At 38.7% G+C, this 144,179-nt stretch overlaps 1 protein-coding gene across 1 annotated transcript; it reads left to right on the top strand.

Annotated features, from left to right (window-relative positions):
* Window positions 1–85,493: 85,493 nt before the first annotated feature.
* On the top strand, window positions 85,494–143,890 carry LOC105475859 (T-box transcription factor 20). The gene is made up of 8 exons (XM_011731408.3): window positions 85,494–86,100; window positions 89,433–89,685; window positions 90,777–90,941; window positions 94,578–94,686; window positions 98,584–98,742; window positions 108,516–108,592; window positions 135,123–135,235; window positions 136,935–143,890. The coding sequence occupies exons 1-8, from the start codon at window positions 85,974–85,976 to the stop codon at window positions 137,273–137,275; spliced, it is 1,344 nt and encodes a 447-aa protein (XP_011729710.2). The 5' UTR covers window positions 85,494–85,973; the 3' UTR covers window positions 137,276–143,890.
* Window positions 143,891–144,179: the final 289 nt, after the last annotated feature.

Raw genomic sequence — 144,179 nt, 5'->3', positions numbered from 1 at the left:
TGAAGGCTCTAGGGTAAGGGTCCCCAACCCCCAAGCCACAGACTGGTCTGTGGACTGTTAGAAACTGGGCCACACAGCAGGAGATGAGCAGCAGGTGAGGGAGCATTACTGCCCGAGGTCCGCTTCCTGTCAGATCAGCAGGGGCATTAGATTCTCACAGGAGCACCAACCCTATTGTGAACTGCACATGTGAGGAATCTAGGCTGCGTGCTCCTTATGAGAATCTAATGCCTGATGATCTGTCACTGTCTCCCATCCCCCACAGAGATGAGACTCTCTAGTTGCAGGAAAACAAGCTCAGGACTCCCACTGATTCTACATTATGGTGAGTTGTATAATTGTATAATTATTTCATTATATATCACAATTTAATAGTAGAAATAAAGTTCACAATAAATGTAATGCATTTGAATCATCCCAAAACTATCCTCCCACAACTCCTGGGTCTGTGGAAAAATTATCTTCCCTGAAACCAGTCACTGGTGCCAAAATGTTTGGGGACTACTGCTCTAAGCAACAATTCTTCCTTACCTCTTCCAGCTTCTGGTGGCTCCAGCAGTTCCTTAGTTTGGGCTGCATTTTTCCAATCTCTGTATCCATTCTCACTTGGCCTTCTCTGTGTCTCAAGTCTCCCTCTGCCTTTCTTTTATATGGACTCTTGTCATTGGATTTAAGGCCTTCCTGGATTATCCAGGATGATCTTATTTTGAGATCCTTAATCACATCTGCAAAGACCCTTTTTCCAAATTAGGGGACATGCATAGGTTCTAGGTGGACATATGTTTTGGGGAGCCACCATTGAATTCACTACGGCATTGTAGGGGTCAGTGAGGTACAGTCTCTAAGATTCAAGGGCCTGTTACAGGGAAAGAGAAAGGACTAGATGTCACATTGTGGGAGATGAAGTTCTGCTCTTAAGCTTCCCCTACTTGTTTTAACTCATTCAGCAAAGTCTTCATGGCCTTTAATTGTGGGAGAAAAAGAGTGGAGACGGAAAAGGCCAGAGAAATTCTTTTGCAGAAGCCTCCCTGGGTCCTCATTGGAAGAAGTGCACAGAAGACAGTAAATTAATTCAGCGTATCCTGAAAAGCACTGTTCTCTGGCCACGAGATTAAAACCACACAAGCATTAGAAGTTGGTCTAAAACATATCTCTTTTCTGTCAGCAAAACATTCTCCCTTGCCTTCTCTGTCTAGGGCCCCCCTCTTCCTCCCAGCCCTTGCCTCCCCACTGCTGGGTGCTCAGCCACTCCTAGCTGGGGTCAGCTTCAGCCTGGGAGCATATCCTGCAGAAGAGCCTCCTCTGGCTTCCTCCTCATCCCCACGTCTAAGGGCCCGGCCTGTCAGGCTGTCTGGACGCAGGTCTCTGTGCTAATTAGGAGCATTATCACTTTGCCAAGAACACAGACCCAAGAAAAAGCCTCTGTGAAATGTCCTGGACATCAGCGATCCCGACTGCAGGTGGCTGAACTCTGGCATCTGCCTGACAGCACGCCGCCTTGGTGCTAGCAAGACCTGAAAGCTACGGAGTTGTCCCAGTGCTGGAGAAAGGACTGCATCTCCCTTCAGAATTGCATGAACCAGTCAAAGGTTGATAAAACCCATATAACATAGGTATACATATTTTTAATTGTGGTAACATATACATAAAATAAAATTCACCATCTTAACCTTCTTTCTTCTTTCTTTCTTTCTTTCTTTCTTTCTTTCTTTCTTTCTTTCTTTCTTTCTTTCTTTCTTTCTTTCTTTCTTTCTTTCTTTCTTTCTTTCTTTCTTTCTTTCTTTCTTGAGATGGAGCTTCATTCTTCTTGCCCAGGTTGGGGTGCAATGGTGCAATCTCGGCTCACTGCAACAATCATCTCCCAGGTACAAGTGATTCTCCTGCCTCAGCCTCCCAAGTAGCTGGGATTATAGGCTCCTGCCACCACGCCCAGCTGATTTTTTTGTATTTTTAGTAGAGATGGGGTTTCGCCATGTTGGCCAGGCTGGTCTCAAACTCCTGACCTCAGGTGATCCGCTTGCCTCTGCTTCCCAAAGTTCTGGGATTACAGGCATGAGCCACTGTGCCCGGCCCCATCTTAACCATTTTTAAGTGTGCAGTGGCATGAAGTATATACCTACATTCTGTTGTGCAACCACCACCAGCATCCATTGCCAGAACTTTGTCACCTTCCCTAATGGACACGCCATACCTACTAAACATAACTTCCCATTCCCTTCTCCCCCCAGCCCCTGGCAACCGCCGTTCAGTGTTCCATCTCTATGGGTTTGACTAAGTAACTCATGTAAATGCAATCATGTAGTATTTGTCTCTTTTGTGTCTGGCTTGTTTTACTTAGCATGATGTCCTCGAGGTTTACGTTCTAGCATGTGTCAGAATTACTCTCTGTTTTTAAGGCTGAATAATACTCAGTTATATGTATGGGCCATATTTTGTTCATCCATTCATCCATTGGTGGACACTTAGATTGCTTAGGGCAAGGATTCTGTAAAATAAATATTTACTTTAAATTCTGAAGTCCCTTTAGCAGGAGGAAGGAAAAGTCTAAAAGGCCTAAAACTGAGCATTGAACAAAAACAAGCCCATCTTTGACATCCACTGAGAACAACTTGCCAAATTTGGAAAAGGAAAAAAGAAATCACCTTCCTTTTTAACTCTTGCAGAAAGGCCCGGGCTTTTCTAGAATGAAAGGAAATCTGGGCACGCTGGGAAACTCAGTAGTTTGGTTGGCTGAGTTATGCCATTTGTCCAAAGAGTTAAATGATTCTCAGAGTTAAAAGGCAATAAACTGCATTTGCCATTCAAATGAGACTGGATTATTTGGATGGAGTTTTGAGAATTTTGAAGTGTGCCTCAAGGTCTTGGTACAGTTCTATAGAGATGACGGGGTAGGGTAGGGCAGGGGTTTTCTTGAGTTACTGATTCCCTGAAGTTGGGTCCTCCGTGAAGGGACCTCTGATGCCTGGTCGTCCCAGGCACATAATTTTAAAAACACTGATTTGAGTATGAAGTGGAAAGTATACTGCCCCTACTATTGGATACCTTGAAGGTTGCTTTAAAATTATTTTCTTAATAAAGTCTTATTTACTTCATTATTTTTCTTGCTTTTGTTAAAACTATCAATATGTTTTGAAAATACTGGGTTGCTGAAATTCTCGTTGATTAGATAATGGGTGAAAGGGATGCTGTTGTGCAAAGAGAACAAGAGATGTCTTTCATTTAAGAAAAAAGAAAATTATACATTGTATTTATTTTTCCAGTGGATAGTTTCTACTGCTCAATTTTATTATTAAAAAAATATGTGGAAAGGAAGGCTCATAAATGCTAGGACAAATAGTAACTCAAGTAATGGGGATTCCCCAGGGGGCGATTGGCTGCATTCCATCTTGGTGAGAGAGAGACCTGTGGGATACCATAAGCAAGGGAGGCGTGACTTCTGAGTGGCCAGTGTGAGTGGTCAGGAGGGTATTGCGTCTCAGACTGATGGGCCCTGGGAATACTAAACCAGTGCCTTAGCATGCCCGTGAGCCTAACTACCCACAGTGGAGCACAAAGCTGGGAAATACAGCCTCCCCACCCCGTCGATCATGCTGTGCTAAATGCACAACCAGACAAACTTAGGCAGTGTAGTTTGCAGGATCCAGAACCTTCTAGGATTTAGATTCCTACAGCTCCATGTAACCTCCCTTCTTCTATTTCCTCACCTATAAAATAGATATACATATGCTTACCACCCACCCTGGTAAATGAACCCAGATTGCCAAGGGCTTGGCACTTTCTACAAACACCAAAGTACCTAATGACTCTGCCAGCTCTGCACTGAAAAGAGAAATCATTGATGTTATGAAATGATTCCTGAGGCACTTGAAGTGGCAGTCTGTCTGCAAAGATCAAAGGGCACTTGGGGCCTCCAAACAACATTATGACCATTTCAGCTGGGCCCCAATTGTCTCTTTTAAAGTGAGCTGCCTGGGACCCAGTAGTATCCAGTGGCTAACAGCACTGAAGCCAGGAGCTGAGGCTGTTAGCACCTATTTTCCGCCTTCAAAATAAACCAGAAAACTCACGTTCCAGCATGGAATTTTACATAGAGGGTGAATAGTTGGTGATCTTGCTGGTGGTCGCCTTGAGTTATCAAGTTCCAAAATAAAGGAAGCAGGACAGGAAGGTAAATATTAATCTTGGGAACCTAATCTGAAGACTGCTGATTCTTTCTTCCAAGGGGAATGGAAAGGCATTTCTACCTATGTCTGTCTCCCCAGGGTTCAGGTTTCTCAAGAAAAATAAAAACCAGAAAGAAGAGTGTCCAAGCTTCAGCGATGGAGGAATGGAACTGCTGTCCTGCAATTGTATTTACACCGTGGACTCACCGGCTACCAGTGTTTTTCTCTCTGTGACTGGTAGAGAGGCTTAAATAAGGTCCCATCATTTGTATTTGTAATTTTTACTTTGCTTATGTATTCCTTTCACAGTAACGACCCCAGTCCATTCTCACATCATTGCTACTTGCTAGAAATAATAATGATAATAATGACATTTATGGCTACCACTTATAGCCCTATTCCTGTCACCTTCCTACAGGCAGTACAAGCATCATCTTGCCAAAGTACATGAGCTAGACCCAGACTGCCTGCTCCACACTGTGGAATCTGAACCACCTTAGCAAGATTATCATGTGAGTCAACATTGGAAAAAACGTGCCAGCGTGTTTAACGGCATAATAGTCTGAGTGTTAACTCAGACTGAGTTAGTCTGATAACTGTCTGATAACTGATAATAGTCTGAGTGTTAACTCTTGGAAAACTTCAATCCACAAAGGGAGTGGCCTTTTGGATGGCATATTATAAAATAACTCCACACCAGAGTAGCCAATCTGACACTGCTGCCAGCCTCTGTCACCCACCACCAACACGCACACCATTGTGTTCTCGCCAAAGCTCATGCTTTACTCTCAAATTTCCCCTAGCAGGCTACATTCTGTATCTGCTCTTAGGGGTAATGACCAAAACAAAATTAATAGTTAAAAAACTGAAAGCAACATGGGCCAGGTGCAGTGGCTCACACCTGTAATCCCAACATTTTGGGAGGTCAAGGTGGGCGGATTGCTTGAGTCCAGGAGTTTGAGACCAGCCTGGGCAAATAGCAAAACCCTGTCTTTACAAAATATACAAAAATGTGCCAGGCATGGTGGTGCACGCCTGTAGTCCCAGCTACTTGGGAGGCTGAGGTGGGAGGATGGCATAAGCCCAGGAGTTTGAGGCTGCAGTGAGCTATAATTGCACCACTGCACTCCAGCCTGGGAGACAGAGCAAGACCTTATTTCAAACAAACAAACAAAAAAAAAGGTGTCCAAAAAAAAAGAGAGTCCGAGAAATAGGACGCTGTCTCGTGTTTTCCAGTCAAGCACCTGACCCATCTCTCTGTGTTACTCTCTGCTCTTGCCCCACATAGTTGGCAGGAAGGCTCCGTCAAAGGGTCAGTCTATGGTAGATTCTATAAACCATAGCCTGACGGGTCTGAGTGACTGGGCTTTACACTGGAATTTTCTGTGGCAGCCCCTTCGCCCCTATCACCACAGCCTTCTTGCCTGGCAGCTGCAGACAGAATATTCCCAATAGTCAAAGGCCAATAAGACTCAGTTCTCTGAGGCTCTGGGCCTGTCTTGTCTGATTGCTTTAGAGCCAACAAGGAAGGGTTTACTTGGCCGGCTAGGGAGGAATTTTTACAATTAAAAAAAAAAAAAGTTGTCAGTGACAAAGCCTTCAGAATTCTGGAGGATTCCTAAGGGTAGCTAATTGGAAAAACCATTTGCCCCTTTTAATGACTCGCTCCCTCCCCTTTCCCAGCCCCCAGCCTTATCCGAGAGCAGCCACCCTATCTGTAAATGGCGACCATGGAAAATGTACCCTGGCGACTTGGTGTGAAAGATAGGCAAGGCTCCTAAAAAATCTTCTCGGAGGCTTATCACCTTCTTCTGGCTCCACAGCGGGCTCGGGCTCTGGGGCTGGAGGAAACTGCCTGTCTGTGAGCCTAGACAGGGTCTCATCAACAACTGATAAGGCCCTCTGTGAACAAGCAGGCTCTGTGGGGCTTACTCTCCTCTCGAATGCCAGAGACATTTGTAGGAAAATCTACAGGGTCCAGCGACCTCCGAGAAGGAGGCCAGGGAAGCCTGCAGTGTCAGACGTGACGCAGGGCCGCCCTGCCCCCACCTGGGAAGGGAGGAATACCTGGAGGTCACGCCACAGGCCAGGGCACAAATGTCTGATGGCCAGCTGGACCATCCAGGCACTGACAATGCTGGTTTACCAGATGAATTAATCCCCAAATAAACTCCAATCTAGTCAGACACAAAATAATCAAAAGCTCCTATCATCAGAATTTCTACAATGACAATGGATATTAAAATGATGCCCCTCATACTACAAGATCTTGAGGCTCCTTCTAAATCAAACCAGTTACTTCAACAAAAGGCACAGCACTGGGAAGGAAGAAATCAGATTTCATACTTCAGTTCTGCCCTCTGAATATCCATGTAGCATTAGATAAATCAGTTTACCAGGAAACTGCAAATAAAAATATTTGCCCAGTCTGGATCTCATTATGTGAAAGAGATCTATAAATAAATGGTAGAATGCCGTATAAATAAAATATGCTTCTGTTAAAAAAATACAATTATTTAGACCATTTTGTGGCCAGTGCACCTATACACTCTCTTTCTTTGAAAATTGCTAATTCCATACTATGCAACCATAAAATGAGCTCATGTCCTTTGTAGGGACATTGATGAAGCTGGAAACCACCATTCTGAGCAAACTATCGCAAGGACAGAAAACCAAACACTGCATGTTCTCACTCATAGGTGGGAACTGAACAATGAGAACACTTGGACACAGAGTGGGGAACATCGCACACCAGGGCCTGTCGTGGGGTGTGGGGAGGGGGATAGCATTAGGAGATATACCTAATGTAAATGACGAGTTAATGGGTGCAACACACCAACATGGCACCTGTATACATATGTAACAAACCTGCATGTTGTGCACATGTACCCTAGAACTTAAAGTATAATAATAATAAAAATAAATAAATAAATTCAAAGAAAACTGCTAATTCCAATTTAGCATGGTGAATTCAGTGGGGAAAATGTGCACTGAGTTCCTGTGCACTGTGAGGACACGAAGAAAAGATAAGCTCTCATACAAAGAACTGTGATGTCAGGCAGAGACATGTGCCATAATACAGGTACAAACATATGCTAATGGGGAAACCTGGCAGGAAGACTGCTGAAAAAGTCTTGTGGAAAAAGTATGATCTGAGCAGATGTGAATGAAGGGATGGCTTTGACCAGGCATGAGCAAAACCACAGCACAGGGCAGGACAGTGAGGCAGGCAGTGGTCGGGTTGGGCTGCGCAGAAAGATGTAGGGAAGATAATGAAGGGTGGTAGGCAGGGACCAGGCGGATGGGCTCTGAATGCCAGGCTGAAGATCTTGGATTATATTAGGTAGCGTGGAGAGCATGAGACATAGGACAGACTGGAGGTGGGAAAACCAGCCTCAGGGAACCAGGTGGAAAGTGGCAGTGCGAGTAGACAGAGGGGATGCTCAGAAGCAGCTTGGGCTGTGAGTTAAATCTCTGATAACCCAGATAGGCACCATTCTCCTTCCTTTCTAATAAATAGGAGGTTACTCTACTCAGCATGCATTTCTTTGCCTGGGAAGTTCCTCAGCCTCATTGTCTGTCTTGGGCCACTTTACTATTTCAGGTGAAGCTGATTTCCTATTCTGGTTCTACATCAAGATATCACACTGGGAGAGAGGGGGAAATGGTTAAAGAATGTAAAAAGAAAAGGAGAGTAAAACAGGCAAATGATTTTTAAAAAATAAGATTTGTATTCCTACAGAAGGAAGTAAGTTTACTGTACAAAATTTAGAAATCATAATTAAAGTATAAGACATGAAAATCACATGTATCCAGACATATCTACTATTAATACTTTAATGGATAGCCTTCCAGTATTTTTTCTGTGTGTATATGTCATAATATATATTTCTGTGTGCATATAGTTAAAAAAATAGGTCAGCGACTGTTATAGTACTACTTATGTGATCACTGCCTGGTGCATGGCACATACTGAAACTTAACAAATATTTATTAAAGTAATTGATTACATGAATAACTGAAGACATTGTTTTATAAACTAATTTTTCACTTAATTAAATTGTATATTTGGACACCTTTCCCTTTTTAAAATAGTCTTTTAATGGCTACATGATACTCCATGTCTGCATTTACCATGCTTTAATTACCCAAGCACCATATGGTTGGGCACTTATTTTAAACAACACTGTGTTAAAAATTCTTACAGTTAAAGATGAACATTTATAATAATTTTCTTAGAAAAAAATAATAAGGGGAGATTTGCTATAGCAAAGGGTGTGCACATTTTCAAGACTTTTGATATTTGGTGCTAGCTTTTGATATTTTACCCTTGCTGATTTGCCCATTAAACACATGTATCATGCTGCTTCCCACGTGCAGTAGATGTAGACTTCTTTCTCTGACATAATAGACTGACAGATGGCAGATGTTATTTTTCCCTTCATCTTTGTCCATTTGATGGGTTATAAAAAAGTATATCATTTTAATTTTCACTTATTTGGTTACTGTGATCTTGAATTTAGTTATACTTTAGTTATACTTTGGAGAGGGGTAGATTTGTTTGCTGTCTTATTCAGTTCAAGCTGCTATAACAAATATACCATAGACTAGGTGGTTTGAACAATAGACATTTATTTCTCACAGTTCTGGGGACTGGGAAGTCCAAGATCAAGGTGCCAGCAGACCTGAAGTCTCGTGAGGACCATTTCCTGTCTGCAGGTGGCTATCTTCTTGCTGTGTCTTCATGTGGTAGAGGGCAGAGAGAGAAGAGCAAGCTCTTTCATGTCCCTTCTTACAAGAGCACTAATCCCAGATGAGGGCTCCACCCTCAGGACCTAATTACCTCTGAAAGGCCTCATGTCCAAATGCCATTACATTGGGAATTAGGATGTCAACATACGAATTTTGGGGATACAGATATTCAGTCCATAGCATTTGCTTGTATCTTTTAATTATCTTTCTATGTTTTTATTTATTTGTAAAGAATTATGTACATTAAGAATATTAACCCTTCTTCAAAAATACCGTAAATGCTTTTTTTCCAGTTTGTCATTTTGTTTGTAGGTTGTTGTTTGTTTCTTTGCTATAGAGTTTTAAATTTTTACATTCGTGCATTGAATTCATTGATCTTTCCTTTATGATTTCTGTCTGTGACATCATGCTTCAAAAGGCCTTCCCCACCCTAAGATTCAGTGTGTGCAGCAACTTCATAGGGTATAACCATGGCAAATAAAGAGAATTAACAATGTAATGCAAAAAACTTAAGACTAGATATCAAACAATTCAGATATTAAAAGTATCTCCATCATACCCACCATGGGGAACTTCTGGGAGACTGCTTTCTCTTCTACTTTCAACCTCCAGCCACTCTTCTGGGCTGTCTCCCTCCACTTTGCCATCCTACTCCTCTCTTTCCTATTCCAGGACCAGCTCTCTTCCTTCTAGGGATTGCCCTGGGAACCCAAGCTTCAGCTTGTGAGGCAGAGCAGTTCATTACCCTCTGCTTTACTCGGCCTTTGGGTCATGCTCTTTGGGATCTTTCTTCACTAAGGTGATCTCATAAGTCACTGCACAAGACAATGAGAGATATCCCCCCACAAATTCTTCTGCCAATTTTGAAATTAACCTTTGTTTCCCAAACGCACAGTCAGATGTATTTTCTGGTGCTTATTTGATGAGCCAACAGATGGTCCTGTGGGCACAACTGTGCCTTGGATTTAACTTGGAAATCAACTTTTCAGAAACACATTTGGCCAACTTTGTACTTTTTCCAGTGAGGGTAGTAAGAACTAAAGAGTATTGATTTGTACATCAACACCTATTTCCAAAGGAGGCAGAGGAAGGCTGTGGAGGTAATTCAGACATTTCTGCAAGTGGAGGAGGTGGGGAGTAGAGAGCTGATTGTATCAGTTTTTGTTTGTTTGTTTATTTGTTTTTCTGAACTGGTCTTGTCACCTCAGCAAAAGTTGACAGTTTCCTCTCAGGGGCCCTTTATGTCATCACCAATCCACCCCTGCCTCCATTAGAAAAACGTTAGCAGGACTCCAAAATGCTGTGCAGACATGACCTCACAGGCTCTCAGATATAGGGCCTCATTTTTGGTTCGATGATTTTTTTTTTCCTTTCTTGTCTTGCCACATGAGAAAGCTGCTTTTAGAATGCATGGGGCAGAACTGTCTGCTACTTCTTATTAGTGTAGCTTCTAAGAGACCTGAGAAAACATGATTACAGCCCATTGTTCAAACAAAGAAAAACAGGGATCTAAAAACAGTAAAAACAGTGGTTTGGACCATGTTAACTGCCTTTTAAAAAACACATGCCAATAGAGGGTGAAGAAAATCAATCAGTAAGATGGCTGCTAAAAATGTTTTAAATGAAAAATGCCTAACTATATACACCCCATGTCTTCCTAGCTTTTTAAATTGAGCATTTTCCTGCCTTTGGTTCCATAGTTAATGCCATTCCCCAGCTATGCGTTTGCAATTAGGAAGGAAAGAAGTGTGGGATTAGTTGAGGCCAATGTAGAAAGCAGGATTATTGTAGATGATAAATCAGAGGTCTATGAGTTTTTCCTACATTTTGCAGTACTCTTTCTTGGGAGAAAAACACACATTTTTCTGCAATTTGTTTATCAGTTTTTCTTTTGAAAATAAATGATTTGACATTTAAGAATTGCAAAAGAATTCCTATGGGAAGAACCACAGACTAGAAATAGATAATGTTGGATGAAGAACTCTGCAAGACGCTATAAAAAATAGTGTGATAGGATACATAAGGATTTGCTAATTGGACTGGGAATTTGTGAGAGAGAGGAGTTGATAACTCTGAAGTGATTTGGAAAAGAATATCATGTCAGCATTATAATAAAATGAAAAAAATGGGTCAACATAAAATGATTTTGAAGACCTTCAGTTTTGCATATACTTAAGTGGATGCTATTTTTTGACAAAAATTGCTATTATTTTACTTTAATAAATATTTATAAATTACCTCAAAAGTCCTTTATCAAGTGTCTGGAGTGAGTGTACAATGTGAGTATTTAATTCTGGCATATTCACATATAAGAGTGTGTAGGAGGAGGTGTATATGATAAGGCAAACAGCAGTGTGTCTTCATTCAAAATAAATGCCTTAGATTTTGGCTGGATTTTACAACAAAACCTAATACTTTAAAAATATACTAGAAGTGGACTTCTGGCACAAAATGATGTTGGCTCATAGCACTGCATTTGGTATCTTCTAACTTCACAATAAATGGGCATACAAAAAAAGAGATAAAATGTAGGATGATACCGTATTTACTTTATTTTGTACCACCACTGACTCAGAGATTCCAGTTTTACCACCCAGAACACTGGGCATAAGTCTTTCCTTCAATGACCAAACACAACTGAACTACTGTTCCCATCTGCCTATAAACTTCTCTGATCTAATGACATCTTCTTACAGTCAAAGAGCAAATGCCAGGTAGAAAACTTTCATTTTAGCATTGTACATGGGATTAGTAACCACCAAGAGAAACTTATTTTAGCTATGTGCAGACATAGGAAGAAAGTTGATAGCCATGGGAATTATGCTTGTTCATGGATTCCATCACTATCAGACAGGTGGACATCAGATGTAGGAATAGGTGCCATCTTAATAGAAAGACACATTAGTTGAAAGCCTGGGTATTAGATTGGAAACTGTGCAAATCAGTTAGCCTGCAGCTACAGATCTGAAAGGTGAATTCGACCATTACATAAGTAGAGTCAAAGAAGGGCCAAAGGTAATTCACGTACCCAATATCTGGAAAGATTTCACCTTTCTTACCCCTCTCATTCATTAAACAAATGTCCACTGAACCTCTATTGCCTGCAAGACCTTGATCTAAACAATGACTGAGTAAAGAGAAGAAAATGAAAATAAGTTAATTTTAGGTAATTTAAAAAAAGGAAAAATAACAATGTAACACTCAGAAGAAAAGTATAAGATTAGGAAATATTTACTGCAAGATTTAGAAAACAATTTCAGAAAACTAATTGGTATATTAAGAAGAGTGCAAATAGAAATAACCTCAATAAATAGCGGCAAATTATTCTGAAAATAAGAGAATAAGATGAGATTAAAAGGTAACAAAATAAGAACTGACTACAGAGAAAAAACATACAATGAAAATTGAAAATCAGTAGACATACAGACTGCCAGTAGGAATTGGCAAATCATTATGATTTACAAAGGAGATACCTGAATTGTACATAACCAGAAATGCTACACAAAGCAATAATCAAATATATCATCTAATACAACTTTTCTGAGCAGAAGAAAGACCTGGAGATTTGATGAACTCACTACATTCCAGATAAAAATTATTGAAAATTGACCCACACTTGTAAACCTCTTGGCAAAACACTTGAATTGCAAAAATAAAGAAAATATTCTCATTTGCAGGAGGGAAAACCAGTTTCCTATGATGGAACAAGAACCAGGTTAGCCTCAGACATCTCTATATGTTGAATTTGCATCTCTATATGCTAGATGTCAGTGAAGCTACATCTACATTTTAAAAAAGGTGTTGTCTTTGACACTGTGGTTCAAGGTTGTTTTTTTTCAGAAAACAGAGACAAGTATTCAAACTATCATGAGAATAAGATGTGGCCAAAATTAAATGTGGTTCTATCTCTCGTAACAAGTCTTAGAATGATGCATCACATCAACTGTCTGTGAACAAATGTATTTTGTTGGCATGGGAACAAAAGAATTAGTCTGAATTTTGTAAATAAACTTTGGTTATTAAAATTACTCAAAACAAACCAGAATCATAACCGTTAAACATGAGAAGTCAATAGAAGTTTTTGAATTAGAAAAAAATGTGTTATAACCTAAGAATTTTATACCTAGCTAAGTTGGCTTTCATGTATGACCAACAAAGATAAATTTTCAGGAGTCAAGGGTTCAAAATATTATATGACATATATTTTTAAAGAATAATTGGTTGAAGACATACTACAACCATTTAAGAGTTGAAAGAAAATTAGGTGATTAAGTATTTAAATGTGATAGCATAACAGTTAATATAGAGATGCCCAAGCAGAGGAAATAAAACAATAAAGACAAGAACTGAAATCAATGAAATTGAAAAGAAGAAAACAATAGAGAATATTAATAAAGCCAAAAGTTGGTTCTTTGAAATATTGATTATATTGGAAAATCTATAGACAGACTGACAAAGAAAAAAAGAGAAATTACCACCATCAGAAATGAAAGAGGGAGTAACAATACAAACATCATAGATGTTAAAGAAATAATACGGGAATACTGCAACAACCCTAAGAATAAAAATTCAGCAACTTAGATAAAATGGCCTAATTCCTTGAAAGCCACAAACTGCCAAAACTCACCCACAAAGAGATAGATAATATGACTAGTACTATATGTAGCAATGAAATTGGGTAGTTTAAACCCTTCCTCAAATGAAAGCTCCAGGCTTACATAATTTCACTGGTAAATTCTAACATTTAAAGAAGTAATAGTAGCAATTCTACACATTTTTTTTCCCACAAAATAGAAGAGAATAAAAACCTTCCCAAGTCACTTCATGCAGCCAGCAGTAACCTGATACCAAACCAGACAAAGATAATACAAAAAATAAAAAAAGAAAACTAAGGACAAGTATCCCTAATGAATATAGGCAAAAAAAGCCTTCAACAAAGCACTCTCGAATCAATTCCAGCAATTTATTAAGTGACTGATACATTACCAGTAGGATTTTTTTCTTGTATGTTCCTCCAATGAAACAAGTGAGTTTTATTTTAGAAATACAAAGGTAGTTTAACATTCAAAAATCAATCAATGTACTCTACCATACAAACCTACTAAAGAATGAAAATTACATGATCATACATAAACTGCTGTGGAAAAGGCATTTGATAAAATTAAACACAAAAAAATCCTAAGACTAATAAAGTTTAGTAAGATCACAGGATAAAAGGTTAACATACACAAATCAGTTGTATTTCTGTATATTAGCAATCAACAATTGGGAACTGAAAAAAAAAATTAAATGTCATTTAAATAGCTCAAATAAAAGAGAAATACTTAGGTATAAAACTAACAAAACATGTGCAAGATCTGTATATTGAAAACTACCAAATCCTTCTGAAATATCGAGGAAGACCTATGTAAATGGAGACACTTACCATATTCATGAATTGGAACACTCAGCACAGTCAAGATGCCCATTCTCTCCAAATAGATCTGTAAGTTTAGCTCCATTGCAATCAAAACCTCTGGGAGATTTTTGTAGATATAGATGGGCTGACTCTAAAACTCACACAGAAATGCAAATCAACTAGAAAAACTAAAACAATTTTGAAAAAGAAGAAGAAAGTTGGAGGACTCACACAGAAAATAGACTCATATAAATATGGTCAATGTATTTATTTTTATTTTTTGAGATGGGGTCTCACTCTGTCACCCAGACTGGAATGCAGTGGCACAATCTCGACTCACTGCAACCTCCACCTCCTGGGTTTAAGCAATTCTCCCACAATTTACACAGATTTATACATGTGTTAAAATTTATAGATTGTCTCCAAAAAAGGTTAATTTTATGGTACTATTAATTTTATTAAATGTTAAAAATTAAAACACTAGCAGGTACTATACAAAAGAATTAATAAATAAAATTTATACATAGTGTTCTAAGTTTAGAATGAAGGCCTGTTTCAATGTTAGGATATCTCTAAGTGTGATCTATTTACATTAATTTAAAAATAAAACATGCTTAAAATATATGATAAAATGTAAAACCCATTCTGCATAAAATTCTTAATAAATATAATCACTCTTAAAAATAGTAATAAATTTATTCAAAGAGACAAAGAATATCCACTTAAAATCAGCAACAAATATTTTATATAGCAATGAACAAGAGTCATGTCTCTCCAAGTTAGAAATAAGATGATAGAGCCTGCATGACAGAGTGAGACCCTGTCTCAAAAAAGAAAAGAAAGGAAGAAAGAAAGAAAGAAAGAAAGAAAGAAAGAAAGAAAGAAAGAAAGAAAGAAAGAAAGAAAGAAAGAAAGAAAGAAAGAAAGAAAGAAGGGAGGGAGGGAGGGAGGGAGGCAGGCAGGGAGGCAGGGAGGGAGGGAAGGAAGGAAGGAAAAGAAAGAAAGAGAAAGAAAGAGAGAGAAAGAAAGAAAGAAAGAAGGAAAGAAAGAGAAAGAAAGAGAAAGAAAGAAAGAAAGAAAGAAAGAAAGAAAGAAAGAAAGAAAGAAAGAAAGAAAGAGAGAGAAAGAAAAGAAAAGAAGGAAGGAAGGTAGGAAGGAAGGGAGGGAGGGAGGGAGGGAGATAGGTTTGTTGTTACTAGGATTATTAATATTGTACTCAAAAGCACAGCCTGCCACAGGTTGGGTTTTCTGAAAGCAGATGTCACGGCAGGACTTGGGGTAGAAGATGTTCATTATGGATCAAAATCTGTGAAGGGCAGGAGTGGGAAGTAGGACTTCTTAAAGAAAGAGGTTAGACTGTGACTCAGCCCAGCAAAGCCTTGACCAAGCTGGTGGTAGCTCTGGAGCAAGTGTTCTTTGCCTGTCCTTTCTACCCCATCTTACTTAGAGAGCCGTACAAGCTGCCTAGGAAGGTTTCCTCTGAGTGAGCTGGCCCACCCTGGAGGAGTCCTCACCAGCTGGAGACACTTTACTGACTGCACTCTCTGCAACTGCACAGCATGGGAGTTCTGGGTGGTACCTTTCTTAGTCTGCAACAGGAACCATCCAACTTTTTTAGTATGGAGCCATATAGCAGTTACTTTAGGCTTTGCTGGCCCAGAGACAACATGAAAGATATAAAGAAAGTTCTTCATAAAAACCATTTTGAAATGTGAAAATGATTCATGGGTCATACAAAAAGAGTAGACAGATGGATTTGGACTGTGGCTGATAGTTTACCAATCCCTGATCTACTTATTACACAGCCATTGCAATAAGAAGAAATAGCAATCATAGAAAATGAAAAGAGGAGGAAAAATGATTACTTCTGATGATATAACTGTCTTTCAGAAAAACCTAAGGAATTTATTCAACTATTAAAATTCAGAAATATGGATAACTATAGAATACTGCAGTGCCACTAAACCTGAACCTTAATTCATTTAAAGCTAGTGGTTCTCAAATTTTTAATTTTAAATCAATTTTTAAAGTACATCTTCTGGGAAGATTTTCAAATGCAGATTCTGGGATCCCACCTCAGATTTTCTTTTTCTTTTCTTTTCTTTTTTTTTTTTTTAATTATACTTTAAGTTCTAGGGTACATGTGCACAACGTGCAGGTTTGTTACACATGTATACACGTGCCATGTTAGTGTGCTGCACCCATTAACTCATCATTTACATTAGGTGTATCTCCTAATGCTATCCCTCCCCCATCCCCCCACCCCACGACAGGCCCCAGTGTGTGATGTTCCCCACCCTGTGTCCAAGTGTTCTCATTGTTCAATTCCCACCTATGAGTGAGAACATGCGTGCTTGGTTTTCTGTCCTTGTGATAGTTTGCTCAGAATGATGGTTTCCAGCTTCATCAATGTCCCTACAAAGGACATGACCTCGTCCTTTTTTATGGCTGCATAGTATTCCATGGTGTATATGTGCTACATTTTCTTAATCCAGTCTGTCATTGATGGACATTTGGGATGGTTCCAAGTCTTTGTTATTGTGGATAGTGCCTCAATAAACATACATGTGCATGTGTCTTTATAGCAGCATGATTTATAATCCTTTGGGTATATACCCAGTAATGGGATGGCTGGGTCAAACGGTATTTCTAGTTTTAGATCCTTGAGGAATTGCCACACTGTCTTCCACAATGGTTGAACTAGTTTACAGTCCCACCAACAGTGTAAAAGTGTTCCTATTTCTCCACATCCTCTCCAGCACCTGTTGTTTCCTGACTTTTTAATGATCGCCATTCTAACTGGTGTGAGTTGGTATCTCATTGTGGTTTTGATTTGCATTTCTCTGATAGCCAGTGATGATGAGCGTTTTTTCATGTGTCTGTTGGCTGCACAAATGTCTTCTTTTGAGAAGTGTTGGGGTCCGTGTGTTTTCTAAACAAAGGAATGAACACACAAGACAACACAGGATGAGACAAACATGGCGGCCACCCCAAACGGCACGCTCTGCTTTATTTTATACAGTCTTTTGTGGAATGTTGCCAAGTCACAAGACACATTGTTGTTTTTCTGACCTTTCCCTGACTTTCTGGATTTTCAAGATGTTTACACATAAACCAGCCCCCAGGGTCTGCTGTTTGCAGCTGGCTCCTTTGTCCTCCCTGTTTGCAGGGAAGGAATGCCCTGCTTCACTTGCGAGAGCAGGACTTATCGGGAACGTCTCGTTTGCGAGCATGTAGTCCTCTACAGAGAAGTGTCTGTTCATATCCTTTACCCACTTTTCTATGGGGTTGTTTGATTTTTTCTTATAAATTTGTTTAAGTTCTTTGTAGATTCTGGATATTAGCACTTTTTCAGATGGGTAGATTGTAAAATTTTTCTCCCATTCTGTAGGTTGCCTGTTCACTCTGATGGTAGTTTCTTTTGTTGTGCAGAAGCTCTTTAGTTTAATTAGATCCCATTTGTGAATTTTGGCTTTTGTTGCCATTGCTTTTGGTGTTTTAGTCATGAAGCCCTTGTCCATGCCTATGTCCTGAATGGTATTACCTAAGTTTTCTTCTAGGGTTTTTATGGTTTTAGGTCTAACATTTAAGTCTTTAATCCATCTTGAATTAATTTTTGTATAAGGTATAAGGAAGCGATCCAGTTTCAGCTTTCTACATATGGCTAGCCAGTTTAAATAGGGAATTCTTTCCCTACTTCTTGTTTTTGTCAGGTTTGTCAAAGATCATATGGTTAAACAAATGGAAGCGCATTCCATGCTTATGGGTAGGAAGAATCCAGATCGTGAAAATGGCCATACTGCCCAAGGTAATTTATAGATTCAGTGCCATCCCCATCAAGCTACCAATGACTTTCTTCACAGAATTGGAAAAAACTACTTTAAAGTTCATATTGGAACCAAAAAAGAGACTGCATGGCCAAGACAATCCTAAGCCAAAAGAACAAAGCTGGAGGCATCACGCTACCTAACTTTAAACTATACTAAAGGCTACAGTAACCAAAACAGCATGGTACTGGTACCAAAACAGAGATATAGACCAATGGAACAGAACAGAGCCCTCAGAAATAATACCACACATCCACCCCAGATTTTCTAATTCAAGAGTTGTGTGCTAGAGGTCCCAAGAATCTGCATTTAAAAACAAGCCCCAGTTGATCCTAACATCAGTGGTCCATAATTTAAGAAGTTCTGTTTTAATTCTTTATAGTAATCTTCTCTAAATGGGTGTTTCTTAAACTTTGCGAATTTTAAATACCTGTGAGAATTATATAAAAGTTATGAATCTTCCCAAATTTACCCATTTATCAAGGGAAACAAATCTTCTTACTGCAATGTAATCTTTAGAGGATAGGTATTAGCATAGCTTCACTTGAATAGAGGACTTAGGCTAAATAGAAATAATGAATTATATTTGCTCAAATTTTGAAAATCAGTTGGGAGAAACTGGGGTGGGAACAGTAAAATAAAATAAAGAATTAATGCCCAGTGGTTGAGTTCAAGTCTTTTTGTGTAGACAAGTTTGGGTTTTCTGGAGGCAGCTTCCCCAATCTTTTCTCCTCAACACCACCGCCATGCCACCATAATTCATAACCACATTCATATCTCCATCCCATCTTATGCCTTGCAAATACTTTCCCAGGATTATTTGCATTTTAAAAGCTGGAAAAAGCTAATGAACTACTGAAAAGGATTAAATTCCAATGGTAGAGCTTGAAAGAGAGAGATGGGTGCATATCTCACAGGCAAGGGCACCATGTCAATGCTTTTTAAATTCCAGCATACAGGTGGGTCTACATTCTCCCTGTTCTACCTGTTTTTAAGGCCAAGCATGATCCAGTTTGCAAAATTTTTTTCCTTGAACTAAATGGAATCCCATTTGAAACTGCAATGATCCAGCTCATGGATGTTGACTTCCAATGAGATAATGCATGTAGAGCAGAAAATGTGATTTTAAGTAGTTAGGACATATTCAATAAATGTTAGGTGCTATTATTGTGGATGTTGTTGATTCAACTGAACATCAGTTCAGCAGCCTACATTTAGATGTAGATCATATTCTTGGTGGTTACCCAGTTTTGATGTAGACAGGTATTCTGATGTTAGGGCACAGAATTCATACTCCAGTGGACTTGTGGTCTAGAAGGGGAGAGGGCCAGTAAACACATAGGAGCTGGGCAGTGACAGGTGCTCTACTGGGGGGTTATTCTACTGACAGGGTGGCCCAAGGAGAGAATGGACAACTCAGCCTACAAGGAGTCATGGGGGAATTTGTCATCAGAATAATAGAGCTGGTTTTCTGACATAATACAGAGTTATATTTAATTGTCAAATAAATTATACAATAATTTATTACTTTTAAGGAGCAAAGAGGTAAAGATCAATTTGAAATTGTCCAGTCAAAGAAGGCCTTGGTGAAACACACAAGCACTGTGTTTTCCAAGTTTGGAGATTTTATAAAGGACTGACACTTCAAATAAAATCAAGGCATAACCATCAGCTTGACAAATTTTAATCATGCCAAGTAAGGGTTAAAAAGAAAAAAACCCAACTATAACTTACTTCCACTACTTTAGTAAAAATAAATTACATTTTAATTCTAAAAGTATAATGTTAGAATAAAAGGGAGTCTAGTAAATTGACTAGATTAAGCTTTTTGAAGAATTCATCATGTTTTTCTCACATTTCCCCAGACAAGAAAACCTCCTTGGGAGTTGGCACAGGCTTTGAGCCACCACCTGGGAAGGCTGGTCAGTGATGCGACAAGAGGGGCAAGGGTTGCAGTCTGAGTTCTGGGCTCCAGCCCTGGCTCTTCACCTTGTGTCTGTATGGCTTTGGACAATGACACTGAATTCTTTCTTGGTCTAGGTGCATTTATCTTTCCCCACAGCTACCTCTTAAAGCTGTAGGGAGGTGCAGAAGAGATTATACAAGTGAAACTGTGTTGTTAACTGCTATTTTAATTCAACGGATGATTAAGAAGAGGTAGCATGTTGCTAAGTCTGAATAGGTAGCTCATATTTGGACAGCCCAAGGGGAGGCTGGAGTATAGTTCAGCTTGAACTCCAGGTACCTGGGGGCATGTTTGAGCGGTGGGCAGGTGCTCCAGGGCAAGGAGTAAGTGACAAATACAACTGGAAATTTTCATTGGGGGCAGAAAGTCAGGGGAAAGGCTTTGGACTTTATCCTAAAAATAATGGGAAACATTGAAATGATGGGAAGATTGGGGAGAGTAAAATGACAAAAAGAGAGTTTTAATGTCAGTATAATGTATTTTTAAATATGTAAAGGGACATTTGGATTTTTTACGATTATTACTTGGGACTGTGTTCACATAATCTCACAGTTGACTGAACACTCCCCTTTGACCTCTCCCTCCTTGGGGACCAACTCAGGTTTAATTGAAGCTTTTGTCTCTATCTCTGCCTTTGACAGCTGGGAGAGTAGCAGGGGTTTGGCTAATTAGCATTTAACTGTTCGCTAATGTTCCCATGGTTTTGTCAATCACAATCTAGTTTAAAATGGATTCAGACTTTTCAAAATCTTGAAAAAGGATGCTGTGTTAGAGCTGATTCCATTTTTTGAAAGGATTAAGGCAAGAATCAAATCCACCTTTATAATTTTTTCAGTCACATCTCCCAACAAAATGATATTTTGAATTGGAAATATGCTGCAATCATCTTTAGATGCAGGGGCTATGGAAGGAGAGTTAAAAATGAGCTGAAAAGTCTCCATCCATGGAGACCTGAGATCTTAGATCTTCATTTAAAGTAACCCACCAGGGACATGCTCCTCTTTGCTTCCCTAGAGACATGAGGAGATAAACCTCAATATGCTAGAGTAAGCCCCTGAAGTTTGCTATTAATAAAAGATACCGTTGAACATGATTGCCTACTTTTATTTATTCAGGCAGTTAGTCATTCAATGAATATTTACTTTTTTGGTGTCAAGCAGTGAACTAACGCTGAGAATAGAGATGGAAAGATCTTGCCTCTAAGGAAGCTGATGTTTTATTACCTACTGGGCACAATGTCCAATATTTGGGTGATAGGTACATGAAACCCAGTCCCCACCATTATGCATGTAATACCCATGTAACAAAAAAGCACATGTATCCCCTGAATCTAAAAGTTTAAAAAAGAAGAAGCTGGCCAGGCATGGTGGCTAATGCCTGTAATCCTAACACTTTGGGAGGCCAAGGTGGGGGGATCACTTGAGGTCAGGAGTTCGAAGCCAGCCTGGTCAACATGGTGAAACCCCATCTCTACTAAAAAGACAAAAATTAGCTGGACATGGTTGCGGATGCCCATAATCCCAGCTACTTGGGAAGCTGAGGCAGGAGAATTGCTTGAACCTGGGAGGCGGAGTTTGCAGTGAGCTGAGATCAAGCTGCTGCACTCCAGCCTGGGTGACAGAGCAAGACTCCATCTCAAAAAAAACAAATCAAAACAAAACAAAAAAACAAAAGAAGGAGCTGACATTTTAGAGGGGAGATAGGCATCTAAACAATTACCATACTGTGCAACATAATGTACGTGTCTTATGCAATGCAATGTCTTAATAAGGTTCAGCATGGGGCAACAAGAGCACAGTAGAAAGATGTGTCCTGAGACAGCTGTTTAGCAAAGACTGCAAAAAGGAGGTAGTACTTTGACTGGGTCATGAAGGATGACTGGGAGTTTCCCAGATGAAAAGTAGAGGCAGAGAATTCTAGGCAGAGGGAACAGCATTTTCAAAAGCCTAAAACAAAATGGAAGCCCACACGTATTTTATACATCATGTTCAGGAATTTAGATTTGTGTTATAATAGAGCAATATGTCAAATCATGCCACTTAACTAGATGTGTGATATTAAATTAATTACCTGAGCTTTCCGAAACTTAGGATTCTCATCTGAAATAAGGGCAACCAAACATCAAAGTGCTAGCATGCTGTCTGACATAGAGAAGGTGCTTGAGTCCTATGGCTTATAAAAGTAGCTTAAACAAAATAGGCATTTATAGCTCTTCCACACAAAACAGTACAGAAGCAGGGAGGCCAGAGCCGATATGGCAGCACAGAAGACCTCAGGGACCCTGTCTCCATTATTCTAGACTATGGATGCTCTCTTCAGGATATCTTCATATCCAAAGAGGTTATTAGAGCTCTCTAGCAGCAAGAAGAAAGGGCACAGGAGAGAACTTATCAACTAGAGCAACTATAAGCTCTTAGCAGCCTTTCTGGAACCTCCCTCCCACCACTACCATGCTTTAACCCTTCCATCTCATCATATCAGCTTTTGCATGGGCATACTTTGCTTCAGGAAGCCTGGGGTATAGAGTCTTTTAGGGGGGCACATTTCCATACCAAAACAAACCAGGGCTTTGCTGTTAAGATAAAAGGAGAGCATGAACATTGGGGGACCACTTAAAGTCACTGCCATAGTGCTCAACAAATGTTGGTTTTATTTAATCCCTTGGCAAGTCAGCACAGTTTAAAAGTGAAAAATGAGTTTTGAAGTCAAATCCACCTGGGTTCATACCCAGATCTGGCGCTCATTCACTATATAAACTTAGGCAAGTCACTTTTAGCTCTCTGAGCTTCAGGTTTACTATAAAATGAAGGCAAGAATGCTGATCTCCCAAGTCATAGAACACCTGATACATGGATGGTATGTAGTAGAGAAGGGTTCTTTCTAGCCTTCCACCCCTCTCTCCCAACCCAGCAGAAGCCTAGGGCATCAGGCCCAAGTCCAGCTCATCCATCAGTTGTCCTTCATTGTCTGTGGGAGAGCAACACCAGAGTCAGGATCTTATGAATGAACCAAACCAAAGTCAGATGGAGAGTTCCAGTTAGGCATCTGAAGGAGGCAGGCAGAGAAGGATCAAGGTGTAAGTCACGAGGATGCAAACCAGAGAAACAAGATCATAGCAAGAGGGTGTGGGAGACATAATCTAGAGACATTCCCACAACTAGAGGAGCAGGATGTGATGTCCCACGGGGGGAGGGAACTCTGATTTGGAAATACTAATGGGGAATTATTAAGTACTAGATTATGTTAAGTAAAGCTTGGATCCTGTGAGAAATGGACTTGGTCTTAAATAAAATTCTTAGGCATGTGATCTGTCTGGGAGAGGGCTGAAGGACCCAAGCACAAATGCATCTAATAGTGGTATCTAGGGTCTGGTGACCTTTGAAGAAGTCTGCAAAAAGTATGGAAAATGAGCAATTTACTTCATGAACATCTTAGTCCCTCGTATTTCACTGTGAGAAACAGAAACTCATACATACTAAGTAATTCAAATAAAATGGAAGTTTATGGAGTAGATACAGCTGGCAAGCTCATGGGCATACAAGATTAGAACAGACATGGATGGGTCTCTGGGAACACAAGGGGCCTGGACATTGTCAGGCAGGATGAAGGCTACTTCTTACTCATTCTGTTTCTCTCTACCCACCTGCTTCCTCTGCTGTTTCTCTTTGCACATTGGCCTTTTCTGATTACTCATAGCTTGTGAGCTATTTCTTAACCCCAACTCTATGCAGCATTCCATTGCCATGGTGATGACTGAAGCTCTGACTCCACAAGTCTCTTAAGTTTAAATGTTCACATCTTACAATATAATTGCCAAGCCTTTAGCTAAATCTTAGAGGTTGAAAATCTTAACTTGGCCAGGCGTGGTGGCTCACGCCTATAGTCCTAGCACTTTGGGAGGCTGAGGTGGGCAGATCACCTGAGATCAGGAGTTCGAGGCCAGCCTGACCAACACGGAGAAACCCCGCCTCTACTAAAAATACAAAATTAGCTGGGCGTGGTGGTGCATGCCTGTAATCCCAGCTACTTGGGAGACTGAGGAAGGAGAATCGCTTGAACCCAGGAGGTGGAGGTTGCAGTGAGCTGAGATTGCACCATTGCACTCCAGCCTGGGCAACAAGAGTGAAACTCTGTCTCAAAAAAAAAAAAAAAGTAAAGAAAAATTGACTGAGACTGGGTGCAGTGGCTCATGACTGTAATCCCAGCACTTTCGGAGGCCTTGTCTCTAAAAATAAATAAATACATAAAGGAACTCTTTTGAACTCAGATTAAAGATTGGCTCCCCTGAGTCAGCTTTCCACTCCTCATCTAATCACCTGGGGCTAGAGAATAGAGCAGGGTCTCATAGTTCTGTGGAGAGCCACATTCCTTTTTCTCCTAAAGTCCTTATATGTATAAACAGTAAGATCCTATTCCTTTTTCTCCTAAAGTCCTTGTATGTAGAAAGAGTAAGGTCAAGACTTAAAGTTACAGTTGTATAGCTAAGACGTGCCCAATAGCAGCACCACACCCAACCATAATCACAAGGACTATTACCATCACCACCACCCATGGAGTCACCAGTGTGACTCCCTCCATCTCTACAACACTCACAGCACAATCACTATTACAGCAACCACTACTACCATCACCACCACCTCCATCATCATTACCACCATTATCAACATCACCACTTATAATCACCACAATCACTCTCACTACTACCCTGCCCACCACCATCCCCACCACAATCATCTGTCACTATTGTCATCACCAGCACCACTACCACTACTAATACTACTTCCTCCATTTCTGAAATCATCCACACCTCTACCATTGCCACCAACACCCCTACCAACACCATTACCACCACCACCTCCATCATTATCACTACCGCCATCCAACTATCTCTGCTACCATCACCATTATTGCTACTACCAAGATCATCTCCATCACCACTATCATCACCATCACCACCTTCCTCATAACCATCACAAGCCCTCTTTATAATTACCATCATTATCACCACCACCACCACCATCAGTTTCAATTACCTCCATTAGTACCATCACCTCCACTATTTCACCTCACATCCCTCATAATTATCACCACTCTCACCATTACTAACTAACACTATCTTGAACATTATCATCGATACTATTAACACCACCTTTGCCATCACTATCACCATATCTACCACCACCTCCATTATCACTACCTCCATCATCACTGCTATCTCCACCATCATCACTACCACCAGGCATCTCTGCTATCACTACCTATGAAAATGTAGACTGGAAAACAAGATTTCTACTATGGGTAAACTAATCTTGAAGAGAGAGGATGTGGAAGTCAGATGGGTGCCTGTGAATTTTCTAAGTACATCAGTGTCAATAATTATTTGTGGTTATCTAGTCCTAAAAACTTAGCATCATCTTGTCCTCCATATCCAATCAGTCACTGAGTATCATACATAGTCATTTCTGATTTGCCTACATCACTTCCTACTTCTCTATTTCTGCTGCCACCATCCCTCATTTCACAAACGGATGATCACAATTTTTTCCTAGCTGGCTCTCTGCCTCCAATCTACCTATTCTCAAAGCATTTTTCATGTCCTGCCAAATTAATCTTTCTAAAATCTTGATTTCATTGCTTTTTCGCTTTGCTCAAAATCTATTGGCCAAATTTTCCCATCTAGAACGAGAAGCTCTAGATCCAGATTCCTTTGCCAGCCCTATTTCCTGTGACTCTCCTGGAACTTTGGGCTCCTGCTAGGTTGGTGTCCTCATTAGTCTTTCAAACCTAGCATGGTCTCCACACCATGACTCAAACATGTCCTCTATTTGGTCTGTCTTCTACAATCCTCTGTTTCTATACACATTCTACTTCTCAAAGCTTGACTTAAAATGGGGAGATATATGTTAAAGAATCCAAAGCAGCAGATTTGTAGGATGAACAACTCAAGAGATCTAATATACAGTGTGAAGATTATGGTTAATAAAATTGTATTGTATTTGGGACTTTTGTTAAATAAGTAGATTTTAGCTGCTCTTGTCACAGATGTACACACATGCGAGTAACTATGTGAGATGATAAATATATTAATTTGCTTCACTATAAGTGAACATTTTACTATCTAAATGTATTCAATACCGTTATATTGTAAACCTCAAATATACACAATAAAATGTGTTTAAAAACAAACAAACAAACCTGGGCTTAAATCATACACGTATGAAATTTAAGGGATTCCTCTTAAGCACATTAGGGAACTCAGCTTCAAGATTACAAAGTCCCCACGTTAGACTCTGTATCTCTTGAGTCCTAAGATGATTAAACATCAATAAAGACATAAACCTGCAGCAGCCAAGAGAATGGGAGAATACTCACCAACATACAAGAAGTTTTAATGAATTTTCAGAAGACAGGAAGTAAATGGAGAAGCATTAGTGGCCTGCAGCAGAACAGAAGAAAGAGCAGCCTTGAGAAAGCTGCAGGAATTTGAAAGCAGCAGAACCATGTAACCCCTGGACACAGAGTCAATGCACTCAAGAATGGAAACAAGGAGCAGGGCCAAAAACCAGGGAGAGTGAGAAGACTATCAACAAAACAGTAAACACCTCCACTCTTGCACAAAGCTCAGGCCAACAGGCATTTATTCCCAGTCAAAACACATGAGCATTTTTCTCAAAAAAAAAAAAAAAAGGAAAAAGAAAAGAAAAAGAAAAAGAGAATAACCACAGGGTACCTGCTGTGGCCTGAATGTGGCCCTCAAAGTTCATGTGTTGAAAGCTTCATCCCCAATGCATCAATATTAAGAGGTGATTCGGTTAGGAGGTCTTCACCCTCATGAATGGAGTTAAACGGTTACTGTGGGAGTGGTTAGGTATCATGAAGTGGGCTCCCAATAAAAGGATGAGTTCAGCCTCATTTCCTGTTTCTCTCTCCTCTAGGTGCCTCCTTGCCATGAGATGCCTCCAGCCCTGTTAAGATGCAATGAGAAGGACTTCATCAGATGTGGCCCCTCCATCTTGAACTTCTCTACCTCCAGATTCATGAGCCAAATAAACTTCTGTGGTATTCTGTTATAGCAGCAAAAAATATTCTAAGACAATACCTAAGGTGAACTAAGGCAGCTCCTGTAGGTGTTAGCACATGAAAGTAATACAGTCCTCATTCTGGCTTTAGGGAGGCCATCAGCATGGTGATTAGCTCCTCATCTGCTCACCTTCAACAGGCCAAACCCAGAGAATTCCTCATTAGCCCTGCCATTTCCCATTCTTAAATACCAATAAACCCTCAAAGCATACCGACAGTTTAGGAAAAATAGCAGTTTGAAAGAGAAAGCCCAAGAGAAATTGAATAGGAGCATCATTCAAGTTCAGTTATTTGTTTTTAAGAAAAAAGTCTAATTAGTAGGCACACTGGGATTTAAAGAGCTATTTATTTCATAGATCAAGAATAGGAAACAATCAAAGAAATGACTAGGGTATATAAGACATTAGTTTTGGAAATTAAAAATATTATTGTGCAAATAAATATTTTAATAAAAGAGTTGGGGAGCAGAGATCTAGAAAACCTCTCAGAGCATAAAAGGAAAAGGTGAAGAGATAAAAACTATGAGCAATAAAAATAAGAGCTAATAGGAGCATCAAACCAGGAGGTCCAACACCCAACCAATAGAAGTGCAAAATGAAAGATGCCAAATTAATTCAGAGGAGACAATTGCCAAAGAAACAACCAAAGACATTAACCAGAGCTAAAGGGACAAGTGAATTTCAAATTGAAAACACAAAATGGATGGAATAACAACAACTTGCACCTAGACATATTATTGCTAAAAATGATTCTTTTCATTTATAAAGTCTTTATAAAACACATTAAAATAAAACTGAAGTTTACGCGAAAAGAAGTGGAGGTTTAAACATAACATAGTTATGTATGTATGTATAAATTTGATATATAATGAATAGATTATATATTACATAAAATATATAATATATAATATATGCATTGTGTATATTACATATCAAATTTATACATACATAATTATATATAATATGTAATTATATATAACATATTATATAATAATATGTAATAAATTTATATATAATATATATTATATATTATATGTAATGTATTTATATATTTATAATTTATATATATTTTACTTACATATTTTTATATATTTATTTATTTATATTATATATTATATATGTAAACATATATATTATACATATAAAACATATATGTATTTTTATATGTATAATATATAATATATATTATTTATACATAATATATTTACATTTATATATTATATATTATTTATATAATATATATTTATATTTAGATATTATTTATATATAATATATTTTTATTTATATATGATTTATATATAAAATATATATTTATAATTTATATATTATATATAATATAAATATATTTCATATAACTATATATAATATATAATATATTATGTTATAAATATATAATGCATATAACATATATTATAAAAATATAATGTATATTATATATCATATATCATATATACAATATATTATATTGTATATACAATAATATAATATATATTATGTATTATATTATAAATATATTATATATTATATATAATACAACATATTATATAAATATATTTTATATATACAATAAAATGTCATAGGCATATTATTTGTAAAATGACATAGGCATATTATTTGTAAAATGTCACAGGCATATTATTTGTAAAATGACATAGGCATATTATTTGTAAAAAAAACCTGCTTGAGCATTCTAACTGGATGTGATTAACAGTGATAACTTCCAGGGAGTGAGGTCTGGGTGTGGGAGGCATGGGGTGGTTAAGACATTTATGAGGATTGAGTGAAAATGATTATACCAGTGTAACCATCTCTCAGGTCAAGCAATGCATATCGCCAGTAGCCCAGAAGTTCTGTTCGTGCCTATACCCAATCAGGACTCCCTGTCTTCTCCTCTAATCTGACTTCCAAATTTTAAAGAATTTGCTTCCAAATTTTCAATTTTCACAAAGGAAAAAGAAGCTTCTGAAATTTTGTTTGGTACTGCATTGGATCTATAGATCAGTTGCATGGTCTAACACTTTACATTTTAATAATATTTAATTTTATAATCCATGAACATGATATAGTTCCATTTATTTAGGTCTTAATTTCTTTCAATATTTTATAGTTTTCTGGGTAATAACCCTACACATTCTGCATTAGACATAATTCTAGGTATTTGGTGTTATTTTATTCTGTTACAAATGACATTTTTAATTTTATTTTTTGACAATCTATGCAATTGAATTTTAGAATATTGACATTGTGTCCAGTCACCTTACTAAACTACAGTTTAATTTAACATTTTTATCCATAGATTGTTTTGCATTTTCTACACACATTAACACAGCATCTGCAAATAAAGGCAGTTGTAAACCGTTTTACCTTTTATTTTATTTTCTTGCTTGTTACACTGACTAGAACACCTTGAACAATGTTGAATAGAGGTAAGATTAGTAGCATTTTTATTTCCTTTTCAAGCTAAAGGGAAAAAAAATTCAACATTTCACTGGTAGGTATGATTTTTGCTGCAGTTTTATGTAGATATCATTTATCAGATTAAGGAAGTTTCCTTTTGCCCTTAGCTTGCTGTATTAGTTTGTTCTCACATTGCTATGAAGAAATATCGGAGACTGGGTAATTTATAAAGAAAAGAAGTTTAATTGACTCACAGTTCCACATGGCTGGGGAGGCCTCAGGAAACTTACAATCATGGTGAAAGGCACATCTTCACAGGGTGGCAGGAGAGATAATGAGAGCTAACCAAACGGAAAGCCCCTTATAAAACCATCACCCCCATGATTCAATTACCTGTCACTGGGTTCCTCCCATGACACATGGGGATTATGGGAACTATGACTCAAGATGAGATTTGGATGGGGACACAGCCAAACCATATCACTTGCTAAAAGATTTTGTGTGTTGTTGTTGTTTATCATAAAATGGTGGTGAACTTGTAACTTTTTTTCTATGTTTGTTGAAATGATTGTGTGGGTTTTCTCCTTTATTCTATGAATTGATTTTGGAGTGTTCATTAATCTTGCATTCCTAGAACAAACTCATTTGGTTGGAATGTATGATCCATTTTTTTTATCACCAGGTCCAGTGTGCTAATATTTGGTTACCGTCTATTTTTCATTTTTGTACCTATTTTCAAGGATGAGATTAGCCTATAGTTTTCTCTTTTTTTGTACCAATTTTGTCTAGTTTTGCTATGAAAATAATGCTAGCCTCATAAAATGACTTGGGAGGTGTCTACTCTTTTTCTCTTCTCTGGAAATGTCTGGGTACATTGGTCTCACATCTTCCTGAAATGTGTGGGTAAAAGTCTTCAGTAAAGCCATGATGAAGCTGAAGTTTTATTTGTGGAAAAATTTAAAGTATGGTTTCTATTTCTTTAATATTTATCTGGCCATTCAACAGCTAAACTATTTCACTTGTCTGCTAACATTTTAAATCTTGTCTTTAATATATCAACTGAATTATCTTAAAGTCTGTATCTAATAACCCTATTATCTGGATATCCTGTGGGTTTGTCTCTATTGTTGCTATTTCTCTTAGTTGTTGTTTGTATTCAGATATGCTGCACCTGGTTGGTTGTAATTGCATGCTGGACATTATAAGTGGAGAACTGTAACGATAAAGTCTAAAATGATGCTATTGTCATCCAGAAAGGTGTTTTGATTTGCCTTTAGTACACAGCTATGCTAGGGGAAATCCTACTCCCCTAGCTTTACCCCCACCACTTAAGGAAGTTGTTTGCACCCGGCAGTCAGTGTTCTGCTTTCTGATGGACATTCCCACAGGTACCCACTCCAGGTCTCATCGCAAAGCTTTTTTGGTGGGATCTAAACTTCAACTTAATCCCCTGGCCACATGACTGTCTCAAAAGTTCTACTAAGTTTGACAAATTTTAACTGCCTCTTCTGAATCTGCAAATACCTCCAGGGAAAATGTGGCCCTAACTGCCGGTCACCTCGCTGAGCTTCCTTCTTCTTCCATCATCTAGCTCCATAATTCTTTGCTGAGGACTTCAGACTATTTTTCTTTTACATTTTGTCTAGTTTTTCTAGTTGTTATCAGAGGGAGCATGGTTCTGAATCTAGACTGCTATCATTGCAAGCAGAACGCCGTTATACAGTATTATCTGATTTTTAACTATACACATGTATTATTTTGATTTAAATCAAAACCAAACAAAATTAGGAGTAAGAATTCAAGGATCGAAATTCCTGTGGACAAAGGCTTAGAAATGTACCTTTTTAAAACAAACATCCTGAGTGCCCTTTGTATGCAATACAATTTGAAAAGCATGATCTTACACCATTACTATTCACCAATAACTACACACTGAATTTGTCTATCAGTTAAACAAGCTAGGAGCACAGTTCCAAAAATGTCTAGGCCACAAAAGAAAGTTAGTTGGGGGTGTAGGTGAGGTGAGGGGCCTGGACTCTTCTCAGGAAAAGTGGGGGTGAGTGAGAGGGGTCATGTAAACGGCCCTAGTCAGGAGGAAGGGCCTAGTGCTTGGCAGGTGTGTGGATGTGTGGATGTGCGTGTAGATGGATGGAAAGAACTGGATTTCTATGGCAATGGCTGAAAGGATCAAGATCACAGAATCAGGTCTTGTCCCTAATGAAATGAAATCGACTCCTTGCTACACTAAATACAAAAGTCTGTAGGGAAGCAGTTTGCATAGCAATCTATACTGAAAAGAGATTCCTCTCTGGTTAGATTGAATTCCAAAAGAAAACATGTCCATGATGGGTGAAAATAGAAAACATCACAGTCAAATGAGAGTGGCTCCTACCTCACAGATGGGACCCTGTAATAATGATGTCTGGTATGGAATGGGAGCCACCAGAAACCAAAACAAAACAAAGAGCATGAACCCCAAGTTTTGGACATTCAATGAATGGAATAGAGTATTTATGCTGGTAGCACCCAGAGCAAAGCTGGTGACTGCAGAGATGGGAGCAACTGTTCATTCACTGCTTCCTGGGCTCTGTGTTATATTTGGAGTTGGCACACCCATTTCTCTGCGTTTTATTTAAAAGAATTGAAACCATAAACAAAGAGTCCCGCTCTCCTGCGTGTTTGTTTTTGCTCTGATTCTGTGTTTGACTGATTGAGAGAGTCAGGCCATGGCTGGAACGTCACTCGCAAGCACATGGTTTCTCCAACTTGGCTCCTTCCTCGCTGGCTTGGGAACTGGGAGTAGGAGGGAAGTACTGGTTTAATGTCGGCACCAGTGGGTATTAGGTGCCATCGCATTTGCCTTTCTTTTGACTTTTTCTTTTTTTTTCACCAGGGTTCTATAGGGGAGAGCTATGGGGATAGGATGAATATCATGTTGGGTGGTTTGACTTCTATTTTTCTCCATTTGCAATTACATTCTCTCCCCCAGTGACTGAGAGGGAAGGAGTTTGCTCCACATGGCACACGGACACGGGCCGTCTGGCAGCTCACCCTAAGAACGAAGGGATTTGCGTAGGCCTCAAGGGGTTATCTGAGAGTAATGGACCCAGGATGATGACTGATTTCACAATTGATCTATGGTGACAATCCTAAGGTAAGGGTTAGAACACTTGGGTGCAGCTTGGGGCAAGCCCCTTTACCTCTCCATTTTAATTAGCTAATATGCCTGTGTTGCCTCCCTAAACAGAATTGTGAGGGTAAAAAGGATTACTATGCTAAAGCAGCGACTTAATCTCTATCAAAAGTCAGACTGAGAGGAGCAATGTTTCTGGAGCTCAGTGTACTGCATGATGAATATACTCTCTTTTTCTTTTCCCAGACATTCTTTAATTTATTCTTGAATTAAGTCATCTCATTAAAGAAAACACCTGGGCATTAAAATGTTGCTCACCCACTTCCACCTACCCCCTGTAGAGTCATTCTTGCTGAAGGATCCTTTGGCTTGGCACACAATAAGGAAACAGTATCAAAAATGGTACATAAAGCATGGTGTGGTCTCTGCTCCAGTACTAAGTAACACTGCATTCTAGTTACATGGTGTTCAGAAGAGATTTTTTTTCTCTTAGTGTCAGGAATCGCTTATATTAAATCATTTTATTCTCCTGTTATTAACATTGACTCAAGGAAGTGATCTGGCTTTCACTTTCATGTTGGTTACTAGAAAGCTTAGAGCTAACTCTGGAGTAGTACCGCATAGAACATGCAAGCGGGGACATCCAAGCTGGATTGCAGAGTGAGGACTGGGGCTCTACCACTTACCAGCTGCATGATTTGGTTACCTAACCTATCTGTACTCTTTCTCCAACCGAAAATGGGGATTAGTATAGAACTAACCTCATGGGATTGCTAGGAAGTTTAAATAGCTTCACATAGAGCTTAGAACAGTGGCTGATATGTATTAGAGCTTGTAAAGAAAATAAACTCTTCAATATGTATTTTTGTATCCAACCTACTTGGAGCTGCATTATATGTCCTTATCTTTGTTTTATATTTTTTCTTTCTTCTCTATTTTACTATTTCCATGGCTACTATGCCATTATAGATATACACTGAGATTTTAAAAAAATAATTCCTCTACTGTTAGATTGATAATTTGTAATGCCTTCTTATTATATTTCATGGCAATAGCATCTTTGCACACAATGCCTCTATATTCCTGGTAATTTCCTTGGAATAGATGCTCAGGATTAGAATGACTGCATCAAAGGATATAAATACATTTGTATCATTATATGTATTATTCTTCTATAAGCAGTAAATAAAAGTACTGATTCTTCACAGTTGCATAAACATCAAGAATTATCTTTAGAAAATAACATAAAATCAGAGGCTATTTCAAAATGAGAGTTTCTTCTAGTGTGGCCCTCCATTTTGGAAATTCCGAAGACCCAAGGTGTTCAGAACTTTTGTTTGCTCATTGAAGAAGATACATGTGATGAATGCAACAATATTTTCCAAGTGCTAGAAACTCAGTGTTACCAATCGGCTCTTAAATATACTGCTTATGTCACTTTTGTGTGCGGCTATTTTGTGATATTAGTATATTAGCATTTTCCCACATTATTAGAAGCATTTTGTAAAAACTTCATTGTCACTAATGGTAGAATATTCCACAAGATGAATATATCATGTTTTACTTAGTCATTCCTATGTTGTCATTAAAGCCTATCCAATTTGTGATTATTATATATGATGCTGCAATAGACATCTTTGTGCATAAAGTCCTTCCTTGATCTAATCCTTTTTCTTATACTAGATTTCAAAATAGAGTTACTGGGCTAAAGCATGAATATTATCAGGGTCTTGATTCATATTGTCAAATTGTATGAAGAACATTTTAAAGACAATTTTAGAAACATAAAGTAATGTGATTGGGGAGGAGGAAACGGTGTTTCATTTATCTAAGAGAAAAGCATCCCTGAAGACACTGACTTACAGTGAAGCAGGTGAAGTATGAGCTGCAGGGCCCTCACCGGCTTGCCCCTGCCTGGGCCTTGGGTGGAACCCTAACAACATGCTCATCTGATCATCCATTGTTAGTTTATTTAAGCTGATGAGGTAAGGCATTTTAACTCAAATTTTAAGGCGGTTGTCTCTTCCTACTCCATCTACTTCGACACTCCCCTGATCAGGTCAAAGTTATAGAAAAATTCATGGGCATTTTGGCGATATGCATAAGAGGAAGTTGAGTACTTGATTTTGTTTTTATGATTTTTCTTAAAGAGAACCACTAAAAATTACGTGAGCTTTCAGGCCCCACAAAACTTGCATTTGCATCTGCATTTCCATTTAAGATAGGCGAGTTGAAAAATGCCAGGATCTGTTTATCAAGCCCTATGAAGCACATATTTCCAGCCAAGCAGAATTGGTTTTAAGAAAATCCAAGAGTTATTCTCTGGGCCAACCCTTGCATATGAGAGCAGGATGAAACCTCTTGAAACCCCGTGCTGTCGAAAGCTGGCTTTCCTGGACAAATGAAGCAGAAGTCTGCCAGAGACTGGCCATTGAGAGGAGGTGAAAGCTTCCACCAGCATCCTTGTTCTGGATTCTAGAAACAGGACCCAAATTTCTTTCATCTGAGTGGCTGTGCCCACAGCTCTTGGCACCATCCCAATGATCACCCTAGGGGCAGGGCTGGCCAAGGCACCATGTCAGGGCCAGTGTTCAGTGGCACCCATTGTGCCAAATGGAGATCAGAAATTAACTGGAAGTGGCCAGGTTGCTCAAAATCCAAGATCTGGTCCACTGGAGCCAGCCAACTCCACCTTTTAGGGCTTGGTTAGAAACAGAGAGTGCAGAAGAGACAAAAAAGCATTTGCATCATCACATACTACTCTATTTCCCTATCCAAAGTCTTCTGTTTTTCCTTTTCTCTGAAAGGAAAATGTGCACCCTGCATTGGGATAAAGATAGATTGAGGAAGAAAAAGAGATGGCGGTAGGGACATTCAAGGCCCATTGGACATGGAGGGTAAGCGAGAGACATTAAACCTGGCCAAAGGGCAAGCATATGTCCTTGATTTGGGGGGAGCAGTCTCCATTCTTAATGTTCCTTCCTGTTGTCTTGATTTGGGATTCTGAATGAATGAGACAGATCTCTCTCCTTCACAGCTCCATCTTTGCCAATGTAAAGAAGGGCTATAAGGAGAGAAGACAAGAGCTGAGTTTGAGAGTGAAGCATGGTGAGGGAAATAAGAGGATGCCAGGGACTTGGGAAGAAGAGATCACAAGTTTCACTGAGTGCAGGGAGAAAGCCACAACTTTCATTTTTGAATTTTAATTACATGCAAAATTTTGATACATTCAAGCAAAAATAAGTTTCAAGTTTAAGTCAAAACTCTGCATACACAATAATAAAAAAGTAAACAATAAATAAACAAGCTAAAGCTTTCCAGGAATTGATTTTAAAACCCTATCAGAAAGCAGTGTCTCCTTCAACTCACCCCACCCCTGCCCTCCAGCGCTGGGTTCCAAAGCTCCAATGCCACGTCAAAGGGAGTATCTAACCCCAGACTTGAAGGAGAGGGAAAAATCTCTCCTAGTCCTTGGAATGTAATTACCATTAAGGTTGAAAAACGAGGGCGATGAACAGTAGTGGCAGGTTTTTTCAAGTTTATGTAAACACTGGCTGCAGGGAGATGGCTGAGACGTTGGAATCAAAGCATCCTTGTCACATCAGTGCTTTAAATCTCTAAGCAACTCCTTGAAGATCATCTGGCCTCTGTGAACATAAGCAGCTGATAAAAGGTGCCGCTAAGCTCACTTCTTATCTACTCTCACAGGCAGACTGCCCCAAAGCTGCATCTTAGGGAAACCAGCCACTGAATAGTGCTTGGAGCTGCTTTCAAGCCACAGGATGGGGCAGGCTTCTGAGGTGCTTCCTGCAGGTGTACTGGTTTCAGGAAGGACCTCGTTCTCCCAGGGTGAATCACACTTGCTTCCTTAAATCTCCTCCAGGGCCACATTTGTTATCTTTGGTAAAATGAACTTCCAGGGTTACCAAAAAAACAAACAAACAAAAAAAAGCAAGAGGGATACAAGCTACCTATGGAGAGTGAATGGGTCTGCATCCTTTACTTAAAGATCAGGAATCTGTGACTTGCGCACAAAGCAAAAGCTCGGCCCAAAAGGTCTTCCCCTGGCCTTGTCCACCAGAGAACACACTGAAGTGCTCTTTTATTTATTGAAGTGAGCTCAGTACCCTTTGTGGGCCTGATTTGGTGGCCTTAGTTTTCTGGCACTGCTCTTCAGTATTAATATTAAACCATCAAGACAAATCTGAAAGGGGATGAACAGTCCCTTAGTCTCAAGTCATCAAGCAAGCAGTGACCATTAATCATGCAGATCGTTCAGCTGAATGATTTCAGCCAGTTAATCCAATTTCTCCTTAACTGGAGGAGATTTGAGACAAAAACAACCAATGTAAACTACCTAGCATAGTGCCAAGTCATCAATAGATGTTGGTTCCTACTTAACACCTGTCTGAGTTTCTTTCATATGAATGGCCTTGGATCACCTAAGCTCAAAGGAAAGCATGGTATGTAGAGTAGCTGGAGTGAGATGCAAGCTTTCACTTCAGCTAGTGAGATAAGTATTGTTAGAAAGTTACTAAAATTAACTTTGGAAAATTTTTTAAAATAAGTGCATTGCTCCATTTTCACACTTCTGGAAAGAATACCTGAGACTGGGAAATTTATAAAGGAAAGAAGTTTATTTTCCTCACAGTTCTGCATGGCTTGGGAGGCCTCAAGAAACTTACAATCATGGTAGAAGGTAAAGGGGAAGCAAGACACCTTCTTCACAAGACAGCAGGAACAAGAGAGAGCACAGGAGAAACTGCCACTTTTACAGCATCAGATCTCATGAGAATTCCCTCACTATCATGAGAACAGCATGGGGGAAAACTCCCCATGATCCAATCACCTCCCACCAGGTCCCTCCCTCTACACATGGGGATTACAATTTGAAATGAGATTTGGGTGGGGACACAGGACCAAACAATATCAATGAGGAAAAGTGAAAATCAGAAACAATTTCTTTACAGTGACATGAGATCTATTATTCCTAATTTAAATATATATATTTAATACATATAAAATATATATTTAATATATATTTAAAAAATATATATTTTTATATATAAAGTTTCTGATGACACTGGCAAAGCAAAACAGGCAACATTAGGTTTGGCCATGAGTCTGAGATTATGATCTGATAGATTCATTCCATTCTTTCAGTATTATCAACCCTGGATGTTGAGTGTTTAACCTGGAATCATGTAAAGAGTCTCACATGGGCCATCTTCTTACTTTCTTTAAACATGATGCCAAAGCCATACCAACTGTGTAGACTACAAACACTCTTAGGCAAAGCAATCATTCTAATTTAACCTACCAAGTCAAAATGCAATGATCACAAAAACAGTTTTGAACTGATTTGTCGATTCTAATCAAGCAAGCATTGATTCGTTTGTTCATTCACTGATTATTCACTTAATATATTCCAGGAACTGTTTTAGCACTTGAATACAGAGATAAATAAGACCTAGCCACTAACCCTCTGTTCCCCACAAGCGCACATGTAAACACACAGACACATACATGCGTAGTATACTATAGTCAGACGGGGAGATGTTCACATAAGGGAAGAATCACAACACCAGTCTGATGACTAGCTTAACAGAGTGTCCTGCTGGGCCCCTGTTAACTTCAATAGAGATGGCACCAGATTCAAGAGGTGAAAGGACAGAACCCAGAGCCAGTGAATGAAACATAAAGTTTATTTGGGGGAACTTACAGGGCAGTCCAGTGGTGGCGGGCTGGACAGGAGAACTGCGACTGCTTATAAGAAGCATGCATTAATATAGCATTTTCACTTAGCACCCTCCTCTCAGCAACCTTCATGTGGAAATCTTCATTTCTTAAGTTATTGCTGTCAAGTTCATCTACTATGCACAGAGATGTGTCAAGTGCATCTACTATGCACAGAGATGCGCCCGAAGTTTCTGAGATCACAGGAGAACGGATTGCCAACCCATCTGGACAAGTCTTTATAGAAGAGTGGACCTTCAGCTGGCCCTTAAAGCAGCCGGTTTGGTTTGCATGTCTAAACATCCACCCTAGCCAACCAAGCAAGGACAGCCCTGGTGTCCAGGGAGAAGCTCACTTCTTGCTGGCATAAGAATGTGATGATAGAAAGAGGGAAGAGTGGAAACAGAGTCAGAGAATATGGACTGACATTTTTAAAATATCTTCTAAAGTATACTAATACATATAACTTCCTTGGAAATACATAGAAAGGGAAAAAATAATTTTTGAATAAATAGAGGGATAGATAGATATAATATAAACCACAGAAAGTTAAATGTATTGTAGAATCTGAGTGAGTATGTGAGTGTTTGTTGTACAAGTCTCTCGACTTTTCTATATGCTTAAAATTGTTCATAGTATAATGCTGGAGACAATCACCTTGTATAAAGTTTCCCTGAACAATATGTATGGTTTTAGACCTTATGTATCTCTCATTAGTTTTCCATAGCCATTTTAAGATATACTTTTAAAGGGTTTTATTCCAATTCTTTCTCCTGAAAGCCCTCTAGAGAATAGATTGGGACTTCCTTAGTAGTGATCTCTAGGGAATCCGTGGACCCTAGAATAAGAACTTGATATAGACATTTCATTTAGAAATTAAAAGAAATTTAAATTAAAGAACTCCTGATATAGACATTCCATTAGAAATTAAAAGATAATTAAAACCAGAATCTAGATACTGGTGACAGCTTCCAGTTGCTAAGCCTGTAGAACCTTACTTATGGATCAAAACTAGGTGAAGACTTCCAGTTCAATATGACAGACTGATCACAAATATTTACCTCCTCTCTCTCCCAAAATTCATCTGAAGTGACGCAAATAATATAATTAAAAAATAAATTTGCAACAGCTCGGGAAACAGGAAAGGATACTGCCAGTGGACCATATATTTGGGGGAATTTCTGGAAGTTAGAAAACTGATAAGATCAAATTGATAGAGAAATCAGAATGAAACAAACTGCAACAATAAAAAGGGGCTGTTGCAGCGAACAGAGTTGTTCTTCCCAAGGGCTGTAGAACCTCCAGACTCAGAGAACAACAGCACAGGAAGGTGGAGTAGTCCCTGGCTGCAGGGCAATCCTCAGAAAAATTAAGTGAAAGACTTCTGGCAGAGCAGTGGGGCTGCTGTTCCCATGCACCTCTGCATGTAGATGAGAGGCCAATCTTGGCATCTGCCAGCTTCCCGTGGAGGCAAGACCTCTCTGTTGGGAGGGGATGGAGAGGAAATGTTTGAGTTTGGAAAAAGAGAAAAGTAGAGCAGAGCTCCAGGAAATTCTAGTCCTGTATAATGGACCATGCAAGGTAGGTGGATAGGGAAGAAATGTGGCTCTTTCAGGAATGAAAGCACTAAAAAGATTTCTAATAGCAGGGTGAAGTCTTCCTTGCTGTGGCAAGGTTATAAGACCCTGACTTGCCTCCCTCTTTTACTGTAAAAGAGAAACATGCCCATTATGAGGCCAAACCTTTAGTCATTCCTTCCATTCGGGGAGAAATCTGGTATGAATACAAATATGCCCAAGAAAAATGCAATCCATGCATTTATAAATAAAAATGGCAATTAAAGATTACTAGACCTTTGAGGAACACCAACACCAATGAAGAGAGCCAAAGTGAACAAACAGAAGACATGTTGAAGAAATTGAAAAAAGCAAAAGATACGAAAAACAGAAGAGAAATTTCTAAATAGCATCCTCAGAAGCTCTCAGGAGGATGTTTTATTTATGGAAAAAGAGCAAGGTGCTATTTTTAAAGTAGAAATAAAAAAATAAGAAGCAATTGGTCAAAAGAAGTGCTAAAATGTAAAGTAATAAAATGGACCATCCAAGGACCAAATTGGAGATCTGGAATATAAAGAAAAGAAATTCCCCAGAAAATAGAATAATAAACAAAGAAATTTTAAAAATTACAAAAAAGGTTTAGGGAATATATTTAGAAGATTCACTTAATAGAAATTCACTAAAATATCTACTTAACAGAAGGGTAAGAAAGAAAAGGCAGACTGGAGAAGGGGGAACAAAATTAAAGAAATAATAGAGGACAATTTTACTGAAATGAATAAAGATTTTAAGACTTCACTATTGACTACTGAACAAAAGTGATGAATAAAGAAATTTACCTAATTCCATACTATATTTCCAAACTAATCTTGAAGATGAAAGAATGAGTTATTTACAAAGGAAATAGTATTTGACCAATGCCCAACTTTATTTTTGCAACACAGAATGCTAGAAGACAATGAAATTGTTACTTAGCATGTGGGCTAAAGTTAATGTGTTTAAAGAAAGGCAAGGACTTTAAAAGTTCATCATACATGTGCCCCTTCTGAAAAAAAATGCAAGAAAATTCCTCAGCAAAACAATAAGTAAAATCAACAAAGAGGAAGAATTCAAATAAAAGTCTTGCTGGTAAGTAAACATAATGGCAGAAGATTAACTAGGGCTAAAGAATTGTAATGTGGTTGTGATTTTGATGCCATTGTTAGTAATATTAAGGCAAAATATTTTAAAAAGGTGAGCAGTCTTGAAATAAATTAGATATGATTTCAACTACACACAAAATTTGTAGGGGCAGAGACTAAATATATTATACCATATATAGTATAGCTATATTTATATAGAAAATTATATGTATACTTATTTATGCATCAGTAAGTTTGAAAGTATATTTACTAATGATTGTCCCAGGGGTGTGCAGACTTCCACGTTTACTGTTTAGACTTCTACATCAATAGATTTTTAAACAAGTTTGTGCTGCTTTTATAATTTAAGTACGTAATAAATACGTTTCCATGTTTATAAAAATTTTAAGAACAGTCACTCAAGTAATTAAAACGTAGTGCTCACCAATGAAGATTTACAGATGGCAAAGAATTGTATGAAAAGGTGCCCCACATCGTATGTCATTAGGGAAATAACAATTAAAACAATACATACCTATTAGAATCACCCAAATCAGAACACTGACAACACCAAATACTGGCAAGGATGTGGAGCAACAGGAACTCTCATGCATTGCTGGTGGGAATGCAAAATGGTATGTCTACTTTGGAAGACAGTTTGATAGTGTTTTTCAAAATTAAACATACCTACCACAGTCAGTTTCCTTGGTATTTACCCAAATGACTTAAAAATTTATGTCCACACAAAAAAACTATAAACATGGATGTTTATAGCAGTTTTATTCATAATTGCCAAAACATGAAAGTCACCAAGATGCCCTTCAGCTGGTGAATGGATAATATAAACTGTAGTGCATTCAGGCAACAGAATATTATTCAGGCTAAAAAGAAATGCGCTATCAGGCCATGGAAAGACTTGGAGGAAACTTAAAGGCATATTACTGAGTAAAATAAGGCAATCTGACAATCTGAAAAGGCTACATACTGTATGATTTCAACTATACGATATTTGGGAAAATGCAAAACTACAGAGACAGTAAAAAAAAAAATTCAGTGGTTACTGGGGACTAAGAAGCAGAGAGGGATACATAGGTGGAGCACAGAAGGTTTTTAGGGCAGTGAAATTATTCAGTGTGATACTACAATGGTGGATACCTGTCATTATGCATTTGTCAAAACCCACAGAATGTACATCAAGAGAGAGTCCTAATGTAAACTATGGACTTTGGTTGATAATGATGCATCAGTGTAGGTTCATCAGTTGTAACAATGCACTACTCTGGTGGGAGTTGTTGAAAGTAAGGAAGGCTGTGCATGTGTGCAGGCAGAGGGCATACAGGAACTCTGTACCTTAAATTCAATTCTGCCATGAACCTAACACTGCTCTAAAAAATGAAGTCTGTTTATAAGGAAAGCAAATAGTGCAAATTTAAACTCACCTAACGGGGAAGAAAAAGAAAAAGAAAACTCCATACAACCAGTAAACACAAGAAAATGTGAAAATGGCAGAGGCACATGGTAAATAGAATACATAAAATAACATCGAAGTAATTAAGTCCAAGTATATTAATGATCAAAACAAATATGAATAGATCAAATTCCTATTTTAGAAAACTGTCTTATGCTATAATACAACTAAAATTAACTCATACAGAGGAACTGAAAATAGAATGATAATCAAAGAGATGCCAAGCCAACATTAACACAAAGAAAACAGAAATGACAATTTTAGTAGTAGACAAAATAGATTTAAAGACAAATGGCTTTAAATAAAAAAATGAGATTTTTTTTACAATGCTAAAAGACAAAAATTCAAAATGTAGATAAAATACTTGTGTATAAAAAAGTATTGCATTGAAATATATAATGATGCTGATGGTAGTATTAGCACTAATTCACAAAATTACAATAGTAGTGGAAAAACTTTGATCGACTTTTTAAAACTAAGTAGACAGAGGATTTGAACAATTTAGTTTGATATTTGAATATATATGCAGATATATATCTACATATATCTGCATATATGTAGAATTTCCTATCTCCATATTAGAAAATTCTTTGCAAATATCTATGGGAATAAAAATTGATTGTGTATTAAGCCACAAGAAAGCCCTATAAACTCCACTAACAGAAGTCATTCAGGTCATATTCTTTGACTACAAAGCAATGAAATCAGGATTATTTTAAGTTTGGACACACACAAAAAACTATCCACTCACAAATGTTTAAAAACTTCTAAATGATTCTTGCATTAAAGACACAAACAAAATTGAAATTCTAAACTATTTAGATAATGAAAACATAATATTTTGATAGCTATGAAATGTGTCGAGAGTGCTCAAAGAAAAATCAATAGCCTGAAAACAAATAAACTAAACATTCAATAAATGAAACTAAAAAATTAAATGAAGAGGTGTTTTTTGTTGTTGTTGTTGTTGTTTTTTGAGATAAAGTCTCACTCTGTCACCCAGGCTAGAGAGTGCTAGTATGATCATGGCTCACTGAAGCCTCAAACTCCCAGGCTCAAGTGAACTCAATTCAGCCTCCAGAATAGCAGAGGACTACAGGCTCGCACCAAAACCCTCAGCTAATTTTTAAAAATTTTTTATAGAGGCAGAATCTTGCTATGCTGCCCAGGCTAGTCTTGAACTCCTGGCCTCAAAGGATCCTCCTGCCTAGGCCTCCCAAAGTGCTGGGATTACAGGTGTGAGCTACCACAGCCTAAAAAAGAAATTAATTAAAAATAAGAATGTAAATTAATAAAATAAAAAATCTACAAAAAGAATAGATCATCATAAAATTAAAGGCTGTTATTTTTAAGGTCAGTTAAAGTTAAAGTTCTGATGCGTCCAGTCAGGAGAGAGACAGAAGAGTGAGCACACGTTTTAAAAAATTACAAGTGAAAAAAAAAATACAACTACAAGTAGGAAGGAGGTTAATTTTACCAGTAAATGCTATGTACAGATACCACGTAAAACTTTAAATTACTAAAATTGTTGTAAAGATTTGAGAGGCACTAGATAATGCACAAATACAAGAACAACTGAAAAGTATATCAAGTTGGGAGTTGGGGAGAGACCACAGTGTTTTGTTTTGCTTTTTGAGGCAGAGTTTTACTCTTGTTGCCCAGGCTGGATTGCAATGCACGATCTCGGCTCACCGCAACCTCCGCCTCCTGGGTTCAAGTGATTCTCTTGCCTCAGCCTCCCAAGCAGTTGGGATTACAGGCACCCCACCACACCCACCTAATTTTTGTATTTTTAGTAGAGAGGGGATTTCTCCATGTTGGTCAGGCTAGTCATGAACTCTCGATCTCAGGTGATCCACCCACCTCAGCCTCCCAAAGTGCTGGGATTACAGGCATGAGCCACTGCACCCGGCCCCAAAGTGTTTTTATAAACAAAAGTTATAATTGTCTAACAATTGTTTACCTAGAATATTCAAGAAACCACTTTAAAAAGTATTAGAATTAAAACACAATTTCAAGGAGGTGGCTGACATAGAACAATGTGGAAAAATTAATAGTTTTACTATGCACCAGTTCAAAAATGTAACATTTAAATTTTTAAGTCTCAATACTGAAATCAAAGATACTATGAGAAAACTACAGATCAATATCTCCCATGAAGGTAGATTAGAAAATTCTCAAGAAAGTATTAACAAATCAAATCTTGCAATATATAAAAAGAATAATACAGCACAACTAAGTGGAGTTCTTCCCAAGAATGCAAAGGTAGTTTAACATTTAAAAACCAATCAATGCAGTTCATTATATTAGCAAAGTTAATAAGGAAAAGCATATGCTCATATCAATAGATGCAAAAAAAATTAGACAAAATTCAACATCCATTTATGATAAAAAGCTCTCAGCAAACCAGAAATAGAGGAGGATTTTCCTAATTTGATAAAGAATATCTACAAAAATCGTGCAACTAACATTAGACTTAATAGTAAAAAACTGAATGCTTTCTCCCTAAGATTGGAAACATAGCAAAGATGTTGGTTGTTTTGTATTCTTTTATGAGATTTTCAGATAGGTATGAAAGACAAAGGAGGGATTGAGAAAGGCAAAGTTTATTATACTCTCAGGTCCTAGAGATAGGAGGCATGGCAATCCATGCAGGGTCACATGGGAAAGGCATTGGAGTAGTCAGGAGGCAAAAGATAGGAGAAGGGGAAAGGTTTAGGCCACTGCCTTCATTGGGGTTTTTGAAGGGAAGGCAAGACAGAACAGGGTGAACAGTTTAGGACTGGCTACCTTAAATAATTTTGGCAGGCTTTAAGCCACAGGGGTGGTCCCTAGTTGCCCGGAACCTGACTCTCAGATGGTTAAAACAGAGGACCATTGCCATCTGGGGTGTACAGCCAGTAAGAGGAGATGTGGTCGTGAATTAGTGAGTTTGTGTGTCAAAGGAGTGCTCTGGAATAAATTGACTAGCCCCAGGAGGGGCAGTCTGGCCCTGGTCAAAAGGGGTTTTTTGTTTGTTTTAGGATATGAAAACATTATGATTATGATAATATACAGGAAATTTAAAAATATTTATAATATATCAACTTTTGCCACTCTTATTCAATATAATACTAGAAGTCCTAGCCAGCACAATAAGGTAAGAAAAGGAAATAAAAGACATATGAGTTGAAAATGAATAAATAAAACTTTCCCTATTTGCAGATAAAATGATTGTCTACATAGAAAATCCCAAGAATTCACTGACAAAAATCCTAGAATTAATAAGTGAGGTTAGCAAAGTTGCAAAATTCCAGAATAACAAACAAAAATCAACCATGTTTCTATAGAAATGAATATGCAAAAACAGAAATTAGGAAATGTAATACCATTTATAACTACTCCAAAAAATGAAGTAGTTACATATAAATCTAACAAAAAATGTACAGGATTTGTATGTTGGAAATTACAAAAAGCTGATGAAAGAAATGAAAGATTGAAATAAACAGACATACCATTTTCATGGATTGGAAAACTAAACACAGTAAAGATGTTATTTCTCCCCAAATTGATCCATAGATTGAATGCAATTTCTATCAAAATCTCAGTAAGATAATAAGACAAACTTATTCAAAAATTTGTGTGAAAAGACAAAGGAATTAAAACTTGAAATACAAGAAAAAAGTGAAAAAAAAATCCACTTTATGGACTTCCTACCTGGCTACAGTAATCAATAGTGTTTTTCTCTGAAGATTATTTTGTGGATTATAAGAGATAATATGTTAAGAATGTAGATGGGTACCTTGCACACAATAAGTGTTTAACACATGGTAGGTATTAATCAAATATTTTATAGCTCAGGAAGTGACATTTGAGAGATGTAAAGTAAAATGTCCACTCTTATATAGATAATCAGTGTTAAAGCCAGAATTTGAGCTAAGACCTCTTGATTCCAAATCACAGGCTACTTACCACCACACTATAAACATTACAAAAAAGAAATTACCATTCTAAACACCACTCTAACCTTCCCACTCATTGAGTCTTATTTGTCCATCAATGATAGAAGTCCAAGATCTCTTCAGAATATCCCAATTTACAAATAGTGGAATCATTTGTGGTACCAATTTTTCTGGTATTCAAGTTATTTTATTTTTATTAGTGTTTTTTCTTGCCATGAAGTCAATCCAGTGGTCACACTTGACTCCTTCAATAATGGTACTCTGATACATATTTAAGGATCCAAAAATCCCATTCTGTAAAACATAAAATGCCTTGTCCTTTTCCTATAAATGATTCATCACAAGTATTATTATCCCAACAAGCCCATGATCGATAGGAACATCTTCATTTGTGTGTAAATGACGCCCGTCTTCTCGGGCCAGTGCTTTCTCTCACTCCTGCACCTGCAGAGACTAAAAGAGATTAAATGGGTCTCCTCAATACATCCCATGAAATATTGATTAAAGGTCTAGTTAAATAAGTGTATTAATGTAGACTTAAAGCACTCAAGTGAGTAAGAACACCCCAAGGGGAAACGTTTCTACCAAGAAAGTGGGAAAAAAATTGGATACTTTGAAAATGGTGAGAATGTTCCTGGGTACACAGATCCTTTTTGCAATCTCACACAGCAAAGCAGAACTTTTATCAAAAGATCCCAGTGATAAAAGCCTGGCCCTTGGAGGGAGGGCTGAGGTGGAAGAGGGGAGACGTTAAAAATGAAATGAACAGTATAGGCTAGCAATGACATTATAAATTATTTATCATCCAACTCACTTAAAATTATAAAACTTTTTTACTCTCCCCTTTTATTTGATCTCCTTTACATTCCCACCCAATACAAATAGAAATGAGCCACTATTTGGGGAAGGAAAAAAAAAATAAGAAGGAAAAAGATTCTCATCAGCCCCGGAGGAGCCACAGTGCCTATAATTCACTGGACATTACTACTCATGTTTAGTTTCTTTGCTAATCATTTCAGACTTAACTTTTTCCTATGGTTTTTGGGGGTGCACTTAGTCGTCTTTTTAGAATCCAGAGAGTCCATTACTATTTCTTTTATTCAGACATTAAAGAGCCAAGGGATATAAGAGCTGAAAGAGATTTCATAGAACTTCCAATCCTTTTAATTTTCCAGATGAAGAAATAAAAGTCTACGTAGGTAACATGATTTGTCTAGTGACTCACAGTCCATTACTAGCAAAGCCCAGTCAGGTACAGGATTTTTGAACACCTACCAGTGGCCCTAGATGGAGGACAGCATCACCCCTGAGAGAGGACTGTTACACAATGACTAAGGAGGTGCTACTGCCCTAACCACTAGGCATACTAAATGTCTTGCATTGTTCAGGGCACTCCTCAGAAGAAAAGTTGTCCTCCCAAAGATGCCAACACGGTTCCCATGGAGAAACACTGACATTAGTAACCCTCCCTCCACCATACCATGCTGATTTCTTGTGACCATTTTCCCCTGGTATGTCTGTGGGCAGTACTATTATCAGTTTTTTAAAAATATAATCGTGCAGCTTCTTTGTAAAGCTCTGCTAACATCTCAGTGCCCAAGATCAATTTCCCTTTCTTCTCTAACTCCAGAATGAATTCCTTTCCTCTAAATGCCAGAAAAGGATGACCTCCCAAATAGTGCCTGTGGCTGAGACAGCCTCAGTTCCATACCAGGGAGGAAGGCCTTGAGAGTATCCCAAAACTGTATCAAATATGTGGTAGTTCTGTCCTGCCTCTTGTGCCTTGCTTTAGAACATATAAGAACTTTCCAGATTTATTTTTTGTTTCAACCATGGGGATGTGATATCAATTTATATTCTACTAAAACTAAGTCCCCAACATCTACCAGCACTCCATGAACTGAAAACTTAGAATGAATCATGTTTATACGCCCAAAGCCCAGAGCACATCTCAAATTATTAACAATGATCTCATGATTCTCTCAGACGCCATTATTCAGAAAGAGCTGCTTTTGTCCATTTGGTTTCCAATAGTCCTTCCCCATTTGCCAAGCAGCTATCTTCATCAGGGCAGAGTCCTCATGGATACTATGATTGTTTTGTTTGAAGGGGCACAGATCTCAGTTTATAATTTAAATGCTTGGAGGAGATGTTGAGCCTCCTTCATGTTCAAAACGATGTCAGTCAATAGCTGGAGAGTTTGCAATGTTATTTTAGATGATATAATCTTGCTTTAAAGCATCTTATGTCTTAAAAGACATTTATCTCCTACCTGGCAGGAAGAATTGAGCCACAAGGGCTTAAGATTCTTGGTGACACATCATTCTACTGAAACCTGAACATCATGGAGATTTAACAGACACAAACCAGGCAACTGCCATATTGAGTAATTATCACTGCCAACTCCTCTCAGAAGGAAGAAAAACACCAAGAGCTGCTGAGAAGAATTTAATGAAAAAATAGGGATTTGCATTAGAAACTAGGGGCAAAAAAATGACATAGTTTAAAACTTGAAGTTATAAATAATAGTTACGCGTGTCTTACCTCTTAATAGAAATCAATTCCCAAAGAAAAGTCTGTGAATAGATGTGAAAGAATCTTTTATCTCATATTACTGAACTCTTCCATACTACCAATAAGATACCTATTGCCTAGATTATTTATTCAATTTTCATATCACCATCATTTGATGGCATGCCTGGATATAAGGAAGATCAAAGATCAACAAGAGGCAGTCTTATTCATCATGCTCAGAGTCCACATGGAAGAAACAAACAAGTACAAGTTCATAAAAATAGTATAGTCAGGACTATGCAGGGAGCTTTATCAGACCTAACCTTGAATAGGCTACAGAATGAACTGGAATCATGTCAGCAGATTTTTAAAATCTGGGATAGAAGTGGGGGAAAGGTTGTGATCCCTCAGAAGTAAATTATCCTTAGATAAATGTCAAACATAGAGAAAAAACCCTCTCCCACATCACAGTCCCAAATGTGCATAGAAGGTTGAGAATCTGCACATGGCCACTTTGCTGCCAGTCACCAGGGACGACAGAAGGAACGGAACAGCCCTCAGGGCATTCCGCGTGTGAGGGCAATCTGGCCTGACATTTCTCGTGTGTAAGGAGTCAGGGTGAATAGGGCTGATCTGGCTGACTAGGCAGGTCTCCCCTGCCTGCCATCTTCTGTGCTCCATGTGATAGGATGACTGTCTCAGAAGCAAAAAACAATGCCCCAGAGGACCCTGTCTTTTCTTCTGACTTGTGTGGGTACCATCCAGAGACACAGGAAGGGCTTTTCCAGCCAGTAGCTCAAATAAATCTTACTGTCTACAACCCCAAGCCAAGCTACTAACTGTGGTCTAACTTTCTTCACAAGTTTAATTTTATTACCCTAACATAATAGCTTTCACTGCATAAATGGGTCAAATGCTCCAATTAATGGACAAAGATGGTCACATTGGGTTTAAGAAAAAAATGATACAGTATGTAATTTATAACATGCGTGTCTAAAACATAAGGAACAAAAAAGATAGAAAGTGAAAGATGGTTATATATAATATATATAACATCTTATATATAGTATTTACATATATTCTATGAAAACAATAACCAAAGAAGTGTTGGTGTGACTACCATGTCAATATTAAACTAGGTAAACTTCAGGACAAAAAATGTTACTAGAGATTAAAAATATGCTAAATGAAATAAAAGGTTTATTTGACCAACATGTATACACCTAAAAGTATGGCCTCAAAATATGTAAAGAAGTGTTTACAAAGCAAAGAGAACCAGACAAATCTACAGTCATCTCTTTCAGAAACTGATTGTTATTTGTGATTATGTTATTGAAGTCTTCTGTATTCTTATAGACAGATAAACATTAGGAAGAACATAAAAGACGTTAACAACATGATTATATACTTACCCCAATAGGCATATAAAAAACTCTACCAAATTCATGTCTTTCTATCACAAACGAAATATTCTTTAAAAAGGAATATATGACAGGTCAAAAATAAACTCTCATCAAATTTGAAATGATTGAAATCATGTGGAAAATAAGAAAATATCCATATGTTTGGAAATTAAGAAATCTACTCCTAAAAAATATCTGTAGACCAAAGAAGAAATCATAATGGAATTGGAAATTAAGTCTGAATGTAATGCTAACAAAAAATATACTTTTAAAACTTGTGGGCTGCAGCCAAAGTAGTTTGTAAGAGGGAAAATTATAGCCTTAAATGAATATATTAGAAAATAAGAGCAACTTTGCTTGTTTCTCTTGATCAGTTTTGCCAACTGATTTCTTGATCAATTTTGTTAGTATTTTCAAATAGCAAACTTTTGGTTTTGTTTATCTTTTTTATTTTATGTGTGTTTTCTATCTTAATAATTTCTACTCTCATCTTCATTATTTCTTTCCTTCTACTTTATTTGGATTTATTTTGCTGTCCTTTTTCTGACTTCTTAGAATAGATATTTGTTTAAGTCAAACTGCTTTTCAATCTCCCCTGAAAATTATGCTGCAGTCCCTGGAGGAAAGCCAATTGCAACTCATCTGTCTGGGAACTGAACAACATGTCAATTGGCTCAACTCAAGTTAAAAATGTTCATCAAGAACTTCATCTTTCTGGCCAGGTGTGGTGGCTCATGCCTGTAATTCCAGCAATTTGAGAGGCTGAAGTGGGTGGATCATGAGGTCAAGAGATTGAGACCATCCTGGCCAACATGGTGAAACCCCATCTCTACTAAAAATACAAAAATTAGCTGGGCACAGTGGCACGCAGCTGTAGTCCCAGCTACCCAGGAAGTTGAGGCAGGAGAATCTCTTGAACCCAGGTAGCAGTGAGCTGAGGTTGCGCCACTGCACTCCAGCCTGGCGACAGAGCTAGACTCCATCTCAAAAAAAAAAAAAAAAAAAAATCATCTTTCAAAAAAATTCCAACTTATCCAAGAAAACAGTGTAAAATAAATGGCATGAGAAGATTAACAGCAAGTCATACTGTGTCCCAGTCTGAAAATTTTTTAAATCAGAAATACATGTCAGAAAAAAATAACAAGGACCAAAAAAAAATTCACAGGAGACATCATTAAAAACCTCAATGTTTGAACTATGAAACAGGATTCAGTCTTTCTGGCACAGTAAGGTATATCAATGAGTCTACCACAGTGGCTAGAAGAGTAGCAACATTTTCTTCATCTCTCCATGAACATAAAGTGATATGGCTGTAGGGCTCATTCATGATTTTATATAGAGAGGCCATCCAGATCTGAGTATGAGGTCAACACTCATTCAACAGGCCAGAGTCGAGTGGAATATTCCCCTCAATCATTAATCATTTCTTAATCATTTTTCAAGCAAATAATAGGTATAAAAGCAATCACTAAAAACAAATGAGCCTATCTTCCCTAAGCAGACTGAGTCATTTCCCTTGATTCCTGAGAAGTGTTCAGAGGCATCTAAATATTGCTAAATTTCTCCATATCTTCTAAGCAATTAAAAAAAAAAGAAATCACAGTTCATTTCACATTGAGTAATTGCCCAACTATCCGTCAGCTCTATCTGAAAGAATAAAAATACACGCAACTGTGACATACAATGAGAACTCTTGAGTAAGACCTATTAACATGGATCATTCCTGCCTTGCAAATGTTAAATTTTCCCTCTTCTGGAAGGTTTTCAATTAAAAAAAAAAAATCCCTTGGGGTCTTTGGAGGTAAATAATTCTGCCTAAAGGATGATACATACTTGGGATCAAGGACAAGATGTTAGAAGTGTTGGGTTTAGCTTTGTCACCACCAAATTATGTGACCACAACACTGTAAATGTATATTTTTCACTCACATGTCTAGCCTTCCCTGTGGTATTTCAGGGATGCCAGTTCTTTTCATCTTGTGCTGCCATCTTCTAGGATTTCCTGAGTCTTTCACAGGATCGTCTGCATTCAGCTAATGAGTGAGAGACGAGAACTGTGCTGAGCTTAAAATGACTCACCTCACCTTTGCCCACATCCCATGGGCAGTCATATACTCTAATCTAACCACATGTTTGGGAAATGTAGTTTTCCTGGGCTCCCAAGACAAAGAAATGAGACAGATGAGCATCTAGGCAGTCTGCCATAGTGAGGAAGCACGTCAGTCAAGCACTCTGGCACTCAGTTTCATTATCTAAGATGAGCTAGTGGAACAAAAGGATCTTTAAGTTCACACCCATTTCTGACACTCTGTGATTCTCCAAGATGAGAATATCCCTAGCTTGGGTTCATACATCCGCTAGGTGTCATAAAAAGGGTATTACTACTCTGCTATTATCTGAGACTTTTCTTCAACTTCTTGATATGGCATTTGTCCTCAACTGCCATTCAAAAAATTAAGAGAATATTGGTGATAACGCCAGCTGGGCTATCACCAGCAAACCAAGAGTCCCTCTTAGCCCTAGTATTCTATCATCCATTGAATCATGCTCTTCATTTGGCAGAGAAGTTATCTAAGAATTCCTGGGATTAGAAAAATCATGTAAGTTTTTTCCCATGGTCTTGGGTAGCAGTGATTTTACACAGGCTGAGCTCCATGGTTACTGCTATGGTTGCAGGAGAAAAGAGGTTAATGATGTTACCAGGTTTAATGTGTGTGTTTTTCTGAAGATCTCCGAAACCTGATTATCTCCATGGCTGAGTAACATTGCAGAGATGAGCATAAATTAATAATTTGACATTGATGTGTATCTGAAAATTACTATCAAGATTTGAATACGCATTTAAATCAAAAATAAATGTGAAATAAACTGGTTAACTACCAAATAAATCAGCCCTATGCAATTTCCCCTGGTGTTTTATTTTCTTTATTTGTTTTACATTATTAAGATAAGAGATAGAGAATATCAGTCCTAATGATTTTTTCCACTTTACTTTATCATAATAATTAGTCCAGCTCTCTTGTTTACATATTCTAAAAGTCAATCTGAGAAAAGGTTTAGATAAGATAACACATTTTTTACCTAGGATCATGTGAAAAGCAACAGGTAAGTGCATTTTTTAATAGATATCAGATGTGGTGTTTTCACAGCTGGAACTGCAATTGTATATCAGAAAAAGATTTTTTATATATCAGTATTTTATGAAACTTTAGTTAATAAAGGAGAATTTGCAAAAGAAAAATGCTAACATATGTTTTTAAAGCACCTTTTTATGGTCTCATTTTATAATTTAACCTTAAAAAAAGCAACTGTTTCCATAATATTTGTTTGTGTATAAACTGAAATTTGTATGACAGAATTTTCCTTAGAAGTTCCTCTCTGGAGATTATTAAATTCTATGCATGCATTACTGAATATTCAAATAGATTATCAGTTGACTAATGTCACCTTGAACCAGAGCTGGGCAGTTTGATTATCTAATGGGAACTAAAGCACCCTGATAGGATATGGTGAAATTCTCATTAGCACAAATCTGTTTTAAGTGTTTTTTGTAATATATACATCTAACTACAGTCAGCTGAAAGCCAGTAAGTGTATTAGGCTGAAATTCTGAAACCAGTTAATGCATCACACTATACCATAGCCACATTACAATTATCTTAAAAATGTTAAGGGTCATTTTATCAATTAATATAATTTTTAAATTAAAAATTCAAAGGAGAAAAGATCAGGTGATTATCTCCCATAAAAGACAAAAAGAATTTTGTTAATAGTTAACAACCATTCCTGTTTTAAGCTCTTTCAACACTAGAAATAGGAAGGTATTTTCTTAATGTAGTAAAGGAAGCCTTTCCAGATCAGCAGCAAACATCAAATTGAGGCGAAACGCTGTAGTATTTGTATTAAAGTCAGAAGCAAGCCAAGGATTCCCACTCTCACCACTGTTATTCAACACTGTCCAGTGACTTTTGGCCAAGAAGTAAGTCAAGAAAAAACTAAGTTTAAATGTTAGAAACAAAAAGAATCAGGCAGTAGAGCATAGTCCAAATTAATGTCATCTCCTTTTTGTTTGTCCTTGTTGTTATAACTACTTCGCTGGGTTCATAGTTTAAATCACAGGTCTAACTCCTAGCCTCTTTTATACTTGAGTTTTTTTTTTAATGTTTTCCTTCTTTTTAAGTGGCTTAGTACTGGAGTTGGAAAATAAAGACATAATGCACTTGGGCTTAAGTCTCCCAAACTGGGTTTCTTGGAATGCAAGTATTGAGTATGCCATGGAAATGGGGTTCTATGACTAAATAAGTTGAGCAAATTCTACATAAAACAGGACTCTTTCCCTGCAGGACTTTTCAGAGCCTGTAATATGCAACTCTCTGTTCTGAATATCCAAGAGTGAGTATGCCAAATATATCGGATCACAGAGCCACCACTCCCTTTTCTGAGAAGTGTCTCAAGGGATCAGTGTTCCAAGAAACACATACTGGGAAACGTGCTTTAAGGCTCATCCCCCCATTTCACAGATAGAAAACTGAGGTCCAGGGAGAGGCTGTGCCTTGCTACAGGCTTTTCTGCCCGTCGATAGCAAGACAGAGACTAAAAGCCTGCTCACTCCTCTCAGTCGCATGCTGTCTCTACCACATCCTGCTGCCTTTCCGTTTGGGAGGCTCCTGTATCAGCTTGCGGCCCCCAACCCCGCCTGGTATACTTAGGTGCTGAATTAGTCTGCTCTGGCTGCCATAACAAAACACTACAGACTGGGTGTCTTATGCCATGGAAACTTCTGTTCTCACAGTTCGGAAGGCTAGAAGTCCAAGATCAAGGTGTCAACAGGGTTGATTTGTTAGGTGGGCTCTTCCTTGGCTTGCGGATGACTGTCTTCTTGCTGTGTCCTCACATGGTCATTCCTCAGTGCACACACCTGTATGTGTTCCACTCTTCTCTTCAACAGGACACCAGTCATATGAATTAGGGTCCAACCATGTGGCCTCATTTTACCTTAATTACCTCTTTAAAGGCCTTAACTCCAAATACAGCCACATTGTGAAGTACTGGGGGATTTAGGGCTCTTCATTTGAATTTAGAGGAATACGATTCAGCCCGTAACAGGTGTCATTTCTCAGTGTCTGAAGTGCCCAGTGCCTCTCTCAGATAAAGCACAGAGCTCAGCAAGTATGTGTGAATATGATATCTGTCTCCCCTTGTAATCTATGAGCAATTCAAGAACAGAAACTGTGTTGATATCACTATCAACAATTCTAGTACAGATCCTAGAATTTGCTAGATGCTCAACGCATGTTTATTGAATACTGAGTACATGAATTGTGAAGTCAGAGGACCTAACTCCATCCAATCTGTGTTCCACAACAGTGTGATCACCAAGACAAATGGAGATAATAAGTACCTCCCATAGTTTTGGTGAAAATTCAATAAAATATATCCCTGGCAAAGTGCCTAGCACATAAATAGAGCTCCATAAATGTTAATTGAATCTGAGGTTATATCTTCTTCCCAGGTGTCTATAAAAAACTAATTAATAATAGTGATTGCAAATGCTTAGTAATGAAATTGCTTTATGAAAACAGTAATATTGATGCATGCTAATCCAGGCCACACAGATACATAAAGGATTTGTCATCAACAACAATATTTCATAACTTTTATCTCACAGGTTGAAGCCAATTTCAAATCTGGGTAATTAAAAGCCTCTTAGCCAAGGACTCTGTTTCCTCCTGACACACTGTGGAGGATACCATGTGACACCTTTTTAGGCAAAATGATGAACAACTCGCATATTTCTCTGCCTTCTAGGGAAGTGGAATGTTGGGTCTGTGGCATTTTTGTTAGGATATTTCCAGTTTAGGGACTGCAGTCAGCAGAGAACTTTTTAAAACTTTGATGTTATTCAAGGAAAATTTCTGCTCTAGTGTTAATCAAAGAGGCATGCTTGGTGAAAAGAGATCAAGCACAGGACACAATAAAAATCCCTGAAGACTCAGAAACCTATTTGCTCCACAGAGCAGTTCTCTATTGCCCTAATAATGCTGCATGGCAAACTACCCTGTGCTGCTCAGATCTTCTGCTGAGGGGACTAATGGTCCAAGCTGCTACCCTTCTGAATTCATCCCCAGTTTCCCATGGAGGCCATGCTTTCCCAAGGCCTCTCCCAGCCAGAGACTGAGCCCAGTGAGGCCAACATCTGTGATACACAGGGCTCCTCAGACAGTGACTTCCACTCAAAGACTACCCATCAGGTTGGCCAGAATTTTCTTAGAACTGTGCTGCAGTCTGAGACTTTTCTACTCAATCCTTCCTTTCCTGTCTTTTTTTTTTTCACAGAAATAAGACCTGCATCTCAAGCTGAAGGTTCTCCTCCCCTCTCTCTCTTTTTCCGCTTTATCCTCCACAGGCATTTCATCCAAAAAATCTGTTGCACATCCAATTCCATGTTGGCTGGCATCTGCTTCTCAGATGACCTAAATGAACACTTGCCCTAAAGTTAAATCACTTAAAGCAATAAGCATTGCTTTTTTTCCCCAGAGATAGGATCGTGCTCTGTTACCCAGGCTGGAATGCAGTGACACAGTCACTGCTCACTGCCGCCTCAACCTTCCAGGCTCAAGCGGTCCTCCTGCCTCAGCCTCCTGAATAGTTGGGATCACAGAAAAGCACCATCATACGGCTATTTTTTCTTTTTCTTTTTTGTAGAGACAGGGTCTTACTATGTTGCTCAGGCTAGTCCTGAACTCCTGGGCTCAAGCAGTCCTCCCACGTTGGCCTCCCAAAATGTTGAGATTACAGGCATGAGCCACCTCACCCAGCCATCATTTCTTTTTTTTCTTTTCTTCTTTTTTTTGGTAAGTCTATAGGTTGGCTGGGCAGTTGATGTTGGCTGGGCTTGCTCATGCATCACAGTCAGATGGTGGGTCAATTGGGCACAGAATGGTTGTAGATGACCTCAACTGGGAGACTTCAGCTTTCTGCATATTTCTCATCCTCTGGTTTGTACACATGACATTATCTCAAGAGATAGACTATAAGTGCTCAGGCCTCTCAAGATCTGGGCTTGGAACTTACATAAAATTACTTCTGCTGCACTCAAGTGGTCAAAACAGGAGGCCAGCCCAGAAATAAGAGTGAGGAAACATCTCACCTCTTACTAGAAAGAGCTACAAGGCCACGTTGCAAAGGGCATGGCTATAGGGAGGGAGTTGCAGCCATTCTTGTAATCAGTTCTTCACATCCCATTTCCTGGCATTATTCCCAAACACGTTGACCGTGTCCATTGCTAGTAACTGCCTTGCCCTTTGAAGAACTGTCTAAGTGGACTTGGCCAGTAAGCTTCTCTGTTCTCTTCACTTGGGCTTGGGTGCTCATCACAGGGGCTAGTGATCTCCTGGGCAGAACTCCAGCTGATGTGAGCCACGTTAAGTGATGAACACAGCCCTCAGGAGCTGTTTCTAGTGTTCCAGTCTTCCTTGTGGGGAACTTGAAAAGGTTTACTCTGAGTGCAATGAATCTCTTTCCCGTTTGTTCCCTGTCACCCCGCATCAGTTTCAGGTCAGGAATGCTAAGAGAAAACAGGCCACATTAGCATTTGAACTCAACCTTACTTTCCAGAGGAGCAAACTGACAATTAGGACCAGGACCTGCATCAAAAAAGAGCAACCCAGCATGAAGTCTGTCTAATTAGTCATATGAACGGAGAGCTTCCCCTCCACTTCCTCAAGAACATACGCTTGTCAGATCTTATAAGGGAGGCTTTGCTCCCTGACATGCTATTGAAAGGGGATTGGGAACAGGTAGTTTCACATTAATACCATGAGTGCCTCTCTCTGAGCCATAAAACATTCCTCTAAAAATTACTTTCAAATTTTTCAGGGTGCTTCTTGAGTTGCAAAGGAATTTGTAAAGTGAGGCTTTTCATCACCCTGCAAAAATGAACCTATGAAGAAAACCAAGCACACTGTTCAAAACCCCAAACTTTTGAATACCTTGTCTCATGTTAATGGAAAACTGAGCAAGATGAAGGATTCAAGACGAAGGCTGGACATGGGCTGCTAATCCTGGGGACTGGATTGTTTAAGCTTCTGCACTTTATATATTTTTTCCCTTAAAAAGTTTAAGTGCCATTAAAGGTCACCAGACCTGTCGTCAGAAAAGATTAGAGAAGATGTCCATGCAGCACCTTGCTGAGGCAGCTCCAGGCGTTGCCGAAACAACGCTCCGACTTTGGAGGGGCCATTGAGACGCAGACCTCGAGGAAGACAAGCTCCGAGTGGGTATGATGATATCTAGTTACTGCTTCAATTCTCACAGTGGGATGGCTTGACTTTCCACGGTGCATTTGTGTTTTATTCCTTTCAAGCCTCAGCTTTCTGGGCAAGCCATATCTCTCTCTGCAGGCAGCTCCTGACCTCAGCACATTATGATCACATGACTATTAATGCCATTTTAGTCACTCATTTTCTTATTTGGAATTCATGCTCATCACGTATAAAATGACTCTCTTTCCTGAGCCACAAGCGGACAGACACAGTTTATTTTTGCTTTAAATTGCTAAGCAAAGATGCATACAGGGTGTCCCACAGTGTGAAGAATGAGAGGCAGAGCATAAGAGTCCCTTCCTCAGGGACCTCCCTTCACTTTCCCAACTCTCTCTTTCACAGCTGGATAATGCCACCCAATAAAGAAATTCTTGCCTCACCAATTCTAGCTGGCCCTGTGGGTTAGTTAGCTAGGTTGCAAACTCCTAGGAAGCCTTCCCAGGCAACATTTCCACAATACCTTCCCCATGTTTCTAGTGCATAGTACCTTAAGGTGAACATTTCCTTCCATGTCAAATTCACCTGTGGGTCCAGAAGATAGAGCCTCTGTGGTACCAGCTATGCAGCCTGGGACACCTGGAGGCAGTCACTACATTTGCCCAAGAAAGGAAAAGAGGGAAGCACAGATACACATATGTGGACCTAATCATTGCTACAAAAGAACCGAACCTGTACACTCGGAAGCTCTTCCATTGCACTGCCCAGATATTTAGTTTTGATGGGGCCACCATGGGCCTGCCCTAAGAGGTTGAGTTACCCAAGTGCTGAAAGGCTCTCCTCATAAAGTAGCCTGGCGAAAGAGCCTCTTGGGACAACATTAAAATGGAGCTCCAGGGCCTCAGCATGGCTCTCTATACTCCAACCCTGCTGTCTCACCTGCCCCAAGAAAGTGGTTTGTGATTGGGATGAAGCTTCTGACAGAGGGAGCTCACACCTGCCACTTCTACTTGTTGGCAAACGCCACACTCACTCCCACCATCTGGTTTCCACCCGTTCTCTCTAAGGTCACCAGTTGCCTCCCTAATCTCTAAATCTTTGACCCTTTTCTTTGAGCGTTTGCTGCTGGTAGGCATCCTTGATTGTCTTGAAATGTTCTCATTCCATTAATGTATCCTTCCCCTAGAACCCTTTCCCTCAGATGTCTAACCGGCTCATGTGGTTTCCAGCTTTTGTCTCTTTGAGCCTGCCTCTCTGTGTAGTAACTTACTTTAAAATATTTCTGTATGTATATGTCTATGATGCATATGCATGTGGTTAGCTAGCAGTTGAAGAGCTTGAATGAAGAATTCACACCCTTAGTGAAGGGAGTGGAGTGAGTGCATGACAAACACTTCTAACATTGTTATTAAACCCACATTAGAGGGAGTACTGGTTTGCACAAGGGCTGTTAAAAATCATTTTAAACCTGTGGAAAAAGTGGCATATAAGATTAATGGTTGGCTAGAGAGATTTTATGGGCTCTACTACCCTTGCAGGGAATAAGTACAATGAACTGTCTGGCTGACCCTCAGTTTACCTCTCTGCCCGCCCTGCATCCATCTCCACACACATTTAATAGATGACTTTGTTGCCTGCAAAAACAGAGTCCAGAGGGTGGCTGCTCCTAGCATCGGAATGTCATTGCATCTACCTCATAAAGACGTTTTTTAGTGCCTAAGGACAGAACAGGGCTTCTCCACGCTTGCAGGAAAAGTCTTTATAATTGTTTTGCACCTGCTTAAATATTGAGATAAACCTATCTGAGACTTTACTTTCGTTGTACCATTTGTACCATACCATCTTAAAGAAGGTTGGGGGGAAGAAGGAGAGGACTATAATAGCCTTTTCCCACTGCGAATCCTCAGAGATTACCCCAAAACACTGACAACTCATTTCTACTCTGTTTTCATGGCTTCACTGCAGTCCCACTCTAGCTTGTAGTTCATCAGAACAGATGTTCTGATTAACACACACTCACAGACTCTCATATCACACTCACCATTTTTCCCACAAATGGCTCTCTATCCTGACTTCATGTTTCTATGCATGGTAAAGCCATTCTTCTACTCAATGAGGTACAAACTCTGGGAATTGTCTGGACATCTACCTCTCCACCTTCCCTTCCTTTCCCTTCCAGACCTCACCCCACTCCCCAAAAATCATCTTTGTAACCAAATGTTTGTTGGTCCTTCTTTAGAGATTTCTCCCTCATCTGCTTCTTGTGTGGCCCCAGGTCCTCAAATCTAGACCACCAAACAGCCCCTGTTCCCGACCCTCAGTTCCCACTCTATCCCTCTTTTCACCTGCGCTGGGTTAAAACCCGTGAAGTTCACAACTCTATTTCAACAGGATAAAACTCTCTCTATAAAACACCCTCCTTCCTTGATTATCTTCAGTCTGACTTTTTTGCCTTTCGATGCTAATGTCCTTCTCTGGAATTTCTCCTTATTTCTCTTCACCCATAAATCCTATTCATCCATCACTTCCAACTTAACTCCACTTGTGATCTCCCTAGCCTTACTCCTAAAATTTTATCACATTCTACTTTTATATTGCTAGGTGTTCAATGATACATCCACCAAGGGCAGGAGCAATGTCCTACCCTTCTTTCATTTCCAGATGCCTAGTACATCCATCAGTTATGTATCATTCACTCAGCAAACTTTTACTGAATACATCCACATGCTGGCACCTGAGATGCAGCATCTGAGGTGGAGTTTGATTTCATGTAACTCATGTAATTCCAGATTTATGTAACTTATATTTGTGTTAACATAATTCTTCAAATGCTGACACTGCATAACTCTGGATTATCCCAAGGGCATGCCTTGTAGAGTAACAAGTTTCATGCTCTAGGGCTGCTATCATTTTCCTCACTTATTAATAAGCCACTGCTATTCATCTGACAGAGAGGTGGAGGCATTTCACTGTGATGGGTGTCCTGTGGCTAACTTGTCACCACAAATTCAAGAGCCAAGCACATTCAGGAGAACTTTCTTAGCACTGATTTTCTCTCAGCAGCATTTGCAGGATTACATTGACTGTCCTGAGAGAGTATTATTCCAAGGAATGTGAAATAAAAGGAAGGGAAAAATCAAGTCAGAAATTCATCCTGAAGCATAGCTGGGCTACCACATTATTAGATAGTATCTATAAAACCACAAAGGACATTAATAAAACATTTTAGATACTGTAAAAATATTTCTTGTGTATGAAACAAAAAGTATAAACCATAATTATATTGTGAATAATATTACGGCAATTATTAGCATTATTAACGGTTACCATTTATTGTCTTTTGGATGTCGGAGACTGTATGTATATTAAATAGTTTTATTCATCACACAACTCTACGAGGTAAGTCCTAGTATCCCCAATGTGCAGGTAAGACACCTGAAGTTCAGAGAGACTAAGTAACTGAGTCACAGAGTTTCCACAGCTAGCAAGAGAGGGAGTGAGGATTCACACTCCACTATATCTGATTTCATGTTCTTTTGAATGTGTTGCTTATTATGGCTAGTTATTGTATTTTTACATTATAGTATGAGGATATATTGAATATGAGGGTGATCTATCTGGAGCATTTATTGCCCTGTTGATTAATAAGATTGGTTCATACAAGTAAATTATATTATCACTTAACACAAGCTTGTTTTACAAAATACCTTTCTTGACCACCAGAGTTGATTTACATAAGAACATTTTGGATATTATATTATTTATTTACCAAGATCACGATATTAAGCAAAGTATACCAATCTGCATTAGATCAGTTTACAAGTCACATACACAAACAAGTGATTCCTTTAACTTATAATTTTATCTCCTTTTCAATTTATTAAATATGTATTGCTGGTTACAGAAATAAGGTCTGGATCCAATTAAGTGGACTCATTTTATTAGCAAAAATTGTCTAACTTTTCATCAGAAACTTTAGATATTAGAAGACAACAAAATTGCATTATCATTGATATTCCACTTTCTAATTTCATCCAACATTGCAATGGAATGTTGAATGAAAAAAATACCCTGACCAACCTAGAATTTCATAGCTAGTGGAAATAACCTTCAAAAATAACAATGAAACTGTCACAGCCACGTGAAGACTAAGAATTAGGTTTAAATGCAATGTGATATCCCAAACAGAATCATGGAAGAGAAAAAAAATTAAGTAAAAGCTGAAGAAATCTGAATAAAACATAGACTCCAGTTAATAACATATTAATAATAATGTTTTAATAATGGTTAATTATTTTTAATAAAATTTACAGTACTAATATGAGACACAATAATAGAGGAAACTGGGTATGGTATATTTAAGAACTCTGCACTTTCTTTGCAAGTTTTCTGTAAATCTAAAACCTGTTCTGAAAACTAAAGTTTGTTTTACAAAATAAAGATGCCATAAAGACAATGTCAGACAAACAAAAGCTGAAAAAATACATTGTCATCAGACCTGAACTACAAAATTACTAAAGGAAGTTCTTCAGACTAAAGAAAGAACCTCAGATGAAAGTATGGGACTTGGGGGAAGAATTAAGAGCACTGGAAAAGGTAAATGTGTAGGAAATTGAAAAATAATGATTGTTTAAAACAATATCAATACTACTGTCTTGGGTCTGTGACATATGTAAAGACAGATCCAGTCTTTGGCTTGAGGGGAAAGCAAGTCCCACTGCCATAAGTATATATTGTAACTCTTTCTTCACACCTTTCCCAAAGGGACCTATGACCACTTAATTTAGTGACAATGCACCAGGAATAGAAAAAGTAACAATAACACCAAGACCTTTCAGAAGTTATTAGACACTGGCTTTGAGTTTACATTAATTTCTGGGGACCCAAAATTTCACTGTGGTCCACTGGTCCAAGTGAGAGGTTTAGGAAAGTTAACCCTAAGGTAATAAATGAAGTTTGGGTCCTAGTCAGCCTTAGAATAGACCTAGAGGATCCACCACTTCACGCATATTGCATAGTTGGAGGAGACATAATACTAGGGAATTGGAGACTATCCTTGTTGGCTCCCTTGCTTAATGTAAGGGTTATTGTGGTAAGAAGGGCCAAGTTGAAGACCCTGAAACTATCCCTTTCTGCCAAAATAGTAAACCAAAGTAATACTAAATACCTGGAAGACTTGCAAAGATTAATGTCAACATCAAAGAGTTAATAGATGCAGAGATGGTGATTCGTTATACATCCCCATTTTAACCCATCATTTTTTTGGCTTGAGCAAAGGCCAGAGACAGAATGACTCCATTTGGAGAATGACTGAATTATCCTTAAATTAATAAAGTGGTGTATTAGCTACAATGAAATTCCACATGTGTATATACATCTACACTACCCCTATTGGATGAGCAGTTTGCAAATATTTTCTCCCATTCAAGATGTTGTGTCTTCATTCTGTTGGTTGTTTCTTTTGCTATGCAGGAGCATTTTAGTTCAATATAGTTTCAATTGTCTATTTTGTTGTTGTTGCCTATGCTTTTGAGGTCTTAGTCATAAAATACTTACCTGGACCAATGTCTTTAAAAGAGTTTTCGCTATGTTTTCTTCTAGTAGTTTTATAATTTTGGGTATTACATTTAAGTGTTTATTCATCTTGAGTTGATTTTTGTATTGGTGAGAGACAGGTCTAGTTTAATTCTTCTGCATACAACTATCCAGTGTTCCCAGTACCATTTATTGTAGAGGATGTCCTTTTCCCAGTGATTGTTCTTGATGACTTTGTTAAAGATCAATTGGTTGTAAATATGTGTATTTATTCCTGGGTTCTCTATTCTGTTCCATTGGCCAATGTGTCTATTTTTTTTTTTTTTTTTTTACCAATACAACACTGCTTTGGTTATTATAGCCCTGCAATATATTTTAAAGTCAGGTAATGTTATGCCTCCAGCTGTGTTCTTTTTGTTCAGGATTATTTTGGCTATTCTGGCTTTTTTTGTTCCATATTAACCTTAGGATGAATTGTTTTCTATTTCTCTGAAAAATTATATTGGTATTTTAATAGGGATTGCATTGAATATAGATTTCTATTTCTATTGGCAATATGGTTGTTTTATCATGGGTTGGAAGAATATTAGTTCTTGGAATGTCTTTTCATCAGTTTGTGTCATCTATAATTTTGTTCATCAGTGTTTTGTAGTTCTCTTTATAGAGATCTTCCATCTCCTTGGTTAAATGTATTCCTAAGTATTTTTTGTAGCTATTGTAACTGGGATTGAGTTCTTTATTACATCAATCACTTACATTAATCGCTATTTGTGTATGGAAATGTTACTAATTTTTGTACATCGATTTTGCATCCTGAAACTTTATTGAAGTCATTTATCAAATCATATCTAGAAAACTTTTGAGGATGCCTAATATAAGTTTTCTAGGTATAAGATTCTATCATCAGCAAACAGATAATTGACTTCCTCTTTTTCAACTTGGATATCTTTTATTTCTTTCTCTTGCCTGATTGCTCTGGCTAGGACTTCCAATACGATGTTAAATAAGAGTGGTAAAATGAGCATCTTTGCATTGTTCCAGTTCTTAGGAAGAATGCTTGCCATTTAGGAGGAATTTTGCCAATTCAGTATGATGCTGGCTGTGGATGTGTTATATATGGCCTTTATTATGCTGAGGTAGGTTCTTTCTATGTCTAATTTGTTGAGTGTTTTTCCCAAGAGATGCTGAATTTTATCAAATGCTTTTTCTGCATCTGTTAAGATGATCATATTTTTCCCCTTCATTCTGTTGACATGATGTATCATGTTTATGATTTGTATATATTGAGTCATCCTTGCATCCCTGATATGAATCCCATTTGATCATGGCGCATTATCTTTTTGATATGCTGTTGGATTTTGGTTTGCTAGTACTTTGTTGAAGACTATTACATCTATGTTCATCAGGATATTAGTCTGTAGTTTTCTTTTTTTGTAGTTTCCTTTACTGGTTTTGGTATCATAGCAAGACACAATTAGCTTTCACTTGGTAGGAGCAAGAGTATAACTTCACTGTCTTTCCTCAGGGCCAATGCAACTCTCCTGCTCTCCATCATAATATTGTCCACTAGGTCCCTGATCATTTTGACATTCCAGAGAACATCATACTGCCCCATGACATTGATAACATCAAGTTGACTGGATCTGGAGAGCAATAAGTGTAAGTATCTTAGTTGCCTTAGTAAGACATAGGCATTCTAGCAGGTGGAAGATAAATCCCGTGAAAATTCATAATTCCTGCCAGTGTAAGATGTTCAGGAACATGTTGGTGAAAGACAGTGGGACATTTTGGTGTAAATGAAAGACAAGTTCATTCACCTTGCGTGGTAGTAAAAATGCTTCGTGGGCATATTTACATCTTGAAGGCAGTAGGTCCCCCATTTAAATTTGATGCTTCAAGTCTTTTACTGAGTTACTTGTAAGACTGCTAGTTTTGAGAAGCCTCTTTAGTTTGTCCAAGCTGGCGTGTAAGCTGCTCTGCAATTCAGATCTTCTGAACTTGCAGATAAAATAATGCTTTAAGCGTCTGTTGCAAGTTAGGATGCTATGTGGCCCTTTGGCAAGCCACAACAGAAGGATCCTATATAGATCCTAAATCTTGGAACACAGCCATAGTCCTATTCTGCTGATATATATATTTTTTTCCTTTTGAGAATAGCTTCTCACTTGCTAATGGGTACTAGAAGAGACTGAATGCTTAAGTATAGGACACCAATGACTATGCTACAGAGCCACTCAAATTGAACTGAAGTGTTGTATATCCCATGAAGCCATAAACTGGGGAGGGCACAAACCCAGTGCACCATTAAGTGGGAATGGTATATACAGATTTGAACTTGAGCAGTTCTGGAAAGCTCAAGTAAAATGCTCGAACAGGTAGGTGTCTTAGAGTACCTGGGCACTTATCACCACTTCTTTAGTACATTTTATGGTTACATGAAGAGTTCCTTATGGCCAGTCATTGAAGGAAAAAAACACTTGGGCCTGGTCTACATATAAATCTGCATGATCAGCTGTTTCCAACTGGGAGTTCCAGCTGAGACATTAATGTTCCACTCTAGGGTGACCTTCCAGACAGTGAAGAAGGGAACTCTCAGTGGAAAAAAAAAATTAAGCAGTACGTTCTGTTGTTTACTTTGCTTGAGAGATATCCTGAGGTATTGATCTACTCTTACTCAAAGGCAGTGGCAATATTGCCCAATTAATCAAAGGCTTAGAAAGAATGAGATTAACTGCAGGAGGCATATGGAAGAGGTGGTTGCATTACTTAGAATGACTATAGAGTATATCACCTGGCGATTCTACACTTTGAAATGAGTAGTCATGGACTTTGAAATGACTGATGCGGCTTTGCGTTTCCCTTTCAAGGGAGGGTAAGAGTCATCATTGGTATGAATGATGGAAGCGTGTCTGGGAAATAAATGTAGATAGGAATGTGAGAACAGATGCTGAGTAGCAGAAGAGGCAGATGGTGATGCTCATTTGTTTGCCCTCTGATCCATTTCCCGCCCTTCTCCTGCTCCGTTTCACAAGGGGGCGAATTTGGCATATTACATTTCCAAGGTTCTCTTTATAAATTGATTCTGGTTAGTTGACCAATGGTGGAGACAGGCAGAAGATTAAGCCACCTGTGGAAGAATTTCTCCCCGTCTCCCTCCAATTAGGGCAGCATCTCCAGCAGTGGCTGCTTCTCTGTGCATTCATCTCTAGTCTCATAGCTTTCATTGTCATTCCAGTCCCTGTCACGTGGCTCACCTAATTTCTCCAGTTACAGAAGTAATAGAAGCTTCTCATTATTGCTAATCTGGGTTGCCTCCCCATTCCCTATTTGGCTTTTGACTTTTTCAATCTTTGTGTCTGGATCCCCATGTTAAATTCCCTCTATTGAGTTATTGTATGAGCTCTGTGTTCCTGACTAAAGCATAGCTAAAACATGAAAATATGTTGTTCCTCAGTGAATTCCACTTCTCATGCTGCACAGTAGCCTCGACTGTGTGCTATGATTCATCGGGGCAATAGCAACATCAAAACATGTCATTAGTTTAAACTACTATCTATTGACATTTTGCCTCTCAAATCCTTATCATAGCTAAACTGATGAGTAATGAAATATATGCCCAATAGGCTTTCTTGGTCAAGTTCTTTCTGGTCAAAAGAATTTATCATCTGCATTTTTGCCATTTTCTTTCCCTGATAGAACCTATACAAGTTATCTATTGCTGTGTAATAAATTATAACAAAACTTAGCAGCTTAAAATAATAAACATTTATTGTTTCATACTGTCTTAGGATCAGGAACCTGGGTACAATTTGCCTGCTTGTTTCTAGCTCAGGATCTCTCATGAGGTTGCAGTCAAGCTGATTGGCAAGATCGAAATCATCTAGAAGCTTGACTTGGGCTGGAGGATCTGCTTCTAAGTTAGGTTACTGGCAGGAGACTTCCATTTCTAGGCACGTGGGCCTCTGCATAGAGTAGCTCATAATACGGCAGATTGCTTCCCACAGAGGTAGAGATGAGAGATGGAGGGATATATATATATAAAAAAGTTGCAGTATTTTATAACCTAATCCCGGAAGTGACATGTCATCACCTCTACTATATTGTTTTGGTCACACAAACCAATCCTAGTATAATGTAGGGGTGAGGAGGCTGCACAAGGATGTCATATCAGGAAGTGGGTTCATTGGCATGATCTTGGAGGCTGGCAACTACAGAACCTATAATTAGTCATCAAGAAAGATCCATCTCTAAGCCTTTTTGACATTATATATAATTTTTTATATCAAGAAAACTGAGGCTAGTAGGAGAAAGAGAAATGAAACCTGCTTTGATGTCAAAATAGTCATGTAAATTCTGTTAACTAAAGTTTCTATATATCTATTGTAACTTTCCAAAATATCCTTTGTTAGCATCTATAATTTCCAAAGGGGAACTTTATATCTGTTATCTCATTTGTGCCTCACAAAAGTGCCATGAACTTTAACTACAATTAATTTTTAAAATACCATGAGGAAGGCTATGCAGATGTTTTTCTCTGCCTTTCACAGATGAAAAAGACTAAGGCTCCCAGGCCTGCTCGGGTCACTCAGAAGGAGCCAGGAGAATCCCAGTTTTCTGACTCCTAGTCTGGCAGTCTCTTTACCACACTTTGCTACTTTATCTTTTAAATGTAAACAGATTTCAAATTTGTTCGGTTTTTGTTTTAAAACAACACCCCACAAAGGACTCAAGGTGGTTCTATTTATTGGCGTAAAATCACTAATATAAAATAGGACTCGTAATTGGCCTCCTGGATTCTCCTTCCAAAGCGATAGTTAAACTGGTTATCTCCCTGTTAAGAGGGCCAGTCTGTGTACTTAGCAAATCCACATAATTTATTCTCAGAGGTCTAAGGGGATTTTCATTTTCAGGTTTCTTTTACTCTGAGGCCTTTTAAGCCGAAAGGCTAATCATTCTGCATTGTGGTAAGCATCAAGTCAAGAATAGAAGACTCTCTGTACTCGTGATTCCCAGCCCTGACAAGATAGGGGTGTGTGTGTGTGTGTGTGTGTGTGTGTGTGTGTGTGTATGAGAATATTACTTTTTCGCTATCACCAACTATTTGAGAACATTCAAGATAGTCTTCCCTTTCCAAAGGAAGACTGTCATCATTAAATTTCATCTACCTGACTTTCTCTTTTCCAAAGAAATTCTGCTGATTTAAATGAAAATAAAAATGCCTATGAAGGCCTCATCTGAAGTAACTAGAGCCTAGATTAATGGTAGATTGGTAATTCCTCAACATGCCTTGAACTTCTATGTAGCCTCTAAATAAAATGTTTCCCTCCACTTACCTTCTGTCGTGTAAGAAGCAGATGGTCCTTACAGTCCCAGCTTACACAATCAAGTGCACAGATCAACGAGAGAGCTGGCTTTCAGTCATTAACAACCATAAAAAAGAGGAAAACCGGTAGTGCTTTTCCAGTCATGTGATCCACAGCACCACGAATGTGGTTTGAACAGGGTGTCTGACACATCACACGTCACAATGCAGATTCCCCACTCAATTAGGGACATGAGTGTTCTGTTTCCACAGCTGCTCAGTTCTTCATCCTTCCAGGTTCTCAGGCTGTCTGCTCCTTGCTGTAACTGAAACCAAAGTTTTGATTCACATTCTGTCAACCCCAAGCCCCATGTTCATTAATGGCCCTTCATTCCTCTCTTTCTTAGCTGTAATATAAGAGTTGCATGTTTTTGAAAGGTTATTTCTTCAGAAGTTTTCCACAGTTGGAAATAAAGATAAAAAATTTGAGATAATTGTCCATCAAAGAAATGAGAAAATCGGGGGAGGAAGGAAAGAGAAAGGAAACAGTAAAAGGACTTAATGGAGTTTTATAGAAAGGATTGGTTTGCTACTACATGGAGGATATAAAACCCAATCTCTCCTCTTTAAACCTATTTATACATGAATAGATCTGGCAGGTCCTAAATGCACAATTCAAATGGGAAAGATGGTATCAATTTGCTTGCAATCAGCATGCCTAAGTCACTGCCTTCATGTAAAATCAAGATGCTATAAGCAGCATTCATTCTCTGGAGATTAACCAAAGAATAAATAATCTTTCAGCCATAATAATTAGATGATTAATGACTTTTTAAAATATGCTATTAATTCTTTGTCAAACAAAAGTTACCCAAATCCCATCAGCACCAAGGTTAACTGTCTAGCTAATAATACCCAGTCCTCCATGAATTTGTCATTGAATCTCTGTTAAAGCATCTAGATCAGTCGGGCGTGGTGGCTCACGCCTGTAATCCCACCACTTTGGGAGGCCAAGGCGGGTGGATCACAAAGTCAGAAGTTTGAGACCAGCCTGACCAATATGGTGAAACCCTGTCTCTACTTAAAAAATACAAAAACTAGCCGAGCGTGCTGGTGCAAGCCTATAATCCCAGCTACTCAGGAGGCTGAGGCAGGAGAATCCATTGAACCCGTGAGGTGGAGGTTGCAGCGAGCCGAGATCATGCCACTGCACTCCAACCTGGGTGACAGAGCAAGACTCCATCGCAAAAAAAAAAAAAAAAAATCTAGATCAACGTATCAATGGTTTTCAAAAGAATCAGAGGAGAACTTATTTCACATGCAGATTCTTATCCCCCTGCAAAAATGATTCTAATTCAACAAGTGGGGATGTGCCCAGAGAGGAGTTACTCTGAGGTGTTTGATAACAGGATATTAGAAGAGTAAATGAAAAATCCTCCAAATGCAGTCCGTGGACCAACAACTCAGCATCACCTGAGAACCGGCTGAAATGCAGAATCTCTGAACTGACCCAGACTTAGTCTGCATTTTAACAGGATTCCCAGGTGCTTTGCATGGCATGTAAATTACAGTTTAAAAGAACCCTTCTAGCATCGGAGTCAGCAAACATTTTCTGTAAAAGGCCAACTAGTAAATATTTCAGGTTTTGTAGGCCATGTGGTCTCTGTCACAGCTACTCAGCTTTGCCACTATGGTGCCAAGGCAGGCAATACAACAGGAGCCTGCAAAGCATGGCCCATGCAGGCCAATTCTGGCCACTCACCTGTTTTTGTGCAGGTTACCAGCCAAGAAATGTTGTTGCATTTTTAAATGGCTGAGAAAACATCAAAAGAAGACTAATACCTTGTAATATTTGAATGTTATATGAAATTTAAATTTCTATGTGGCAAATTAAATTTTATCAGAACACAGCTATATTCATTTGTTTACATATTGTCTATGGCTGCTTTTATGTTACAAAGACGGAGGCAGACAATAGTGACAGAAATCACATGGCTTGCAAAACCTAAATATTTACTGTCCGGCCCTTTAAAGAAAAGGTTTGCCAGTCCCTCCCATAAAATTGTATTTGTGGACACTGATGTTTGAATTTTGTATAATTTTTATATGTCACAAAATATTAGTCTTCTTTGGATTCTTTTCCTAACCATTTGAAAATGTAAAAACCATTTTTAGTTCTTGAGCTGTACAGAAACAGGCAACATCTGAAGCAACCTGTGTTCTGCAATGGTCCACTTGAGAAATCCAGGTTTCCTGAAAAGAAAAAAAAATATTTTTATGCAAAGTTTCTCAATCTTGGATATGGTTGTGACCTTCCAGAGCCTCAGATTCTTTTAAAACGAGTTTGACATTAGATTATCTCTATTTTATTGATGGATTGATTGATTGATATGGAGTCTCGTTGAGTCACCCAAGCTGGAGTACAGTGGCATGGTCTTGGCTCACTGCAGCCTCTCCCTCCCAGGTTCAAGCGATTCTCCTGCCTCAGCCTCCTGAGTAGCTGGAATTACATGCACATACCACTACACCCTGCTAATTTTTGTATTTTTAGTAGAGACGGGGTTTCACCATGTTGGCCAGGCTGGTCTCAAACTCCAAGCCTCAGGTCATCCACCCCCCTTGGCCTCCCACAGTGCTGGGATTACAGGTGTGAGCCACCGTTCACCCTACACCCACCAGATTATCTCTGAGATCCCTTTTCAGCACAGACATTTTCTCTTCCTACCACCTCCCCCACCTTGCTTTAATTCTCAGCCTCCTAATTTCTCTCCTGCTAGCAAAGGGCCATTTAAAGTGTTCCAGAAATAAATAAGGTTTGGAGGACAGAATCTGCTGTGATAAATCCTCACTGACTGCCATTTTTGGTCATTGTGGGGATGTACATTGTGTCTGTTACTCCAGCCTTTTTTACAAAAGCTGGAAATTATGCTGGTGAATAAAGATATTCCTTCCTGCCTTTCCCACCTCCGTTGCACGTGCTGGTTAACCACTATCGATGGTCTCCCCAGGACCACTGTCCCTTCTCTTGTCAACAGTGATCTCATTTCTCCTAAATGAATCCACTCCTTGTCTGGTCTCAGTCCTGTGGTTTTGGAGGACTTCCTCTATCCCAGATTCTAGGTGCGGCACTGATTTGATTTGATCTCAAATCAGGGTTGATAAGATGTAAAGATATGTTTCTTGGATTCCTTTCTCTGCTGGTGCTTCTGTGAGAGAGGAACTATTTTCTGATGGGTATAAACAAGGAGAAATATGGTCATGAGACCTGCTGAAGCCATCTTGTGACCCCAGAGAGAAGCCTAACTAAAAATAGCACCAACTCCAAGAAGCCAGAGATGAGAAATAGAGAGGATTTCCTTTGATCCTTGGATCACATTTCACCTGAAGCTATCTTTAAACTACTTCAGCTGATGGACCAACAAATTTATTGTATTATTCAAACCAGATTGAAAACAATATCTTGCTCTTCACAATATAGAATCCTAATTGATGTACACATTATCTCAACTAACTCCTCTTCCTTAAAAGTTTTGTTTCAGGCCGGGCGCGGTGGCTCAAGCCTGTAATCCCAGCACTTTGGGAGGCCGAGACGGGCGGATCACGAGGTCGGGAGATCGAGACCATCCTGGCTAACATGGTGAAACCCCGTCTCTACTAAAAAATACAAAAAACTAGCCGGGCGAGGTGGCGGGCGCCTGTAGTCCCAGCTACTGGGGAGGCTGAGGCAGGAGAATGGCGTAAACCCGGGAGGCGGAGCTTGCAGTGAGCTGAGATCTGGCCACTGCACTCCAGCCTGGGCGGCAGAGCGAGACTCCGTCTCCAAAAAAAAAAAAAAAAAAAAAAAAAAGTTTTGTTTCAAATACTCACATTTTATGTGATCATATGTAAGTGTTGCCTCATTTTCTCCCCTCCAAAAGAGTGAATTCCTAGTGGAGTTCTGGCAAACTTAAAATCCAAAGATGACTGTGGTACAACCCAGATGACAAGAAGCTCCACCAGAAGTTGAATCCTTGAAGGCAAGCAAGGACAGGACTCCAAATTTTCTTCCCTGCTCAAGGCCAAATAAAACCATGGTGCAAAATTCAGTTTCAGTTCTCAGAGCAGTTTTTCCATCTTCACGATCATCACTAAAAAGCCCAATATGTGTAGGCCACCACCAGGAGAGGTATAGTTGCACAAATTAGGAAACCAGAGATAGAAAATGAGAGAGCTTTCTGCTTTTCCCAAGGAGAGCTCACGTAGAAGGGCTTATGTCAAGCATTAATTTGAAGTCAGGATTCAAAGACCTGACCAACCATATGACTTTGAACTTGTCACTTCCTGACTTAGGCTTAAATTTGCAATTTCCTCATCCATAAGATGAGAGGTGGGGTGGATTTTAGTGACCCTTCCAGTCTTTTCAAACATTCTGAAATGTCTTGGTCCTTGCTCTGTAGCAAGACAAGCCAAGGAGAGTCACCTCAACAGTCCCCTCTATGTAGAGTGAATGGGGGCAGGGATCGGGGTGTTCTTCGTAGCTTTTCTGCAGTCATTCATGCTCCTGCAGTATCCATTCTTGAGAGAAACAGCAGACATATCAGAACCAGAAGGCACATTTTCGGGTTAAGGGTGTGATAAGAAATGATGAAAGTTACAAGTTGCAATGTGGTGTCTTCTGTGTCATCCCAAAAGCTTCTCAGCAGAGTTGGGAAGTTCCTGTTTCTCTTTTTCTCTAGTCAAGTAGAAAGCTAAGTGTGGCCAGTAGGAAGACTATAGTACCATAAGGAAGACTCAGAGTTCATCAGCCTCTTTTTTTTTTTGAAATGGAGTCTCGCTCTGTCGCCCAGGCTGGAGTGCAGTGGCACAATCTCGGCTCACTGAAGCCCCTGTCTCCTGGTTTCAAGTAATTCTCCTGCCTCAGCCTCCTGAGTAGCTGGGGTTGTGTATTTTCAGTAGAGGTGGGGTTTCACCATGTTGGCCAGGCTAGTCTTGAACTCCTGACCTCAGACGATCCACCCACCTCTGCCTCCCAAAATGCTGGGATTACAGGTGTGAGCCACCACACCCGGCCAGAGTTCAGCAGCCTCTTAGGGGTGCTTGGTTAAAATGTAAATTCCCCCCACTCTTTACTTCAACTCCTAGGGCCCAGAGTCCAGGGGCTCTGGGTGGAGCCAAGAAATACACAAAATTCTTAGGTGTAGTGGATTCAGATAGACCTCGAATGATGCATCGAAAAATCACTGTCCTGGCCGGGCGCGGTGGCTCAAGCCTGTAATCCCAGCACTTTGGGAGGCCGAGATGGGCGGATCATGAGGTCAGGAGATCGAGAGACGATCCCGGCTAACACGGTGAAACCCCGTCTCTACTAAAAAATACAAAAAAATAGCCGGGCGAGGTGGTGGGCACCTGTAGTCCCAGCTACTCGGGAGGCTGAGGCGGGAGAATGGCGTAAACCCGGGAGGCGGAGCTTGCAGTGAGCTGAGATCTGGCCACTGCACTCCAGCCTGGGTGACAGAGCAAGACTCCGTCTCAAAAAAAAAAAAAAAAAAAAAAAAAAAAAAAAAAAAAAAAGAAAAATCACTGTCCTGAGAAATGTATTTCTTCAGAATTTTAAGAATAAACAGTAGTCATTTCTAATAAGTTCTGTTCTAAATACTTACAAAAATGTGGCTCATTGGATCATCCTTGCAAAGTAGACAGTATTTCTTATAAAATAAAATTTATGAAATTTATTTGAAAATGAGATGATGTATATAAAAACCCCTCCTACAGGCTTTGATATACATTAGATCTCACCAGATGTCAGTTATATGATATATTTAACAATTATACAACGTAAGAAGTGACCCAAAGGTAAATGACAAGAAGTCATGCTGACTAGCAAATGTCCTCAGACCCTACCAGGTATGGTAGCCTCCACCCCTAGGTGCCTCGTTAGATGCAGAGGAATGTTCTGAGGTTTTCTGTCTGTTTTCCTGCCAAGTAGTTGAGTTGCCATCAGTTTCAAAGTATTTTCGGGGTGCAGAAGAGTAGGGGCTAATAGAGCTGGGAGATAGGAACATAAGAACCTTGGGAGAAAGGCAGACATTAATTTCAGTCTGTGTTCCACTGCGTATTTGCTGTGTAATTTACAGTAAGTTACATGACATCTCTGTGCTTTAGTTTCTTCATCCATAAAATGAGGAGCATCAGATGAGATAATACAGGAAAGGTGCTTAGGCTACTTCTTGACACATACAAGCTCTTATTATTATAAGTTTCATTTGCTTTACATGTCAGAGGGAGAGAGTCAATCCAAAAACAGGGCTAGGCTTTGGGGGACACTGGAGAGCTGGAGCCAATCCTGGCTCAAGCTGAGCATGACAAGAATCCCCAGGCAGTTCCCAGGGTTGGGCCCTGTGCCCACCACATCCCACTTAAGGACCATTCACAAACATTCACTACTTAGAAGGTCACTTTAATAATTAGCCCTGCTTTGCTAATTACACTTTACTGATTAGAAGCTACCACTGACAACACTGGGGTTGCTGTGAGTGCTTCTTTCTTTCTTTCTTTCTTTTTTTTCAGACATCTGAAAATAATAGTGACTGATTTTGATGCTAAGCTTTTATCTTTAAGTGGGACACCAATAGGGCATTGCGCTGGAAATGCAAAGAGAAAAATGGGGACCAGAAGATGCTGTTGATGAATCGCACCCCCTTTCCTCTAAGCCTAAAGCTGGACGATCTCCCCTTCCTGAGGTAAATACTCTTTAGGATTAGGAGGCAAGTTGCCTGCTCGTAGATCTTTCAAAAGTCTGATGTTGGCCTGGAGCGGTGGCTCATGCCTGTAACCCCAGCACTTTGGGAGACTGAGGTGGGTGGATCACTTGAGGTCAGGAGTTGGAGACCATATGGCCAACTAGGTGAAACCCCGTCTGTATTAAAAATACAAGAAATTAGGCAGGCGTGGTGGTGTGAGCCTGTAATCCCAGCTACTCCGGAAGCTGAGGCAGGAGAATAGTTTGAACCCAGGAGGCGGAGGTTGTAGTGAGCCTACATTGTGCCACTGCACTCCAGCCTGGGCCACAGAGTGAGACTCGTCTTAAAAAAAAAAAAAAAAAAAAAAAAAAAAAAAAAAAAAAAAAAAAAAGTCTGATGTTTGTGGTTTGTACAAACGTTTTGCTAATAACACACATGGAGAGCCCAATCTGTGCTCAGCATTCTACTGTTCTACTGGCACCCCCGTGAATCTTGCACGACGGTCCAATGAAGGTCTAGTGCTCATCCTTTGAAATGCCTTGCCCAAAGTCACACAGGTAGTGGATGCTGGGGGTGAAATTTGAACCAGTCAGTTGTGGAGAAAACCAGCAAATCCTTAACCACTGGACCTCTTTGAAACATTTGACTGTGGTCTTTCTCTTCCCTTCCTTTTTAATTAAAAAGGGAGACCTAACAAAAAAAGCAGATACAATGCCAGTGCGTTGGTAGTAGTAACACCATTGAGCGCGCCAGGTCCGCCGCATTACACTTCAGATGCCTCATCTTATTTAATCTCTACAACCTCGAGTTATGTATCTATCCAGACCAGTTTTACAGATGAGGAAACCGAGATTCAGACAAGTTCAGTGATTTGCTCCAGTGGCACAGAAGTTGGCCAGGGTCAGATGCGAAGCTAGAAAATAAAATTCTAATAACACGTCAACCCGAGAGTGGCCGAGTAGAGAAGGCCGGAGCCGCCAGGCCTGCCTTTCTCATAGCTCCCCAGAAACGCTGCAGCTGGAGGGGACCGGCGGTGGCCTCAGGACCCAGCCCCCAGCCTGCCCTGTGCTAATGGGGGTAAAGCTCGGCCGGCGCCATCCTGCAAGCCCTGTCTGATAATAGCTCTGATTAAATGTCGGGGCAGCCAAAGGAAGGCCCCCGCCGCCGCCAGCTACACCGTCACCGCGCCGACTAAGCAGGGACCAGCAGCGGCGGGGCCTCTAACTCGGCGTCTGTGTCCCGACCCCAGGGACTGCAGCGGCTGGAGCCCAGAGCACTGTCCTGGGTGACAGGCTAGAGCGCCGCCGGCAGAGCAAAGGGTTTCGTTCTGCCCCCCCCCCACCCCCACCACAGTCAACCGCTTGCAAGGACCCTAATAGCGTTGGCTTGGGAGCGGTCTTTAGAAGTCAGAATCCACTTCTGGATCCTGGCGTACGGCGCAGTAGTCCCCTGGGCTCTGGGCCGCCTTGGCCTCTCCAAGGTAGGGGTCTGGGACCGACAACGGCTGCTAAGGATGGAGTGGGTAAGCGGGATAGAAAACCCACGGATCCCCGACCCCAGAGGCGAGAGCGCGCCTTGTAAGCCTTCGGGCTCGGGGTGTCGGCGCCTCTCCATTGCAGAGGAAAGTGTCTACCTCCCGCCATCGCATCGACCTAACCGGAGCAGCCTGCACGGAGCGCTTGGCCAGCACCTGGCACCATAGAAGACGCACTTCACATCCTGCCACCGAGCAATCGGCACAGCCTTTCGGAGAGCTCCAGGCCATGGTCACACCCTCCTTCTTCACAACTAGGGAAACTAAGGCTCCGGGCAGCTCAGATAGCCTAGGGTCACATAGCTCGCAAACGACAGAGCTGGCATCGAACCCTAACAGTTTGCCTACAAAATTTGAGGGTAACGAGGGAGGCCATGGGTGCTGCGCGAGGGGCGCACTGATCTGAGCGCAGGCCAAGTGAAAAGCACAGACCGGCCCTGAGCGATGCGCGATCCCCCTGACCACCTTCTCCCCTGCCCCGCGACAGTCTGTTGCACCAGAGGAACCTGCAGAATAATCATAAGAAAAGAAAAAAGAACATTACAAAGGCCGCCCGGGCCCGCTGTCTACTTGCGGCAGGGAAAGACCTTTACTTGGCCCGCCTTCTTCTTCCGCTTTGCTCCCCGGGAGAGTGAAGGCTGAAATTGGGGGGTCACAGCTGCCTGTGTTCTTCTAAAGTCCAGGGTCCCTGTGGGCGGACAACAAAGAAATGCACGTGTTTCTGGGCTCTGGGACTGCTAATAGTATTTACAAACTCACCAAGAAAATTCAGCCCTCTCCTGCGAACAGCTTCTTCTAGAACAGAAATCTAACCAAGTTAGTACTAGAAACCGAGAATAAGATTAATTGAGGTTAAGATAGAAATGGAGGTGAAGATAGAGGAGCGAACAGGCTTGGGTCACACAGACCAGGATCGCTTCCTGCTCCACCCTGAAACTGTCTCTCTGTGTGCCCTTTTAAGCAAGTGAGTTCCTTAGCTGTCTGAGCTCCATTTTCTGCAACTTAAAAACGCACACAATAATGCTACCCGACTTATATTATTATCAACATTATACATTTCATGGAAAGCCTGTAGTGCAGTTTCTGGCACATGCTAAGCGTGGCTCAATGCTCTCTGTAATGCACTGAAAAGCTGGCATCAGGACTTGAAACGCACGCAGACAACCTCAAAGTACATGAGTTAAAGAAGGAAAATCCAGCCGTGAGGCCTCTTGTGGGCCTCCAGCCGTTCTAACCAGGGCATTCACAGAAAACGGCCCCACTGTCTGTGCATCTGCATAAAGCTGCTCTTCTACTTAGTGGCACACGGTTTTTCCCCCATTGCAGAGCTTCTGAGACCAACTTACAGACCCCAGAGAAGGCTGCTTCTCAAACTCCTTAAGTGCAGGGTTGACATTGTGGCTCTTGAACACACCTCCTTGATAAGATCGAATTTATATCATCCCTAAATCAAAACGGAAGCTTTCCCCAGTTCCAGGGTTGGCAGATAGTAGTGTCTGTGAAGTCCCTTGCCCTTACACGGGGACATTGTTTCATTTAATCTTCACAACAAACTCTTTGATGTAAGGACATATGACTGTCAGCAAACATATTTTACAGATGTAAAAACAGAGGCAGCATAGCCTGGTGCTAGACCCCAACATCTTCCTCCACAAAGATTTTTATTAAAGTTGTTTATTTCCATTAAGCCATTACACCCCATACAGTCTAAGAGTTCTTCAGCAAAATGTTGAGGGAAATGTAATGTATGTTTGCCATATGGACACTTTTAAAATACATCTCCCAGCTAGGCTTTGAACTCTTAAGAGGCAAGGATTATATGCAAATTGTCCAACTCTGTCCCCACTCCCAATGAGCCAGTGCCTGATGAATGAATGCCAACAAATGTGAATTCCTTATGTCTGTTCATATTTTCCTCAAGTCTTCATCACAATTTCTAGTTCTTGTATTTGTTTATATGTTTATTATCAGTGTTTCCTACCAGACTGTGAGTTGCACAATGCAGGAATTTTAGGGTCCAGATCTCTATTCTATTCTATTCCCAGAGCCTAGCACAGTACCCAGCTCAGAGTAGGTGCTGTGCAATGCTGGATGACTGAACAAATCCTCTGCATTCGTTATCTTTTATTACACGCATATATCTTTGTTTCCTTGCTTAAGACATGTTTCAAGTCCTCTGGAGCACGTCGGCATTTGGGAATAGGCATCCAAGTGCTTACAGTACGAATTTTGCCACTGTTGGGAGTAAGATGAGGTTCAACCAACTGCTTCTGGAATGACTTACTGTGGGAGCTAGTAGCAGAGACCTTGCGGGGCTGTTTCCTGCGTGGGTCTTCCCCACCTTGATCTCTCAAACCTCCTTACAAAAACAGCTGACTCTGGCTCCCGAAAATCGAAGGTGAGAGGTGAGTACAGGATGTGTGGAGATGCTCTAGCAGGCACTAGAGGGGACAGTGCACAGTTGCTGGTGGAAGACTGGATCATTTTCCCAAGTGAAGCGATTCCAAACTGAAACTCTCACTTAGTTTGAGTTTGTTTTTAAACGCCGGAGGAACTGCATCTCAGGAAGCGCCCTTGGGCCGCCTGTTTGGCTGCAGGGTACACCATCCACGCAGGCCCCACGCGTCCGCCCAGGCAGGCCAGGGCACCCAGCCAACAAGGCCTTCATCTCGAAGCAGGAAATGTGTCCTTTGTCCGCTTTTCTCCCCCTCATGGGGTTCCAGGTTAATAGTCCCGTGTGCGATGTAACGGTAGGAACGACGCTTTCGAAGCCACAGATTTGCATTGGAAGCCCGGTTCTACTGCTTATAATCTGTGTAATTTCGATGAAATTCTTAACCTTCCTGACAGGTCCAGGACCGGAGTGTGAACCCACAAGTTAGATGCCAACAAACTCGGTTGTCAAGAAAATAATATTTTAATGCAGTAATTCTGAAAGTCAAAATTCATACAAAAATCATGATGTACAAAATAAATAGTATACATGAGCAGCTGGGCCCTTGGAAAGGCGGCGATGGCCCAAGAGGAAGGTAGCAGAAGGAAGGTGGGAGCACGCATGGCGGAGGAGGAGGGGAAGGAGGAGAAAGGAAGGTGCAGGGGTGTGAGGAGAGTAGGCCTGGCTTCCAAGCCCACAGGATCAGAAGAGATTTTTCTTTTCTTTTTTATTTTGCAGTTCTTGATCACGCTGCGAGTTTTGCACCCAATGCTAGCGCGCTGATTCTTCCACTGCCGGGAGGAGGCCCGGGGCTCTGAGGGCCGGTCTCCGCGGTAGTGAGCTCGTGGGGAATGAACGCGGAGCTAATGGCCGCGGGGAGGACCGAGAGGGTCGCAGCCCCGAGGGCGGTCCTGTGAGCAGGCTGCGGGGCCTGGCGCGCGGGGACCCGAGGAATACCCTAAGAGGCCTGGAGGCGCCACGCCGTGGGACCCGGAGGAAGCCCAGAGCGGACACGTGGGGTGGCCTAGGGTCCCGCGCCCACGTAGCGGGACTGCTGAAACTACATGTGTCCTGGGCTGCCCGCCGTCCTGAGCCCGAGGCCAGGCGGGTTAACTTCGCAGCACCGCGGACTTCCGCCGGAAGGACATTTCCTCTCACCTCTTAGCCACACCGGCCTTGGAGATGGGCGCGATGCGCCTTACGCCCACACGACGTTACTTTCTCCGCACTATAGCTGGGCGCGACTGAGGTCTCGGGCGGAACGCGCGCACGCACACCCCACCCACGAACTTCAGGGGCACTGAGGGGAGCTGGCTCTTTGCCCTTCGAGCAAGACTTGGACAAGGGCGCCTTGAGCTCTCTGGTCCGGAGGCTTCCTGGGTCGGCCTGAGGCCTGGAGGTTCCCGGCACTTTTTGCAGCTTGGCTTTGAGGGAGCGCCTCGCCGGGACCACTGTGACTCGAGAAACTAAAACCCGCGGGGTGTGCGTCGGAAGGATCCTCGGAGGAAAGGCTCGGACCCGCCCTGCAGCCTCGCGGTGAAATCCGAGGCCGCGCCGCGCGCTCCCCATGGGGCACGGTGCCGCGCGCTGCTCTCGGCGAGCCCGGGAACGCGCCGCAGCGGCCTTGGAGGGACTGCTGCTCCTCTCTCCACTGTGCTTCGGAAGTCTTTCCTGTTCCGTAAACCTAATTTAGGAATCCAAAGGCATCAAAGCCCGTTAATGTCGCTTTTAAAGCGTCTACCAGAAGGAGCTGGAGGGAGGCTGCGGACGGGAATCTCTGGCCATGTTCGGGAGTAGACAGATGCCCTTGTGCTGAGAAGCGGGTCTCCCTTCTCCCCTTCTCTCCCGCCGCCAACGGTGGCTGCCAGGCTGTGCCCTCCGCTTGGCACCCCGCCCCACCGTCTCGGCCCTGCTTTCGACCAAGGCGCCTGCGGACGGTTGGTTAGACCTGCTGGGACCGGTCCCCGCAGCTCCCAGCTAAGGGAGCATTCGTTAGCATTCGTTAAGCGAGGGACCCTTGTCCAAAGCCGGAAGCCGATTACTTCCTGGACAGTTTTGGGGGTCGACTGTCTTCTGAGTTCCGGGAGCTACAAATGAGAATTTGAAAGAGTGGTGTATATAAGGAGACATCTTCCAGTCTTCCATATAATCAAATTCCATATAACCAAACTCAGATGTATAACAAAATTTTACATTCTTAGGCTCCAAAGTTTAAACGGGATGTAAATAACAATCCAATACCCTCCTGTGGCCCCAATGCTCTGTATATATTCCAAAACTAAATTATATATGAGCACCCGAGAGACATGTCTCTCCGATCGCGAATTTGCAGTTCAAAATTAAATGTGATTAAAATTCTATATTATGCTTTACTTATGTTGGGTTTATTCTGAGTGTTATATGTTAGGCTTTTTATACACATTAGGGCATTAATCCAAAGGAATAGCAAATTCCAGGTAGGAATGAGCTATTGGCCCTATTCTAACTTAGATGAAGAAACTGAAGCTTTGAGAGGTTTAGTAACCTACACAAAGTTTCCGGGCTAATGCGTGTGTTCAAGTTAACATTCAGACTTCAGCAGCCTCCGCTGCCAGCAGTCAGCCTGAGAAGGGCCTAGAGAGGTGAGTTAACGTGCTTGTTTTGTTCCAGCCCCCGGGTGGTTTTACCTGTTAACCTGCGCTGTCAGTGGGGTTTTGAAGGGACCTCAGAACTCCCCACTCTCCTCTTTGGGAAGGCTTTGAATCATCCTTCCACAGCACCTCTCTGCCCAGAACCGGTTCCCCGTTTTATGGCATCATATTGATTTGCAAAGGCAATAAATCTAGGAGGAGGGAGAGTGTGCTCCCGATAATAATGTTGCAGCATATGTTTTACTGCCGAGGTTTCAACACCAACAAGATGCATAGCCTAGAGATCCCCAAACGGGTCACCCGGATTTGTTTAAAGTGGCCTTTTCAATACCTCTCGTTTGCCGCCTGCCCCCTAAAGATCACTCATCTTTTCTTGTATAGTGTTTTACCTGTAGTAGGATGAGCAGTCGGGGGTTCCTGCACACAAGAGACACAGAGCTGGGCTAAGGCCGCGTAGGCACTTGGAAAGAAGGAGGAAACAGATTCGTGGCAATTCAGTTTTCCCCTTGCTTCATCAAATTTTCTGAAAATGTTCCTCTCATGACATTATTCAGATTCCAGGGAGAATCATTAAGGTAATTAAGAAAGGACACAGTTTTCCTCTGTATAGAAAAACAATCGCAAGGTTTTTTTTTAATGAAGTATACTTTTGCGGCAAGTTTTTGAAAACTAAATTCAGCTAACAAGGTTTGTCACGCCCTGTTGAAGCATGTATAAAGGTCTAGACTAACCATAACATCCCCCGACCTCCCCAAATCCCCACTTCTTGAGGGAAATCTTTCTTTCTGGACAAATCCTAAGCATTTGCTATAGGAAAGGAATCAGTGTGCTCCTTCCACTCAATACAAAGAAATGTCACTTACATTGAGAAGGTGTGTCTGGGGAGAGACGGGTTGGGGTGGGGGACTTTAATAACCAAAAAAGGGGTCTGGATTGGGTCTGGGTTGTCCAAAACCAGCAAAAAATTCAAGAATAGAAACGGATCCTCAGACGCATCCTGCGGTTTAATCTGAAAGCCCTCTGCTTGCCAGCCGTCGTTAACTCTACTTTGGCTCTTCAGCTAACAGCCCAGCCACAGCTGCAGGGCCAGGGACTGATCAGGGTGGGGCCCGGAGTGTGAGTCCTGCCCTTCCATCTGCTTTTAGCCGCTGGAGTGGACTGGGGGGAGATGCGCGCTCTGCCACGTCGTGCCCTGTTTTTCTCTCTCAAACGCACCTGGAGACCGGCTAGACGACAGCGTAAATTCCTTCCAGCACCAAAGTCTATGGTTTTACGAATTTCCCCAAACATTTATAAATCGACACTTCGAACTTCTATAGTGATATCAGGATGCATTTTTTAGTCACCTTCATCCAGCACCTTGTTAAAAACTATTGATACACGATGACCAAGACAGGCTGAAATCATGACTCTTCCAGATGTCATTTTGTTCACACAAACTTTTTCGACAGCTATTTTAACTTGCCGTTTTTCCCCCACAAATTTATTTCAGGAGTAAGGGGTGATGCAGTGAAAAGTTGGGGTTTTAAAAATTATTATTATTATTATTATTATTAAGATCCACGAAGAGGCTTCTAATAGCCAGACCAACTGGCTGGAAAAGAGAACAAATATTTACATGTACAGCTTGAGTGTGTATGTCAGCCTGAGTTTACACGGCTCCAAGCGAAGCGGATTACCCTGCGAATTCAGAGAATTTGAGTTATTCAGGCTGAGTAGGGCTAATAGGACGCCCTCCAACAAGGCCGTGGGAAGTCCTGGTCACAGCCGCCTTTGTAAAACCAGAGGGGTCCGTGTCCGCTTAGTCCGGGCGCTACCATAAGGTTCGCACTCTCCCACGGCGCGTCGCGTGGTCACTGTAGGGCTCCGCGCCCTGACCTTCGCCTTCCTTTCGGCAGCCGCCCCATTTTCCAGGGTCCCTCTAGGGAAAAGAGGAGCCCCAGGTTAGAGACGCACTGGTGAGGAGCAGAAGCAACGGTTCTGAGAGCAGCATCCTTTGCCAAATGCCCGCAGCTCTCGCTAAGCTTATCTTTCTCAGGGCTGCATTTGCTCAGCCCCACTGTCAAGGAGATCAAATTTGGGACCATCGAACGAGAGTCCCAGCCCTGGGATCTGCCCCGAGTATGGACCTGGCCAGTTGGCGCCGGTTCAGAGGCGCCGGATTCCGCTCTAGTGAGCGCTTCCCTACTTTTTTTTGGAACTTTGAGCGCAGGTAAGAAAAAGAATGGAAAAAGTGAGAACTCCCGAGGCTTCCTCTGGTCTGGTCATAGCTTCCCCAACTGGGCCATGCCCGGATCGCGGGCGTTAGGCCGCGATGATGGGTCCTCTCCCGACAGCGCGCACCGCCCTCCCGCCCGGGGCTGCGAGACCAGGCGGGGGTGTCCATGGCCGCTGCGTCAGCCTAGTGGAGGCACCCTTTTCTCTGAACCTGTGCGGGGCTACGGTACAGCAGGGGCTACAGGCCACGCGGACGCCGCGCCCTAGGCGCGTCTTCAGCACCCGTCCCGCGGCCCCGCCCCCGGCGGCGGAATCAGGAAGCGGTGACGTGGAACTGCGCTGACTGGCTGCGGGCCTCCGGGATCGCCGCCGCCAGCAAATTAAGGCGCAGGGCAGCAAGCGCCAGCGCTCAGTGTCGGTGGCTCCGCGCCGCGCTCCCCTCGCTCGCGCCCTAGCAGCCGCGCTCGGCTGGTGGCTACCTTAGCCTGAGACATCCCGGCTGTCCCCAGCCCCAGAGAGAGGAAGGACACGGAGGGAATGCTCCAGGACCCCAGGACTTTGTGCAGTTGATGCTTGTTTCCGCCTTTGGGCTGTGCAGACTGTCGTCCTGCCGAGCGCCCCGGGGCGTGCGCACCCGCTGTAGTGCTGGGTGGGCCCTCTCCTCTCCGGCTGACCTCGAAGTCTCTGCGGCTCTGGGGCTTTGCGGTGGGGGATAGAGGCCAGTGTGCAGCTCTGGAGAGATTGGAGCTGACACTTCTGGAGTCCCTGGCCCCGCTGTAACTGGTCTCGGAAACTTTGCGCTGTGTTTCGGGTCTTTGTCTCCCTTGGGGAATCTGGACGGCAGTTCGGACGACCCAGTCCCTGGCCAGGACCGCGTGCTGGGGATCATGGAGTTCACGGCATCGCCCAAGCCCCAACTCTCCTCCCGGGCCAACGCCTTCTCCATTGCCGCACTCATGTCGAGCGGCGGCTCTAAGGAGAAGGAGGCGACGGAGAACACAATCAAACCCCTGGGTAAGTTGGGCTACCCGGCTGTCCGCCGAGGACTTGGGGTGCTGCGCATCCGTCTCTGCCCCTGTCCCCTGGCTGCAGGCGGCTCGCAGCAGCGTCTGATGCTCAAATCATGAGCCATACATCGCGGGTGGGAGATTTTTTTCTTTTGGGTCCAGGTTTTCTTTGGAGGCTCCAGTCTGTTGAATGCTATGGGTGTGCATCTTATATCTGGGCCCGTCGGGCTCCCCAGTTTCTAGAATCCATATATCAGATCGGACGTATGGTATGTGTGTATGTTCGTTGGCATAAAAACATTCAAGGAAAAATAATAATAAAACTGCTTTTAAGGCTCAACAGGAGTTACTGTGCATGTAACACCTGCTTGTGCGTTTGAAACCAGGGAGACGCTAAACGACTTCATAAGAAACCAGTTTAATTTTGGTTTTCCTCTGACTTGAATAGACAAAACAAAGCAAGCTCTTTGAAGCCACTGTAAAGCAGAAAAAGCCAGTTCTCCCTGCACGAACCATTTTATTCACTGAAGCTCTATACTTATCACCAAGACATCATTTTATAACTCGTCATTTTCAGTTGAGGTTGGCAAAAACACTAACCAGTAACCATTTCTCACATTTCTCTACTTTTAGTTATATTGTTTGTTTAACAACCTTTACCATTTATAGAAGACACTAGGTTAGGAGTAAAGGGAGAATAGGAATTATGTTTTTCTTAACACTAGTGAATTACATGGAAGAGAACCAGCCCAAGGTAAATATTTAAAAATCTCTTTACAACTCAGAGAAAAAAAGCATTCTCATCATTGCCTCATGGATCCTCAGGAAATAATTATTACACAGCCTGATCATCTGGTATCCCTACAATGTGAAAATCAGATAGCAAACTTAGTTTTTCTTTTTTAACCCTCCCCAATTTTTCTTTTCTTCTCTCTGTCCTTCCCAATACTTTAACATATCACATCCAAAATAATGATAACATGAAGAAAAGGAAGTATTCGAGATAAAAAATAAGGTGCTTGGGCATAAAGAGAGAAGTAAAATTCCTGTAGCTACTTGAAACCAAGGAAAAAGAAACTAGTAGATTTCTAGAAAACAGAATGTCAAAAAAATAAAAGTAAAAAATCTGTCTTCCAAGTTTTCACTCCCTTCCCCTGGTTCTTCCCACTGACCTCCCATCTAAATATAAACCTGCCAAAGAATGGAGACAATCAATCAAACAAACTCCAATTGTTCAGAAAAATATAACTAACAATTTCAAAGTTATATTGTGCAACTTCTCAACATTATGCATTGCTGTTTAGGGGCCCCTGAATACTTTGTAAATATCTCAGTTTGTTACATAGCAGGAAAAGAGGATTTCAGGTGACAATTCCTGACAGAGGTGTAGACAGCAAATTGGGAAACATGCCAGGCCCAGCTGCACTGTCATTTCAACATTACTTCCTTCTCTCTTTATTTTTCTGAGAAAAACCACCTTATATCGAAGTTTGTGACTCTTGAACTTTAAAGCCATGCCCAGCTGACAACTCCAACGCCACCCCCATGCCCACACACACGTAGGCACTAGTCTATAAAATGCGTATCCCTCTCCTGGCTTTTGAGATGGGCTCTGAAAGAACTGGTGTTCTTGTTCCTTACACTGGCCAGTTCAACAGAGGTGACTGCAAGCCAAGGACTCCAGCAAGAAAAACACCTAAAAGTTCTGTTAAGAGAGAATGTGGGACTTTTGTTGAAGCAAACTATAGAGTGGGGAGGGGGATTCCAGTGTGTCCCAGGATTGCCCATTTAAACATGCAAAGTCTATTTAAAAGAACAGCTTCAGTCCGCTGAATCATTTCTATTTCGTTTTCTTCCTTTCCTATTTCCCATCCTGATGCATTGGTCAGTCTGTGGCTTAGGGAGTTTGCCTCTTTCAGTTGTCAGCAAAAAAAAAAAAAAAAAAAATCGTTAAGACTACTTCTTAATTCTCTCCGAAGACATTATGTGAATGTGTTTCTGAAAATATTAGTAGAAAATAAGATTTTGTTATGGTATGGTTTCCTTTCTTTAATCTGAAAAAAATCAGGATGGCAGTTAATTTGATTATTCTTAAGTTAAAACATTTTCATTGGTTGGATTATCATTGCATGAGAAGTAAAAGTAAAACCATTCTGTTTCCTGTTTTCTTCATGCAAAGATGTGTAGGAAATAAAACACCTTATGATCTGTGCATGTCCCATATGCCGACACACATCATATACATGCACATACATACATTTAGAACTGGCTTTGATTTCTTGAGGACTCTTAAGAGATCAACTTCACATTGCAAATTCAAGTAGTTTCTTTTTTAAGGGATGGAAGATAATTGGGACAATTACAAAAGTCTCCCTGTATTCCATCAAAGTGACTGGTGTAGTCCGAGGCCCTTATCAGCTGTGGGGGAGAATGTTTGGTTCACAGGCAGCAGTATTCCAGCCTGGTGGTGGATGGCGGAGCATTCTTCTCACTTTAATACACTGCTGGCTTGGGTTTGAGGTGGTTTTCCTCACTTCTAGGACCTTTTTGGGAGACAGAAAAATTTTATACATCACCCCTCAAGTAATTCTTCTAAGCCTCTTCTGAAAATGGCCCACAGAACCTGCTCCTGTGATTTAGCAAGTTGTATGCTAACATCTTTCATAAGATCTCGGGCTGGGAGGAATATTACAAAAATGTTCTAACTCTCATCATAAAGGTTACAAAACTGAAAGTCAGGCACAGAGGTGAAGTGACTAAACATTCCCCATTTTTCTTTCACCCTCCTATCCTCCTTTCCTTTTCTCTTATGGAGAGAGGGCTCCAGGAAGGAAGGGAAAGTTCCTCTCCAAGTGAGGAAGGTGCTGATCTCTTTGCTCCTTTGGTCTCTCCATGGAGAAAAATTTCTCCTGGTTGTCAAAGAGGCAGGACTGGCATCAGTTCCATGAGCTACAAAGTTCAGAATTTGGAAGAGATGACAATAGGAATATTTGCTTTGCATGCTTCATGCTCATCACCTTTCCCTCATGATCATCACCTTTCCCTTCTTCCTCTCTTACATTTTTGTTTCCCAAAGTCGCTTGCAGTACTGGTGGAGACAAGTAGTCATTCTAGAACTCACCAATTTGGTCAGGAAACACTGGGCATGCTACTCTGTGGGAATCCCAGGTAATTTTATACAGTATACAGTGATAGGTCATTCCTGGAGCCCTGCTTGGAGTTTCTGAGCTTAACTTTTCCTGAGTCAAATCCAAGTGACCATTTTGGTTATGCTGTTCTTTCCAGATCGTTCCTTGTTGAACAGTGTCAGCTGTCATTCACAATTCTCTTTGCCTCCAGAGCAATTTGTGGAGAAGTCGTCCTGTGCCCAGCCTCTGGGTGAGCTGACCAGCCTGGATGCTCACGGGGAGTTTGGTGGAGGCGGTGGCAGCAGCCCGTCTTCCTCCTCTCTGTGCACTGAGCCGCTGATCCCCACCACCCCCATCATCCCCAGTGAGGAAATGGCCAAAATCGCTTGCAGCCTGGAAACCAAGGAGCTTTGGGACAAATTCCATGAGCTGGGCACCGAGATGATCATCACCAAGTCTGGCAGGTAGTTGGGACTTGGCGGTTGGGGGTAGAGAGTCAGGACACTCCCTGGGGAGCTGAGGGTGCTTCCAGGAACTGGATGAGAGCTGGCTGGTCGTGGAGCAGAGAGACAGCTGAGCTCCAGGGCAGCTTCTTTCCACCAGCTTGCATTAAGAGCTACAGGATGTCTAGTCATTTGCGTTCTCAGGATTTGGTCATGGGAAGTTCCACCCTGCCTTTGTTGAGAAGGGCACAGGGACCAGGGAGGCACACTAAGCCTGAAGGGTGTGGTCTGCTTTCCCTGGAGCTGGAGAAGGTTTGGTGGGTGGAGGGTCGGGATCTGGAAGGAGGAGGAATTTGTGCCAGGGGTGCCTGGTGAGCTGCTGGATGCTTCTAGATAGGTGAGTAGCTTCCCTTTTATCAGCTTCAATTTGCAAAAGCTGCCAGCTCCCATTAAAGACTGAAATTAAAACCTGGGCGGAAGAATGAAATTTGAAACGATAAAATTCCCTGTAGAAAGGAGCACTGCTCGGGGCCTCTTGGCGCCAGAGCCGGGCGGGCTTTGGCCAGGCAGGAAGCTGCAGGGCTGCAGGGAGGTTGGGATGGGGCAGAGGCCGGCAAAACTTGGTGGCTCTAGCTCTTGGGACTGCAGAAAATACCTGCAGGGTCTCTGAGAAATCCTTCCCAGAAACCTTGGCTTTTGGCTTTTGTTTTGCAAGAGCAGAGTTTTCTGGCTGGGATGCGGGTAAGTTGTGTGACTGGGCCAGCTCCAGGGACGTCGGTTCCTTGGACACTTAAAGTGCTTGATTGTTAAAATGAATAGGGTTTTCCCTAATCACAGACCTTCTGGTGTTAAAACATACCCCCACCTCCACCCACACCTTTTCACCTAGCAATTAACACTTGCAAAGGTGACTCTTAAAATTATCTAGGCTTGGAAGAAAACCCTGTCTCTGTATTCACTTCTCTGAGGCTGTAAACAAAACAAAAGAGGGGTTTGTGGACCGGATAGAGAGGGGAGTCAGACCCTTTCCCTCCCTCCCTTCCTCTCTTCCTAATTCAGGCCAGTTTATTAGGCAGCATAAACAGGGCCCATTCTCTGTCTCTCTCTGTCAGGAGGATGTTTCCGACCATCCGGGTGTCCTTTTCGGGGGTGGATCCTGAGGCCAAGTACATAGTCCTGATGGACATCGTCCCTGTGGACAACAAGAGGTACCGCTACGCCTACCACCGGTCCTCCTGGCTGGTGGCTGGCAAAGCCGACCCGCCGTTGCCAGCCAGGTTCGTGCCTCCGGATTTTTCACCGAGAAAATTGTTAACGCTTCTGTCAGAATGTTTCTGGCTTGTGTGAATTTTAAGCAAGTGTGTTTTTAAAGCAACGGGCTCTGGCAAGAGAGCATTCCAAGCCTGGACACTCCAGGATTGACTACACAAAATATGGGCTAGGCTCTGAGAAAGGTAGTTTGTGCATAGAGAAAACACTATCTTTAAGTTTATGTTTCGTTAGGCAGCAATTCATTTCAAAGTTTTTCTTAAATTTCAGTTAGAAATGTGGACCCATTTTGTATAAATATAAATATAAATATAGACATCCTCTAATTGCTGCTTAAAACCAGAGTGAATAAACCTACTGATGAAATGGTTGTCCTAAAATTATTTTTAGAAGAGTGTATGTTAGTAAAATGGTTGCTTATAGTATTTGTTAATCATATAGTTATAACTGCATATAATAAACACCATTTAGGTAAAATTCAGTTGTTTTTGACCAATAAAGGTTCAGAGATTTTTAAGTTAAAAAAAAAAAAAGCTGTTTTATTTTCTCCTTTTATAATTTTAGTGGATGAATGTAATTCAATAACAGGTTCTTTTACATGAAACATTCCTCAGTTAACTTATTAGGGATCATGCATATTTACTCTTGTGAAATTCATTGCTAATACAGTTTTTCCAGGAGTACCATCCTTAAAAAAGCACATGCAAACCTTTACTATTATTGTTTTAACCAAATGAGCATTCTAACAGGAAAACATACACTTGCTTATATGAAGAATAATAGATGAAGTTACAGGAATGTAACTGCCTACTTTAATACAAAACAAAACATATTTGCTGACTTTATATTTGGGATTTTAAAACCCAGCTTCATAACTTTTCTTTAATGACTAATTTTTGTTGTTTATGTTTAATGAGTAATTTTTGTTGTTTAATGACTTTTTGTGATTGATTGAAAGTTTATATCAGAGCTAAGAATTTATTTAAATGTACAGATTAGGGAACTGTTAAATTACGGCTGGTACTTTGTGTCTAGTCTGGAGTCATAGTCAAGACAGAGAATCAACAGACAATTACACATATGGTTCAGATAGAATATTCAGCTTAATTAGTAGTTTATTGTATTATTGAGCTTATCATATGCTAAGTGCACTAGAAAAGAGATTAAAAGCAATCTCTTAGAGTTTTCCATTCTCGGAAGAGACTAGAAAGGGCGTCTTCCCAGCCCTTTCAAATCAGTATATTAAATAACTGTCAAGACTAAGAAAATCTAAAAAACAATTGCTGCTGGGTTTTTTTTTTAGTTGAGTAAGATTCACCAGTTTATAATAGATATTAAAATTAATAAAATTAGTGTTCTTTTCTATTTACTATTAAATAGTTTACTATTATTCTTGAGCTTCCTTCCAAACTTTTCAATATCATTTTAAACCGGAGAGAGTATTTTAGCAGATTCCTAACCATTTTGTATAAGCAAACCCTCCTTTTTTTTTTTTTTTTTTTTGCCTTCCAGTCTTTCCTCTAAGAAGTTAATCACTCTTATTAAACATACATTTTCTTCCTATCTGAAGGTATGGGGAGCTGATGCAGGCCAGCAGGACTTTGGAAATATGACATGCCCTGTTTATGTTACTAATCTGCTCTGGTTGGAGAAGAAAAGTGTGTACCAATACACTATCTTAACTGAAGCATGTTTAAGCTATTGCTGGAATTTTAAGTCCCTGGGGGACTTGAGAGGAGGGGCTTCCTGTATATTTTTTTCATTAATCCTAGTTCAGCTTTTTTAGATTGATATTAAATAAAAATGTTTAGCTTATGGGATAAAAATATTATAGATAATTTAGCAACTATTTATTATTATTAAAATAAATAGTTTGCTATTTATCTGTCTCCATAAGAGAAAAGCAAAGAACTTGGGAGTTGATAATTTTTGTACTGATGACAAAAATTTCCCATGGTTTTAGGACTTTGAAGCATTTTATTTCAGGCTGAAGTTCATTGGTCAGTCATTCCTAATCAGAAGAAATAATGCTTGACAATATCAATTGATTGTAATAATAAGCAAGATATTACTTACAATCTAAAATAATGTTACATTTTCATATAGGACATCTCCTTTTCTTTAAAGCACATAATATTTAAATACATTAATATTTTATTAACAGCTATAACATGGTAAATGTGATCCTTAAAGAGGGAACATTTCATCAACTTTAAGACTTTAAATAATGTTGAATATTTTAGAGGGAGGAATGTGGTTCTGATCAGTAAAACAACTGCACCTATAAAGCTATAGTCTTGGAAGGATGGTACTTGAAAAGTGATTGTGTTATCAAAGAATAATTGAAAGGCAACTGTGAGCACTCCTCCTAAAAACAGTGGAATTAACAGGCAGGCAAATGCCTGAAGCCTTTACAGTTTCTCTGTAGGTCTGGTAAGAATCTTTGGTGCTGTCAACCTTTTTGTGCATTGCTCCTGGCGGACTTTGTGAGTTTAAGCATTTGTATAGAATTCTTCTATTCTTAGTCTTCTGTATGACAAACCATGGCACAGATTTCTTGTTCTTTACATGAATAGTACAAAGAAGATTTTATGACTTCTATCCCTTGCTTTTGCCCTAGTAAAAATATTTATGTTTAATTGTAGTTATAAGGATCCTATATAAAATTTAGGTGTAAATAACCTGTTACGTGGATAAAGGAATTTGTCCTATAAAATCAAGGATTTTGCTTCCCCCTCATTAGTTCTGTAGTCTCTCTCTGACTTCAGAAAGACTTAAGTCAAGAAGATACCAGGATGCGGGCTTACAAAGAGCTGCATTTAAGTCGATTATCACAGGTAGAAAAAGTGACCTGCATTTAACTGTGAGTGAGTAAAAGATTGCCTTGCATGTAGCAACTGATCAATAAATGATAAACAAATTTTTCCCATCCAAGTGAGAGCTTTTTTTGGCTTGCACTGTTTACAAATAAATAAATTGAATAATGTGAAGTGTGTCTAGCTTGTTTTAACTCTCATTCAGTGAGCACATAAACAGATAATGGTGAAAGTGGTAGTGTTTAATGTAACAGGAAGAACAGAATGCCAGCTGGCCTCTGGACTACTGGAAGTTCTCCATGTCCCTATATTAAAATTACTCCGTCTTGTATTTACTAAGAACACAAACTTTAAACCTTCAAGTTTAAATAAATAGATTCTCTAAAATTATTTTCTTGTTTAAATTATTTACGTTTTCATTGTTATTTAAGAGACGTTTATAATAGGAACTTATGCAATTAGTGTAAGCTAGTTTTTCTTTTGAAAGCACTTTCAAAAAGAAGATACTGCGTTTGATCGAAGCAGACCAGTAGTGGACTAGATAGATGAACACACACACACACACACCCCTTTAAAAAATGGCTTGCTCAGCTTTTAATAGAAAATTTGTTAAGTATTATCTCATTTAGATAATTGGTACATGAAGAAATACATTAGACATTTTAGAGTTGTTTTGACATTGCAACAGTAATAAATTTGACATATATGGGGCGGTAAAATTTACCACTTATACATGGTTTATGTGTTCCCTTAGAATTAGAACATTTTATAACCCACAGAGACAGACTTTTTAAAAAAGTCTCAATAGTTTTCTCCTAACTTTCTTAGGCTCTATGTGCACCCAGATTCTCCTTTCACTGGGGAACAACTACTCAAACAGATGGTGTCTTTTGAAAAGGTGAAACTCACCAACAATGAACTGGATCAACATGGCCATGTAAGTACCGTGCTTTGGACTGTGCAGGTTCCCTGAGATGGAATGGACAAGTCACACAAAACTGTCTCTCTCTGAGTCCCTTCCTGCCTTCCCTCTCCCCTTCCCACCTTCTATCTCTGAGTCATTTTATGGGAACATTTGTGTGTTCTTCAGGGGACTTTGACTGATTTTGTTAATAGGTCATTTACAGGGATGCTATGCCGTATGCCATTTCTATGCAAGAGGGTCAGGGATCTTCTGTCCCATGGAACTCCTAGGCTTCTGAAATTGCTGTACCACCAGAGCCAAGTAAACTAAGGGAATATACATTTTTTGGAGGCTACTATAGCCTGTTGTTGGGTTAAGCATCTAATTTCTGTCAGCCGCATATCAGATAATAAAACCTAAAGAGAATAGGGCTAGGACCTCTGATGGGGGTTTCCCAAAGTGTGTTCTATAGAACATATAGATGAAATAACAAAAGGATTTTATGTCCAGATCAGTTTGGGAAAGTGCTGTTTACTCATTATGTAACCTTTTTTTTTTTTTTTGGAGAGTTTCATGAATATTAAAGCATAAAGAAGCCCTGTATTAAAAACAAAACAATTTGATTTTGTGTCAGTATAAAGTTTATGAATGTGGAAAAAAGAAAAATTAACTCTGTGTTCTTATCAGTAGTTTAATAGAACAAATAGTCATTGATGCAGGTCCTTACATATTTGATAAAATGCCTTTTTAAGGCACTGCTGGGATGTTACTTCATGCTCTTAAATAAAGATTCACATAAAAATTCTGTCTTAGATTTTATGCTAAGAGAACTTTAGATAAACTTCCATAATTTTTTCTTCTTTTAATAATTTTTAATTGATACATAATAATTGTACGTATTTATGGGGTACATGTGATATTTGAATACATATATACAATGTGTAAGGATCAAATCTGTGCAATTTAGAGGAAGTGTTTGAAGACCTTCTCAACAAAGATGGTCATAAGTAGACAATAAGAAAGTTCCAGGTTTGGTTTCAAATGGTTGGATTAGACCTGGAACCAAATAAATCACTTTAGGCACTAGCACTACCCCTCTGCCCACAGGAGACCGTGTTTATTAAAACCAAGTCAGGGTAGCCACTTAACTCAGGACTCTGCTGGTGGTGCTGTTGGGATATTGGAAGTAGCTTAATATGCTTCTGTTTTTTTATGTGTTGAAAAAGAAAGTTGATCTTTATCTTTAAGGTTATTGGCATAATTTTCTTTTTTTAAAATATGCTTCCACTTATAAATTTTTTTTTACAGGTTAAAATTTATGAAGTATGGAGTGATTTTTTGTAGGTCAGTGATCATTCTTAACGTCATTTATATTAAAATTTCTTGAACTTTAATGGAAATTTTTGCAGGGATAAATGAAATTCTTTTACGATTCTAGAATTTTCTATATATGAAATTTTTAGAGGAATTATTTGAGTCTTTCCAAAAATACTTGAGAGCCATTTTGAGATCAGTTGTCCATAATTGAAATGCTTTTCTTTTAGCATCAGCTTCGTTGGGTAGTAATAGCTCTAAACTAGATTTCAGAAGCTCTAGGGTCTAGCCTGGATATACCAAGATTATACCTTAAAAAAACTGGTTAGTCTTAGATGGTTGCTTATATGCATTTTAGATTTAAAACTTTTATAGTGGTCAGGCACGGTGGCTCACACTGTAATCTCAGCACTTTAGAGGTTGAACTGGGAAGATTGCTTGAACCACGGAGTTTGAAACCAGCCAGAGCAATGTAGAGAGAGCCTATCTCTATGAAAACGAAACAAAACAAAAAATTAGCTGGATGTGGTGGCATGCACTTCTAGTCCCAGCCACTTGGGTGGCTGAGGTGGGAGGATCACTTGGGCCTGGGAGGTCGAGGCTACAGCGAGTTGTGATTGTGCCACTGCAAGTCAGCCTGGATGACAGAGCAAGACCCTGTCCCCCCAAAAAATTATATTTAATATAACCCTTTATCACCAGAATTAGTGTATTCTGAAAACTATTAATACAAGGAAAGATTTTTAGATCCTGTGTTGTTAAGCTAACTTCTTTGAATAGGTTCTGAAGAAGCCTCTCTTACAGATGCAGTTTTAGTTTCAGAAAAGGAAACTTTTTTATTCTCAAGAATTATTTCTTGAGTGAAGCAGAGTCTACATTTCTATTAGTGTTCCTTAGTCCTCAAGTCACAGGAGGGCTTGAGCAGAGAGTCAAGGAGCCCTGGGGTCTTAGAGGCTCAGTCTGGTGTCTGAGTCTGTCCAGTAACCTTCCCCAAAGGAAATTAACATTCAGGTGGTAGAACTGGCGGAAGAAGAAGCTTATTTAAAGCTTAGGGCATATTCCATTTTGGTATGTGTATGTATGGGTGACTGGGTATGATGTGAAAATTCTTCCTATCTTCTCAGTAGAATATATGATGAATGTTAATTTTTTTCTTATTTTAGTGATAGGAAGAAAATATTTGGTTTTGTTACTTCAACTTTATTCAAGCATTTGGCTGAGGATCAATCGCTTGAAATCCTTGGAATAAATGCATTAGACAAAGAGATCATATTATCATTCAAAAACATTATTTTGATTCATTTAAAGATCTCCTTTGTTTCAGTTATTCCTGTTCCAGTTTGAGATCATAAAAAGGCAGCATGTTCAAAATTCAATTGCAGTTGAAACCCTGTAACTTTAGGTTGCCTTACACCTCAGCATAGAGAGTGAGCGATTATATATCAGTTATCCCACAGTGACTAGTATTCAACTCTGCTAAAGTCAATTGGCAGAAACACTCATGCCCCACACCCAGGTTAGCCAAGAAAGCCAGGGAGCCATCAGTTGCATGACTAGCAGCAGCAACCAGCAGAGTGCCATTGGTCCTGCCAGGCTGTTTATCGTGTGATGTCACCTGAGAGTTGCGCTCTCTGCTAGCTCCTTGGAGAGGAGGGCATACAATGTGAGCCCTCTCATCCCCAGAAAGACATACCCCCAACTTTTGCAGACTTAGATAGCTGTCTGAATGGCAGGAGGGAAGATGTGAGAAACCTTTTCTATCTGAAATTGAATTTTATTGCCCTGATGCATAATGGCTAGCTTTTATATTTTATTTAAAAGATATATGAAAAATACTATCTCTTGGCTGCCTTGTTAACGAGGGTGTGTTTATGATTTCTGAGTACTTGGCAACTTTTACTGGCTACAGAATGGAAGATGGCTATCATGATTCAAGTTTGGTTTAATAACTGGAAGTTAGAAATCAAGGAAGCTGTCATAAATACTCCTTCTATTACTAATAATAATACAGTTCACATTTACTGAGCACTTCCTGTTTCCTGTGTGCCAGCCCTATGAGGTTAGTACTGTTTTTGCATGTGAGAAAACTAGGAACTGGGGAGATGAGATTACTTGGCTCAGGATTAAAGCACTAGAAACTGACAGATTCAAAATTTTAACCCAAGTCTGTCTAACACCACACTGCTTTTCTAAACTCTTTTATTTTTTTCTCCATAAATAATAGTCTGGCCTCTTAGAATATATGATTTCTTATTCTAGAAAATTTAGACTTGCATCCTTTGGTCTAACTTGACTAGCAAACCAAAAGTATTTAAAAGACTATTTTTAAAAATAGGTGAAACTTATCCTTCAGATGACCCCTCCCCCTACCATTTTAGAAAGCACACTTGAAACAACCTGTGTGGTTTGCAGTTGTTTTGGTAAAATGTGATTCACAACAATGACTCTGCAGGATCTTGTGAAAATGATTTGCCTTAAGGCTGGAAAGGGTAGATCCGTATCTTAAAATTGACTTTGAAATTGTAGACTATTTGGTTCCTTCTTGCCTCACTGTAATTTCGCCTGTTTAGCAGTATAAGTATGTAAAATTCAGTACTTGCCATCTTTTTGTTGTAGATAATTTTGAACTCAATGCATAAGTACCAGCCAAGGGTGCACATCATTAAGAAGAAAGACCACACAGCCTCATTGCTCAACCTGAAGTCTGAAGAATTTAGAACTTTCATCTTTCCAGAAACAGTTTTTACGGCAGTCACTGCCTACCAGAATCAACTGGTGAGTGTACAGTTCACAATTTAGTTCCTGCATAAGAGAAGGATTTAGGAGGTTCTTACATTTTCTTGGAGAGAAGAGATATCCCAGTACTCAAAATGGATGTTCTCTTTGCAGAGAGCTATTGAGTTTCAGTGCTAGGACCTCTAAGAGTGTGTTGAATGACTGTGTATTACGCTATATTTTCTAGAATCTCTGTATTATGGGTGAGGTTTTTAACTGCCCACTTCCCCACCCACACTCATCCCAATCTGCTTTCTCACATTTTCTTCTCCAGAAAGTTACTTGCCTCTTTTTCCTCCTTCTGGTAACATGTATAACCATGTTCTTGTTGCTTCATAACATTTAAAGGCTCAGTTTCTCTGCTGAATTAAACACACCTATTCTATCCAACTGCCCAAACTGCTGATACTTGAGATATTTTGTGAGGTTTATTCAGCTATAGTTTAGGGTGAGATAATTCTGGTAAAATGACTTTAAGTGTCTTTTTAGATAGTAAACTATAGTAGTATGTAACATCAAGATATCTGATTTATATTATTGAATTATATGCAAGGTGAGTATCCCTAATACAAAAACCCAAAATCTGAATGCTCCAAAATCTGAAACTTTTTGAGCATTGACATGGCACTCAAAGGAAATGCTCATTGGAGCATTTCGGATTTTAGATTTGTAGATTAAGGATGCTTAACCTGTAAGTATAATGCAAAATTCCCAAATCTGAGAAAATCTGAGATCCAAAATACTTTTGGTCCCAAGCATTTCAGATAAGGGGTACTCAACCTATATTTTTTACTCTCTGTTATACATCATATTTAAGATTAACGCATTTCTGGCCAGGTGCGGTGGCTCACGCCTGTAATCCCAGCACTTTGGGAGGCCAGGGTGGGTGGATTACCTGAGGTCAGGAGTTCAAGACCAACCTGGCCAACATGGTGAAACCCTGTCTCTAGTAAAAATACAAAAATTAGCTGGGCGTGGTGGCAGGTGCCTGTAGTCCTGGCTACTTGGGAGGCTGAGGCAGGAGAATTGCTTGAACTTGGGAGGCGGAGGTTGCAGTGAGCTGCACTCCAGCCTGGTTGACAAAGCGAGACTCCACCTCAAAAAAATAAATAAAATTTAAAAAGGTAAACTTAATGCATTTCTTCATCCATAGGGCTTATTCCAACTTAGTAAATATTTATCAAGGCCATACTAAGGGCCATGTACTGATAGACACTTCCCATACATTTTCTTCTTTTGTGCCTAGCGTAAGCTTAAGGGGCTGTGGCAGTACTAACACTCCATAGGTGAGGAAGCTGAAGCTAAGGGAGGGTGAGTAACTTCTCTCCGTCAGAAAGGACCAGCAATAGAATTCCTTTTCATACGCTTCAGTATAAAAGGAAGTCACATGCTCAGTTTACTTGACACATTCAGTTGTTCATGACCTCTCGGTGCCTTTGTGTCTTGTGTTTGTTTCATTGGTCATAGGTAGCCAAGACTGTTGCTCTCCTCTTGTCTTGATGTTGTTAGGTTTTGGGTTCTGAGTGAGTAGCTGTTAGATGCTGCCTGGCAATGGCTCAGAGTCCAGAGGGGGATGGTCACCTGGAAGCGAGGTGGTGTGGAGACTCTCGGGAAAGGCAAGATGAAGCTGACATCACAGCCAGCCTCACACAAATGAGATAGCAGAAGCCTGGAAAAGGGATGTGGGCACATGGCCAGAGTGGATGCATATAAGACTTACTCTCCTAGGATTTCTGTACAACTTTGAGTAGATTTCATTTCACCAGTGGCTGCTATTTTCCTTACCTATATATTAGGGCCAAGAACTGACCAGACCATTTTAGGGGATTGCTGTGAAGATCAAACATAGTGGTGTGTGTAGGCTTGTTCCAAACAAGCCTTTGGAAGCTGTGGGAAGTTGCTCTGTAAATAAGGCATGTGGTTATGATTGGGCTATCTCAGAAATGTCAAAAGAGAATTTGTCACTATTTGGATTTTAAAATTTTAGTGGCATATTAGTTAATGAGATAAATTAAGGCATAACTGTTATCACGCTGGTCATCTTATAGTAAAGACAAGTATTGTAACCTTTGAATTATCTCCAACATGGTAACACAGGAGTGGAAACATTCACAGAATGCCCAAGCTAAAAGTTGGGGGTTAGATGGAAGCCTTCGAAGGCCTAAAGCACTAATGCTATTTCTCTGAGAATCTGGAACACTGAAACCAGCAATCCTGTTTTTAATTTATTTGAGGACACATGGAATGCAAATATCATAGGCTCCAAAAAGATTCCTAAAACATTCCATTCATTTTACACTAATGGATTTCATAGCTTTTATAATATATACTATGCTAATATAACAATTTAAATTTATGCTAACTTAAGAAACCTTATTGATGTTTGGGAATGACATAGACACTTGTCATGTGGAAACCTCATTCCTTTTATCATAATTCTTTTTAAAGAGGGCCAAAGCAAGAAGAGGTAAATTGTTTTCTTCTTTATTTTTTTAGTGAAAATTATAGAGACAAAGAAAAATTAAAATTTCTAGTAAACTTTAAAGTATAATGCCTGAGATTTGGTTTAATAGGTGAGACAACAAGCCTGCCTAAGTGTTGGTGGGACCTCTCATATCATAGGAGGGTCTTATTTACATAATACAATAACAATAACTACCATTTGGGTGCTTACTATGTGCAAGACAGTACTTGAATTCATAATCATACTTGATCTTCTCAACGATATTGTGAGATAGGAACAATCGTAATTTTATTCAGCATCATACAGTTGGGGTAATTGAGGGACGAGTTAAAATTTAAGTCATATGAAGTGACCTTGCTCCTCCCATTGCAGATTTGAATTCAGGTGGTTAAGATTCAAGAGGGGGTGCCCTTAACCTCTAAGCTGTGAGTGAAGAAGCAGAACTTCACCCCCTCTCAGCTCTTGGCCCTGATAGACTCTGAGATGTCAATTTTAGAGGGCATCAACTCTTTATGCTCTTTTTTTTTTTTTTTTTTAACAAATGTGCTGCTCACACCACACATCAGCAAGTGTAACACGATGATGATCATCTTAAACAAGAGGTCAGAATATCTGCTAGTACTCACTGCATCCAACTGGAGCCACATCTTTAATGACATTTTCTCATTCTTGTTTTTCAACTCAATTTTTTATTTAGAACAAATTTCAGATATACAAAAAACTAAACAAATAGTAAAATGAACCTCACATGCCTTCCACCCCGATTCAGCAATGCCAAATTTTCTTTTTCCCCAAATTTTCTCTTTCCTCCCTCTCCCTCTCTCTATATGCATATGTACTTCCCCTCTTCCTTCCCATTTTCTTCCCTCCCCTTTTAAAACTAAGTTGCATGCCTCATGACACTTCTAAACACTCTGTAAGCCTATTCTGACAATTAGGACATTATTTTTGTAATCCCAACATCTTTATCACAGTTAAGAAAATTTATAAGAATTTGTTCTTTGTATCACCTAATATTCAGTTTATATTAAAATTTTCAGGATAGACCAACTGTCCCCAAACCCCCTCTGAACTAGGATCCAGTTAAAATTCATGGTTTGGATTTATTACTTTTAATTTAGAAAACTCTTTCCACATTTTTTTCTAAACACCTCATTCAATTCTGACACTGATGCCTTGAAGAAGGCCCCACGAGTCCCGTTTTGTAGAATTAGAAACTGAGGTCAGAGTGGTGAAGACATTCACCCAAGGTCACAAATCTGGTAAGTGACAGAACCAGTATGAGGTTTTGATCTTCTGGGTTTTAATTCCATCTTTTTGGTGACATCATGATAGATTGCAAGGCCAAGGAAGTGGTGACCACTGACAGTGTCATCGAAAACTGACTTTGAAAATGTGGGTAATGGAAATAGGTGAAGATACTAATACACACATTTCAACACAAGTTGCTCCTTTTGCAAAGGTTTATTTCTAATTAATATCATAAATGGCATCAAAATCCAGCCATCAGTGCCCAGCTATTCTTTCTTGCATTAAGTATAAATATGATTAGTATGTCATTTCATTGCTGAGTAACCACAATGAAAGTGACTAAATTCAGAATTAATTTTCTCATAGATACTACTATGTCTGAGTTTAGTTTTCTATATCCACCTTTAAAACCATAGCCCCTTGCACAAAGCCATATGCGTTTAAAATAGAAATCCAGTTAATAGTCAACAATTTGATTAGGTGTCCTAACAGGCCAGTTTTGCAAATGGTTTATAAACCTCGTAAGACCAATCAAAATTCATCTTGTAGGTGCTCAGTAAACGTGTAGTGAATAAATGAACTTGTAGGTTAGCATTTTCATTAGTCCTGTGTCATTTTCTAGAGTTATCTTTGACTCTTTCTAGGCCTTCTACCATCTACTTTGACTTCACTGCTCTACCAAGTTTGTGTAGTAATTTTCCTATAACATACATGCAGCATATAATAGCCTATAACATATAATAAATATATAGTAAATAAAGTAAATATATACTAGGTATAGTATTAGAATTTTCTCACATAAAAAGAACAAAGAGGGAGGAGAAAAGAGAGGAGGATTTAAAAATTCACATTTAGGACCACTTTCATATATCTTAAGCTTTGGATATGACTGCTGTTTTTATGTCTATTGAAATCCAAGTCAGAGTTTCCAAAACAATTTGTGAAAAAAATTCCTCATTTATTGTGCCTTGTAGTTTCATTTATAAGTAATGAAAATAGGACCTTTTATTTGCTGTTTCTTTCTCTGGATTTTGCAAGCGAATGATTGCATTTCTTTACATTATTGGATAAAAGCTAAATACATTACACTTTCAACAAACTATTTTATAATTTAAGATTGAAAGGTCATGCATTGTTTTTGAGCAGGCAGACCATTGCTGTAGAGTTGAAGTGTAGGTCAAGTTTCATTTTTAAATGCCTTTGGTCAGATATTTTCCTGATAATTGGAGAAATGGTCTCTGAGGGCCAGTTTTACCTTGTGGCTGGGAACCCTAGCTGGATTCAGAGTCCAGTGATACTATACAGAATAACCACGGCAAAAGGTCCCCTTCTCTTTTGCACAGCAGGTAGTGTCACAATCTGCCCTCCACACATTTGTTTAAAGATAATAGAGATGCCAAAAGAGTGAACATTCTGGTTAGGAATTGCAAATAATACATGAAAAAGCAGGGTTGTATTTTAGACTGAATTAGTAATTTGGATATATGTAGACCCACACTAAACAGCAGCATTTCTTAAGCACATACTACTAACCATGCTTGTTAGTGTTTTCTCTTGATGAAGTGAGAAACTTTGCTGCTTTTAAGAACTTTTGAGTTATAAAGAAGCCATACCTCTGGTTTCTGTACATTACAATGTTTGGTAGCTGATTTATTTTTGATACTTCTTTTAGGATTACGTTTGATACAGGTGATTTGTTCAACAGCATTACAAGCTGCAGGCATCCTCTCTTCGGACATGAATGAAATGTTGTCCAACTGAAATCACTGTCTGTAACTCAATTTCTTTTTCTCATCACTTCTCAAGTGTTTTGTTTTTTTTTTAGTTATCCCACATTTCATAAAGAGATGTAAAACTACACCTTAAAAAATGAATTTCTTTATAGCTACTGGCCTTTATTTAAATATGGTGGCATAAACTCTACGTCTGACCTTTTAAAATGTATGATTACCTAGAATGTTAAAATTTTGCTATTTAAAAATTATTTTATCTTTAAATTTAAAAAATGAAATACTTTTCCTGTAAATTCATGGTTTCACTTAGTTCATAATTGGTGAAAAGGTGAGATCATATTTCTGACTGTGCTTGTTCTTGAGGTAAAGCTCAACAAATATTTGTGGGGTTCTTATTGTAGACACCCTAGTAGATTCAGAGTCTAGTGACAGTGGGCTACAAGGAACGTGGTGGGCTCACAAAGAAGTTTAATCCACAATCTCTGTGCTGCTAATTATTAATACCCCATAAAAGCTGTTCAGAAATATGTAGCATCAACCCAGAACTCCCATACGATTTTAGTGATAATAAATCCATTCAGGTTTTTTCTGCTCTCATGTGCAAAAGCAATCATTTTCCCTAGAATTAGATTAAGTAGAAATAGAGAAAGTAATTGTTTTGAATTCTTTTTCTAATTAGTACACTAAAATTAAATCATTGCTGTAGTTAATTGATAAATCTGGGTGTATAAGAGCACCTTGTACTATTCTTGCAACTTTCCTGAAGTTTGAAATTATATCAAAATGTAAAGAAATTTCCACTGATACTCCTAGGAATTATGAAAGTTGGATTAAAATGATATTCGAAGTAGATAATTCTCATAATGAGAGAAAATTCGAAGAAATCTGAAAACTCACGTTGAATTTAAGTTACTCCTTTGCTCAGAGTATGGCAGTATTATTAGATATGGTGACACATCAGTTGAGCAACACGTGTTTTGAGAGTATGTATTTTCTATGGTATTAGAGCACTGAAGACTTTAAGATAACTTCTCAATCATATTCTGAACCAATATCTTTATCTTTTGAAAAAAGAACAAGAAATGTGATTTTCAGAATTCTTTTCAGAGATAAAATATGTCAAAAGTCCATCTTTAATCATTAGAACAGATAGGTAATACCTTCTACCCTTTTCGTTTGTAAAGACTCAGAAAAAGCTTGATATATTTATGTCTTAGAGAGATGACTGTAAACGGTTCTTTCAAAATGATTTTTTCATCAGATATATTATCTGTTATATGTAGAAAATTTTATCCATTGGCAAGCCTGTTTACTTTTCAATTTTATAAATGTGCTATTTAAAGGCAGCCTTACCTTTATTGCTCCACCTCACAGTTTCAGTTTGAAATTTTCCTGTGGGTTTGATTCGCCCTTAATGTCTCTAACTGTGTGTTGGAGGTGGTGCCACCTTCTTTAACAACATTTAGAACCAGTTCCAGCTCTGATTAGCTGTGCGTGTCATCCCGACATCTAGCGCAGTGCATGTGCATGGTGATTAATCCTCATTAATTGCTGATGAATTATTGTGAAAGCATATTAATGAACTATAAAGCCCTTCAGAAGTAGAACGTATTTTATATATAGTTGTTCATTACAAAGAGGCATAGCTCATGTCCTGGAGGATTTTAAAATCTTGTTGATATTTGTAATCGTACACTATATTGATTGCCTGGGCTTTAGAAGATGTTTGTAATTTATTTCAAACAAAAAAATATTTTCTCCTTCCCTCCCAAAACTGACCTTCAAAAACAAGTCCTAGTCGGAATGAGTGGATGAAACAAGACTTCCTTACCAATGCCGTAGCATAGCTATTTTCTTTAGCTGCTCGACAGTGAATGTTCATGGGCTAAAAATGAGCATTTCTGAGGCAAATGTATATTTTTTGTTTGTTTTGCTTTGTTTTGGAGGCGGAGTCTTGCTCTGTTGCCCAGGCTGGAGTGCAGTGGTAGGATCTCGGCTGACTGCAAGCTCCCTCCCGGGTTCACGCCATTCTCCCACCTCAGCCTCCCAAGTAGCTGTGACTACAGGCACCAGCCACCATGCCCAGCTAATTTTTTTGTATTTTTAATAGAGACGGGGTTTCACTGTGTTAGCCAGGCTGGTCTCAATCTCCTGACCTTGTGATCTGGTCGCCTCGGCCTCCCAAAGTGCTGGGATTACAGGTGTGAGCAAATGTTTTTTAAAATTAATATTATCAAAGAGTTAATCTTATAATTTGCCAGTGTTGTTGACAGAGGAGTCATTCTGGCTGGGTTAGTATGGGGGGTTTCATTTTAAGCGATGCATAAATAGTTTCTTTGCAGCTTGTGCCTTGGTTTAGATCACTTTCAGAAACCATAAAAAAGAAAAAAAACACATTTATTTTTTTATTTTTATTTTTATTTTTTTACTTTTATTTATTTATTTATTTTTTTGAGACGGAGCCTATATCTGTCACCCAGGATGTAGTGCAGTGGTGTGATCTCAACTCACTGCAACCTCCGCCTCCCGGGTTCACTCCATTCTTCTGGCGAGTAGCTGGGACTACAGGCGCCTGCCACAACTAATTTTTGTGGTTTTGGTAGAGACAGGAGTTTCACCGGGTTAGCCAGGATGGTCTCAATCTCCTGATCTCATGATCTGCCCGCCTCGGCCTCCCAAAGTGCTGGGATTACAGGCGTGAGCCACTGCGCCTGGCCAAAAAAACAAAAAAAAACAAAAAAAAAACCACATTTCTTTTGAAATGAAAAAAGAAATTCCTCATGTGTTAACAGTTTAAAGTGTTCTATAGATATACTCCGACTGGGGAGGAAGTTGCTTTTTGGCAAGAGTATTTCTTTTCTTCTTCTTTTTTTTTTTTTCTTTTGAGAGAGAGTCTTGCTCTTGCTCTTGTCACCCAGGCTGGAGTGCAGTGGCGTGATCTCGGCTCACTGCAGCCTCTGCCTCCTAGGTTCAGGTGATTCTCTTGCCTCAGCCTCTTGAGTAGGTAGCATTACAGGCACATGCCACTATGCCAGGCTAATTTTTTATTTTTAGTAGAGACGGGGTTTCACCATGTTGGTCAGGTTGGTCTTGAACTCCTGACCTTGTGGTCTGCCTGCCTGGGCCTCCCAAAGTGCTGGGATTACAGGCGTGAGCCACAGTGCCCGGCCTGGCAAGAGGTATTTCAAACTATCTGTTTAGATTGTGTACTCCTTACTTTGAAAGAAGAAGACATGCCTGTAACTTTTTTTCCCCATGTTAAGAATCTTTAGCATGCATTTCTCTCTAAAGGTGACCATGGGTTCTAATTTTGATACTGAGAAGCTATGACTCCTTAAAGGTTTTCTTGGTTCTAATTCAGTTACTGACCAGCTGAATCTTGGCCCTCGTGCTCTTTGAGTTTGTGTGTGATTATCTGTCGGATAAGACCGTGGGCTAGACGGTCTCTCAGCTTCCGTTCAACTCTAACAATTCCAGTATTTTCCATGTTGAGTATCCTTTAATCAGTGTTTCCTGTATTTTTTCATTGCCACTTAATGTATTCTCCTTCAGAGGCATGGTGCATACAATTTCATGGATCTTTCTACACTAATAGTAGTACTATGGGAATTCTGAACACCACAGCATGGACATTTAATATTTCAGAGTGTGATTATTATTAGAATGTATTTTTCCATAAAAACATAGAATTTATAAATAACATTTCATGGAAGGATAACAAAAGATGGACTAATTTGATTCTGATTGAGTCAAATGGAAAGGGAAATAGGAGAAAATTTCTATTCAGAAGGCTTTATGTCATGTATATCAATATCATATTGAACATGAGGCTATTATTGGCCATTTTACCTTTTATCTATTATGGTATGTATATGTACTCACAGTACTAAAAAAGATGTCACCAAGTCAAATGAAACTGCATTCTTACTTTTGTTCCCTATCAGTGCTGGAATTCTGCATAATTATCCCATTTAGGTGGCTCTCCCATTCCTCAGTTCAGCCCTAGCCTTTGACATATTATATAATATATTAAATACTACACACCCCAGTTCACATCTACTTTTGCCTCAAAGGCTCCCATCCCTAATTGTATCTATCTGTCGACCTCCAGCCTGTCCTTAATACCTCCTCTATGAGACCTTCCCCTCCCATCCCACCTGGGTGGGATTTGTCCCTCGTGAACATGTGTAGCACTTTCCACCCTTCTCACGACATTGAGAAACATTAAGATATTCTTGGTGTGCTATAGAGAATGAACAAACTATTTCTGATTTTACTTCCTTGACCTCAGAAATGATACTGTTTTGTACCCATTCTTTCTCCAGATAACGAAGCTGAAAATAGACAGCAATCCTTTTGCCAAAGGATTCCGGGATTCCTCCAGGCTCACTGACATTGAGAGGTAATGAGAATTTTCTGTTTACTTTCTTGTTCAGATAAGATCAAGAGAAGAGGGAGTTTGTAACAACACACTCCTTTCGACACCAGAGAATCATAACCTTACTATGTATAGTCTTCTATTCTCTGTGCCCCATTCCTGGTACATATGCAACTGCTTAAGTCTGACAGCTACTGTGACTGGATCTATTATATGCTTAATTTCTGAGTGAAATAGTTTCTTTGGTCAGGACATTTATTCTACTATAAAAAATAGGGCTTTGTTGTTATTAAAGACTTAGTGCTCTTGATATTCTTAAGCTTCATGTCTCAATGAGTGGCAGTCTGTAGAGAAACAGAACCGTGATAGCCTTTTACCTTCCCAAGTAGATATATTTGCTAACACAAAGAGTGTAAGGGTAGTTTGGAATTTTAAAACAAGGAGATGTAATTTAGTTCAAGGTCACATAATTTTACCAATATAGTAGACTGCTTATATTTAATAGGAGAGACATCAGGCAGGCCTCAGGACCTCTAAGAAGACAAGTGAAATCATGTGCCTGTAACTTACCCTACTTTTTACTCAATTAAAATGGTTCATGCAGTTTGAGACCATTGAGGTGATAAGTAATTACTATATGGAGATACATATTTTGCCCAGTGTGAACGTCAAAAATTGTTTTTCAAAGAGAAGACTTTTAAACCTGACTGATTATTTGTACTTCTTAAACACACTAATTCTTTTATGTGGCCCAATGTCTTGGTTGACCAGGGAAGTTCCCTAGCCACCAGAACCACTGATTTACATTATCTCTACATCTTTGTGTAATTTCCCTACTAACTGCTGCACATTTCTGCTGCACTCTTTGTTACCCACATAGCCACATCTCCTGACCTCAGCACTTCTGTCTAACCTATCTTGGCAACTCAAATTAAGAGATAATTACGTATTTTAACAACCCCTGTCTCAGCCTTCCTAAGCCTTCCCAAATGGCAGAATGTGAGGTGGAGGTTTGATTTAGGGGAACAGCCTTAGAGGCTCAGTGGGGAAACAGAGGAGCTAGCAGGAGAGGCTGAATGTTGGGCAGGAACTATGGGATTTGAGCAGAAAAGAAAGATTAAATAGTTGGAGAACTTGACAAGTTGGTTGAAAGTGTTGAGATCAAGAAAAGAAACTTGAGCTTGTGATTGAAAATCCATTGCAAAGTGCAGAGAGAAGGCAAGTGGTAACTCTCAAATTAGGTGGGATACAAGTCACTGAGAATGTGCTACCAGCAGTGGGGGTAACAAAGGAGTCCACTTGCAAAAGGCAACTTCATTTAGGCATGACTTTATTTCCTGTTTCTGAGGGCCAGAAGCCCTGCTGCAGTGGGTTTATGCAGTGGGGATTGTTCTAAGTGAACTTTTTCTCAGTTTTATTCAGGTATGAAGTAAGAATGGAGACAGTGATGCAGTGGGGTGATAGTGATCTGCTTTTATAGTGTGTGTCATATTTTTCTGTCTCAGACCATGGGGGTACGTACGATATATTGGGAGAAAAAAAAGTTAGGGCTTAGAGTCTCACCTCTGCCTTCTCCTGGGTGAGTGACCCTGAAGAAGTCACCAGACTTCCGAGTCTGTTCCCTCATCTAGAAAATGGAAAAAATAACCCTGCTCACCTCAGAGGTTTATTCTGAGAATCAGATAAACTGGCATTTATGACAGCATTTTATAAATCTAAAAATGTAAAATAATTACAAGTTCTTCATCTTGTTATATGAGCATTTCATCTAACAACTTTTATCCCACGTAACTCTATGTTTCATAGTCTTAATAAACTACTCCTAGAGTAAAAATAGCCTTGTAGTTGCACATGGGTTTACAAGATAGGAGGTACTCAGTCTGACTGCTCTTTAGAACGGCAGATTTGATGATGCATGCGGCCACATTTTCCACTTATTGAATAAGCATCCTGATGTGGGAGCACTCACATGTACACAAAGCTAAGTAGCTTTCAATGGTCTGAGGGCAAAGACAGCACTCTTTACATGACTAGCTGAAAGTTTGCAAGATGACCTAAGTAGTGTGAAATTGGCCGAGGTTTTGGATTTCATTTCCAGATATTTAAGTCTGAATTTTTCATAAACAGCCTTTGGGGATGGGACAAATCAGATCAATTGATCTTTAGAGACCTAAAGAAATTAAATTAGTCTGGAGTCAGTTACTGCACTAAACCATCTAGTAATTGAATTGCTCCTTGTAACTGATTGAAAACAGCCCTATCCTTAACAATATAGGGAGCTTTTCTTTATAAGAGATCTGAGAGAAAAACACATCTTTTTATGACATGATGACAGATATTGCACTTTTCTAACCTAATTGAATATGATGTTATAAATATGTGACCTTAATGATTTCAAGTTTCCTGTTTCAGATTTACAACTTAATGTGTGGGACACCCAAACAAAAATGCCTTTAGGATTGGATCTGTTTGCCTGTACCTCAAAATTCACAGTTTTAATCCTTCTACAGCTACACAAGCTTTTGGGATACTCTTAAAGGTGTTTTAGTTTTCTTGCTCTAATCTTATTAGGTTCCATTGAGGTACTTGAATGTCTCATTTTGTGTGTAGCCTTACTCTTCAGGGACATCGTCTTTCTCATTTCTAAAAGAAAACCCACCTCACTGGCAAAAATAGAAAGTATTTTCATTACTGCTTTGTAATATACCTACCATGGTCAACCAGGAAGCAAACCAAAAGCCCAAAGGGATATCTTTATATAATCTAATGTCTAGTTTCTCAGATTGGGGAAACAATTATTGGCTGGTTTCATATAATAAGCTTTAGACAGTCATTTTGTGTTTCTTTTTTGGGGGGAGGTGCGGTTAACTTCGTCCAGTACACTTCTGAGAAAGGAAAAATAACTGGGAGGAGTTATCTATGTTGTATTCAAAATTAAGTTTCTTTCATTAATTTTTTTCTTTCTACTAAAAGAGTTTGTGTGCATTGCCAAAAAATCAGAAAATATGGACAAGTAAGAAAAAGAGCATAAAAAAGCAGTGAAACCCCATTTTCTTAGAGATGACCGCTGGCAAAACCCATTATATATTCTTTCAGATACTTTCTTATGCATGTGTGAACATTTACTTCCTTTAAAGTTTATCTTGCCAACTATATTATTTTTAATTTTCCCCCTTAATATAAATAGATATATATCTGCAGTATACTTTTTATTGGCTTTCTAATTTTCCATTATGTGCTGTAATTTATTTGACTAATCCTATGCATTAGTTATTTAGGTTTCTGATTTTTCGCTGTCACAAATAGTGCCAGGAGGAAAATACGTATCTTTATACATCTTCTTAATTATTACCGTAAGATAAATATCCACAAAATTAAAATGCTGAGTCAAAGGATTTTTTTTTAAATCATAGTATTATTGTTAATTGTTAAAAAATTTGGAAAAAGAACCCAAATATTCAATAATAGGAGAATGGTTTAATAAACTTCATAGCCATGCAATAGAGGTTTTAGAAATTGTGGTAAAATATATATAACATAAAATTGACCATTTTAACCATTTTAAAGTGTACAATTCAGTGACATTAAGTACATTCATGATGTCGCAAAACCATCACTGCTATCCGTTTCCAGAATGTTTTCATCATCCCAAATAGAAACTCTGTACTCATTAAAGTAACTTCCAATTTACTGTCCCTTTGAGGCCCTGGTAATCTGTATCCTACTTTCTGCATCTATGAATTTATCTAGTCTGGGTACCTCATATAAGTGGAAAGATGTATAGTCATGAGTCACTTAACAGGAGGGCTGCTTTCTGAGAAATGCATTGTTTGGAGATTTTGTCATTGTGAAAACATCATAGAGTGTATTTACACAAACCCAGATGGTACAGCCTACTACACACGTAGGCTATTTGGTATGGCCTATTGATCCTAGACTACAAACCGTACTGTGTTGCATGTTACTGTACTGAATACTGCAGGCAGCTGTAATGCAAGGGTAGGTATTTATGAACCTAAACATTAAAAAGGCATAGTAAAAATACAGTATAAAACATAAAAAGTGGTACACCTGTATAGGGCACTCACCATGAATGGAGCTGAAGGTCTGGAATTTGCACTGGGTGAGTGGTCAGTGAATACGAAGGCCTAGGACATTACCGTACACTACTGTAGACTTTATAAACACTGTACACTTAGGCTATACCAAATTTATAAAGAATATTTTTCTTTAAGGATAAATTCACCTTAGCTTATTGTAACTGTTTTACTTTCTAAACTTTTTAACTTTTTGACTCTCCTGTAAGAGATTAGCTTAAAACATACACATTGTACAACTGTACAAAAACATTTTTCTTTATATCCCTATTCTGTAAGTTATTTCAATTTTTTTTTTTTTTTTTTTTTTTTTTTTTTTTTTACTTTCTAAACATTTTTATTAAAACCTAAGACATCATCAGACACAGCAGGCCTACCGTGGGTCAGGATAATCAATATCACTGTCTTACACCTCCACATGTTCTGTCACTGAACGTCTTCAGGGGCAATAACACACATCTCCTGTAATGATAATGCTTTCTTCTGGAATACCTGCCAGGGGATCTGCCTGAGACTGTTTCACAGTTAACTTTTTTTTTTTTTTTGATAAGTAGAAGGAGTACACCGTGAAATAATTATAAAAATTATAGCATAGTACATATACAAACCAGTAACATCATTGTTATCACTATCAAGTATGATGTACTTTATACAAACGTGTGAGTAACGTGTTATGCTGCTGCATTATGATGGCTGTGATGTCACTAGGTGATAGACGTTTTTCAGCTCCATTCTGATGTTAGGGGACCACTGTCATATACATGGAATGTTGTGAGCTGAAACATTGTTATGTGGCACATGACTGTATGTGTTTTTAAGGCATTTTATGCATACTGCCAAGTTTCCTTCAGGAAAGGTTGTTCACAGCAGTTACCCATTCCTTTATGCCTTTGTCAGACATGATCATCGTCTTTTCATCTTTGCCAGTTTCATAGGTGAACATTTGTATTTTCTCCTGGGAATTGGCCTGTTTATGTCCTTAGGTCTTTTTTTTTTTTTTTTTTTTTTGGATTGTTCACCTTGTTCTCTAAATGAGCTATAAAAGCTACTTATGTATCAAGGGTATTAGTATTTTATTGTTCATGTATGTTGGAATCATTTTACCAGTTTGAAAATTAGCTTTTTATTTATGCTTTTGGTACATAGATGGTTTTATCACCAATCTGTTGCTCTCGTTCTTTGATTTCTATCCTAGAAAACTTTTCTCACTCCAAAATAATAAAAACATTTACTATAGATTTTCTAATCACCTTACTGCTTTTTAGTTTTTCATTTAAACCTTTGACTTGTGTAGTATTTATTTTGGTGAACATTATAAAATAGACATATAACTTTATGTTTTTACAAGTGGCCTGAATACTATGAATATGTATTGACTAATGTATTCATTTCCCACTTATTTTTCACTCTCCCTTTGTCATATGCTGTACCAAATTCTTATGCATATTAGTTCTTACAGTCTGTTTGTTGAGCTGCCAGTATGATATTGTTGTAATTTTCTTAAATTGTAAATACTTGATATTTAAATATCTGATATGGCAAATTCCAATCTTTTTTTACTTGTCATTTAAAAAATTTCTTGATAGTCTTTGATCTTTATGCTTCCAGTCTTTGAAATCCTTTTGTCAGGTTTTCTACATAAATGTTATGGGAATTTAGCTTAGACTTGTGTTGAATTTATATAACAACCTGGGAGGGAAAATTGATATCTTAACAGTGATATCAGTATTCAAAGACACAAATTCCTATTCTCATCTATGAATATGTAATATGTTTGTCCTCTTTCTGAAATCTCCTGTGTTATGTAGCAGTTTGCCATTTTCGAGTTTGTAAGTTCTGCACAGATGTTCTTAGGCACACATCTAGGCCTATGATAGCTGCTCTGTCTGATACAATAGCTGCTGGCCACAGGTGGCTAGTGAGGATGTGAAATACACTGTTAAGTGTGGCAAACACACAAACAGGTTAGCTAACTACCAAAAATCACTAAAATTTGAAGACTCAATATGAAAAAAAATCATTTAAAAATATCAATTAGATATATTGTAATAATAATTTGGGTTATTGTGTTTTAATATAAAATGTATTTTTAATATATATTTTTTAATGTGGCAACTGGGCTTATCTAAAATTACATATGTGACTCACATTACATTTTCATTGGAAAACACTAGAGAGATTTTTTGGAGGTGCTTACTTTTGTAAATAGAATTTTAAATTAGAAATCTGCCTAATTTAGTCTGCAAAAAGCTGTTGATTCCTATGTGTCTGGCATTCTGCCATTTTACTGAACTTAAAAAATCAGTTTTAATAAATTTTCATTTTAGTCTCTTGTGTTTTCTAGTTAAATTGCTATCTCATTTGCAAAAATTATGATTTTATCTCTTCCTTTCTAATAGTTATACTTTAAAAATCTTTTTCTTGTTTTATTACACTGATTAAAATTTCTGGGACGCCATTGAAAGATAATAATAGTTGGCATTTTTGTCTTGTTCTTGATTCATTATGTATGGTTTTTGGTGGCTGTTGGTTTCAGAAGAATATTCTTTATTATACCAAAGCAATAACTTTCATACCTAAGTTAATGATTTTTATCTTAACATTAATTGAATTTATACTAAATGATCTTTTAACATCTATTGAGATTATTTCCTTTTCTAAAATTTTAAATGACATTATAATATAGTCATATTGTCTATGTTGAACCATCCTTATATTCCTGCCTGGATTTTTATCTGTTTTCTTAAGTTACTGGATTTAAACTACTTATATTTTATTTAAGACCTTTTGTATCAGTCTCAAAACAATTATTTGATTTTGTACCTTCTCTTGTCAGTTTTTGGTATTGGTTTCTGCTAATTTGTTCAAATTAATTGAAATATTTTCCTTCCTTTTATTGTCAGAATCAGTTTGAATAGCAAAGAAATGATCATTTACCTGAAGATTTTATAATCTTGTCCATAAATTCACCTGGGTGCAGTATTCTTTTGGGGAATACTACTTTAACAACTTTCTTAGTCTGTTCCATTGTTTATTGGTCAAATATGTGTTAATATCTGTCCCACGTAATTGTTTTTGTCTCAAGTTCTACTTTAATCTTATATGGCTACCCTTTTTAAATTTTTGCTTTCTTTTGTTTACCCTTTAATTTTTAAAAATCTATAGGACTACAGCAATATTCTCTCTCTCATCAATATCCTGTCATTTTCATTAAGAAGAAACAACCCTTTCTTGACCCCTTTGTCTTTTGAATTGCTGACTTTCCCAGTTATCCACTCCTTAAAGTTCCTCAGAAAAAGTTTTGTATGTTCGCTTTTCCCATTTTTTCCCTCCCTTTCTGTCTTCTACTCTGCCTCTGAGACATTCATCCCCACTACCCTCTAGTCCACCCTTGTCAAAGTCACCAGTGACCTCCTCGTTGCTAAACCCAGTGGTCAGTTCTCAGACCTCATCTTCCTTGGCCTGTCAGCAGCCCTTGGCACAGTTGTTCATTCTCCCCTCTTTCCTTTCTGGGCTTCCTAGACCACTCAGTCTTCTGTTTTTTATTCCACTTCATTTACCATGCTTTCTGTACGTCCCTCATTGATTCTTCCTCATCTCCTTCGTCTGTAAACACCATGTGTTCCAGACCTTAGTCCTTGTACTTCTCAGTCTACATCTGGTCTCTGGGTGCTGTGTCTTGGTTTTATGCCTTTAAGTACCATGATATGCTGATGACTATTGAACTTACATTTCTGGTTCTGGTCTCTCCAGATTCAAATATCTGACTGGCTATTGCTTTTACTTTTCCCTGTCCCCCTAAGAGCACCTCAGATTTCACATACCTATACCTGGCTGCCTAACCACACTCCTCCACACCACCTCTTCCCTTACTGTTCCCATCGTAGCTGCTCATAACCGCATCCTTCTCAGTGTTCTGGCCAAAAAACTTGGAGTCATCTTTGACTCTTCTTTTTCTCATATTTTACACATCCAAACAATTAACTCATCTTGTCAACTAATCCTTCTAGTCCAGAGGAGTCCAACTACTTACTGTCTTCACTGCTACCACTCTGATCTAGGCCACTGTCCTTTCTTTCCTAGATTATTACATTAATTTTCTAACTGATCTCTCCGCCTCCACTCTTATTGGCCTTCATTCAATATTGGCCTTATTTTTATTCAATACAGCCATCAGAATAATCTTCCCAAAGAAAGGAAATTTGATCACATCACTCATACTCAGAGCCCTCCAATTCCTCACCTTTTAATTTAGAGTACAATCTAAAGTCCAGACAAGGTCTCAAAGGTTCTGTAGAATCTACCCCACCTGTCCCAGTTACCTCTCTGAACTCTACTCTCCCCTGCTTGCTGGCTTCACCACACAGACCTGCTTACATCTCTTGAATATGGCGAGGCCTGTCCCAGCCCAAGGGTCTTTAACCTTCCTACTGGATTGTGCTGCCCTGCATATCTGAATGGTCAAAGCCTTTGTATTTTGTTTCCTAACCATATCCCCAGATCCCAGAATGGTGTCTGGCACACAGTGAGCATCCAAATATTTGTTGAGTGAGTGAATGATGTGTCTTTATAAAAACAGCATACAGAGTAGCTGTATTTTTAAAGTCTTATCTAAGGGTCTTTATTTTTCAATAGAAAAACTTAACCCAGCTTCAAGCATTATGACAACTGATATTTTTGGTGGTGTTTCTTTGAACCGTTTCTGCTTTCTGTTTAATATAGCTATTGGCTTTAGTTTTTATTTATTTTTTCTGTCTTTTGTTATATTTATCGAGTTTTCTTCCCTTTATTATTAACAATAATGGCCAACACTCACATGTGCCATGTGTCAGATAATGGGCTATATATATATATATTATTTCAAAAAAAATCATCTAACAAAGAAACTATTATTCTTATTTTGTAGATGAGATCATGAAAACTTCAAGATGCTAATAATTTATCTAAATTCACATGATTTGTGATAGCTGAACCTTAAACCCAGTTTAGTTAATCTGAAACCAAAATCTTTTCTCTAATGTTCACTATATTCCTTTTTAATAATTATTGCCCTTAAATTCTAATAGAACATCATTGTAAAATTGATATTTCTCAATTTCTTTTTTGCCAAGAATTAAAGTATATGTTTTGTTATCCTATCAAATAGGATACTACTCCTCCCTTAGCCAGTAATTTTTGTTTAAATAATCTGGGACTTAAAATCAGATTTTTAGCCCTTGGTCTTTCTTATCATCTTTCTTAAATTATTTTCTTAATGAACATCAGGATTGTGATAGATTAGCCGCAATTATTTTAAATTTACTTGCAGGCATATTCATTGTTTACTGCTCATTTCTTCTCTACTCTCTTCAATTATTGGAATTGTGTTCGGACTTTATTGTCAGTTGTTGGTAAACATTGAGTAATTGGTTGAGGAATGATATAAGTGGGTCATCTTCTTTATGAGTTCTTGCATAACTGAGAGGCTCCATTGCCATTATGTATGAACCTGACTAGAGCCACAGTCCTTTTGCCTAGAACTCTTTCAACCTTCCTTTTAAGTATTGTTATCTAGTTTTGAAGTACTGTGGAATAAAAGATACCAAACCCATTGTCTTTCTCCGTTGGAAACTTACTTTTTCTTCTCTGTCTGGATAAAATGTTTCTAGAACGTTTTCTCAATCTTTGAAATTCAGAAATTGTGTCAGTATCTGTTCAGTTGTAGTTTTTTTTATTAGTATTTAAATATAATTGAGCCTTTTCAATTGAAAATTCAAGTCTTAATTGATCTCAGGGAAATTTTCTTCTTTTCTTTTTCTTTTGATATTTCTCTTTTTTTTTTTTTCTTGCCAAGACTGAAAGTGTGTATTTTGTTGTCCTATACAATAGGAAATAGAGATTTTTTTTGTACTTCTCCTCCCTCAACAAATCATTTTTGCTTAAATAATCTTGGACTTCGAATTTTATTCATTGGTCTTTCTTATCATCCTTTAGAAATTATCTTCTTAATGTTAATGTAAACGTATGTTGCATCTCCTTAATCTATGCCCCATTTATCTTCTCTCTTTAGATTTTTACTCGGAATTTTGGGAGAACTTCTTATATCTTCTAATTTGCTGATTCTGTTTTCTGCAGCATCTAATATTCTGTCTTCTGCCTTTACCGAGTTCCTTTAAAATGTGAGAATTACTGTTGTGTTATTTCTAAGTGTAATTTTACATGCTCAGATTGTTTCCTTTTCAAATGGTTACTTGTCCCTATTTTATTAATAGAGGGTCTTCTTAAATCTTACTAAAATTTTAAAAGCACAAATTAGAGATTTTAAAATGTGTCCTTCTGTTTCTTGCAATAAATCTGCTTCAGAAGAAGTCATTTGTTCTGCTCTGTTAATGACTTTTCTTCTTTTGAACTGTTGAATATTTTGTAATGTCCAATTATTTTTCTCTAGCTCATCTGTAGAATAGAATGTCTGTTTAATATTAGGAGCTGAAATTGATTCTGAGTAAAAGCCTGAGGCTGTTTGTTAGATCTTCCAGGTATAGACTGAAGAAGGGGCAACACATTTATTGTTATTTTACCAATGTGGAAATTCTGTTTAAGTTAGAAAGTTGTTACAGATAGATAAGGAAGTCGTTTCTGAAAAAGGAGTGTTGACTTGCCATTGATGTGGCTACCCTCTCTGCCTCAGCAGCTAGAAACCAGCTGGAGCAGTGCTGGTTCCCTCACCCAGCACAGCAGCCTCATGTCCCCCTCCAGAGCTGGCGATGGTGATGGCCCACACTGTTCAGTGTGCCAAATACACCATATGCTGGCTGGGAGGGCTGCCGTGGGATTCCTTCCTCCTAGACTTCAGCTGTGTAGGAACCTGTTCACAAAAGAACTGCTCAAAGATCTGCTTTCATCTTTAACCCCATTCACTCCAAGTTGGGGTTTTGATGAAGTTCCAACAGAAGCCTTGTTTGTTTCCACCCCAGGTATCTTTCTTCCTTACGTGCTGATGGATGGCATGCTGACTGGTGCTGCCCTTGCTCCTTAGCTGTGTGTGGCTGAAATATTGTAATATATACTTGGCACCCTCCCTCATTTCTTGAGTTTCTCTTGTTTTCTTGTTCATATTAGTAGGTCAGGGAATTAAATATAAAGGCTTATATCACCCTATTGGTCTAAGATTCATACTGAAAGTCTCTATAAAAGTGATTTTAAAACCACTTGCACTGAATAAAACTTTCAAACACATGAAGTTTGGGCATAAGCCCAGTGGGATATGGCCCTTTTTGTTCGGAGCTCAAGTGTTCTCTATTAGTTTAGGTGAGGAAGGAGACTTAAGGAAAGCAAGTTGCAAATCTAATATTCTGGGAATTTGTGGGAAATTTGATCTACGTCAGCATAATGAAGAAGTAAATATTTTGGCGTAGTTGCTAAAGAAGTTCATGGTTTGTGAATAATTCCTGGGTCTTTCATAATAATTTAGGGTGCTCGAAAGAAAGTGGTGTTTGGTTCTAACACAGCATTGGGTTGGGTTGTAGAGTTTTCAAAGCATGTTTCCTTAGGAGCAGTGCAGGGTCAGTGGGGCACACATCTAATCAGGTAAACAGCCTAGAGCAGGGGTTGGCAAACTGCAGCCTGGCACCTGCTGGGTACAGCCCAAAGCTAAGAATGGGTTTCACCTCTTTAAATGGTTGGAAAAGTTTTTTAAAGTAATATTTCCTGACATGTGAAAATAATATGAAAGTAAATTCTATTGCTTAACAATACAGTTTTATTGGAACATGGTCTGTTTTTGTTCTGTTTTGTTTTGTTTTGTTTTGTTTAAGTATTGTATGTGGCTGTTTTTGTGTTATGATGACAGTGTTGTATGTTTGACAGAGACCATATGACCTGTAAAACTTAACATATTTACTATCTGGCCCTTTACAGAAAAACGTTTGCTGCCCCCTGCTCCCACTAACCCACAGTGTTCCCCTTGAGACCCACATTCTGTAAGAGGAGTCACAGAGCAGACTAGGCTTCTGAGACAGAGGAGGACAGCTGCATCCCCTCTGCTTGGAGGGATGGGATCCAGGAATACAATGGTGCTTAGATGTATCCTAGTTTATCTGGGCTGTTATAACAAAAGACCATAAACAGGGTAGCTTCTAAGCAACGTTTATTTCTTACAACTCTGGAGGCTGGAAAGTCTAAGAGCAAGGCACTGGCAGGTTTAGTGTCTGGTGAGGACGTGCACTCTGCTTCATAAATGGTGCCTTCTTGGTGGAAAGGGCAAGTAAGCTTCCTCAGGCTCTTTCATAAGGGCCCTAGTCTCATTCATGAGAGCTCCACCCTCTCATCCTAGTCACCTCTCAAAGGCCTGACCTCTCAATATTGTCACATTGGTGATTAGGTTTCAACACATGAATCTTCAGGGGACATAAATGTTCAGACTATAATAGATGTCAGAACAAAGAGACAGAACTCAAGGAGTGAATTTTATTTCTGGAAAATAGAGCAACATATTATAATATTACAATCCTGTAAAAATGGAAATAACTTTATATTTAATTATTAGTATGTGCTTTATTCTTTCTCACATATAAAATAAATAGTAAAAACATATTTTAAAATTATATACTAAAGCATACCCTGGTATTTTGATTTTAAACTTCCAGACTACAATTAATTGGTTTTCTAGGAAGTATTTATTTTGAAGTTAGAATGAAATTCAGGAGTTGCCTAGTTTATCCTTGTCATTATAACAATGCAGCGGTTAGGGCCACAGGAGCTCAAGTGATTTGCCCAGTGCCACACAAATAGTAGAAGACATGGGTCTAGAACTGCAGGTTTTTTGCAGTTAGTACTGGGATTTTTCAAAACAGCTGTTTTAAAGTGTTTAGTTTTGTTTATATATTTACAGATTTATAAATCGTTAAAACCATAGTAAATCTTCAAGATCATCTAATCCATTCCACCACGTCTTTATTTTATAAAAGTTGCTTACTGTATAGAAGATGCCAAAGCCCAGATATAGATAAAGAATCTGAATGCACAGCTTCTTGGGAAAGAAAGAATTTTCTTTACATCTTTAGCAAAGATAGACTTAGTATAAAAGTCTGCATGCATATAATGGAAGCAGATTTGTTTGGTAGCCAGATTAAAGTCTGCTTTTGGGCCGGGCGCAGTGGCTCACACCTGTAGTCCCAGCACTTTGGGAGGCCTAGCTGGGTGGATCACCTGAGCTCGGGAGTTTGAGACCAGCCTGAACAACAAGGAAAAACCCTGTCTCTACTAAAAATACAAAATTAACCTGGCATGGTGGTGCATGCCTGTAATCCCAGCTACTCGGGAGGCTGAGGCAGGAGAATCACTTGAACCGGGGAGGTGGTAGTTGCGGTGAGCCGAGATTGTGCCATTGCACTCCAGCCTGGGCAACAAGAGCGAAACTCTATCTCAAAAAAAGTCTGCTTTTAAATAAAGTATGTTAATTTAATAAAATCAAAATCCGTTGACAGCAATAGCAAGAAAGAAGGAATGGTGTTAAACAGAACTAATTTATTTTCAAATTATAGAAGGGGTCACCACAAAATTTTTTAGTTAGCAAGATGTGTTTCTGCACTTAAAATGCTACTCATTTATCCACAGCTTTTTAGAGGAAGCATTTATTTTATAAAATGGTATGAACTGAAGGTGCCAGACCAGTGAGTTTGATAGAGTTATTCACAATTAACTTATGGTTGTAAATTATCCCTTTTTTCTTGCTGTGTCTTTCTTTCTATCTGTGTATGAAGAATATTTGTTGCCTGCCTCACAGTTTACTGATGTTTTTTCTGAGCTGAGTAATCTGTACTTTGTCACACTTTTTATTTGGTTGTCATAGTCATACAACTTAGAAAACTAAGCATAATAGTTTTTGGGTTTTTTCAGTGGTACAGTTTACTTATTTAAGTTTCTAATGATAATACAAAACCAGAAATGTATATTACTGAAAAGAAAAATCAATAAGATTAAGTCAAATAATTAGAAATAAACTAAAACCTAAAAGCTTTTTCAAAGATTAAGTTAGAGTCATTTTGTTTTTCCAAAATGGATTGTATATTTCAGTTCTCAAATTTAAATTAATGATTTATAACACCTCCTAAATTGTATTATCTAAAGTTTTCATTTATTAAGTATTTTGTGGAAGTTATGAATATTGATACATTGTCTTCCAGTAATTTATAATATATCTGCATCAATCTTTAGAAAAATGTTGTGACAAGGAGTTATTTACAGTCTCAGTAAGATGTGACATAAAAATGAACAAATTAATGACCAAAACCAACTTTATATATTTTGTTTTTTACAAATTATATTTGATTTTAATGGATTTGACATTTTCTCCTTGAACACAGTTTTGCCAGGTCTATATTTAGGAGAGAAATGTAAATTGAAATAACACTTAATATTAATTTCGTCTCTGGCGTGTATAAGGAAGGAAGGTTTAAACAAAGCATGGCAAGTTATAGAGACTGGTAGTCTCAAGTTCATCTAAAATGATTATGATCATGTAAGCAGCTTCTGGAACACGTGATCTTGATGCTCAATAATAACAATAAAGATAGTTTAATTTTGTTATCTATAAACATTTATTGGCACTTATGTGTCAGGTACCAATTAAGCTCTCTGTGTATTAATTCACTTAATCTTAGTAACTCTAAGAACTTGATCATATTGATATCCTTATTTTACAGATGAGAAAAGGGAGGCATGAAAAAGTGAAGTAATTTGCCCATGAGCACACAGCTGGCAAGTAGCTGGGCAGGGTTCAAGATATGCAGACTTGCTCCAGCAAACATGCCCCTAACCACTTCACTAGGGCAGTGGTTCTCAGCAGCATCAGCAGCACCTGGAACATATTGAGAAGCACCTTCTCAGGCCACACCCCAGACCTACTGAGACAGAAACTCTAGGATAGTGCTTGACAATCTGTCCTTTGATGAACCCTCCAGGTGCTTCTAGTTCTCAGACTTTAGTCTGAGATCTGCCTAGATCAAGAAAGTATTATTATTATTTTCAATCAAGGACCAGCAGCGTAGTAGTGGAGACAGACCTGAAAACATATAATTGCCATCAATCTAGTAATTGCAGTAAAAGAGGACTGTGTTAGGAACAGTGGTTTTGCAAAGGAGAATGTGAGGGGAAGGGAAAGTTTTGCTTTTTGAGCATTCAGAAATTTGCACTTTAGTTTCAAAGATAGAGGAAGGGCAACCGGTTTCAGTACTGATAAGAGTGCTGGTTTTGCTTGTCTAGAGTTTGAATAAATAGTCCAAATGACTTCAAATGGTTCTGAATGTTTTGGCAGAGCACGATAATCATTGTAGTGATCCTGTTTTGCCAATTTTCTGGCCATGATTGTGTCTCTGACGTGTACTGTTTCTGAAATTGATGGTTACAAAGTAGTCAGAGGAGATGTTTTAAAGATCAAATAAGGTAATGATGCACTTTTTTTTGCCTAGAAAAAATATTTAGCATTAGATGTTAGAAAGACTGACTTTCAATAACAGTACCCATTTTATCTACCTATTAAATCCAAAGGTAAGTCTACTAAAACTACTAAAAGTCTACTAAATCCAAAGGTAAGTCTGTTCCATTGGGATGTGACAGAACTAGCATTACAAGATACTGTCATAGCTTGTGATACCAAAATCACTTGACCTGTTTGGTGAGTCATCCTCACTTTTCAGGGTACAGCATTTTAGAAATCCTCACAGTGGGCTTCTAGGCTAAACAAATTCTTTGCACTTTTCGTTCTGCTGGAAACAGGGATTAGACATAAAGTAAACAACATGGCCTGACTTCTCTTTGTAACATCTTCGAAGAGATGGCCCTGATATGCACCACTGTTTTCAATCACTTAAAAGGCAATAATTCAATTATGCCGTCCTTTATATAAGAACTGCCATTGCTTTCAGTTCACTTCCAGGCCTGACACAAGTAAATCATTTCAATAAAATCCCTCTTTTTCCCCTCCTAGAGACTAGCATAAGTAATGATACCAGTGATCTAGCCAGGGAAAAATGAATATAATGTTCTTATAGAAAAGCAAAATGTTTCATAATGTTTCACTGTATTACTTGTGAAATTATTTGTCTTGTGTGTGTTATGTGAAAGATATTTAAATGATCTTATTAAGTGTGCTTTTTAGAGATGTAACTATTACACTCTTTTCTAAAAAAAATATTAAGCGCATGAATTTAGTAGTTATATGCAATTTGTGGGAAGAGGAATACCCCTTAGAAAAATACCATCCAGAATTTGGGCCCATGGACAGCAAATCCTTTATAAATGTACAAAAAAATACCTTCCAAGATGTTGAAACAAGTTCCTTTGCATGTGAAAACAACCAGCACCTAATTCTTTCCTATGTTCATGTAAAATTTTGTTAATATGACTTATGGTTCAGACTTAAAGGACATCAGCTTGAATGTATGTTATAGTTGTCGTGTTACTAGGGGTTGCTCAGCTCACTTGACTTTCTTCTTAATGACCTCAAAAGATAGTCACTCTCTAGTATTGTAGTAAATTAAGCCTGTGAGTAAATAACATCAGCTGTTTAGGCTGCTGGGCTTCAACATTATCAGGTGTTTGTATATAAAGATTAAAATATATGGCAGCTGGTAAATTAATTAGGGTCCATGTTATGCCAAATTATCCTCCCCATTAACTTTTGCTTTGAATATATTCACCAGTACCTCTCAGTGAATGATAAAATGTTTTCACTTCAACAAGCGTAACTCATGGGATTCAGTAAGTCTGTTCAAGGGATATTTAAAAATAGGTTACACTTTTAAACAAGTGATAATGGACTCACTAAAGCTTAACATTTCTCTTTGATGTCAGATATAGTTTTGTAATAGAACTGCGAGTAATATTCTAGTCAATTTCTCCACCGACTTTAGCATTCAGTCACTGAGAAAAATCCTCTTTTTTGGACCACATTAGTCTGAATTAGGATTATACAGACAGGTAGAATAAATCGGAAAAAATATAATCTAAGAGGATAAAATATTTTTGCCTGTTTTAGATATATGTTTAAAGGCACTTAAATTTACTGTCAGTTCTATGTGCCAGACACTATTTTAGATAATTCAAATGCATTTGCTGATTTAATCCTTATAGTAATGCTTCTTATTGTTATTCTGTTTTATTTTTATTTTCCATAGCACTATTATCAACATCTAATATACTGCATGTTTTTCTTATTCTCTCCCCCACTTTTCACCCCGACTCCCAGTTTTCTCTTTACCCTCATCACTCATTAGACAGGGTTTTTTTTTTTTTTTTTTTTTTTTTTTGCTATCTCTTCAATTCCTTGTTCATAGTAGTGACTCAATACCTTTTTTTCAATGAATGAGTGGCCCTATGAGGCAGATGTTATGCTCCCCAATTTGCAGATGAAGAGAGGTTAAGAAAGTAACAAAGCCAGAATGTGAAAATGGTTGTAGATGATCCACCTACTCATCTATTCATTCATGCATTTGATAAGTGAAATTAAAGCCCAAGATATTTCCAAAATATTGCACAGCTTACCATACATAAATTACATTGATTTAAAAATCAGCATAATTATATTTTTTAACCAACTCATAATAGGTTCCCAAAGTACCAGTGTTAGACCAGCAGTTATTTTGTTTTTGTTCATTGGTGGGTTATCACAGTCTCATTTTGTAATGTGAAATTAATTTTAAATAAATAATACATATATCAAAAATTGAAAAGTTATACAGGAGTATATGGTGAAAAGTATCCATCCACACATCTATCTTCCATTTCTAAACTTGCCTGCTCATTGGAATCACCAGGGGGGAATGTTAACAATTACTGAAGCCTGTGTCCCACTCCCAAAGATTGTGATTTAATTGGTATGGAGTGTGGTGTCGGCTTTGGAATTTTTGGAAGTTCCCCTGGAGAGACATTGCTTTTAGTAAAGGTAAAGCTGCAAAGGCCGAATATACCCTGTTGCCTGAAACAACTAAGAAACATACAAAATATGCAAAACAATGCTTTTTATGATACTGGGTATCAGGCAACAAAAGACAATAATCTCTGAGGGATGGGAAACAAATGAGGGCAGTGGTGAAGAATACAGGCAGAGTCCACCAGACTCCCTGAGTTGAGAGGTTGGAGCTGAGTTTGCAGAGACCAAGACAGTGAGAATTCATAGGAAGGACAATAGGAGAGGTGAAAGCTGCATGGAAAAAGCACTCAAAGATCTACAGAGGATCCTAAAGAACTCCGAAGATTTATAGAGGATCCCTTTTGAGTGTTCAGCTGCAATTTGCTAAGGGAATCCATATGATGAAGCTATCAGAGGCTGCAGGGAAGAGCACCTGAAAAGATTAGGGGGAAACAAACAGTACCTTGTGCTCGCCAAGAGATAATGCCTGTTGTAAGCAGTTGGACTGGAAAATCTTGTGATTTAGAAGGCATTTGGTAGAGTATTCAGAAGGGTTTTGCTTCAGTAGTGAAGAAAAATTAGCCCTCAACTAAATAGTGTTCCAGTCCTACTTAAAATATCTTGAAAGCAAACTCCCAAAGGATCAAATTATTTCCAGGTAACTTAACTATATCCCAAAAGAAACCTCAACACATGTCTTATATTTATGTCTTTATAAATAGAATTTTAAAAATTCAGTACCTGACAAAATTGGCAATGCCTCGTATCTAATGAAAGATTACCAGGAATGCAAAGATGCAGAAAAATATGACCTATAATGAAGAGATAATCAGTTGAAATTAAGTCAGAACTCACATAGCTATTCTAATTAATAACAAGGACATTCAGACACTTTTTGTGATTACATTCCATACATTCCAGAAATTAAGGAGATGTAGAAGATTTACCAAAAATCAAAGTCACAATTCTAAAGATGAAAATGGCAGTGTGTAAAATGAAAAATATACTGAATGGGATTATTGGCAGATTAGACATGGCAGATGAAAAGATTAGTGAACTTGAAAGACATAGTGATAGAAACTATCCAAAATGAAACACAAGGAGCAAAGATAAATTTTTAAAAATTGAAAGCACGTCAATTGTGGGAAAATTTTAAGTGGCCTAATATCTGTGTAATTGGAGACCTTAAAGGTAGTTGGGAGGTGGGACAAAAAATATACCCCCCAAAAAAATCTAAAAATTTTTCAAATTTAATGACAATTGTAAACACAATCCAAAATAGCCCAACAAACCCAAGCTCAAAAAGCAAGAAGAAATAATACCAAATTATGTTATAGTCAAATTACACAAAACTAGTGATATAAAGAAAATATTAAAACAGCCAGAGAATGATAGACATATTACATAAGAGGAACAAAGATAAGGATGAGAACAGATTTCTCATCAGAAACAAAGTAAATGAGGAGATAGTGAAGCAACATTTTTAAAGAACAGGTGCTATTTGACTAACAATGGGGTCATGGTTGGATAAACCCATCATAAATTGAAAATATAAGTCAAAAGTGTCTAAGTCCAGATATAACACCATCATAAGCCGAGGACCGTATTGAATGCCTACTGCTTTTGCACCATTGTGAAGCTGAAAATTTGTAAGCTGAACCATTGCAAGTTGGGGATCATCTGTACTGAAAGAGAAATCAACTCTGTTAACTAGAATTCTTTACCCAGCAAGAATATCTTTCAAGAAAACAAAAGCAAAATAAAGATTTTTTCAGACATACAAAAGGCGAAGAATTCACCACCAGCAAACTGTGGTACAGATATGTTAAAGGAAGTCCCTCAACCAGAAAGAAAATTATACCAGATGTCAATGTGGATGTAAACAAAGGCATGAAGAGCACAGGAATAAGAACTACATGGATAAGTAAATTAATTTTTTATTATTAATTAAATATTTTAAAAAGATAGTTAACCTTTTAAACAAATATGATAACAATTAGAATAGAGTTTATGTAAAAAATAAAATGTTTGACAAGAATGGCACAATGGCTGTAAGGGAGAAATGAAAATATATTATTTTGAGGGTCTTATACTAACTTGAAAGATTTAATATCACTTGAAGGCAGATTGTGACAACTTAAAGATATTTACTATAAATCCTAAGTCATTTATGAAAATAACAAAACAAAGTTATATCTAATAAACCAACAAAGGATATGAAATGAAATCATTTAAAGAAAACCCAAAAGAAAGCAAGAAAGAGGAAAGATATAACAAAGAACAGATGGGACAAATAGAAAACAAATAGCCAGACTTCAACTTAACTATATCAATAATCACATTAAATATAAATGCACTAAATATCTCAAAAAGCAGAGATTGCTTTGAATTAAAAAGTAAGACCTGATTATATGCTGCCTGTATCAAATATGCTTTCTGTGTAAAGACATAAGTTGAAAGTAAAGCAATGAAAAAAAGTAGCATATTAACAATAATTTTGAAAAACTCAGAGTTATTGTGTTAATATCAAAGTAGATTTCAGAGCAAAGAATGTTACTAGGTATAAAGTAGATAATTTAATACTAATAAAGGGCTCGATTCTTCAAGGTAATATACAGTCCTACATCTTTATGTCTGACAGAAGTATAAGAAAAAACAGACAAATATGCAATCCTAGTTGGAAATTTTAATATCCCTTTCTTAATAATTGATAGAGCAAGTAGAGAGAAAATGAGTAGAGACACAGAAGATTTGAACAACAGTATCAACTAACTTGACCCAATTGATGTTTAGAAAATATTATCTAAAATTAGGCCAGGTGCAGTGGCTCGTGGCTGTAATCCCAGCACTTGGGGAGGCTGAGGCGGGCAGATCACGAGGTCAGGAGATCAAGACCATCTTGGCTAACATGGTGAAACCCTGTCTCTACTAAAAATACAAAAAAATTAGCCAGGTGTGATGGCAGGCTCCTGTAGTCCCAGCTACTCGGGAGGCTGAGGCAGGAGAATGGCATGAACCTGGGAGGCAGAGCTTGCAGAGCCGAGATCATGCCACTGCTCTCCAGCCTGGGTGACAGAGCGAGACTCCATCTCAAAAAAAAAAAAAAAAAATTATCTAAAGTTAACAGAATATGCCTTCTTTGCAAGTATACACAGAATGTTTATAAAGATCCTACACTCTACGCAAAAAAAGTCTCAATAAATTTAAAGGCATTCAAGTCATACAAAGTGTGCTCTCTGACCATAATAGAATTATATTAGAAAAAATAACAGGAAGATATCTCGAAAGTCCCCAAATATTTGAAAGTCAAATAACACATGTCTAAACAACCCTTGCGGGAAGGAAGATATCAAGAGGGAAATTAGAAAATATTTTGAACTGAATAAAAATGAAAATACAACATATAAAAACTTGCAGGATTCTGCTGAAACATTACTTCCAGGAAATTTATAGTGCTACATCTCTACTTTAGAAATGAAAGGTCCTAAATCAATAACCTCATCTTCCATCTCAAGAAACTAGGACAAGAGTGAATGAAACCCAAAGCAAGTAGAAGAAAGAAAATAATAAATATCAGAGTAGAAATTGATGGACTAGAAAACAGGGAAGCAGTAGAGAAAAATCCATGAAACAAAAAGCAGAGATTAATAAAATTGACCGTTTGCTGGTCAAACTGACCAAGAAAATAAGGGAAGAAAATATAAATTACCATAATCAAGAATGAAAGGAGTAATATCACTACAGATTATACGGGTATTAAAAGGAAAGATAATAAAGGAATATTGTGAACATGTACGCTTAAAATTTTAACAATTTAAACAAAATGGACAAATTCCTTGTAGGCAGAATCTACCAAAGCTCATTCAAGAGAAAACAGATACTCTGATAATTTTGAATTTGTAGTTAAAAACCTTTTACAAAGAAAACTCTACGTCCACATTCACTGGTGAATGATACCAAACATTTAAGGAAGAAATAATGACGATTCTACCTGAAATCTTCTAGAAAATTGAAGAGGAGGGAAGAGTTTTAACTAATTCTATGAGACTAGCCTTATCTTGATACTAAAACTAGAGAAAGATCAATATTCTTCATGAATGTACATGGAAAAATTCTGAAGAGAATTTTAGGAAATTGAATTTAAAAAACGATAATATATGACATAAATAACTAGGGCCTAGTTCAGGAATGGAAGGTCGATTTAACAGTTGAAATTCAATGGATGTAATGATCATACTGACAAACTAAAAACTATATGATTATCTCAGGAGACACAGAAAAAGCATTTAACAAAATTCAACCTCAATTCTTGAAAACTCTCAGCAAACTAGGAATAGAAGAGAACCTTTAGTCTGGTAAAGGTTATTTTTAACCTTTAAAATTGAATGCTTTCTGTAAGATAAAGAACAAGTCCATTCTTTTTTCCTTTTTCTTTTTTTGAGACGGAATTTCTCTCTTGTTGCCCAGGCTGAAGTGCAATGGCTCAATCTTGGCCCACCACAACCTCCGACTCCCGAGTTCAAGCAATTCTCCTGCCTCAGCCTCCCGAGTAGCTGGGATTATAGGCACACACCACCACGCCCAGCTAATTTTGTATTTTTAGTAGAGACAGGGTTTCCCCATGTTGGTCAGGCTGGTCTTGAACTCCTGACCTCAGGTGATCTGCCCACCTTGGTCTCCCAAAGTGTTGGGATTACAGGCATGAGCCACTGTGCCCAGCCCTTCTTACCACTGCCAATTCAACATTGTACAGGTAGTTTTAGCCATTGCAATAAGTCAGGAAAAATCAAAGTCATTGTGATTGGAAAGACAGAAGTAAAACTATCTTTGTGTACAGGCATCATGATTATCTATACAAAAACCCCAAATTTCCAAAACCCACTAGAACAAGTAAGTGTTTGGCAAGTTCACAGAATATAAGATCAATATAAAAAATAAATTGTATTTCTATCTATTATAAATGAATATCAGAAATTGAAGTTAAAAAGCAGTATTTACTATAATACAAAGTAGGGATAAATCTGGCAAAGGATATGCAAGATGTATGTACTTAAAACTACAAAAACATTGCTGAGAGAAATTAAAGAAGACCTAATGAAATGGAAGGATATACTGGTTCATAATTTGAAGGATGCAATATTAAGATGTCAGTTATGCACAAATTGATATGTAGATCTAAAATAATCCTGATCAAAATTACAGGAGTCTTCTTTGTAGAGATTGACAAAGTAATATTAAATTTCACATGGAAATGCAAAGAACTAGAATAGCCAAAACAACTTTGAAAAAAAAGATAGAGTACTAATTCTAATGTCAAAAGTACTAACACTTTTATTCAGCTAGGATAATCAAGACAGTATAGTTTTGGTGTCAAGTTCCACAAACACATCAATAGAATAGAGAGTCCAAGAGCAGACCCACATGTATGTGATGGAGAAGGGACAGTCTTCTTAACAAGTAATGTTGAAATAATGGGATATTCATAAGCACAAAAATGAACAATTGATAACTCATTCATATATAAAATTAACTCAAGATGAATCATAGACACAAACATAAAACCTCACACTATAACACTTTCAGAAAAAAATTAGGAGAAAACTTTTGTGGTCTTGGGTTAGGCAAAGATCTTAAAATATGGCACCAAAAGCATGATCCATAGAATTATAAATGGATAAATTGCACTTCATCAAAATTAAAAACTCTGCTTTTAGAAAGAAACTGTTTAGGAAGGAGAAAAGACAAGCCACAGCCTAGAAGAAAATATTTGCAAATCATATATTCTATAAACACCAGTGCCCAGAATAGAAAAAGAAATCTAAAAACTCAGAAAACAACCTGATTTTTTAAATGAACAGAATATTAACAGCTAGAAATATGGAAGCAAGTAAGCACAGAAAAAGATGATCAACATTATAGTCATTGGGGGAACACAATTAAAAGTATGATAGAATACCAGCATATGCGTATTACAATAGCTAAAATTAAATGTTGACCATATCAGGTGTTAGTGAGAGTATAGAGGACCTGGAATTCTCATACACTGGTGATGGGAATGCTAAATTGTATGACTACTTTGACAAATAGTTTGGCACTTATAAATTGCACTTATATCTAACCATGCAATTTAGTCATTTCATCCTTAGGTGTCTTTCCAAGATAAATAAAAGTATATGTCCATTTATTAACAAGTATGCATAAATATGTGTAGCAGCCTCATTTGTAACATTCAAAAACTGAAACAAGTCAAATATCCATCAATAAGTGAATAAACCATAATATATCCATGTAATATAATGCTACTCATAGCAAGAAATATTAATGTATGCCCCAATATGATAAATCTTAAAATCTGCTGAGTAAAAGCCAGATAAAAAAGAATATATTAGATAAGATTTCATCTTTATAAAAGTTTAGAAAATGCAGACTAATCTGCAAATACAGAAATTATATTAGTGGTTTCCTTGGAAAGATTTGTTGCAATGGGGACCATGGAGCATAGGAGCTTGAGGAAGCTTTCGTAAGTGTTAGATATTTTCATTATTTTACTTGTGGCAATGCTGTCACTGGTGCGTACATATGTCCAAACTGATCAAACTATACACTTTATTTTTATTTTTTTAAGACGGAGTTTCGCTCTTTTGTCCAGGCTGGAGTGAAGTGGCGTGATCTCGGCTCACTGCAACCTCTGCCTTCAGGTTCAAGCAATTCTCCTGCCTCAGCTTCCTGAGTAGCTGGGTTTATAGGTGCCCACCACCATGCCCAGCTGATTTTTGTATTTTTAATAGAGACAGGGTTTTGCCATGTTGGCCAGGCTGGTCTTGAACTCCTGACCTTGGGTGATCTGCCCGCCTGGGCCTGCCTAAGTGCTGGGATTACAGGCGTGAGCCACTGGCCCCGGCCCCGTACACTTTAAATATGTGCCACTTTCTGTATTTTAATCATATCTTAATATAGTTTTTTTTTGTTTGTTTCAAGATCCCTAGTTGATTCAAACATACACACAAGTTTGAGAATCACTACTCCAATCCTTCAGGTTCCTGGTTTCACCCCGCAGAGGCAACCTCTTCTAGGCAGTTTCTTGTTCTGGAAACTGGAACATTCTAGAAATCCTATGCACGTGCAGGCATATGTGAACATACATATCCTGTGTTCTAACTTCACAAATGGTAGCATACTTTACATATCATTCTGTATTTTACTTTTTTCACTTACTGCATCTTGAAAATTATTCCATATCTGTACATATGGAATGACCTCATTCTTTTTGACACCTATGTGTTAATGCTGTGTTATTTTGACAATATGAGGTGGTGCTTTCTTCTTACTCTAAAACCGTTTGAGAATAGAAATATAACTTAAATAGTTGCAGAATTAATTTTCCTTTTAGGCATATCCTTAAGTCCTCATAGTCATACTATATATTATAAAATGCCTTCATCTATGTGGGTATACAAGCTTTCTACAACACCAAATTTACTATGAATTAGGTAGTAATTTTTCGCAGGTAAAGTTTGCATATTTATGTGAAATGTTGAGAAGTGTTAACATTTTAAAAAGTTATTATGACATTTTATTTGCTGTGCTTATTCCCTCAGTATGAAATGTGGTGTTTTGTTTGTCCTTCCTTATTTAACACGTATTTTATAAGTCCTCTTTTGTCCTTCGGTGGTCAGTTTGGCATTGGTCTTTGGGCCACAGCTGTTCCAGAAATGTGTGCCATGCAGACTAATCTGTTATCAGTATGCAGTTTTGGCAAATAAATTGGCTAAAATTGTACTGTCTTTTTTTGTTTTTGTTTTTGTTTTTTAAAGCAGAAGGTCAAATTGTCCAATGCCAAAATAATTTTTTATTTTTTAAAGTTAACCTTACTCTTTGGTTGATAGACTATGTTACAGGAGGAAGACCATCTACAAAACAATGTACCAATTTACCTAGAGGCTAAAACTCCTTATTGGCCATTTGTGTTTTCTTCATGGGTTTTTTGTAATTTTCAGTCTTAGAGCAACAAGGATCTTAGTGTTCATTATCCATATTGTACTATAATCTATGAATTTGTTTGATTTCTTGGTGCGTATTAGTCTTTTGATGACTAATGAAAATTTGAACTTTTTGCCAACATTTCATCGGTTGTTGGATCAGTGCAATTTGTATCAACTGAGTATTTGTTTTGTATTTGTTAGCTGATGAAGTCAGTAAGAAGAGTCATTGCAGCTCCTTGTAGTAAATTCATTCACTCATTATTTTTCACATCATGGAATTCCATATTCCTGTGGTCAGGTTTCATAGCTCCTGTTCACCCCTTTGTCCTTCATTTTAAAGTATTTCAGGGGATTGTCCATGTCCTAGTCAGTCATGTTTGCTTGCAGTCATACACCTGAGGTCATGTCTCTGAGGAGTCACTGTACAGTAGAATAAATGTACATGTTTTGAATTTCATCTTTCTGTGCAGTGGTTGCTTTTTGGCTGCGAAAATGGCTTTATTGATTAGTGAGTTACCTCTAAGACCTCTCTCTATCTCTGAGTCCTTTACATTTTAGTTAACCTGTGATGTGTCACTCTAACCTAGGGAAAGTGTGGAGAGCCTGATTCAAAAGCATTCCTATGCGCGCTCACCCATCCGTACCTATGGAGGAGAAGAAGATGTCTTGGGGGATGAGAGTCAGACAACCCCAAATCGAGGTAAGGTAGCTTCCAAGGCCATGGAATTGCTGGGAGCCAGAGCACCTAAAGGAGAATGGGGGCAGGTCGTTGATGAGACGGCCAGTCCTCAGAGTACACGATGCCCGGAAAGGATTTCAGGAGCCTCCCTGGGAAGGAAGAGCCCCTACGCTGATTCTCACACATTTCATTATTTTGCCTTTGAATCATAGGCGATGATGCTGCCTGCAGGTTTCCTGTGGTTTGTTTTTTTTAGTGAAAGAAACTGAGCCTTTGAGTCAGGGATCAGGAGTTACTTGTCCATGATTTAGTACATAAGAGCTGTTGAACTTTGGGGTCAGTCCCCAAGTCCTTCTGAACCTCAGTTTCATAATCTGAAAATCAGGGAATATATCTGTTCCATCTGTGTCAGGAATAATTTGTTAGAATCAAAGACCAAAATAGAAAACACTTTTAAAAGAGGATTTTCCTAATGAAGGATATTACATAGAGGCAGTGGCCCCAGTGTTGACAGCAGAAACTGAACAAAGTTTCTCTGTTCCCAAGGCTTAGAGAGCAGCCCTCTGCATCTGGGAAGAGAGTCCAGAGAAAAGAGCTCAGAGGTGCTCCATTCTGGGAACAGGGAAGTTCGTGTAGGGAGAGAGTCCTCTGTCATTGTTTTATGTCCTTAATATGAAATTATATAATCCGTGAAAACATAGGACATTTCTTATTACTCAGTCCAAGTGAACCACTAGTATTACAGTTGACTCTTGAACAACACAGTGGTTAGGGAACCAACTCCTGTGTGGTCCAAAATGTGCATATAACTTTTGACTTCCTAAAACTGAACTACTAATAGCCTACTGTTGATCAGAAGCCTTACCTGTAACTTAAACAGTCAATTCACACATATCCTGTGTGTTACATGTATTACATTCTGTATTCTAATAATAAATCAAGCTAGAGAAAAAGTTATTAAGAAAATCATAGAAAGGAAATATATTTACTATTCCTTAAGTGGAAGTGGATTATCATAAAGATCTTCATCCTCATCTTCACACTGAGTTGGCAGAGGAGGAAGAGGAGGGGTTGGTCTTGCTGTCTCGGAGGTTGTAGAGGCTGAAGAGGTGGAGGAGGTGAAAGTGAGGCAAGAGGGGTCAGGCACACTCAGTGTAAATTGTATTTAAAAATATCTGCATGTAAGTGGACCCATGCGGTTCTAACCACTGTTGTTCAAGGGTCAACTGTGTACAGTCAGAAAATTCAGTGTCAACTCTATTCTACATTTCTGGATGCTGTGGTAGGAAAACTTACTTTCTTAGGTTCTCACAACAGTTTCGGAAACCAGACAGCTTGGAAGAGATTTAATACATTCAGTCTTCCTTATGACATTACAGAGGTCAGAACAGATATCAGGTATTTGCAGTTTCTTTTAAGAGAATCAGGTCATTAACTGCAGGCAGGGTATTAATGTTTTGGCCACTCTGTGGGAGGCTGCAGGCTATCCAATGAGTTGTCTTTTTCCATTTAGTAAATTCTCTATTCCATGGAGGTGTAAATATCATCTTCTTATCTAGAAAGGTGGATTTGCCTCATGACAGATCTCATGTGTGTTTGTCTTTCTAAATTACAGATGTATTAAATATTCTTAAACACAAATGGATCTTTACAGATAATTTAATTCTTGATCTGTACATTGACACAGTGTTTCCAGTCTAATGAGTATTTTTCCTTACAGGGTCAGCCTTTACAACATCTGATAATTTGTCTCTCAGCTCCTGGGTATCATCTTCTTCCAGTTTTCCTGGGTTTCAGCACCCACAGTCCCTGACTGCTCTTGGCACCAGCACAGCATCCATAGCAACACCCATTCCTCACCCCATCCAGGGTTCTCTGCCACCATATAGCCGACTGGGAATGCCTCTGACCCCATCGGCCATTGCCAGCTCCATGCAAGGGAGTGGCCCCACATTCCCTTCATTCCACATGCCGCGATACCATCACTATTTTCAGCAGGGGCCCTATGCTGCCATTCAAGGACTACGCCATTCCTCTGCTGTGATGACGCCATTTGTATGACTCTTCTAAAAATGGAGACCCAGAATGCGCAAATGGGTATGGAAATATAGGACAGGGCTGGGTGGGTGGGATGTGGGGTATTGGAGCAGGGGCTTTCCAGGAGACACAGGACCTATCAAAGAGAAGAGCTGGACTCACAATAAAACCTACCACTGAGGGAATGCACCATGGACCAGGATTCATCTGTAGTTGAGGGACAGCTCTTGGTTTCAGGAGAGAATCCATGTAAAGTTCTCAGCCAGCCTGAAAGTTTAATAATACAAGGCTGATGAATCTTAAAGTGCATTATTCCTCATGGTTAAAACGCTGTGTTGATGCGGTAATGTATAAAATCACTGTGTATAGGGTTTCTTTCTGCTTTTCACAGGATAAAAGAATCTTCAAAGAGGCCATACTATATAGCATACTGACCATAATGACTAACTGAAGTCAGTTTATCCCTGTAGAAAAGGGGAGCCAGTAGAGAAATACTTGTAGTGCCGTAGCATAAGCATGTTTCGTTTTCTTTTGTGTTAGTCTGCTGGGGAAGGAGCTGAGATAATGCTAATGCATCCTGTTTTGTGGATGAATACATGGTAATGACGTCACAAAGTTCTATTTGTAATACCGAAGGGCCAGTAACCAACAAGCTTGGTTTTCATAGTCTTCTTTCTTCCTAGTTTTCTTTATTGCAAATACTTGCCAGAGTTAGGTTTGGGGCTAGGGTTATGGAGGAAAAATCTTCCATGTACAGTTTTGAAGCAAGAGCCTCTCTATATTACATGGTAAAACTGAAGTTTGATTTTTCTGGGCTGCGTTCTAAACACACTACTGACGAATTCACTGAGGAACACTCCAAAGCCTAGGCATGATGTTATGTGAGGCTTGCTTTCACTTACAGCTGCAACAGAAGGATGGTGATTCTATTCCAAAAGGATTTCTCTGCCATTAGTGCCAGAGGTCCCTTCATTTTCCTTTAGTTTTGGGAGACCTTGTGGATGTTAAAATGCATCTGGACAAATTCTCATTTTCAGTAAATCTGCCTTGTTTTTGCTGCCACTGATTGACAAGGATTTGAGAATGACCATTCTAAATGCCAGGATAGCCATGATTTAACCTGTGCTCCTGAGTGGAAACGTGTCCATACATCTAATTTGGCCTTTTTCCTTACTGTGTTACATTTAGTGACTCCTTTACCATTTTGCTAGGTCTGTAATCTTAAATTGCTTGATAACATAATGGCTTCATAACTGAAATGTTGGCAGTTCTTATAAGTCAACTAAAGCATTCTTCTACTTTATTTTCAACTTTTGCTATCTTCTTAAGCCTTCCTTTAATGTTTATAATAGCAACAAATTATATTTTAGTTATATATGACCTGTATATTGTTTTTGAACAGCATATATAGATATATATATATATAAGCATTTACAGTCAGGGTAACACATTTGGCATTTTGCAACAATTTATTTCCCTAATAACATATTTAATGAAATTAATAGTTTTTCAACTTCAGATTTAATGCACTTCAACTACAGGATGTAACCTGTCGTCTTAGCAAATTTCTCCAAAACTCTAATTTAATTTTTTGTATGTAATATTCATTCTACTCTTCTTGCTACAAAAGTATTGAATCTGTTAAAAGAGATGGGAAATATTTCTACTGACAGTAGAAGTGTATTTTGGGGGAAATGCAATATACTTATCACATCAGACTCCCGTGGGATTTTATTTGGTGGTTTTAATGTTAGCCTTTTCCATATCACATGCTTTTGTGGGCACTTCCAGCCTGTGAAACAAGGCATCATGGCACAGCCTGTCTAGGTGATGCTGTTGTTGGATTTTGCACTTGCTATTCTCCACTATACTCTGAAGTTTACTTACAGAAAAGCATAGGCTGTGTTAACAAAGCATCTCACGATCCTACAGCAAACACTGTGGGCTAATTTTTAACTTGTTGCATGTTATGCTGTAGTATCCACAGGTAGTTTGTTTTCAAACAAAGTACAGGTGTCATTTCTTTAAAAAACCTGTTATGAGTAATGTTTAAACTATCCATAGAGCTAGGATAGGGGTTTACTATTTAATAGCTGGCCTGTTGCCAGTGCTCTTTTGAATATAGAGTACTGCTGCTTAAAGCAGGAATAACAAAAGATGCTGTTTTACATAATGCTACTCAATACCCTGATAACTTACTGGTCTACTAAGGTGAAATCTGTGTCTGAATTTTATTTTCAAACAGGATGAAAAGATTGTTTTAATACATACTGTTTTGATACATACATTTAATACATACATTTCTGCCAATCTGCATGTCTCAAAGATATTTGTGTGTTTTTGTTAAATATGGTTTTACACTAGTATTTCCTGACTTCATAATTTTATTTTGTAATTAAGCAATATAAGACTATAAATAAGAGTGCTTAGAGAAAACAAAGACTAGTCAGACCTAAAATCTAAATTGGATGTATATTTTTAAGTATTATCCGAACCAGAGAAAAGAAGCACAAGTGAAATAGAGCTTAACCTCATCAGAGTCACTTGAGTCATGGAAACCAAGGGGTAGAAATTTCCCCTCCCTGGGCCTTTCTGAGGTATCCTGGTGGTTGATTCTTATTAAACCCTTGGGAGTTTAGTATTTAAAATTCCAAAGCCCATTCTGGCAAAAGTAATTTCAAGAACTACATATTTAATGGGAAAGCCAATTGAATAATAAAGGCCATGAATTATAATATATTTGGCATATATTCAGGGTTCCTCCCACCTCTCTCCCCAAGCCATGAGTATATTATAGTGTCAAAAAGCATGGCTAATGGGAAGTGCTGCTAAAAAGAGGTCCTGCCAGACGTGCTTTATCTAATCCTGAGGAATTAATTCAGAACTTAATAGGTTTTGCAGTTGTGGTTTGTTTTTAAAATATCAATAATTCTGAAGATTCAATTTTTTTTTTTTTTTTTGAGACAGAGTCTCAGTCTGTTCCCAGGCTAGAGTGCAGTGGCATGATCTCGGCTCACTGCAATCTCTGTCTCCTGGGTTCAAGCAATTATCCTGCCTCAGCCTCCTGAGTAGCTAGGATTACAGGCAAGCGCTACGATGCCCAGCTAATTTTTGTATTTTTAGTAGAGACGGGATTTCACCATGTTGGCCAGGATTGTCTCGATCTCTTGACCTTGTGATCTGCCCACTCAGCCTCCCAAAGTGTTGGGATTACAGGTGTGAGCCACCGCGCCCAGCCTCAATTTTTTTTTTTTTTTTTTTTTACTAACTTAGTCTTCTCCTCTCCTCTGTCTACCCTTAGCAATATGTAGGTAAACATATCCAACTTGTCTAACACATCACAGATTATTAGTTAACAAGATGTAGATTAATGAGCTTATATTGTATTGCTGGATCTTTTGAGTTAATAACATTGTTAACTTGTCCAGAAGGCCTACCGTCATTCCTAGTAGGTGGGCACAGAGTAAGAGATATTAAGAAGCTTCCTGATGAATCATCATCTAGCAAAGGCCCTGTGTACAGCTATATTGTAGGAGTTACACTGACTTCTGGGGCATTCCAAGGTCTCCCCTCCTTATCCATATCTCTGTCATTTTGCTTCTCCAGCCACAACACACACTTTCCTCTCTAACTGCTCCCTTCCCACCAAAAAAGAAAAAAAAAAAAAACCCTCTGAAAGGCCAAGGAATAAATATTCTTAGAAGTAAAGCATCCTTATCCCATGCTGCCTTTTTCAAAAGGATGTTGGGATAAACAGCCTGAAAGGCTGTCCTGCTTAAATATAAGCTGATTTATATTGAGAAAAATCACTTTTGAATAAAGAGGATGAAATGACTTTACACCCCATTAAATACTCAGTCAAGCTTACCCATGACTCAGTAACTAAAAAGTTCAAAAAATCCAGTTATGTAATGTGCAGAGTAACAAATTGCAAGAAAAACAACTTAATCTTCCAGTGACTAAGAAAAACTGTTGTCACTATTAAACATGTAGGAAATTGATAATTATTACAAACAAAGCAATACTCTACCCTAAATCTAGACAAATCACTGGACAGATGATAAGATTTTCAGCTTTCTCCTTTAAAGAGCTGTGCCTGGCTGGAGGATGGGTTTTATAGAAGTTTTTATGTTATTTTAGAATTACAGATTTTTTTGTAAACACGCAAAGGGAAGGTTACAAACTCCTTAAACTTTAGAAAACCATCAAATCCTTTCTTTGCTACTTATATTCTATGCCAATTATAATATTCCAAGACTTACCTTTCTTCAGAATGCTTAAATATGGAAAGGTTTATTTATAAATATTTGATCGGCAAATATTCCATATGTATTTTCTAGCCCTTCTTTCTCTGTCCTTCCCTCAAATAACTTCATTACCCTCTCCTTTGTAAATGAAATATCTTGATAAGAAAACAAAATCATTTTTGTGAAATCATACATATGGACAAAAAATACAAGTTGTATTTTACTTCTAGTTCATTAAAATATTGTGTTTAGTTGGATTTTTTCCTCCCTTATTTTCAGAAACGTAAAAGAAATTGTTTTATTTCCTAATGGATAAAATTGGATATAGCCTCTTTAGTAGACACTATCACAGTTCTGTTGTTTGCTGTGTTCATTTGCTTAATGAATTGCGTGAGAACAGTCACTGTAATGAAATGTGTGTGCTGGGGGTTGGGGGAAGGGCATGGGAAATGTTTTATGAAAAAAGTTATAAGCCTAATACTATGAAGTAACATCTAATGCAGTTCTTTTTAAGTGCAATATATTTATTTCTGCTAGAAATATATTATCAACCTTATGTAATATTTGAAGCATTACATATTATTTGTAAACAGCTTAAAATTATATATTACCCCAATTGTACATAAGTACAAATGTGTGGATATTAGTTTCTTTCATTAAAAATGGTGTTTTTTTTTTTTTTAAATATATATGCACCCATTTACACCTTTCATTCTCTTACACTGTTTTATGATGTTTGGTACCTGTTTCCTCACCTGACAAAAAGGATTAGATAAGATTGTGGGTTCCAACTGGTCACTCACAGGCTGGACACAGCCTGGGATTACTGCACAGTGTTTTGGGTTTGTCTTTAGTCGCATTTGAAAACATTTGAAAAGACATTGCTCTCAAGTTCTCACCATTTTCCATTTTCTGTACTCAGTGCCCTTCACTCGTGTATGCTACCCAATGAACCCTCAGAATCACATGATTTTGCACCTCTCTGTACTGAATTATATTGAAGACTCCATAAAACTTAAAAACTCCTGTATCTTATTTCAGCCATGAGCGCTTGGATATGTTGTAATGATATTACACAAACCAGAATGACACCAAATAAGATTAGCCAAATTATAAGTCTTAATCCTCCTTCCACATGACAGCCCTTCAAAATATTTGATGTTATCATACCTCCTGCTTTCAAAAGTCTACTCTATTACCCTTAAATTTTTTGTGCATGCCTAACAGCAACCTTTTAGAAATATTTTATTTGAAAGAATTTCATGCTTATGGAAAAGTTGCAAGAAGAACGTAAAGAAACCCTGTACACCCTTTATGCAGATTCACAATTGTTAAGCTTTTGCCCCATTTACTTTATCGTGTGCATTTGCAGTGAGTAGTGTGTGCATAAACACACATGCACCTGCATAGATATGTAATATATACAAATTATTTTTCTGAACCACTTGAGAGTAAGTAGCATGTCATGCCCCATTATCTCTAAATAGTTGAAAGTGTATTTCCTAAATACAAGATTTCACTAAATAATCACAGTAGAGTTAGCAACTTGAGGAGGTTTAACAATGGTACAATACTGTGATGTATCATCTATATTCCAGATTTATCAAATGACCCAGTAATGCCTTTTGTAGCATATCTTTTCTTCAGTACAGACCCACTTCAAGATCACGTATTGCATTTAGTCATCATGCTACTTTAGTCTCCTTAAATATAGTATAGCTCTTCAGCCTGTCTTTGTCTTTCCTGACAGAAGGATTCCCATTGTGTTAGAAATCATGAATTCATACTGATACCTCCAATTCCAATGCACTCCCACAGAGTCCTCTTTTCTTGCTTTGCCCCATTCCATATCTGTATGGAATACAGTGGAAGAAGGCTCAACAATTACCTCTACATATTTATTTACTCAACTCTACCATACACTTAAAACTAATTTCGGATTGCTTCATCTGTACAACTACAATACACAAACCTTCTAAAAAGAGGTCAGGGTTTGTTTGCATTGTTTCTGTACTACTCAACTACGAGTATATAGCCAAATGATATGTTGAGCAGTTACTTTGATTAATTCATTTTTTTGTCCTCCTGGATACTTATGTTACGCATAATACAAGTGGGTTTATTTGTTCGGTTTGTTTGGAGTTTTAATGGATCTTTTCCTTCCTATTTTTATTGATTTTTTAAAAAATAGAAAATAATGTGCTTCCAACAAACTCATAGATCTAATAAGTGATTATGGCAAGGTTGAATTATAGCAAGGTTAAAGGATACAAGATTAATTCTTAAAAAGACTATTGCTTTCCTATATACCAGCAGTGAACAATTGGAATTTGAAATAAAGTTATATCATCACTAAAAAAAGAAAAAAGAACAAATAGGTATAAATAAAATTTTCACAAAAGCTATATAAGGAAAACTACAAAACTTTGATGAAAGAAATCAAAGAAGATCTAAATAAATGGAGAGATAGTCCATGTTCATGGATAGGTGGACTCAATATTGTGAGGATGTCTGTTCTTCTCAACTTAATCCATAGATTCAATGCAAACATAACCAAAATTCGAGCCAGTTACCTGTGGCTAATAACAAACTGATTCTAAAGTTTATTTAAAGGCAAAAGACCCAAAATAGCCAACACAGTGTTGGAGAAGAAAGACAAAGTCAGAGGACTTATGCTACCC

Source organism: Macaca nemestrina, chromosome 4, assembly GCF_043159975.1.
Source record: "Macaca nemestrina isolate mMacNem1 chromosome 4, mMacNem.hap1, whole genome shotgun sequence".
Taxonomy (NCBI): Eukaryota; Metazoa; Chordata; class Mammalia; order Primates; family Cercopithecidae; genus Macaca; species Macaca nemestrina.
This window is presented reverse-complemented; position numbering and strand designations above follow the sequence as displayed.

Excerpts from the sequence above, each read along its gene's own strand:
- LOC105475859 (XM_011731408.3), top strand. The coding sequence starts at position 85,974 with ATGGAGTTCACGGCATCGCCCAAGCCCCAACTCTCCTCCCGGGCCAAC. Across the intron at positions 94,687-98,583 it reads AACTGGATCAACATGGCCAT|ATAATTTTGAACTCAATGCA; the intron begins GTAAGTACCGTG and ends TTTTTGTTGTAG. Across the intron at positions 98,743-108,515 it reads CTGCCTACCAGAATCAACTG|ATAACGAAGCTGAAAATAGA; the intron begins GTGAGTGTACAG and ends TTCTTTCTCCAG.